The sequence below is a fragment of the Neofelis nebulosa genome, chromosome 3, assembly GCF_028018385.1.
Source record: "Neofelis nebulosa isolate mNeoNeb1 chromosome 3, mNeoNeb1.pri, whole genome shotgun sequence".
Classification (NCBI taxonomy): Eukaryota; Metazoa; Chordata; class Mammalia; order Carnivora; family Felidae; genus Neofelis; species Neofelis nebulosa.
Genome location: NC_080784.1, coordinates 34,598,680 through 34,742,858, shown reverse-complemented (window position 1 = coordinate 34,742,858; position 144,179 = coordinate 34,598,680). Strand labels below are relative to the sequence as shown.

At 39.4% G+C, this 144,179-nt stretch overlaps 1 protein-coding gene, 1 non-coding gene and 1 pseudogene across 9 annotated transcripts; 2 read left to right on the top strand and 1 right to left on the bottom strand.

Annotated features, from left to right (window-relative positions):
* Positions 1-61,048: 61,048 nt before the first annotated feature.
* On the top strand, positions 61,049-135,703 carry ADAM28 (ADAM metallopeptidase domain 28). 8 transcript variants are annotated; one of them, XM_058720289.1, is made up of 24 exons: positions 61,052-61,210; positions 66,968-67,071; positions 73,716-73,792; positions 76,834-76,912; positions 78,374-78,450; positions 80,462-80,654; positions 83,300-83,371; positions 84,280-84,351; positions 89,228-89,397; positions 92,586-92,670; positions 100,344-100,474; positions 101,759-101,936; positions 103,975-104,064; positions 106,317-106,512; positions 111,323-111,425; positions 114,317-114,476; positions 115,423-115,503; positions 115,812-115,890; positions 129,441-129,549; positions 130,582-130,660; positions 131,352-131,417; positions 131,931-131,996; positions 133,277-133,336; positions 134,135-135,703. In XM_058720289.1, the coding sequence occupies exons 1-24, from the start codon at positions 61,156-61,158 to the stop codon at positions 134,153-134,155; spliced, it is 2,403 nt and encodes an 800-aa protein (XP_058576272.1). In that variant the 5' UTR covers positions 61,052-61,155; the 3' UTR covers positions 134,156-135,703. The 8 variants fall into 8 exon arrangements, 3 of the variants coding, with proteins under 3 accessions (XP_058576273.1, XP_058576275.1, XP_058576272.1); XR_009259050.1 differs by lacking the exon at positions 134,135-135,703 and having other exon boundaries at positions 61,050-61,210; positions 115,812-115,894; XM_058720290.1 differs by lacking the exon at positions 84,280-84,351 and having other exon boundaries at positions 61,051-61,210.
* LOC131508237 (U6 spliceosomal RNA) lies at positions 108,164-108,268 on the bottom strand. The gene has a single exon (XR_009259941.1). It is a non-coding gene; the product is annotated as a U6 spliceosomal RNA (small nuclear RNA).
* On the top strand, positions 127,317-127,423 carry LOC131508281 (U2 spliceosomal RNA; annotated as a pseudogene).
* Positions 135,704-144,179: the final 8,476 nt, after the last annotated feature.

Genomic DNA, 144,179 nt, shown 5'->3' with positions numbered 1-144,179 from the left:
AATAAATATTGTAAATATTGTAAATAAGTATTGTAAATATGAACTTGTGGAACTTAACTTTAGTCATATTACTTTTACTGAAGATCGTTTAAGGTTTTCTACCTACATTATTTTCTCTTCTATAAATAAAGACAGTTTTACTCTTTATTTTTCAACTTGCAAGCCTTTTAATTTTTTGCCTTATTGTGCTGTCTAAAACTTCTATCTGCCAATAAGTGTGAGCAGATATTCTTGCTTATTTTAGGGAAGTATAACGTTAGCTATAAAGTTTTCATAAATGTCCTTAATCACGGGTGTTAAATATTGTCAAAAGCTTTTTCTCCATCTATTGAAAATATCACATGTGTTTCCTTCAATTTGTTAATATGATGAATTACACTGATTGACATTGGAATGTTGAACCAATGTTGCCTTCCTGGAATAAACTGTGGCTGGTCATAACGTATTATTCTTTTTACACTAGGTTATATTATACCATTGCTAGATTAGATTGCCAATAGTTAATGTTTTTTGTTTTCTTTTCCATTTGTGTTCATGACAGATGTTAGTCTGAGTTTTTCTTTCCTGTTGTATCTTTGTCTGGCTTTAGGTCGAAAGTAATTCTGTTCTCATAAAATGAGTTGGGAAGTGCTTCTTAATCTATTTTCTGAAGGAGTTTGTGTAAGGTTGGTCTTATTTCTGTAAATGTTTGGTAGAATTCGTCAGTGATATCCTTTGAGTTACCTACAAGTCCGAGGAAAAGTATATAGATGTATATACTGATGTATACATCTCTCTATATCTATCTATCTATCTATCTATCTATCTATCATCTCTCTATCAGCTATCTATCTATCTATCTATCTAATTATTTCAAATTCTTTGATAGGTATAGGATTATTTGAGAGTGGCTTTTTCTTCTTGTATCAATTTTGGTCATTTTTATATTTCATGGAATTTGTCCATTTCATCTGGATTTTCAGGTTTACTGGCATACAATTGTTTGTAGTCACCCTCAATTACTTTTGGATGTTTATAATATCTGCAGTGCTGACATCTATTTGATTCCTGATATTGATAATTTGTATCTCCTCTTCCTTTTTCGTGATCAGTTTGGCCATAAGTTTATCAATTTTATTGATCTTTTAATTGATCAAAAACCCAGCTCTTGCCCTAGTGAATTTCTCCATTGTTTGTCCATTTTTAATGTTATTGACTTCTGTTTACTATTTAGTATTTATCCTACTTATTTTGGGTTTAATTGATCCTTATATTTCTAGCTTCTTAAGATGGGAATCTGGATTCTTATTTTTAATTATTCTCCACATTTCATGGAAAGATTTGATCACTAGGTGGCAGCAACATATAGGGAAGGGCACTGAAGTTGTGACGCCTGTATATTCAACATAAGCACAACCAGCTGGTCAGCCTCCCAGTAGCTGGTAAAGGCCCGAGTTACTTGCTGATTTTCACCAGGAATGCATTGATAGCTGGAACTAATGAAGTAAAGTCATAGTTTACCTCTGTGTCTGCTCAGATCGGCTTGTCTCTCTGTTTCTGTAGCTATCTCGTGAGCTCCTGGTGAGGATTTATGTGTTTACCTTGAGCATTTTGTATTATTTATGTACTATCATCATTCTCCAAATTTAGTTAAAGTTGTCTATAGGACATAAACGAATCAGAATCGACAGGACACAGGACTGCCTGTTTTTGTTTTTTAACTTTTTTAGTTTGAAATAATTGTAGGTTTACCAAAAAGTTGTAAAGGTAGTGCAAAGAATTCTCATACACTCTCCTGAGAAAAGTGATTTTGTTCACTCTCTAAACCTAGTACTAGGCTAGCACTATTCCCCGCACAATTGAGAGAGTAAGGATTCAATATTACTAACTCCAAATCTGGAATATTTTGGACAAGAAAGTGCTGAAAATAATTTTTAAAGACCCTGATACGAAAGGAGAAATATAAAGATCTGTAAGCTACAGCTATTTTTTTATTATTTGCATTTGTATAAGGCATTTTTTCCTATTTTTTACTTTTAGATTTTTTTCATTACATTAAAAGTTAACTTCTTTAGGAGAGCATAGTTGGTCTTATATTTTTTCTAATCGAAAAATTTGACTTCTAATGAAGTATTTAGTTTATTTAAACGTAGTTATTGACAGAGTTGAGTTTCACCTACCGTCTTGATGTATCAACTTAGTGGAGTAGTTCTCAGTTGGGCACAATTTTGCCCCAGAGGGGACATTTGGCAATGTTTGAAGTCATTTTTGGTGGTCATAAAGGGAGAGGGTTGGTGGTATTGGCATCCAGGGGTAGAAGGCAGAGTTGCTGCTGAACATTCTATAATGCACAAGGAAGCCCTGACATCGACGTATCTATCTCAAAAGCATCACTGTAGATTATGGGACAGAAAAAAAAATTTTTTCCCCTTCTTAGGAGTTTATATTCTATAGTCTATGAGATTTGATGTGTGATCTTCAGGAGGTGTGTGTGTGTGTGTGTGTGTGTGTGTGTGTGTGTGTACATGCATGTATTTGAGTAAACAGTTATCTGCTCAATAATTCGGAGAATAAAGAAATACATCTTTAAATTTCCAGGGTGAGATTTTGAAAGAATTTGCATCTTCTGCCTTCCTTAAGCCCTTTAATAGAAAAAGTTGGAGATCCCGACCGACACAACACTTTCCCCATGTATATTTATAAAATCTCCACACATAGACTTATAATCTCCATTTCCTACAAAACTCCTACTTATGTCTGCCTGAGTATTGGATGCTATGCCTCTCCCCTCAGGTGGGTATAGCCTCTTTGTTCTTGCTTGTCTACCTGGCATTTCATTCCATCTTCATATAGTTCTTGACTTTAGTTTTGTTTTATGGCTGACTTTCTAGGTTATTCATCTAGGTTAGTCACTGCTCATGTTTCTACTTGAGACAGATAAAAGTTGAGCCTACTTGACTCAACTGGTCAAGAAAGTGGAAAGTCAAGAAAGTTGTTTCTACTTGAACAGATAAAAGTTGAGCCTTGACCTTGTGTGGTTGGTGTAAGAGAGAAAGTAATAATTGGATTTCGGATTGGTCCAAAGCTGAGAAGTGGAGCTGAGAATGAAGTCTGCCTGGAAACTGTGTGCTTATGCAGGTCTGACAGGTGTCAGAAGAGAGGAAACTGAAAATATTTCAGTCCAAAGAACAAATCTGGAGTGGAGCATCTTAAGGCAGTATGCTCTCACACCTGGCTGCTCATCGCATCCCCTGTAGATGTTTATAAAATATGATGCCGTGGCCCCACCGCAGACTTCACTCAATAAAAATCATCCAGATTGGGATTCAAGAAGCTGTGTTTTTGAAAACATCCCAGGTGATTCTGATGATCCGTCAAATTTCAGAAGCTGGCTTCTGGGGATTTCTGGGGGAAGGCTCGTTTGTATGCATGACTACACGTGTGGGTCCTGCCATATCTGGGGACTGGCTTACAGAGTTTGTGAGGTGCCGCATACACTGTTGGCCCCTGAGTTCTGTTTGGGCCCAGTCAAATCTGCATCTATATGCCCTCCTGTCCTCTGCTCCGGAGCCAGGTCCTTACCGCCTGTGTTCCCTGCTTTTGATAGAGCACTGACCTAATATATAGATTCTATCAGTTTGGATTGGATGCTACTATATTTCCCTTGGCTTATGCTAGTGGCACATAAGAGAGGAGATTAATCTTTTAAACTTGCCACAATCTCATATGTGCTTTTTTCCATCAAATCTGTGCCATAAGGAAGGAGTCGTGTCCAAGCCTGGGAAGCCTCTAACAATTGGCATGTGTGTTTTTGGTGCTGAATTGCCTCCTTGACTGGTTTAGTTCATCTCACTACTCGCTGCGGGAGATTTTTAAGCTGTAAAGTATTTGTAATACGATTTTCAGGAAATTGGTATACTTATACACAATGGGACCTCACAATTTAAAATTGATCTTACCCCCAGTCTACTTGTAATGTGTCTTCTAATCTTCCATTCATGGTTTCTTCTAAATATTTAAACGTCTTTGTTTTTCTATTTACCACACATACCTATTAAAAAATTTTTCTGTTTATTAAAAAAATAATTTATTGCAGTAATGTATGACGTGAAAGTACACAGAACTACATAAAAGTACAGTCCTTTCTGATTTCAAAATATTTAGTGTTATTTGTTTGGGACCCTGCTGTGTATTAAGTGTAGTGTGGACACGCATTTAAACGTATAAACACAGACTCATCATTTGAAAACATAAAAATAAAAGCTAACCTGATTAAAAAGTAGGCTTGGAGTGTCTATTGTGAAGTTCATTCTGAGGTGATATTCAAAGCTTTTCCACAGCATCTCAGATGCATATGTTTTGAGTTTGGTAGAAAAAAATGAGACTACATGAGTGTTACGGTGAAATTCTAGGGGTTCCAATAAGATCCTTTATTTTAAGTGAAGTGTAATTGACATACAATGTTACATTAGTTTCGTGTGTAAAACATAATAACGATATTTATACATATTATGAAATAATTGCCCCAATGAGTCTAGTTACCATCTGTCACCTTGCCAAGTTATAAAATTTTTCTTTCTTCTTGTGATGGGAACTTTTAAGGTTTATTTTCTTAGCAACTTTTAAGTATGCAGCCCAATAAAACTGACTGTAGTCACTAAGCTCTCCTTTACATATCATGACTTGTTGTTTTTTCACATATGGAACTTTGTCCTTTTTGACACCTTTCACCCATGTCACCCATCCTCCCAACCCCCTCACCACTGACAACCACCAACCTATTCTCGGTATCCGGGAGTTTCGTTTTATTTGTTTGGTGGGTTTTTAGACTCCACATGTAAGTGAAATTGTAATGGTATTTGTGTTTGTTGGGCTTATTTCATTTAGCATTATACCTTGGAGGTGCATCCATGTTCTCACAAATGGCGAGATTTCATCCTTTTTTATGTCTGCGTAGTATTCCATTGTATATGTATAACTCACCTCTTTATCCGTTTATCCATCCGTGCATACTTAGGTTGTTATATATCTTGGCTATTGTAAATATTGGATATTGTAAATATCTTAGGTTGTTAATATATCTTGGCTATTGTAAATAATGTGGCCATGACAATAGGGGTGTGTATGTCTTTTCGAATTACTGTTTTTATTTTCTTTGGATAAATAGCTAAGTGGAATTGGTGGATCAAATGGTAATTCTTTTTTTTTTTTTGAGGAACCCCAAACTGATTTCCGTAGTGGCTACACTGATTAGTATTCTCACCAACAGTTCACGAGTGTTTCGCTTCCTGCACGTCCTCGTCAACCCTTATCATTTCTTGTCTGTTTCACAATAGCCAATCTGACAGGTGTGAATTATATCTCACTGAAGTGTTGATGTGCATTTCTCTGATAATAAATGATGCTAAGGATCCTTTCATGTGCTTGTTGGCCATTTGCATGTCTCCTTAGGAAAACTGTCTGTTCAGATCCTTTGCCCATGTTTAATTAGATTGTTTGTTTGCTACTGAGTTGTATGAGTTCTTTTTTTTTTAATTTTTTAAACGTTTTATTTATTTTTGAGACAGGGAGAGACAGAGCATGAACAGGGAGGGTCAGAGAGAGGGAGACACAGAATCTGAAACAGGCTCCAGGCTCTGAGCTATCAGCACAGAGCCCGATGCAGGGCTCGAACCCACAAGCTGTGAGATCATGACCTGAGCTGAAGTTGGACACTTAACCAACTGAGCCACCCAGGTGCCCCATATGTCCCGGTTTTTAAGGAAATGGCATAGCATTTTGATTACTGTCACTTTGTAACATAGTTTGAAATCTGAGCTCACAATACCTTCAGCTTTGTACTTCTTTCATAAGACTGCACTCTTTGGAGTCTTTTGTGGTTTCATAAAAATTTTAGGATTTTTTTTGTTCTATTTTTGTGAAAAATGCCATTAGAATTTGATAGGAATTGCATTGAACTTGTAGTTTGCTTTGGATAATATAGACATTTTAACAATATTAATTATTCTAATCTATTAGCATGGAATAGCTTTCCATTTATTCGTGTCATGTTCAATTTATTTCATCAATATTACATAGCTTTCAGGATACAGATTTTTCACCTCCTTGGTTAAATTTACTCTTAGACATTTTATTATTTTTGATACAGTTGTAAATGGGATGTTTTTGATGTCTCATTTTATATCTTTTCATCTTGGAATCCCTTAATTCATTATTATGGTTATAGTTATTTTTTCTGCTTTTTGCTTTTTAACATTCATACCAGCCTAATAAGCTTAATAATCCTTTACTATATATTTACCTTTACTAGTGAGTTTGTTTTATTATTTATTTTTATGTGATTTCTTGTTAGTAATCAGGGCTCTTTCTTTTCAGCTTAACAAAGTTCCTTTAATGTTTCTTAAGTGCCTGGTTTGTGGTCATAAACTCCTTTAGCTTTTGCTTGCCTGAAAAACTCTTTATCTCTTCTTCAATTCTGAATAACCTCACTGGGTAGCGTTATTCTTGGTTTGAAGGTTTTGTTCGTTTGTTTGTTTTCCTTATAGCCCTTTGAATATATGGTGCTGCTCCCTTTTAGCCTGCACAGTGTCTGCTGAGAAATCTGATTATAATTTTATGAGGGTTACCTTATATGTAACAGGTCCTTTTTCTCTTGCTGTTTTTAATATTCTGTCTTTAACTTTTGACATTAAAAAAATTATTTTTAATGCGTATTTATTTTTGAGACAGAAAGAGACAGAGTGTGAGCAGGGGAGGGGCAGAGAGAGAGAGAGGGAGACACGGAATCCGAAGCAGGCTCCGGGCTCTGAGCTGTCAGCACAGAGCCTGATGTGGGGCTCGAACTCATGAGCTGTGAGATCATGACCTGAGCTGAAGTCAGACACTTTACCAACTGAGCCACCCAAGTGCCCCATTTAACTTTTGACATTTTAATGATAGTGTGCCTTCATGTGGATTTGTTTAGGGTCATTTTCTTGGGAGCTTTCTGGGTTTCCTGAATGTGGATGTCTGTTTCTTTCCCCAGCTTAGGGAGGTTTCCAGTCATTATTTCGTCGTAAGTTTTCTGTCCCTTCCTCTCTCTTTTTTTTCTGGGACCTGTTTAACATGGGTGTTACTCCACTTGATGTTTTAAGAGGTCCCTTGAGCTATCTTCATTTTCAAAAAAAATTCTTTTCTCTTTTTGTTGCTCTGTTTTGGTGAGTTCTGCCGTCCTGTCTTCCAGATCACTATTCCTTTCCTTTGCTTCATCTATTTGCTGCTGAACCCCTCTAGTGTATTTTTCAGTTCAGTTACTATATCCTCCAGCTCTATGATTTCTGTTTGGTACTTTCTTATATTTTCTACCTTTTTGTTAAAGTTCTCACTGTGTTCAGTCATTCTTCTCCTTAGTGTAGTGAGCATCTTTCCGGCCATTACTTTGAACTCTTTATCAGTTAAACTCCTTATCTTCATTTCATTAAGTCTTTTCTGGGGTTTTGTCTTGTTCTTTCATTTGGAACATACTTCTCTGTTTCCTCATTTTGCACAGTTCTCTGTGGTTTCTACGTATTAGATGCAGCAGATACCTCTCCAGTTTTGAAGTGATGGCCATAAATAGAAGACGAACGTTATCATGTAACATTGCCCTCGTTCTTGATTGGCTCTCCAACCTGATTAATTTTTAATAGGTCCCAGTTGTTGAGGGTGTGTGTGAGGATCCGTCAGTGTTCCAGAGAAGAGATCTCGGGCAGCACCTATTTTTAGGCTGATTGGAAGCCAGACCCTGAGACAGCAGCTCTCAACGCAAATATATACTGTTCGGTGAGACCGAAATCGTAAACCCTGCTGGCCTCCAGACCAGGTGTCTGCAGGTATCCCATTGACAACAACTGGAAAAAAACTCAGGTCTCCAAATGGAGGTTTGAGCTCCTTTCTGGAAGATGCCAGTGAGCTGTGGCAAGGCTGAGGGAGAGATACAAATGGTGTCCCTCAGCCTGGGTTCCCAGAGAGTCTCAGAGGCTATTTCCACATAGCCTCTAGATACATGGGAAACCTGACGCCTGCTCCTCAGGTTGAAGCTTCAGGACCAGTAAGTAGGCCTTTTGCATAGGAATAATGATGGCGTGCTGTAGTCTGCGATCTCTGTAGTGCCTTGGGGGTGGTAGCCTGCTAAGAACTCTCTCTCTGATTGTTTCAGACCCACAAGGCCCAGAAATGCAAGCCCCTCTGGCCACAAGAACAAGGTGCTCTCGTGCAGATTGCATGTGCCTGCCAGCTTTAGTGGCCTACAGGTGAGCCCAGGAGCAGGGCGCGTCTGCCGTGGGCACAGGCAAGGCCATGGGCACAGGGGAAGAAGGGCATACTCATCATCACTGGCAAGGTGGAGAGACATGGCCAAAATGCAACGACCAGCGCTGGCACCCTCAAGGTAGAGGGAGAATGCGAAAATGGTGCCCACCACAGCCTCCTTCCCCAGCGAGAGTCCCACCAGGCTTTTTTCCCCCTCCTGCAGACGTTTTAAGATTAACAAATTCATCTCCCTTATTCACAGTCTAGGTGTTTCTCAACCTGCTGCTTTTGCACTGGGTCCCAGGGCTAGTGAGTCTGTATACACGCCATTTACGAGTGGAATCCGCGCTTCTTACGGCCCTGTGGATCTCCTGGATCTAAGCCCCATGGGTTTTCAAAGCCACATATTTTGGGGGCTCATCTTTCCTGTGCAAGTCCCAAGGACTGAGGGTGGCCGATGTGGGACACAAATCCCTCACAGCTTAGTGAGAAGCTCTATGCTGGTGAGGCCCTCCTGATCCTGGGTCACCGTGCTGGGGCTAGCTAAGGGCTTTTGCCGAGACAGTGCCTCTGCCTCTCCCATCTATCCACGTGGCCTTTGTCCTCTGTTGTTGGAGGATCTGTTCAGCCAGAGTTTAGGTGTTTTTGTGGAGGAAATGGTTGTATATGCAATTGTGGATGTAATACGTTCACAGGAAGAGGCAAGTTCATGAATTGCCTGTGCTGTCATCTTGAAATATCACCTCCCGATGGGATTTTGTACTTGGGAATCAGTGCCTTTGTGAAAGAGGCCTCAGAGAGCTTGCTCTCTCCTCCTGCCATGTGAGGACAGAACAAGAATACTACAACTGGAATGGGACCTTGACCCAATCGCGGTGCCTCAATCTCAGACTTCCAGCCTTGAGAACTGTGAGAAATTTTCTGTTTATTAGGCACCTAGTCTGTTATTTTGTTAGAGGAGCCAGAATGGAGAAAGGCACTTGTTATAGTAGTCCATACCTGGTACCCATTGAATTTATTATATCATATCCTTGCTTTCATAGCATCGTAAGTCCTCATTATCCATGCCCAGAGTGATAATTATTTAGTTTGGTATTCTCTGTAGCTTTTATGATCTGGCTGCAATCAATCTTTCAAGCATCGTTTTCATCCCATCTGTTCTATGAACTCTCTGCTTCACCCAGACTACACAATTGCCTCATTTCCAAGGAAAATACCTTTGCTCAGGATTTTCCACTCTTCAGAAAGGGCAACCAAACCTTTTTCCTCATATAGCTGAGTCCTATTTATTATCTAACGCTCAGTTTACATTGGACCTGAACCAGAAAGCCTTTCTTGACCTCCGAGACCAAAATGTTCTTTCTCAGAATTTCCGTAGCATAAAGGTCCCTTTCATTCTTTGGGTCCAAAACAGACACTATCTTCGTGTCAGGCACCTTTATTTCTATCCTTATATCTTGTTATCTCAGCTATGTTGAAAGTCCTTAAGTGTAGAAATATGGGAGTTTCCTCTTTGTATTCTCCCATAGCATGCAATCTGTGCCTCACACTACACTCAAATATGTATTTAATTGATTAGTACACCCAACAAAAGTAGATATAGTGTCCAGACAACTGAATTTTTAAGTGCTTGTACTAGTCATTTTTAATATAGGAAGAAACACATGTTAGTAGTCATTCCAGTTAATTTTTGTTTTCATTTTCATAATGTCTTTGCATAACATCTGAGCTCTCTTTTCAGGTGATACAATAAACCCTAACTTTAAATAATATGGCACAATTTTTTAAATGTTTTTAAAAAAATTGTTTAGGTTTATTTAATGGTATGGCACCATTTTTAACGCTGGTAAGTGGTAATTCTGACTAAAAGTAGCCTCACTGAATGGCTCTGTTCTTTGTACTAAACTTTGAAAAGAAGAAATGCAGTATTTTTCCTAGAGCTTCTCGTTGGAAGCACAACATGTATTTCCAAAATTGTGAAGAAGTTATAGCACAGTTAAGTTTGTTTGCCCAGAAGCCAACAATTCAAAGGAGCATATGTTTGGCAAGTTAGTGGGATGTCAAATGATGGATTTAAATGACCACAGGCTAAATCTGTTATTGTCTTTTAGAAGTTTCCAGATGAATGTGACTGGAATGGGGGTGGGGGGGGGAGGGCTGAGGGCATGAACAGAGCATGTAATTGTGGTCATTTATTCTACATTTTCTTTCACTTGACTATAATTATTTGCTCTGCTCCCACAGCAAATAGGCGTCTGCTCTGTGATATTCCATTACCAGTTGGAAAGTAAAAAGCTACATATCTCCAGGGCTGTTCAGTAATGTACCATATCAGAGCCAATCGTCCGAGCATGTTCTGCCCTCAGAGCCGAACGCAATTATGAGGCCATTACATACATTTTTCATCTAATACCCTGACAATTACTGAGGCGGTATTTTCCAACTGTTTGTAACTCACCTCAATACCCTGAGAGGACCGGAGAGAAGTAAAGGGACTTAGCTTTCCAGTCTGCAGCCTTCAGAGAGTAATCGGGCATTTATTTGTTTCACTCTCAGAATTCTACTCTTTAAAAAAAAAGAAAAGCCCACGTGATTTCAATGAAAAGCAGAACACATACTTATGATAGATAATTTGGAAGAACAAAACAGGTAAGAAATAAAGGAAAAGGAAAGAAATTTTTCTCAGATTTCGAGCCATCTATAATGAGCTACTGTTAATCTTTTTCTGTATTTCCATTTTTTTTCTTGGGATATATAAAATGTTTGTGTGTAATTTGAATCACACAATGCTATTTGGTATTTTCTTTTTAATTTAGCAATACAATGTGATATATTACATGCCTTCCATAATGCCATTTAAATATCTTTGTAGTATTTCAATATCTCACTATTCTATATTTTAACTAATATTTTAATAATGAATACTTATGCTCCCGTTTGTAACTATTATAAATACTTCACTGAATATCTGTGTCTTTGGTTTTTTTGTTTTTTGCTACATGTTAACTTCCTATTACATTCATATTTCATCGAATAAGTAAGTTCTTTGTTCCTCTGTATGATTTTCTTTTCCTGTGCACATCCTTTAATTCTGTTTAGGTTTAGGATGAATTCTGAACTCAGAAGAATTACTCAAGCTTGCTCTTTAATCCCCTCTAGCATGCAATCTAACGTTGCCTGCTTCATTTGCACTTTAGTGGAGATTATATTTTTTTATCACTAGAATTTTCTTGATTTGAACCTTTTTTTCCCCCCTCTCAGGAAAGCCAGGTCTAATTTCAGGATGTAATAGTTTCTCAGATAAGTTGATAAACAAAATTTAAATGGTTGCCCCCACCTTCTTCTGTCTTAACATAATGTATCTGTTTCCTTAGGGCTGTTTGTCGATGCCTCAGCTCGACTCCTTTCCTTGAATAGCTCAGTCATTTCATATGCAGCTAATCCCCCCAACACACACCCAGTTATCCCATGTAATAAGCCATAAAATGAGACCTATGGGGTCTGAAAATATTTTAATGCTACTCCTGGGTGACAGAGAGCATATACTAACAGGTGCACCCTAAATGTTAGAATTTCTGGAGTATCCTGGCAAGTATGCTCTTCAGGATGGACACCGTCTATCAAATAGTTTTCTGATACGTTAAAAAATATACAGGACTGGGGACGCTTGGGTGGCTCAGTTGGTGAAGCGTCTGACCTTGGCTCAGGTCATAATCCTGCAGTTTATGGGTTCGAGCCGGGCTCTGCGCTGACAGCCTGGAGCCTGGAGCCTGCTTCGGATTCTGTGTTTCCCTCTCTCTCTCTGCCCCTCCCCACTCTCTCTCTCTTCCTTTCTCAAAAATAAATAAACATTAAAATCGTTTTTTTGGAAAAATGTATAAATGTTTGTTGATACACGGGATTGTAACCGAACCAACCTGAGTTTGCTCCTTGCTGAGTCAGAAACCACACCAGGTTGAGTTGTCCCACAAAGAAAACTTTTATTTGCATCAAATAAGAAGATCTCGGGGGAATGACTTCCGAAACTGTGACTCCCAGAAAGAGGGTAAATGGGTTCTTTTTGTTTAGGTTGAGGATGAATATTTAGATAGGGAAGCCTTGTCATCCTATGCAGAGGCAGACATAATCGCACACATGCACCTTAAGGAAGCATCCTCTACATGCATTGTATGCTATGCAAATGAGGCTCGGGATCCTCCTTGGGCTGAGATTTTGGTATTATAATGAGGAAGAGGTAATGGCAGTCCTTCCAGAGGTCATCCCAGGATGACCACAGGTCCCTCTGTGCAGACATGAGTCTGGTTTAGCTCAAAAGGTCTAGGGGATCTGGGCGGATGGGAGGTCTGATCAGGGTAGTGGCCATACCTGGGCATTGGTTTCAGGTGTATTTACCTGTGTCAAGAGGAAAGCTGGAAAGAAGGGCTCAGAGGAAAACATAAGACAAAGGTTAGTGAGGACAAGCCGGGGGGCTGTAAAGGCCAGGTCTTGGGTCTGACTGGCGATAAGATCACTGAAGTAAATTAGAGGAAGAATGATGATTAATGTCTGTTACTAATTATGCCAGCAATTTTGTGAAGTCTTTTATTAACATGGCTTATGAATACAGTATCACAAATGGTTTCCAAGGGGCAGAAGCCTCTCATAGAAGAAAGCAAGAAATCTAGTCTCTTTTGTTAGAATTTTTTCCCCCCGTTTCAGGTCTGTCTTGTTTTTTTTGTTTTTTTTTTTTAATTTTTTTTTTTAACGTTTATTTATTTTTGAGACAGAGAGAGACAGAGCATGAACGGGGGAGGGTCAGAGAGAGAGGGAGACACAGAATCTGAAACAGGCTCCAGGCAGTCAGCACAGAGCCCGACGCGGGGCTCGAACGCACATAACGTGAGATCGTGACCTGAGCCGAAGTCGGACGCTTAACCGACTGAGCCACCCAGGCGCCCCAGGTCTGTCCTGTTTTAATCTCAAAACAATTCTGTTTTGTTTGCAACCTTAGGCATAAGGATAAAAAAAAAAAAAAGACTCTATTAATGACTACTTATCATGAGCTACAAATTTCTGACGTTTTTTCCTGTTTTGAGGGAAGGGGGCCATTAGTGTGGGGGGGCGTTGTGTATGTGTGTGTACATGGAAAAGTGTGCGTGTGTGCAAGCCCACAACGAGGAGGGAGTAAAAGGGAGAGAGATGCGGACTCAGTGAGAGACATACTTTTAAGTTGAAATCATCAAGAATGGTAGCATCTAAAATAAAGTGAATGACAAGAACAAGAAACGACCTGGGGCGCCTGGGTGGCTCAGTCGGGGAAGCCTCTGACTTCAGCTCAGGTCATGATCTGACGGTTTGTGAGTTCGAGCCCCACGTTGGGCTCTGTGGTGGCAGCTGGGAGCCTGGAGCCTGCTTCGGATTCTGTGTCTCCCTCTCTCTCTGCTCCTCCCCCACTCATGCTTCGTCTCTGTTTTTCAAAAATAAATAAACATTTAAAAAAATAATAAAAAAAAAAGAAATTAAACGTGGGGGGGCACCTGGGTGGCTTCGTCAGTTAAGTGTCAGACTCTTGATTTCAGCTCAGGTCATTTTGAGTTTGAGCTCTGCATTGGGCTCCGAGCCGACAGCACCTAGTTTACTTGGGATTCTCTGTCTCCCTCTCTTTCTGTCTCTCCCCTGCTCTCTCTCTGTCTCAAAATATATAAACATTTTTTAAAATTTTGCAAAAAAAACAAATTAAGAGTAGAATACTCCCTTCATATTAATATATCACTTCACATCCATTTCTAGACTGTCTTTAACTTTCCACAGTGCTACCACATCTTTTTCTTTATGACCTGTGGGATAGCTAAATAGTATATTGCTATTTCCATTTTACAAAGAAGAGACTTGAGAGTCGCTTGTCCAAATCACCTAGTCAATGGTAATTCCTGGGCGAAAATATCAGTGGCTTGACTTCTTAGTTAATTTTTGCTCTCCCTTCATCACCTCTTCAATACACACACACACACACACACACACACACTGACACAAAGAATCACAGAACAAACTCTTATGCTCGCTTCTGTTACTGTTCCTAATGACTTTATAGGCTTTAAGCACACTAGTTATTTCTCATAGTTCAAGTTAAAGGATAACTGAAGCATCACTGATCATCAGGGAAATACAGACCCAAACCACCATGAGCTACCACCTCCCCCCTGTCAGAATGGCCAAGATCAACAACACAAGAAACAACAGGTGTTGGCGAGGATGTGGAGAAAAAGGAACGCTTGTGCACTGTTGGTGGGAATGCAAACTGGTGCAGTCACTCTGGAAAACAGGGTGGAGGTTCCTCAAAAAGCTAAAAATAGAGCTAACATGTGACCCAGCAGTTGTACTGCAGGGTATTTACCCAAATACAAAAGTACTAATTCAAAGGATACATACACCCCTGTTTATAGCAGAATTACTTCCAATAGCCAAGATACGAAAGCAACCGGAGACTAATATTACACTGTATGTTTACTGGAATTAAAACTTAAAAAAAAAAGCCAGTTCTCCTTTTACCTATTTTGTTCTGAATAGATTTGAATAAATGGTAAAAAGACTAAATGCTTAAGTATCCTGCCTCCAGAAGGAAAAACATCTTGCAGGCGAAACGTGGTCCCGGCGCCTGGGTGGCTCAATCTGTTAAGTATCTGACTCTTGGTTTCAGCTCAGGTCATGATCTCATGGTTTTGTGCATTGGAGCCCCACTGTTTCATGAGTTTGAACCCCATGTCTGGCTCTGTGCTGGCAGCGCAGAGCTTGCTTGAGATTCTCTCTTTCTCCGCCCTTCCCCGACTCGCGCTTTGTCTCTCTCAAATAAATAAATAAACTTAAAAAAAAAAAAAAGGGAAATGTAGTCTGTTGAAAACCAGGATGAGATTAGAAGCTGGCCTTCAAATTCTCATTACAGCTTTTGTGGCTGGTTACTTAATCTCTCTGAGCCTATTTTCTCTTCTTGAAATGAGAAAGAGGGAGTAATTCCTATATGGCAGAGACATCAAGAGGAACAGGGAGGGAATATATATACATGTATATGTACATATATATCAAGCATTTGACACAGAAAGTTTAGCGACTCCACCAATTAAATGTTGCAAAAGTTAAAAAAAAAAGGATATCTGAATATTTTAACTGATGCTATTTAACACATGATTACTGTATATAGAACACACTTAAGATTTTCTCTAATGTATAATTTATATGTAATTAATTTTTTGCATTTTAACACTGTTTTTCCTATTTTGCCTTTTTCCTCTTTTATATCAGTAATTGTATTTGAAAAGTTAAAGTGAGAGAGGGGCCAGGCACAGGCAAAGAAGAACTTGCATTTATAATATATGTTAGGTACCAGTTGTAATAAAAGGAAAGTTTTATTTCTGTGATTTTTCTAACTATATATTTGGTTATTGGTAGACGTTTAATTTCATCTCTGATATTAGGCTGGGCCATATCTATAGCATCATAGATCAATAAGTGAACTCTATTCTTAATTATCTGTATTAACCAGTAATTTGCTGTGTCGTCTGCACATTACTCTTTTTTATAGGCCTATTTATTTATTTATTTGAGAGAAAAAGAGAGAGAGAGACCGACAGAGTGAGCTTGAGTGGGGAAGGGGTAGAGAGGAGAGAGAGAATCCCAAGCAGGCTTCAAGATCACGAGATCATGACCTGAGTCGAAATCAAGAGACCGACGATTAACTGACTGAGCCACCCAGGCAGGCATCCCCATGGGATCGAAGTATTGTAATCAGAGATCAAGATATATTTATTCATTTTAAATGTGATCAGACATGTTAATTACAACTGGATTCTAATGAGAGACAACCATTCACCTTGAGGCTAAGCCTCTCAAACAACTGCTTCTTCTGCACTAAAAAATCCATTTTAAAATTGACATAAAGGGGCATCTGGGTGGCTCAGTTGGCTAAGCACTAAGTGTGCAGCCAGCTTAAGAATGTCTCTCTCTCTCTCTCTACCCCTCTCCCAAGAAAGAAAGAAAGAAGGAAGAAAGAAAGAAAGAAAGAAAGAAAGAAAGAAAGAAAAGAAAAGAAAAGAAAAGAAAAGAAAAGAAAAGAAAGAAAAAGAAAGAAAGGAAGGGACACAGATGTATTAATCCTTCTTAGTTCCCCAGAAACTAGGTCTAATGATTCCTGTACAGTGTGAATCAACAAATACAAACCAACTATCCCACACTGTGATAAACACTATGGGGTAACATACACTTTTAGAGAGTCTCCAGGGTAATTTACTATGACTTCTGTTACTTCAACTATGGCTTATGCTGGGCACTATGTGCCAGGCTCTGTTCTAAGAGCTAGAAGTATAGTAACTCATTAAATTTTTACAATAAATGAATGAGGCAGGTATCATTATTACATACAGGAGGAAACTGAGGCAAAGAGATGTTGGGTAACTCTAACTAGTATGTGGTAAGACACTCCCGTGGAAAGATCACTGATGTTAAGAAACAAATCACTCTAAATGCCAAATGAGTATTGGAAGCAGTACGTACTTTAGGTATTCATTAGAGGACGAGGTCAGCTTGGGCTTATGTGGTCAGGGCATCGGTCTTGGTAAGCACAGGATCTCGACAGATAAAAACAATGTCTTTTAAGTACACTGTGAATTTACCGAAGCACAGTAGATTAAGACAACATCAAGCTCAATTATTTTTCACCTAACCGTTTATGGTGTGAGTTCAAAGATGGGTGGGGGCTGGGAGTTTGCATCAAGGACACTTAGCCACTGCCTGTACTTCCTCTGTATTCTGCATTTTTTTTTTTTTGAGACAATGCTCTGCTCTATGATTTTGACAAAGACAACATGGGAGTCTGAGAAATCAAGGTAAAATAGATTAGGTTTGAATAGATAGATTTGAATAGATAGGTTTGAGAACGTGGTTTATAAAGATCAGCTTTGTTTCCCTTCATTCTCCATCAAGGCTCTAAATAAATCTGAAATAACTTTACCTGTGCCTTTCATGATTACCTGAGGTTGCTCATTAAAGTGACTAAGTCCACTCTGGAATGTATAGTACAGAGGCTAAATAAATACTTATTGTCTAGGAGAATGAACTGTAATATTTGATCTTGATGTTGTAGACATAAGGCTATTGATTGGACAGTGTTAGAGAAGGCAATACTTAAATCTTCCCAAATACTATTCCTCAAACTGTTGGTCAGTTTTTCCTATAAGAACCCTTGTGGGTTTTTGAAACGTATTCATTGACATCTAATTGAAATATAACATTAGTTTCAGGTGTGCAACATAACAGTTTGATATATGTATCCGTTGTGAAATGATCACCACAATAAATTCAGTTAACATCCATCACCACACGTAATTACAATTTTTTTCTCTTGATAAGAACTTTTAGGATCTACTCTTAACTTTCAAATGCACAGCACGGTATTATTAACTGTAGCCACCACGCTTCGCATTACATCCCCACGATTTACTCATTTTATAACTGGAAGTTTGTACATTTTGGCCATTTTCATCCATTTCACCCACCTCTCAACCCCCACCTCTGGCAACCAGCAATCTGTTCTCTGTATCTATTTTTGTTCTCTCTTTAGAGAAAACTGACTTCGCTTAGCATAATGCCCTTAAGGTCCATCCATGTTATGCCAAAGAGCCAGATTTTCCTCTTTCCTTATTTTCTATGGCTGAATAATATTCCTCTGTGTGTGTATGTGTGTGTGTGCTTGTACATATCCCACATTTCTTGATCTATTCACGTTTCAGTGGACATAGGTTATTTCCATGTCTTGGCTATTACACACGATGATGCAATGAACAGAAAAGTGCAGATATCTTGTTGAGTTAGTGTTTTCATTGACCTAAGAAAATTCCCCAAAGTGGAATTGCCGGATCACATGGTAGTTCTATTTTTTATGTTTTGTGGAAACGACATGTAGTTTGTCATAGCGGAAGGTGCACAAGTGTTCCCTTTTCTCTACATCCTCCCCAACGCTTATTATTTCTTGTCTTTTTTCATAGTAGCCATTAAACAGGTGTAAGATGGGGCGCCTGGGTGGCGCAGTCGGTTAAGCGTCCGACTTCAGCCAGGTCACGATCTCGCGGTCCGTGAGTTCGAGCCCCGCGTCAGGCTCTGGGCCGATGGCTCGGAGCCTGGAGCCTGTTTCTGATTCTGTGTCTCCCTCTCTCTCTGCCCCTCCCCCGTTCATGCTCTGTCTCTCTCTGTCCCAAAAATAAATTAAAAAACGTTGAAAAAAAAAAAATTAAAAAAAAAAAATAAATAAAATAAACAGGTGTAAGATGATAGGACAGTGTGGCTTTGATTTGCATTTCTTTGATGACCAGTGACGTTGAGCACCGTATCATGCACCTGTTGGCCCTCTGTATATCTTGTTTAGGAAGAAAAGAAAAAAAAAAAAAAAAAGGTCTATTCAAATCCTCTCCCCATATTAATTATATCGTTTTGTTGTTTTTTGTTCTTGTTTTTTACTACTGAATTATATAAGACCTTTATAGACATGAATTCTTTATCAGATATATGACTTGCACATATTTTCCCCCATTCAGTAGGTTGCGTTCATTTTTGTTTTTTTCATTTCCTTTTTGGTGTAGAAGTTTTTTAGTTCAATGTAGTTCCACTTGTTTATTTTTGCTTTTGTTGCCTTTGCTCTTGGTGTCAAATTAAAAAAAAAATCATCGTCAAGACCTATGTCAAAGGAGCTTACTGCCTATGTCTTCTAGGAGTTTTATAGTTTCAGGTCTTATGTTCAAGTGTTTAACAGCTTTTTCTACTTTAAGCCTGACATTCTTATATTTTGGTTTTCAGTTTGCAAGGGTAGCATGTCTTAGACTTACGGAATAGTCTTTTTCTTCCTTTTAACATTTATCAAAAAATGAATCACTTCCTATTATAAAAATCTTCAGCAATACTCAAGAAGGGAGTCACAATGGTAAAGTAGGAAAATGAGGACAATTTATTGAAAAAGACATTTTTTACAAAAAGAAAGGTGTAAGCAAAGAAATAAGACAACCATCCTAAACGAAACCTCCCCCTTTCTTTGCTTTTAACCATGTCGATTTATGGACCAAAAGCCCGAGATCAATGTTTCCTCAAGTTCCTGGCTGAGCATTAGAATTATCTAGGGAGCTTTTAACAAACACCAAAGTCCGGGCCTTCCCCGTGAAATATGTGATTTAATGGGCTTGGGGTGACATCTGGGTGTTGGTATCTTTGATAGCTCTCCAGATGATTGCAATGTGTAGCCAGGGTTGAGAGCCACTAGTCTAGAAACTGTCTCAACTGCCTATATGAAATATATAGATAACGTAATCAGAAGTGTATTTTATTGAGATGTCAACTCAAAGTGTGAAACTTAATTGATCTTTGATTTTTTTTCCACTTTCAGAAAATGTTGTAGTTAGACATTAAACACACCTAGGCATAATAGTACACCATAATGAGTCAGATCTTTGGAGCAACAGGGAGGCATGGTCTTTAACCTGGTCTTAAATACTATTGGTTAAAATCTCCAACTGGCAGTAACTTCCACAGTGATAAGCACTGATCTTTAATAAAAACAGAATTGCACAATTTGTGCTCCTAAGACTAAACCTTAACTCTTAACTATAGTGATGGATACATAAATTGGAAAATTCTTTGGAAGGGGCTGTCCAGTGTTCATCCTGATGCCTCCCTCCTTTCCTTCTCTCTTTCCATATCTGAATCACCCGCAGCCATTGTCAGGGTGCCTATCAAAAATCCCTTCAAAATTCTGGTTCGCCCGATGAATACTTATACAACTTTTGACAACCTCAGTGCGTAAAGTGGAAATGATGTTACTAGTCTTATGGTTTTTATTAGAACAAAAATTAGAATGATTTATGGAAGGGTAAACTGTAGACTTTTGCTACTCAACTTTTGAGAACTCAACCTAGAAAACTCACACTGCTTATTTTCTTTGTTTTTACTGTCAAATATTGCTGTGGGAAGTATTCCAAAGATACTGATCCTACCGAAGTATTTATTTTGTTTCTATAGAATTTTACTTTGAAAATGTTATTTCACCTGAAGATTGTTCTAAAAACATTAAAAGTTTTTTTAGTGTTTATTTATTCATTTTTTGAGAGAGAGAGAGAGAGTGCACAAGCAGGGGAGGGGCAGAGTGAGAGGGAGAGACAGAATCTGAAGCAGGATCCAGGTTCTGAGCTGTCAGCACAGAGCCAGACATGGGGCTGGAACTCATGAACCTTGAGATCATGACCTGAGCCAAAGCTGAACACTTGACTGAGCCACCCAGGAGCCCCTAAAAAAAATTTTAAGGTATAAAAATGTTATACAACTTATCTATTGCAGATTAATCTGATAATTACTTCTGCAATTAGGTACATTGTGTTGGCTCACCTGTGTAAAAAATATTGCACACTTTCATTTTGTCTCCACATGTGACTGGTGTCTAAACTATATATAGTTTATATATAGGACCGTATATATAGTTCTATAGGATCATAGTACTATATATACGGTTCTATATATAGAATTCCAAACTATTTAAAAGTTATTCTGAAGGCACCTGGGTGGCTCACTTGGAGAAGCTTCTGACTTCGGCTCAGGTCATGATCTCACAGTCTGTGGGTTCAATCCCCCCATAGGGATCTGTACTGACAGTTCAGTCTGGTGCCTGCTTCAGGTTCTGTGTCTCCCTCTCTCTCTGCCCCTCCCCTGCTCGTGCTCTGTCTCTCAAAAATAAGTACATGTTAAAATTTTTTTAAATAAAAGTGTTTTCTTGTGAAATAATAACTTTATAAATATCCGAACTCAATGCACTGTGAAACAATCATTTTGGTAAACATTCATTTATTACAGATGATTTATTTCCTCTAAATAAACGCATAGCTGCTCAAAATTATTTAAGAACCTATGTAGAGGTACAAGAACACAGTTACAAATCTATTTCTAGCTTCATTTTGAAGAAACACTGATCTTGGCAAAAATCTGGTTTATGTTAGATGGATGATTGCTGGTGAGAAGGCATACAGTAAAACTGTTCCGTGGCCTGCACCTGCTCTTTTCTTTTTAAATTAAAATATAAAAGCATTTGTTTTCAGAGATGTATCTGACTATTGTGGCATAAGTGAATAATTACATAAAAACAGACCCTGAAAGCAGTTGAGCATTAAAATGCCTGCAGAGTCTCATTTTACTTGTAAGTTATAACTGCCTTAAAATAGCTAGACCAGGGGCGCCTGGGTGGCTCAGTCGGTTAAGCGTCTGACTGCGGCTCAGGTCATGATCTCACAGTCTGTGGGTTCGAGCCCCGCGTCGGGCTCTGTGCTGACCGCTCCGAGCCTGGAGCCTGCTTCGGATTCTGTGTCTCCCTCTCTCTCTGCCCCTCCCCTGCTCATGCTCTGTCTCTCTCTGTCGCAAAAATAAATAAAAACATTAAAAAAAATTTAAAAAAAATAGCCAGACCACTCACTGATCATAATTGTAAGAAACTGACAAAACCAGACCATTTTAATGTTGTGAAATTGATTCAAACCTGCTGATACAGCATTCCTTCACTGAGCTGAGGTCATATTATATTTTAAAAAATACAAATAAATACATCGAACTGTGAGTCTTATTTCTATAATACACCCAGTGTTTAAAATAAGCTTCTCAAAGAGAAGTGGGTAACTTCAGAATACAGATCCGGACTTGACTATTACCCACTGAAGTATTCCATGCCAGTCTGGGTGTCATTGCTGTTCTATAATTTTTGAATTTAACTTTTTCAGTCTTCCTATTGTATTATTTAAAATGGTTATGTCATACCTTATCCACTTACCTCCAGTCTCCACTTCTCCCCCTTTTTAGCCCCTGTGAGTAGATGCCTTCTCTCTATTAACAAGCATGATTGGGTCCATCCACTGGAGGGCTGCATTAATTTTTCTACGTTTTATCTGGCTATTTCCCTGAATTTTCATCTTCCCTATCTCTCTTTGCTCCTGCCAAAAAAATCTCTCCTCTCAGATTAACTTGACTGAATCTCATCTTCTCCTGCTCCTCTGGAACCTGCTAAGTCATCATATCCTCTCTGTTCAGCTTCTTCTCTCTCTCCCTTTTCATGGGCTTTTTGCCTTGAGACATATTCGTGCCACACCCTCCTAATATAAACTCTCCTTTCCTCTCTTTCTACCTTATATTACCATGATACTTTCCTCTTTCTTGGACCGTACATTTCTGGAGTAGTATTTCCTCATTCCCCTTTCAAATTTAACCTCTCATTATTCCTCTTCACCCCTTGTTCCCAAACTTTATGTCCTGTGGCTTCCCAGTTGCATTTCCTGCCATTCGTCATTCCTCTCTTTGTGGCCCTAGCCCCTGCTTTGTCCTCTGTGATAATGGCTGTCCTCATTTTTGCCTTACATCCCACGCCCTTCCACCGAAGTCATTTTTCTTTCTAGCCTTCCCAGTTCACTTTTACACTAAATGCATTCTACAACTATCTTCTCTTTTTTACAATTTCTTGCAATTTTTTACAATTTTTACAATTTCTCCCTTAAGATTATTATCCATTCCCACAAATTCTAATATGTCTATCAACTCTCAAATTTGTTCAATGCCAAATTTGACTCTTCTTGGGTCATGGCTTGCATTTTCAATTGTTTGATGGTCACCCTCACCAAATTCATGTAAAATTAATTCGTTATGTTTCGGTCAGGCACATTTTTTCTAGTGCTTCGTATTTCTATCAGTTGAATTATCAGCTATATAACATTATCACTTTGATTTCACTCAACTACCTACCCACCCATATTTGCTCTACATGTAATTGGATTCATATTCAAAAAGCATTTGTTCAGTCTAGCCACGCAGTAAAAAATTCTCCTAAATATACATACCTTATGTTTTCTTTATTGTCATTTATTTTTATGAGTAATATGAATGTTTAGTAAATATTATTAGTATGAAATGGGTTACTAGAAATAGTTGGATTTGATGGAACAGTACTAATGGAAGAAGGGAATGGGTTTATAGTAATCTGACATGCAACTGTTGTCTAGGAACTAAGCAAATCTAATATCTAGTGTGGCATGAATCTTTTTTACAATAATTACTGCATTCTGCCTTTAGCGTCTTTTCAAATTTATCTTATTTTATATCTCAGGTTGCAATGTTAAATGATAGTAGGGATTATGTCCTATTCACCTTTGTTTTTTGTTTTTTGTTTGTTGTTTGTTGTTTTTTTTGTTGTTGTTTTTTGTTGTTGTTGTTAACATTTTATTTTTAAGTAATCTCTACACCAACGTGGGACTCAAACTCACAACCCTGAGAGTGAGTCACATGTTCTACCAGGGAGCCAGCCACGTGCCCATAACTCTGTTTTATCTGTAGCCTCTAGAACATTCCCCTTATATAATAGGTAATCAATAGATAGTCACTACCTTCACAAGGACACTCCGTTCTTAAGATATTGTGGAAGAAGCCACCCCCAAAATGGAACGGCTGATGGGAAGATTGCCGATCACGGAGTAAGGATTACAAAAAACAATCATTGCTCGCTGATACATTTTGTCCTAGGCCTGGACATAGCTGTGCATCCTCAGCAAGAAACAGGAAATGAATACTAGAAGTGCATACAATTCTGCCTTGTATTACCACCATGTGTTTCTTATATTCCATTGGTTTCCTTTGTGATTGGCAAGCACTACATATTTAGCTTAACTATTCATTCTGGGAGTTCTTCCAGAAATATGAGCTTAGCTCACTTATGAAACTTGAGCAATTTCACTACATGATTATTACTAGTAATAACAACAATTAGTTAATAAAGAGAAACATTCATTCGGAACCAACAGAGCTCTGTGGAATCATTTGCTGTTTGAAACGTGATTGGACGTGGTGCCTGTAGAGCCCGTGAGCAGAGTGTAGACATTTTAAATCAGCCTGAGCCAAGAATTACGGACACAAACCTTAGGGGAACTAACTTCCAACTTTATAAATTTCCTCATAAATTTTCAGGGTTACCTTTTTGAAAATTTTCATGAAATCCCAGCACCTTCCATTTCATTTTGGAACCTGGATTGTCTTAGAATCAAGCCACTGTTTTTATCTGACTTTTACAGTTGATTTCATGCTGCCTTTCCATTCGTTTTACTGGTCCCGGCTCTAGCACCGTGCCTAAAAATGCTGGCATGTCAAGAAAATCCAACTTTGGGGTCTTATTGCCAGCATGTTATGTATGATCTCACAGAGTGCTTAGCGGTTAAATGGATGGTCTTCGGTCATTGTGGCAGTAGGAATTAGTTTTCAATATACTCATTTGCTGAAAACGAATGTGCCGGTGTAGGCTACTGCTTATGCCAGCAGTGTGTAAAATTACAAACACATTATAAGAAACCTTAGAACATGAAGACTTGACTTAAATCTTGAAGATATTTTTTTTTTTAAGTTTATGTATTTTGAGAGAGAGAGAGAGAGAGGGCATGAGCAGGGGAGGGACAGAGAGAGTGGGAGAGAGAGAATCCCAAACACCAAACACGCTCTGCATTGTCAGCAGGGAGCCCGAGGCAGGGCTCGAACCCACCAACTGTGAGATCATGATGTGAGATCTTGTCCAACGCATAACCGACTGAGCCACCCAGGTGCCCCTTGGAGAGTTTTAAAATTAGTAGTTTGATATTTGATTTCTTAGACTCACACAGGACAGATAGAATACTTACAGGAAAGAAGTGAAGGGGAGAAAAAGGAAAAGAAAAGAAAAATGTAAAAAAAAAAAAAAAAGCCCTTCCTTTGAATTTTATTGCCTCTTTTAGCCTATATAGGCAAAGCAAAGCTCAGAATTCATTACCAAATACGTATCCCGTGAGCCTAAGTCCAATTAAATGTTAGTGTAAACATTTTCAAAATGACAAATAGCTAAATAAATGGAATAAAGTTTCAAGTAACACTAGACAATAAAGATCAGAAAATGTTTGAATTTTATGACAGATTGTGAGCTCTTCAATGCCGGGAAAGATATTTTGCTTCATCTTGGTATCTATTCAAGAAGCTGGTATATTTTAGGTGAAGACATAAATGTGAATATGTTAATATATAATTTGATATAAATAGATATGTGAATACATGTATACAGTTTATATATAACTATACTTAAGTATGTATAACATATAAACGCACATGTGAAATTTACAAAGGTGTAGTACCGTCTCAACGAGCTTGTGTTTTCATCACCTTAATAGTCACAGCCGTATGCTTCTATTGCTCTGTGGAAACATGAAGAGTTAAATTCAGAAAAGTAAGACAAAGCGGGAGCCCAGCATTCCTTAGTGTGACACATTGGGAATATTCCTACAAAACAGAAATGTCTATGGCCTGATGTGTGTTACCTGAGAATATGGCCCCACAGAGATAACAGAATGAAGAAACATCTTGGTGACTTCTCTATTTTCAAGAGATGTGCTACAGTGTATTACAAATGGAAGGCATTCCTGCTCCAAAATAACACCCCCCCCCACTCTTTATATAAAGTTAACCTCATATGTCTGTTTCTTTATGGAAAATTTTAAAGCCAGCCCTTAAAACACTTTGGAGATTTAATAAAGGTTTACCAAAAGTGTAGAATGGACTTTCTCCCCTGTTTATTAATCCTCCAAACCCAAGTCTCATCTCACCTCCTTCTAGAGGCATCTAAAGTCCAGAAAGGGAAATTAAAAATCATCTTACTGGCTGTATTATTTTCGACACGAGAAAACTGAGACGGAGAGAGGTTAAGTGAATTACCTAAGGCCACACAGTCTGTTGCTCTGAGGCCAGAGCCTAAAACTTCCAGGCAAAGCCTACTCCATTTTCCTGGCTTCCTCGCCATCCCTAGTGAACTTCTCAGGCTTTGAAAATTACCAAAAAATGCAATAGGATGTTAGTATTCTGGGAAATGGGTGAAATGTTCCAGGACAAGCCGCCTTGCTTTCTCAGGAAGTGAGGGTTCCTGACAAAAGAGACGTAGGCGGCCCTTTGGAGGCAAGGCCTCCCTTGTCCTGGCTGGTTAATTCGAGGGGGTGATGATGAGAACGACAGCAGGGTAAGAACAACCTCCTTGCCAACATTATTATTGTCTACCTTTGGTATCAAGAATCGGTGTACGTTCTAGAACATTGATTTTGAAACCGGATCTCTAAATGGACTTCAGGAGTCAGTGTCTCCCACATAAAAATCTATGCAGAAATTTTCTCTTTTGCATTCATCTGGGATAAAATCCGCTGACGTCCTCAAATTTTCTGAGGGTGTTATGAACCAAATAGGGGTTCAAAATCACTGATTTTACTTTCAACGAAGGTAAACGCTACGATACAAATTGTAATGTTGGGATTTTGTCTTTGGTATTTCCACCCTCTCCCTTCTGTAATGTTTTGCCTTTGTTAATACTCCGTTTGTATCATCCCTTACCATTTTGCGTACTCAGTATTCTCACTCTTTTTCTCCCTTTTAAAAGTTTATCTTCGAGGGGAAAAAAAAGTGCCCCAAACTTTAGACTCCCACTGAGATGGACGTCTTGGCTCAGTAATCCTTGGCTCTTTGCCATTCTCTCTTTTAGGCCAACTTGAATGATTCCAGAACTCTTTCTGTGTTTATCAATTTAAACTTCTAGAGAACATAGAGTTTTGTCTGTGGGAGCAAGGTCACATTTCTATTAAGTTCTAAGAATTCTCTAATATCTCTTGAGATTTGTGTTGTTTGATCTTCAGTTTTTGAGGAGTCTGTTCTTAAATTCCCAAGCATAAGCCTCCTAGAGATTCAATGCAATCTCCATTCTAAAGGCATTTAGATTCTAAAGGCTTTTTTTTTTTTACGAAACTAAGAAAAACATTCCTAAATTTTTTTCAGAATCAAAAAAGACCCTGAATTGTCAAAGAAATCTTGAGAAATAAGAACAAAGCAGAAGGTATCACACTTCCTGATTTCAAGCTATACTACAAAGCTATAGTTGTCAAAACAGTATAGGACTAGCATGAAAATAGACAAATAGACCATGGAGCAGAATAGACAGCCCAGAAATAAACCTAAACATATAGGCAACTAATGTTTTACAAGGGAGCCAAGTATACTCAGTGGAGAAAAGACAATCTATTCAATAAATGCGTGCTGGAATAATTACATGTTTGCATGTAAAAGAGTAAAGCTGCACACCATTCACAAAAATTAACTCAAAGAAGGCTGGTGCCTTAAGTGGAAGACCTGAAGCCATGCAACACCTAGAAGAAAACATAAAAATTAAGCTTCTTGATATAGATTTTGGTAATATTTTTGGATATGACACCTAAATCATAAGCAACAACAACCACCACCACCTGAGATTACATCAAACTAAAAAGCTTCTGCACAGCAGAAGAAACCATCAACAAAGTGAAAAATAACCTACAGAATGGGAAAAAAAACATTTGCACACCACATATATGATAAGAGGTTAATATCCAAAATATAGAAAAACTCATATAACTCAACAGCAAAAAGTCCATAACCCAATTAAAGAATGGGAAAGGGACTTGAATAGACATTTCCTGAAAGAAGACATATAAAAGGCCAATGGGTGCATGAGAAAATGCTCAACCTCACTGGTCATTAGGGAAATGCAGACTAAAACCACCGTGGGATATCCCCTCAGCCCTGTTGGAATGGCCATCATCAGAAAGATGAGAGATAACAAATGCTGGCATAAATGTGGAGAGAAGGGAACCCTTGTCCACTGTTGTTGAGACTGTAAGTTGGTGCAGCCACTATGGAAAATAGTATGGAGGAACCTCAAAAAAAAAACAAATTAAAAAGAGAACTACCACATTATCCAACAATTCCATTGCTGGTGACAGTACAGCTACTATAAGCATCATGCTGTAAACAAACATTGCTTTGGAAATATAGGAAAGCTAAGCCTTGAAAATTTTATGGTACAGATTTTCCTTGACCTGCAATGGGGTTATGTCCCAATAAACCACTGTACATTGAAAATATCCCAAGTTGGAAAAAATGCATTTAATACACTTAACCTACCCAACATCATAGATTAGCCTTAAATGTGCTTAGAACATTTACTTGAGCCCACAGTTAAGCAAACTCATGTAACACAGAGACTGTTTTATACTAAAGTATCAAATGCTTCATGTAATTTATTGAATACCGTACTGGAAGTGAAATACGCAATAATTGCCTGAGTCTGGAATGATTGCTGGTATATTGGTCGTTTGCCATTGTGATTTGGGTGGCTGACTAGGGGCTGTGGCTTGCGGCCACCACCCAGCATCATGAGGAAATATTGCATCGCGTGGCAATAGTCTGGGGAAAAAGCTAAATTCGAAACTCAATGTACAATTTCTACTGATGGTGTACCACTTTAATGCCCTTGTAAGTCAAAAAATCATAAGCCAATGCACTATAAGTCAGGGAAGGTCTGTCTTTTGATGATATCTGAGTAGGGGAGGTGAGCGAGTAACAAGGTATAAAGTAATTTTAGTTTATTTTGATTTTGTTAGCTTTTTTGAGAAAGAAAATTTGCATATATCTAAGGTGCATAGCAAGATGTTCTGAGATATGCATACATTATGAGCTCATTACCACAATCAGACTAATTAATATATCCATCACCTCTCACAGCTACCTCTTTTTTTCTTGTGGTAAAGACACTGGAGACCTACCCTCTTGGTAAATTGCAAGTTTATGGCTTGTTAGTGTTAATTCTAGTCACCATGCTGTACATTAGGTCTCCAGAATTTACTCGTAATATTACTTTTCTCCCACCTTCTCACCTCTGGTTACCACCATTCTACTGTCACTATGAGTTTGACTTCTTTTTAAACATTTTTTTTTTTTTTTAGATTCTACATATAAGTGAGAAAAAGACTTCCAGACTAGCCTGGATAAAACAGATTTGCTTTGGGAACGAAAGGAAGGAAGGTGGAGCACCTAGAGGAAGATAAGTTATGTGGGGCCACCTATTCTGGAATAAATTTAAACAGTGTTATCACTACAGATTTAGGTACAAAATAAGGCCTGTTTGCACTGGCTTTGGCAAAAAAGATGCTGGGGAAAGTGACTTGCCTACAAGACTGACCCCAGAGATACAAGTGGGTGAAAAAGATAGTATACGACTTGGCAAGTAACTCGGGTGGCCAATGAATCAGGCATCAGAACAAAATGGTGGGGACTTCAGGCAAAGGTTAATTTTCAGATTTCTGCAAGAAATTAAGGAGGCAATTATTATTTGTGAGAACTGCCCATGGATGTAAGATCTTTCACACTGATTTGGGTCTCGAGCAGAGCTCCAAGCTTAAAGTGAGACTGCGACAGGCCCAAGGACCTCTCTCCCTGCCAAAAAGTAAACAAAATCCCAAATCAGAAACAGAGGACAGTGGAGGGAGGCCAAGACTTGGTTAGGTTGGAGAAGGGGTTTATCAGCCAAATAACTTGTATCTAGAACTCTTTTCTGGAAATATAAATGTCTGGATGACCAAAGGGACACCGAAACTGTCACAGAAATCTAGCAGGTATGATTAGACCATTTTATTCCTTAGTCTAGAAGGGGCAACAATTTCTACTAATAAGGTCTACCAGGTGTGGAACAGAATAGAGACAATAGTTTACATCTTACGTGCTATGCTATTTAGGATTGACAAAATTCTGGTATGAGACAGATTGAGTCTATGGGTGGTAACACCGGTTGAACTGCTGTGAAGAACTTAGGGTGGCTAGATGCAGGGGAAATTCGTGAAGACTACAGAAAAGATGGAAGTCATGTTTTGGAAAGATTAGTCTAAATGAGACACGTAGAATATTCCTTAGGAGAAAAAGCTTAGGCTTAGGGGAGCCAATTTTTTTTAATATTTTTTTAACGTTTATGTTTATTTTTGACAGAGAGAGAGAGACAGAGCATGAGCGGGGGAGGGGCAGAGAGAGAGGGAGACACAGAATCAGAAGCAGACTCCAGGCTCCGAGCTGTCAGCACAGAGCCCGACACGGGGCTCGAACTCACACTGCGAGATCGTGACCTGAGCCGTAGTCGGACGCTCGACAGACTGAGCCACCCGGGCGCCCCGGGGAGCCAATTTATACACTGGAACATTACAGAAGACCAGGCATAGCCATAGAAATTGAGAAAGGGGGGAATGAACATGACATAAAAACTACATGTGAGTAGAAAAGCTTGCAAGTATCTGATTAAGAGTTTGCTCATTTTGGCTAGTTTTCTGTCCCTTATGCATTTTAAAAGCTTGTTGTGTGCTCCGCACCTATAAGCATTGCTATATTAAAGGACGGTCATACACTGTCCAGGAGGTGTTTTTTCAGAGATTGTTACTTGCTCTCTGTTGTTGTACTTTGGTTATTTTATTACCCTACTCGTAGTGATATTTTGGACCCCCCACCTGGTGTGCTTTGATTTTTTTCCTTGGAGTAGCCCTGGAAAGGAAAATAGAGAGACAAACGGGAGACAAAAACATGCAAACACACAAACAAATAAACAAAAACAAAAAACTAAAGACTAAAAACAAAAAAAAAACCCCAAAACACCGACTACAAGTAAAGATGAGGGTGGGGGGTGGTGTCGATGGAAGAGCACCGACAAAGAGAGAAAGGACAGGGATGGGGTGGGGGGTGGAGAAAAAATAAACATTGACTAGGCGGGGAGACTAAAAGGCTTAATCCAGAGAGAGAGAAAGGAAAATAAAGAAGGAGGCGGGGAAAACGAAACACAGATAAAGTTACCCAGACAGAGAAAGTATAGGGCTTGATTATTCCAGAGAGAGAGAAAGGAGTGTAAAGAAGGAGCTGTAGAACATGTATCAAGAGAATGGATTAAATATACCTGTTTAGACAGACCACTAACCAGAGTAACCAGCCTAGGGGAGGGAAGAGAGAAGGAGGCTGTTGTTTAAGATCGCGTTGGAAGTTCTAGCATCAGCAATCAGACAAAATGAAATCAAAGGCATCAAAATTGGCAAAGATGAAGTCAAGCTTTCACTTTTTGCAGATGACATGATACTATACATGGAAAACCCGATAGACTCCACCAAAAGTCTGCTAGAACTGATAACATGAATTCAGCAAAGTCGCAGGATCCAAAATTAATGTACAGAAATCAGTTGCACGTTTACACACCAATAATGAAGCAACAGAAAGACAAATAAAGAAACAGATCCCATTCACAATTGCACCAAGAGTCATAAAATACCTAGGAATAACCTTAACCAAAGATGTAAAAGATCTGTATGCTGAAAACTACAGAAAGCTTATGAAGGAAATTGAAGAAGATACAAAGAAATGGAAAAACATTCCATGCTCATGGATTGGAATGATAAATATTGTTAAAATGTCAATACTACCCAAAGCAATCTACAGATTCAATGCAATCCCAATAAAAATTGCACCAGCATTCTTCTCGAAGCTAGAACAAGCAATCCTAAAATTCGTATGGAACCACAAAAGACCCCGAAGAGCCAAAGTAATATTGAAGAAGAAAACCAAAGCGGGAGGCATCACAATCCCAGACTTTAGCCTCTACTACAAAGCTGTAATCATCAAGACAGCATGGTATTGGCACAAAAACAGACACGTAGACCAATGGAATAGAATAGAGATTTTAGAATTGGACCCAGAAATGTATGGCCAACTAATCTTTGACAAAGCAGGAAAGAATATCCAATGGAAAAAAAGACAGTCTCTTTAACAAATGGTGCTAGGAGAACTGGACAGCAACATGCAGAAGATTGAAACTAGACCACTTTCTCACACCATTCACAAAAATAAACTCAAAATGGATGAAGGACCTGAATGTGAAACAGGAAACCATCAAAACCCTAGAGGAGAAAGCAGGGAAAAACCTCTCTGACCTCAGCTGCAGCAGTTTCTTACTTGACACATCCCCAAAGGCAAGGGAATTAAAGGCAAAAATGAACTATTGGGACCTCATGAAGATAAAAACTTCTGCACTGCAAAGGAAACAATCAATAAAACTAAAAGGCAACCAACGGAATGGGAAAAGATATTTGCAAATGACATATCGGACAAAGGGCTAGTATCCAAAATCTGTAAAGAAGTCACCAAACTCCACACCTGAAAAACAAAAAATCCAGTGAAGAAATGGGCAGAAGACATCAAAAGACACTTTTCTAAAGAAGACATCCAGATGGCCAATAGGTGCATGAAAAGATGCTCAACATCACTCATCATCAGGGAAATAAAAATCAAAGCCACGCTGAGATACCACCTCACGCTGGTCAGAGTGACTAAAATTAACAACTCAGCAAATAACAGATGCTGGGAGGATGTGGAGAAACGGGAATCCTCTTGCACCGTTGGTGGGAATGCAAACTGGTGCAGCCGCTCTGGAAAACAGTGTGGAGGTTCCTCAAAAAATTAAAAATAGAGGGGCGCCTGGGTGGCGCAGTCGGTTAAGCGTCCGACTTCAGCCAGGTCATGATCTCGCGGTCCGGGAGTTCGAGCCCCGCGTCAGGCTCTGGGCTGATAGCTCGGAGCCTGGAGCCTGTTTCCGATTCTGTGTCTCCCTCTCTCTCTGCCCCTCCCCCGTTCATGCTCTGTCTCTCTCTGTCCCAAAAATAAAATAAAAAACGTTGAAAAAAAAATTAAAAAAAAAAATTAAAAATAGATCTACCCAATGACCCAGCAATAGCACTGCTAGGAATTGATCCAAAGGATACAGGAGTGCTGATGCATAGGGGCACTTGTACCCCAATGTTTATAGCAGCACTCTCAACAATAGCCAAATTATGGAAAGAGCCTAAATGTCCACAACTGATGAATGGATAAAGAAGATGTGGTTTATATACACAATGGAATACTACTTGGCAACGAGAAAGAATGAAATATGCCCTTTTGTAGCAACATGGATAGAACTGGAGAGTGTTATGGTAAGTGAAATAAGTCATACAGAGAAAGACAGATACCTTGTTTTCACTCATATGTGGATCTTGAGAAATTTAACAGAAGACAGGGGGGAGGGGAAGGGGGCAAAAAAAAAAAAAGTTACAGAGATGGAAGGAGGAAAACCATAAGAGACTCTTGAATACTGAGAACAAACTGAGGGTTGATGGGGGGGGCGGTGCGGAGAGGGGAAAGTGGGTGATGGGCATTAAGGAGGGCACCTGTTGGGATGAGCACTGGGTATTGTATGGAAACCAATTTGACAATAAATTATATATATATATATATATATATGTATATATATATATATACATATATATATATATAAAATATGTATGTGTATATATATACACATATATATAAAATATGTATGTATATATATATATGTATGTGTATATATTTATAAAGAGTCTAGGTACAGATGAGTCATTATATAATTTACCATCCAAATCAAGCCATATTGAGAGTAAAAAGTGGTAATACCAATAGGTAGGCAAAGACAACAGGAGTAAATGGGGGCTGTCCTGGCATGTTTAGATGTATGGTCTGGATATGGGGTCAAAGTACAAGAAGGATTCTTGGGTTTGATCAGCTCATGGGAAAATCCAATCCAGCATACAGAAAAATAGCACTTTGAATTTACTCACCCTTTGTGTGGTATAGGATCACAGGGGTGTTAAATCACCTAAGTATGTGTTATTTCTACTTTTTAGACCCATTTTGTTATACCAGCTACTATGACTCATATGTGAAGTGTTAGTATTGTAATGCTCAAGGTTTTGCGCTCATACTAACTAGTTCAAAAACTATCTGAAAGAGAGTTTCCCAAACCATACTGTAAGAAATGCTACCTGAAATAATATGGTGGTTTTAAAACATGTCCTCAAATTCTTTGACATTCCTTCCATGAAGAAGAGTCTAATTCCCTCCTCTTAGTGACTTGCCTCTAATAAATAGAATATGGTAGAAATTTTACTGCATGCTTTTTTAGGGTAGGTTATAGATACAACTTCCCCCCAGGTCTCTCTTGGGACACTTGCCCTTGGAACTGAGAGGCAGTGCTCAGAGGGAATGTCCAGGCCATGTAGGGAGACGTTAGGCATGTGGCCCAGCTGATACCCAGCTTGGGTCCCAGGCAACGGCCAGCACTGACCTCCAGACATGGAGAAAATGATCCTTCTCGTGTTTCAAGCCCCAGCTGCTGTCACACTGTGATTGCATGAGAGATCCCAAGCAAGAACTGCCTAGCCCAGGCAAATCCCAGAAATGTGAGGGATAATAATACTCATATATGATCGTTTTATAAGTATCGGTGGGTGTGAAATGGTATATTATACAGCAAAAGATAACTGGAATAGATGGAAACTATTCTTCCACTAAAAAAAAAGAGTTCCATGACCAAATATCTTCTGGCAATTCTAGATACTATCTCGGCATGTCACCAGATATAGTAACATTGAAGTTTCTGATGGGTCTTACCGTCGAGAAAGCTGATCTGTCGTAACTGGTGCCTTCAATGACCACCTCTGCCCCACCGTTTTGGTGGAAACAAGTCGTAATATCAAAAGAATCACACATTTTCACAGAGAGTATTGAAAAAAAAAACTAGAAAAACTCTCTATTTCTATTCGGTATTGCAGGCTGTTACCGAATTATCTCATTACGAGCTAAATTCACGCTCTTATGTACTATCTTTCTAATTTGGCCAAAATAGATACTGTTCAACTGAATAAAACCTTTTGCTCCAATTCACCAAATGTCCTTTCTGGACCAGTCAAGGTCTTTATCTGAAGAATGGGCTAGACAGAACCCAGGGGTGACAGCCCAGATTATTAGGCTGGAACAGAATAAAACTCAAGTCTGTGGGTAGCCTAAGCCCAAATGATCTACCTAGATGTCTCGCGAGTCTCTAGCTCTGATCTCAAAATGCCATCTGAAGTTTATAAGAAGTAAAGATTAGCAGGCTGAAACAATGCTGGAACAATAGTAAGGCGCACAGAACCATGATAATAAGCACGTAGGGCTCTGGGAGACGGTGATGAGTAATACACAATTCAGTCTGAGATCTAGCTTTAACGAGAAACGATAACGACAAGTGTGCATTAGTCACGACTCGCTTTGTAATCTGATTTAAGCCACACCCTCTTATGTCAGATGTGGCCAGCCCTGTTCCTCTTTTCCATCCACAATTGGTGGGAACAGATGGCTCGGAGAGATTTGTTTTGTAAGATGAGCTTCTGAATATTCTAGTGCACTTTTTTAAGTGAGCTCTACCTCTAAGCACAAGGCCTTCAAATCCTTTATCTATCACAGTGTTAAGGGATGCCAACCTCTCTCAGTCCACGCTGACAAGTCTCATGCCCTGGCCCTCGTCTGTTTCTGCCTAAATTAACAGATGAGAAAGGCTAAGGGGGAAAAAAAAGTTCTTGATTGAGAGGTAGGAAAACTAAGTTTATTTCCTTATTTGGCAAAAACCGATGGTGGGATTTTTTTTTTTTTTTTTAAGTGACTTGGCCTCACCAACTTCAGCTTTCTTAGGAAAATAAGTGGGTTTAGCTCAAAGGCTCCCTAAGGATTCTTCCCACCGAACTTGTCATTCGGTAGCTCAGATCCCTGGTGCATTCAGCAGCACTCTGTTGGGGTTAAAAATGGTATGTCGTGATGTGAAAAGTGGGTTTGATTTTCACAGCTCAGTTTTTCCCCTTCCTGGTTCTATCTTCTCCGTCTCCTCCACCGATTTCAAATTCTCTTCTCCCCACACACACTATGTGCTAACTTTGCCCCGACCGGCCTCGCTGGACTTCCTGTCCCTTTTACTTTTCATTAGTTCTAAATTCTAAATATCTTCTCCTCATTTCCTCATCGGCTCCTCTCTCTCAACCTTCAGGCTTGTATCCAGGTTGTTAGCAATCACTGGAACTGTTGCTTATGTCCTCAGCCTGCTTCTTCCTCTCTAAGCATTGTATCTTCTTACGACAAGTGCGTCCTGCCTGCACAGAAAGACTAACCCAAACATGACCAATGGCGATATTGCCTCTTCCCTGCCATCTTCTCCCATCTGTGGTATGCTATCTAGGATTGCCTACCCTTGATTATAAAGTCTCAGAGGAGGAGAATGTTCTGCACTTGAGTGCTGGGCGTATGAGAACTGAATTCCCAGGCTTATCTGTTACGGGCTGTGTGATCTCCGGCAAGGAACTGCTGTATGACCTGGGCAAATTTATGTTAATGATACCTGTAATATATTAGCTGTTTTCCTACCTTGCTCGAGTTTCTTCAAAGCAGCTGGCACTGTGCTTATAACAAGAGGGTAATCTGTAATCACTTATGAAGTGAATGAATGAAACTGGTTAAAAAATAGGAATCTCAAAAAAAAAAAGATACGAAAACCAATGAAGCATTGAGTGTCATTTTCAGTTAATAAATGGAACAGAGAGACGCATTCACCTGCTAATTGACTGACTTCTCTAAGAAAAGCCAAAGTTTTGAAAAAGTCAGTAAGATTTCTCTGTAGCTCCCACTTTTCAGGGTTCTTTTGAAATGTTCTAAATCCCACACCTTCACAGAAGGTGTATGTAAGGTTTCTAAACGGAAGTAAAATAAGACATGCTTCTGGAAAATATCACCATGCTAAGAATTAGTTGATTGCAAATTTGCAGGTGACCATCAGGTCGCGTCGCTAGGGACCGCATGAGTACACTACACTGACCACAGATAGATTTGCCACTAAATACAGTTGACCTTTGAACAATACAGATGTGACTTCTGGGCGCACTTATGCACAGATTTATTTTGATAAATATAGTACAGTACCGGAAATATATCTTCTCTCCCTTCTTTATTTTCTTAATAACATTTTCGTTTCTCGAGCTTACTTTATTGTCAGAACACAGTATATAATACATATAACATACGAAATATGTTTTAAGCAACTGTGTATATGATCTCTAAGGCTTCCAGTTAACAGCAGGCTATTCGTTAAGGTTTGGGGGAGTCGAATGGTGTATGGGGAGTTTTGACTATATAGGGGGTCGGTACCCCTAACCCTCTGCACAGTTCAAGAGTCAACTGCACGTTTTTGTTTCCAGTGAATGTCGTTGCCCATTTTGGCAAGAGTGGGACTAATTTATAGATTACTAATTTGCTCTGATGTTGTGGGTACAGATATGCATATACAAACACATGTATATCGATCAATCCATCGATATACTAAAGACAGATATATCATAGATAGATGTAGATATACTTTCCCAGGAAACAATAGCTCAGCTAACCAAGACTGCAATCCAATTTGCCAGTAGCTGAGGTAACAAGAGATGTTCTAGTTCAACTGTGTCTGTCTCCAAGCGGTAAGAGCGTTCACAAGCTCATACGTGAACATTCTCTATAACAGTGTCATAGTGAAATTTTAGAAACAATCCCAACAAAAGGGCATTAGCTAAACTGCATGTCCATACAATGGATCAGTACAAGTGCTTCAGAACTGTACCCATTAATTTAAATTTTTTTTTTCAACATTTTTTATTTATTTTTGGGACAGAGAGAGACAGAGCATGAACGGGGGAGGGGCAGAGAGAGAGGGAGACACAGAATCGGAAACAGGCTCCAGGCTCCGAGCCATCAGCCCAGAGCCTGACGCGGGGCTCGAACTCACGGACCGCGAGATCGTGACCTGGCCGAAGTCGGACGCTTAACCGACTGCGCCACCCAGGCGCCCCTGTACCCATTAATTTAAAGATTCTCACAATAAATTCGTAAATGACAGGAATGCCATAAAACTTAATATCATGATCTCACTTTGGAAAAAGCAATACACATGTGTAGATAAATAGATGTGTAGAAGAATTTTCTAGAAGAATATACCCTGGAGTGATAACTTGTCTCTGGTTTGGGGAAATAGGACCTTTAAAAGCCCTTTATTTTTTTTTTCTTTTTTGCTTGTTGGTACATTACGTTTTTCTGTATTCAACATGAATTAACATCACAGGAAGGATATTTGGCCATGTATTTTAAAGCCCAGGAATCATCATGCCCTCAGCATAAGAAAATGTTTGTACTTTGGAATATAACTCAAGAAAATATTAGTAATGTGTACAACATGCACAAAGTATTGAACTTTTTTTAACGGTTGTACCCTTGACAATATAAAGCATTATTATTTAAAAAAAATTGCTGAGGTGCCTGGGTGGCCCAGTCAGTTAAGTGTCCGCCTTCAGCTCAGGTCATGATCTTGCGGTCCGTGAGTTTGAGCCCCGCATTGGGCTCTGTGCTGGCAGCTCAGAGCCTGGAGCCTGCTAAGGATTCTGTGTCTCTCTCTCTACCCCTCCCCACCCATGCTCTGTCTCTGTCTGTCTCTCAAAAATGAATAAATGTTAATTTTTTTTTAATTTTGCCAATTTGATGGGTGAAAAAATGTTTATTTATGTTCATATTTTATATATCAATCTTTAAGCAATCTTGAATTCATATTAGACAGAAAATCTAAGGTAATACTTTCCTTTTCTATATTAGTAGACTTACTAATTAGTAAACCTACTAATTAATATCATTTATCATTTATTGAGCATTCTAAACTTATATGAAATTGTAACCTTATTTTGCACTAAATTTTAAAATATATTCTGGTTCATTCCTGGATTGTCTATTTTGATTCTCTTATTTGTCTATTACTATTCCTATACAAGACTTTTAAATACAAAGCTTCATGATTGATTCTAACATCCGTTGAAAATTTACCTTCACTTGTTCTCACTTTAATGAAAGGGCCATTTACAAAGTTTGACACAGGTAAATTGCTGATATATTTCCTTAGGTCTCTGGGCCAGTAAGTTCATTATGACTTATTTACATGCATAGACAGGTTTCTGCTGCAGATCAGTGCTTCTCCTAATGAGCTTTTTTGCTATAAATTTCCTTACTCTCTGCCACTCAGCTTATTTCCTAGGAACAAGCAATAACAATGTAGAACATTCTTATAGCTCCTTGGATTCTGTGGTTTGTGTTTCATTCTATTTATTCTACTGTTCTGGTCTCATTCACAAGGTATCCCTGTTCCTGATAAATACCTTTCCTACAGTAAACACATTCTAAAGTGTGTACCCAGAAGCTAAGGTATGTCAAGCAATTCTGGCAATGATTCATTAGGAAACGCAGGCTTTAGACATTTGAGATTATTCTGGAAGCTTCTGTGATACATGAAGATAATTCAAGGCAATATTTTTACATGAAAACTCTCATCTCCCATTTCTGCATTCTTCTTATTTTTCTCCTACAATTGCATCTTGTCTCCTGGAATTGTACATTTTTCTGTCAAGTCCTGGTATCCTTGGTTATCTTTCCAAATGGAAAGTACTTTGGTGAATATTTTTCTATCCTCTTGTCTAAAAATTTCTCCACCATCTTGTCACCTCCCCACTGCTCTGTCATGCAAGCTCTCCAACGTGCCTTCCAGAATGAGTCTCACTGTTTACAACACCTGCATAGTTTTAACATCTCTTCACTTGATCCAGCTACTCCAAGGAGGGTGCATATCTGTAGCTTCTCTGTAGACAATCCTCATTCTCTTACCTCCTAGGAATGCAGCAGTGTGGTTAGTTTTCCTAAGTTTCCCACTGCCATTTGCAAATGCTCAACTCTTGTACATGCTGCAAGCATGTCTTTTTCCTTGCAGTCAGGCAGCCCTCTACATGTCCTTAGCCTCCACGCTATTTCTCCCTTTTCACCTACAATTTAGTACACACTTCACAGTGTTTCCTCTTTCGCACCCAGTTCCTGCCATCATCGCACGTGATTACGATGTTCACGTAATCTGATAGAAAACCTTAGCTTATCTCTCAGTTTCTGGATGCTCAGTTGCATTTATCGTCTCTCTTCTTATGCTGTTTGCAGAAATAACTTCATTCTTGACCTGCTCATCACTCTAAAATTCTTCAGCTTTGAAACATTTTTAAAAAGTTTTGATTTCTTACTATGTTATAAAAATAACTGTGCTTATTTTAGAAAATATTAAGGGATCACAAATATATAAAGAAAATACAAGTCACCAGTAAGCTCATGATATTGGCAATTTGTATTATATATGGACCCTTATATCTATCATCTATTTCATCACCTAAATGGAAGACCTCTTTAACTGCCTATAGCTCTTGAACAATCGCCAAGAGTGTGACAAGCAGCGGTATACCAACTGTCCTGCAGGACATCTAAACAGCCCTGTGTTCTCTACCTCTCCAGGGGACTTTGGAGTGTCCGGAGCAGAAATATTTGGTCCCTATGCTCACATTGCCAGCCTACATAGTCTTCTTTTGCATGTTTTTCTCATTACAGGCAGCTCTCTTTGCATGTTTGAGTGTGGTTCCTTCCCATGCCTTTCTCTTTCTGTTCAGAGATTTTTAAAAATACATTTTGGAGGCCAGCATATGCCTCCTCAATCGTTTCTATTCCTTTCATAAAATCACTTTAACATTCACGCTTTTTGATTAAATGAGAGCATTCCATTGCCTTAATTCTCTACATATTTTCATAGACTCCAAGCTGGTTATTTTATCTATATTCAACTTGGATGGAAAGATATCTTTCTAGTTCTGATGTTTTCTAATACGTATGTGGATGGGACTACACTGTAGATTTACGATCCCAACATCCAACATGCTCCTCAAGTCCTTCCTCTAGAGCAGGAGACTTGGCTCTTTTTTTTTTTCTTAGAAGAAATATTTTTCATAGTGTGTGTACTGTTTTCATTAGCTGCCAATATTTTTTAGCTGTTTCCGTATGTGTAGCCACTTATAATCTATAACTCCAGTGTAATCCATTTATAAACCCTCACATAAGTGGCCAACTGTTATTTGACAAAGGAACCAAGAATACTCAGTGGAGACAGCTTAGACTCTTCAGTAAAAGGTATGGGGAAAACCGGACAATCACATGCAGAAGAATGAAGTTGGACCCTGATTGTACACCATACACACAAAATAAACGCAAGAAAAGGATTAAAGACGTGTAGAAGACCTGAAACCATGAAAGTCCTAGAAGAAAACACAGGGGACAAGCTCATTAACAGTGGTCCTGACAATGACTTTTTGGATGTGACACCAAAAGCACCATCGGCAAAAGCCAAAAAATAGTAAGTTGGACTACAGCAAATTTAAAAACTTCTAGATGGCAAAAGAAACAATCAACAAAATTGTTGGTTTGTAACCTCCTCCGGAGCTCCCTGGGTGTAATCCAAAACTGGTCCCTGAACGTGGAGGGCTGGGAGAGACCAAAGAAAGAGGCAGGCCACTCCACACTAGCAGGTGGCAGTTTTAAGAAGCAAAGGGAACTTGCATACAAGGCTCGTCTTGAGTAGCAGCAAGACAAATGGATCCTTGCACCTGCCCCTCCTCCCAATCTTAAACATTCATAAAGAGACCTTCGCTGGGTTCAGTCATGTACACTCTTCAGATGTTCTCCTCGCCACATCACTATCTCAAAGCTGTGGCCTTGGAGCAGCTTCTGGGAATGGGAAAGGCAGGTGGAACCCACATTCCAAGGATAGAGGAGAGGGTGTGAAGCTTTTTGATGACCTTCCCCAACACTCCACCCCTTGTGGCCAGCTCTTACAATCTCACATGCCACCCTCTTCTGCCATGGCCCTGCGTGGTCAACAAGGGGCTTCCCGAGCATGGAAGTAGCCCTTTCGATGGCTGTCTGGTTGCACTGAAGGCAGCTGCTACAGCCACAATACAGGCACATACATAAGAAAACAGAGATTAAATAATGATGCCCCAAATCGGTGACAGCTTTTTCCCTTAAGAGCCCCATGATCTGAACCATTGATTTATCAAGTTCCTTAAACTGCGGGTCGGATCACTCAGGATGTTTACTTGTGTCCCCATGTGACTTAGGTATGAACACACAACATTCTGTTTAGATAATGGCGCAGATGTCTCCTTGAGGCATATATATCTGTATCTATCTATCTACCTATATATATAATGTCTTAGGCTATTCATTTTGGAAAGCAGTTTTTCTCATGAGAGACATTTCAGTGTTCAGTAAGGATGGGTTTCGTTGGCTAGCAGTTATGGCTTGCTGGGTGAATTTAGTAAAGGCTTCTATGTGCGTTATGCTATCCTCCAGGCAAATCAAGGAGACAAAGATGGCTGCCAATTGATCATACTAGTGGAATATAGTATCCATCGGCCTTAAAAAGAGGGAGGCTAGTAGTTTTAGGAACCTGACTTGGCTTTGCCTAGTGTACCTGTTGGCTAGGGGAAGCAGCCTTATCAGGCATGAAGTGATGGGCTAGGGGTGGGATATGCTAGACCGGGACGCCCGCCTTTTTCCCTCTTTCAATGATGTGTGCTCCATTTCAGGTAGAAGACATTTTAGCAGGTCCAGGTTGAAGTAGGACATTGGGATCCTTGTGGAGACTGAGTAGTTCCCCTTGACCTGGGGGTGTGAATAACTCACCCATCTCAGCAAGACCTCCCACTGTAAATTCCAGAATGCTCTTGCAGCATGGTTATCCATGGTGGAAACCTCCATAACCATGGTTGTTTCCATTAACCTCCATACCTTCACAGTATTGGGTGCCTTGGCAAGGGTCCCCTGCTTGAACTGTGGGGCAACAGGACCTAGTGGGTGATTATTCACATGTATTCAAGCCTGGACCAATACTTCAGTCTACCTGGCCGAGATGGTTTTACCTGTTAATAATTTAACCTACTGCTTTAATATTCCATTTTTTCTTCTCTGCCAACCCTTTTGCTTGTGGGTTATAGGGAATATAAAAGCAGTCTTGCATGTTATGGCTTTTGAAATGTGTTCCTTAAGGACTGTCTTGTCAATGAAGGTATCCATAGGTGGTATATACCTTTTATAATCCTCTAATGGGGGCAGCCTAGTCTGCACAATAATAGAGAAAAGCTTAGGTTAGGCCGGATGTAGTGTCCACACAAATCAAGGCATATTTAGATCCCTTACTCAGAAGGAAAGGGCCAACAAAATCAGTATGCCAATCCCTCACTGGTTGGAAACTCAGGATTCTTTTGGGTGGTTGCCTTGGGCTTTGTTTAAAACGCACAAGACATGCTGTTACTACATTAACCAAGTCACTATTCTTCAAGGGCAATTGGCATTCTTGGCAATATGCCATCTTATTTGGGCACCATGGTAGCCGCTCTTTTTACATACCCAATCTACTGTATGTACTGATGGGGTCAATAGCTAGGACTCATACCCGAGCTAGGACATCAACTTCCTAATTACCAGGGGCTCTCGGTGTCTTATGAGCGGAAACATGAAAAACACTGACGGTTGCCTTAGGCTCTTGTAGATAGACCCCAAAGTCTTTCCGCAGATCTTGTCCCTAGAAGGGCTTATTTATGATCATTCACTCCTCAATTGTCCAAGCCATAGGAATAATCCCTTTATAATAACCCAACTGTCAGTGCAAAGGGTTAATGTTTAGGGCTCCTGAGGGATTGATCGCCAGCCAGACTGCTCTGAACTCAGCCTACTGGTGGCTTTGTGAAAGGCTTTAGCTGGAGGAGTGCCATGTAGACTCCCAGAAGGGATATTGGGTTTCTACCCCCTTCCAGAGCTGGGGCCAAAATTCTGGGGGCATTTCTTCCCTCCTTGTCTCTACCAGAGGGTCTGGCCCATACCTTCTAAATTCAAAGACACAGCTAACTCAAATGTTAACCCTGCTTAGGGGATCCCAGAATTTTAATCTGCTTGGTTGATATTGTTGCCTTCTCAAAGGCAGCTTGTTGTTCTGATTCCCAGTCCCACACATGCTCTTTCTTTATCAGACAGCACAAGGGATGGGAGCACTGTGCCAGGTGTGGATTAAAAATCTTCCCAAACCCCCAAATCCCTACAAAGACTTGCACCTCTTTCACATTCTTTTTTTTTTTTTAACTTTTTTTAACGTTTATTTATTATTGAGAGACTGAGAGACACAGAGCGTGAGCAGGGGAGGGGTAGAGAGAGGGGGAGACATAAAATGTGAAGTAGGCTCCAGGCTTTGAGCTGTCAGCACAGAGCCCGAGACGGGGCTCGAACTCACAAACTGAAAGATCGTGACCTGAGCCAAAGTCGGTTACTTAACCAACTGAGCCACCCAGGCACCCCAACCTCTTTCACATTCTTAAGGGTTGTATGAACTTGGACCTTATCAATCACAACTTTTGGTACAACATCCATTTTACCTGACCAGATGACTCCCAAAACCTTACAGTGGTGCCTGGGCCTTGAGTTTTTCATGGGTTTACTGCCCATCTTATCCCTCACAGATGGCCCAGAAAAGTCTGTAAGGTGTCCTGCTGCAGAGGCAAATCTTCACTAGTTAACATTCTACTATCAATGTAATGGACCCATTTTACTGATGGAGGAAGAACAGGGATGGGTCCCAGCTACTATCCTGTCACATATTCTGTATCTATGCAGGCAGCCTTGTGGGAGCAGCTGAAAAGTTCATCATTGTCCCTCCTACCTGAAAGCAAATTGATCTTCGTTATCAGAAACCTGTACTTGTTAAAGTCATTTCTATGAATGTCGCTGAAGGAAGCAATTTTTAAGCTCAACGTGGAGCTCAGTGAAGGGCTCGATCCCACAACCACTGGATCGTGACCTGAGCGGAAATCAAGATGCTCCACCAACTGAGCCACCCAGGCGCCCCAGAGGATGAAGCACTTTTGTAGGAAAACATTTTTTTCCTAAGCATCGGAGTGAAATGATAATTGTCTGCAAATTACCAAAGACTTAAAAATTGCCACAATTAAAGACTTGGTGAGAGTTCATTATATTGCAATTGACAAAGGAATTTGATTATTTCTGTGACATACATGCTTACACTTTAAAATGATGACTGATGACATTATACCAGGACAAATGGAATGAGTCCACCTCAAGGGTCATCTTGTGGTCACGGCTTCTCAATGACGTCCCGCAGCACTCGCTAAAAAACAAAAGGATTAAAAGCACAGCTTTTAACCATACAAGTCCTTTTGGAACACTTGGATGTATTTGGTGTTTAGTTAGTTGTGGTGGTGCATTATAAAGCAATTGACAAGGGAATTTCTACGTTTTAAAAGCCCCCTCCCTTCTTTTTCCTTAGTCTCTATGGGCAGCGTTTTTGTTATCTTCAAAGACAGGAAAAGATTTACAACTTTAAAAGACAGAGAAAGAATGCAAGTTTTCTCCTAGGAGTTTGGGGGTGATTGCTATTTAATGCTTCCTTTGTCTTAGGGGTCAGAAGGCATGGGGCATTTTGTCCATTTCCACGTCAATTACAACACCCTCCTCTTTATTTTCATTACTTTCTCAGATGTTCCGTTTCTTAGTGTTCTAATCCAGCTTTGGCACCAGTGCATGGGACTTAAATGGAGGCATCTCGGGCCCTCTCGGTTTTGCAAAACAGCCTGTGAAGGCTCTAATTTGTTATCCTGCTCTCCCACCCGGTCAAACTCCCAACTGGTGATCAAGTTACCACTGCCCTCCTGGGCCCTGCATCACCAGCACAAGACACAGCTTCACCACCAAGAGCCCCAACACTTTAAGATGCAGAGCCTCCCTCTCCCCAGGTATGCCCAAATAAACTCCTTGGGAAAATAATAATAATAATAATAATAATAATAATAATAATATAATGGTAATGGGAGTGGGAGTGGGAGGAAATGGTAGCAGGATTTTCGCACAGAGAGTCGTGACACCGAGGCTTTTCTTTCCAGGAAGCAACTTTATTCATGCCGGAACCACTCATTGGGTTCACACCCAAAGAACTGAGCCCCAAACGACCAGCAGCATAGTTTTTTTAATACATTTTCTATTTCTTTGTCTTCCATATATGGTAACACACACAAACATGTAGTCTGATTAAGTAGTCTCAGTTTACAAGGTCATGAGGGATGTTGTCACGTAGGCGCATAGCCAGGTTACCTTGAAGTTTTTTTGTTTTTTGTTTTTTTCTTTTCTCTCTCTCTTTTTTTTCTCCTTAGGGAGGGGACCCTACCACAAAATTATAAGAGGAGTTAGATAGGTCTATGTCCTGGATAGTGGTGATGATATCATAGATGTAGACTTATATCCAAATTTATCAACTTGTATACATTAAATATGTACAGTTTATTTTTACACGTCAATCATACTTCAGTAAAGTGGTTTTAAAAAAGTCTGCTGATTTAAATGTAAACCTCGTCAAAAATACCTTCATAGAAATATCCAGAATAATGTGTGACCAAATATGTGGGCATTATGGCTCAGCCAAGGTCACACATAAAATTAACCATCAATATTTTTAAACGATATTCTGAATTTTAATTTCTTCAAACACTTTTCTCTCAGTTCCTTGACATTTAGTTACATTTATCTCCTCTCTTCTTAAGGCACTCTCAGATATGGCTTCATTCTTGACCTATTAAGCCACCTGTTTAATCCAAAAATTGATTGAATATATGAATAATTGGATGGTTTGCATTGATACATGTAGTGTATAAGTGAGCACACATTGATAAGATCATGGGTTAACAATTTTGCTTAGTTACGTTGGCAGAGAAATCAGAAAAGATCGCTTTGTCCTGTATTTTGATCCTATCAACCTTACCGAACACTTCTTAGGAACCCAGCAACATGTGACACAGAAACAGAATTTGTAAAATGACTTAGATATAAAATTGATCAATTAGTTGAACTGTTACTCTCATCAAACAATGTTCTTCCATATAGTTTGTTTGAAAGTAAGACCCCCACCATTAATCTTAGAGTTCCTCCAGTGTACAGAAACAACCTAAAATCTATTGATGGATGAATGCATAAAGAAAAATTTGTGTGTGTATATATATATATATATATATATATATATATACACACACAATATAGTATTTTTCAATCTTAAAAAAGAAGGAAATCCTACTATTTATGACAAGCATGGATGGACCTGGAGAAAGTTATATTAATGAAATAAGTTAGATACAGAAAGAGAAATATATAGTTTTTGTTCTTCCTGGCTTATATTGATCCCAACCTGCTCAAAAGAAGCATATTTGGGTCTCAGAGTCTACTCAAAAAACAACAAAAAACAAAAACATTTACTCAGGACTTGCAATCAACATCTGGTGCTCAATTCCAGCTGTTTTTAGTTCATTTCTACAAACCTGTCACATCTTCAGGCATTATGGGGGCTGCTCCCATGCTTTGGGGAGCCCCCCATACATGGGAGGTATCCCTTACTTTGTAGAATGGGCTCAGGATTTCTAACCGGGAGAAGCGGGCCCTCCTTGTCCTACAAAGGATCACTTGGAGGGCCTTCTTTGATATGCAAATGTAGGACACATTTTTGTAGGAATAGTGGATTAGTATATAACAAGTCCTTTCACTCTCTCTCTTTTTAATGGTTAAAAAGTTGCAATACCCATTTGGTATGCAGTAGATCTCTGTGGCGAAAGTGACGATTTAAATAAAGAGCACTGGGTTTTCTAAGGAGGAAAAGGTCAAATCGCAACCTCTATGCCCTGTGATGATTAACTGCATGTGTCAACTTGGCTAGACCGTAGTACCCAGATACTTGGTGAAACAATATTCTGTTTCTGTGAAGGTATTTTTTCAGCTGAGATTAACACTTAAATCAATAGACTTTAGTAAAGCAGATTACCTACCATAATATGATGCGTGGGCCTCATCCAATTTGTTAAAGGCCTTCATAGAAAAAAGACTGACCTTCCTTGAGAGAGATGGCATTCTGCCAGCAGACTGCTTTCAGACTTCAGCTAACATCAGCTCTTTTGGGTCTCCAGCCCGCTGGCATACCCCGCAGAGTTTGGAGTTGCCAGCCTCCCGAATTGTGTGAGGCAACTCAGGGAATGCTTCGGGCCTCTGAATTATGTCACATGGGAGAAAAGGGAATTTAAGCTGGAGAGCTGGGCTTTAGATAAAGATTTAAGTTTGACTGAGAAGAGTTAGGTTTGAAGCAGTATAGAACTGTTATCGCCTTTAGATCTAGTTACTCTGGAACGAACAAGTCAATGTGAACAGCATCTAACTAAGCCCATGTGAACTAAGAACCTTAATGCCCTATCTGAAACACCATCGTAGGGAAGTGTAGGGAAGGTCCAGGGCCTATAAAAATGCTTCTACAGTATGGACCAGTTTCAGATCAATAACTATACAATTGCAGTAACAGACCAGTCAGAATCCAATCCTCATTCTACGCCCAATATCTTGGAAGGGCATGCCATTCTATCAACTATGTAAAGCTGTAAAAGTTATTGAATGATTTTTGGGAGTGGGGGTAAAAGAGGAATACGATGGACTTCCTGATAATAGTGTGTAAGGAGGGCTCATACGGGTTACTGAAAACTTTTCTAAAGTGAAAAATCTGTACCACAATCCTAGGTTAGTAAGTAACAGAATTCTTCCTAGAAAAACTTTAAACAATCTTTAATTTAAATTTACTCATTTGACCAATATTAACAAATATTTATTGGACACTTGCTCTGAAGCAAGCACAGTTACAAGTCCTGGGAATAACTTGTTGAACAATTACTTGCCCTTATGGAACTTGACATTCAGGTGGGCAGGAGACAGACCATAAAAATGAGGAAATAAGTAAACAAATGCATAATGTAGAATGCTAGTGTGTGATAATTGCAGCAGAAAAAAATAATAAAACACAGGGGGGATAGGTTGTGCTAGAGAGGAGAAAAACGAAAATTTCTGATCAGGTTACCTCTCATCGAGAAGGCTATGTTAGCCCAAATACCTGATGTAACTGTTACTGGAGAGGTCTGTGCTGAGTGCTTAATAATGCCTATTACTTACCCCATTGGTGAGGGAGAGATTCCTGCCCTATTGTTATGGGGATGGCTGAAACATAACCCCATACACTGGAAAGATGAGATCAACAATTTACGTCACAGATACTCACAACCCAGAGCTGGAGAATGCCCATGGCATGCACCCCACACCCAAACACCCAAGGGTTGCACTTGGGCATGGAGTGAGCCAGGGATTGTGAGAGGTAGGAGGCTTAGTAGTATCCAGGGGATGGGGTACTCTCCACCACCCCCCGCCCCGAGCCCCCCCTCCCCCTGCCCCAGTTCCCCTGGAAGTATGTGATTGGCTTGTTTGGGTAATTCTGTAGGTTCATAGGGAACTGAAGCCTGCTATTCAGGAGATAAGCAGGAACTGTGCCTGCCTGGTCCTGTTAACCAAGGGGACCTGACCCACGGAAATAAGGGTAGAGGGGGAAACTCATAGTTAGGCCAATCCAGGCCCTCTGGTTTTTCCCCAGATGTCAAGGAATGCATAATATCGCATCTTAATTTTTGTTCTATGCCAGATGGAGAGCTGGGGGGGGGGGGGCAGGCAGTGCAGGATGGAGCACAGAAATTGAAGGATCCTCTGTGAAGATGGACAGTGTCCATCCTCACTGAACCTGGATGACAAAGTGATCTTCTAGCCCCTGGTACTTAATAAGCCCTCGTCAGCTTGTTAACTACATTAGATTATGCAAATGGTGAATCAGCTTGATTAGACCCAATAAGTCTCTGCTGATCACCTATTGCTTTTAGATTCAGATTTTGCATGTGGAAAGGAAAGACCACGTTGTATTATGCGTATACCTAGGAAATATTGTGGGTTCAGTTCCACAACACCGCAATGCAGTGAATGTGGCAATAGAGCGAGTCAAATACATTTGTTGGATTTTCAATGAATATAAAAATCATGTTTACACTGTACTGTATAGTCTATTAGGTGTGCAATAGCATTATGTCTAAAGAAACAACATACCTACTTTAATTAAAAAATACTTTATTGGGGCGCCTGGGTGGCTCAGTCGGTTAAGCGGCCGACATCGGCTCTGGTCATGATCTCGCGGTCCGTGAGTTTGAGCCCCGCGTCGGGCTCTGTGCTGACAGCTCAGAGCCTGGAGGCTGTTTCGGATTCTGTGTCTCCCTCTATCTGACCCTCCCCCGTTCATGCTCTGTTTCTCTCTGTCTCAAAAATAAATAAACGTTAAAAAAAATACTTTATTGCTAAAAACTGCTAATCGTTATTGAGCTTTTAGCCAGTCATAACCACTGATTACAGGTAACCATAACAAATATAATAATAATGAAAAAAATTTGAAATATTGCAGGAATTACCAAAATGTAACACAGAGACATGAGGTCAGCCAATGCTGTCGGAAGAAATGGCACCAATAGCCTTTGTTGGTGCGAGGTGGCCACAAACCCTCAATTTGTAAAAAAAAAAAAAAAAAAAAACACAAAAAAACCCACACAATACCTGTGAAGTGCAGTAAGACGAGATATGCCTGTACAAAGAACCTAATGGAATGTAGCAGGTTTTAAACTAGCTAATAATTTTGTGCCAGAGGGTTATTGGCTGGTTATAATAGCAAAACCTAAGCAAGAAACTAAACTCTTATGTAAATATAGTACCTGAAAGGCGATAACAAAATCTCTCTGCCTTCTTATGTAAAAATGTATTTACTAAGCTTAAAAGCAAATCGCTTTCTTTCATTCTTGTCATGGTATCTACTTACCACAGGTAGGAATATGATAAGTTAGAATAGGGGACCCTGAGGCTTTAAAGGGGTTTTGGTTTTAAAAGACTAATCGCTATTTTTCCTCCTTTTATTCTAAGACTCGGCTGTTGATGGCTTGTGGTTCACAGGCTCTGCTTGTTTTTTAAGTGATCCTCCTCTAACCATTAATTCAGTGTGCAAACACATATTTAGCAGCTACTCGTTTCGAAGAATTACGCTGGGGTCTTGGGATATGATGATGACCAGCCCATATACTAAAGGAGAGCTCAGTTTAGGGGAGGGAAGCCCTGTCAATAATTTTGTAAAATATTTTGATTTTTTGGTATTGATTATATACTGTTTAAGTTATTAAAACCAAAATAGCAACCACTACTTAAGAATCAAGAAATACAGAAAGAAAGAGATAGAAACCGTCCATCTCCCAGCACGTATAGAAAAGCTTCTTTCTTAGGGGCACCTGGGTGGCTCAGTCAGTTGAGCATCTGACACTCATTTTGGTTCAGGTCATGATCTCATGGTTCATGAACTTGAAACCTGGGTCAGGGAGCCTGCTTGAGAGTTCTCTCTCCTTCTCTCTCTGCCCCTCCTCCACGCATGCTCTCTCTGTCTCTCTCTCTTTCTCTCTCTCTCTGTCTCTCTGTCTCTCCCTCCCTCCTTCTCTCCCTCTCTAAATAAACAAACAAAAAAAGATTGTCTTTCTACCTTTCCCCATCCCCCCTCTCTAATATGTAAATAAATAAATAAATACATACATACATAAGAAAAGAAAACTTCTCCAAATATTTTGGCTTTTTTTTCTTTGTTTGTTTTTCATTCCGAATAGGTTTGTGAGGTTCTATTCAGATTTTGATCATTTTGTATATAGCTTTATTGCTTTACTTTTGTTCTAGTATCATTATGTAGAGATTTCCCATAGTACCAAACTTCATTGCACAGGTAACTTAAAATAATGGTTTAATATGTCACTGAGTGTAGCAGGTTCCATAGCTACCTTCGTATTTGGGGGATAATTTGGTTTTAACCTTTTCCTTTAAAAATAATGTAATTAACATCTTGCTGCCTCAAACCCGTTTGCTACCTCAGACAATTTTCTTAGAGTGATTCTCAGTGGTGGAATTCCTTGTTTCAAATATATGAAAATATTTAAAAATGTTGAATCTGGCGACCCGTCTGTTTGCTCTTGGAGATTACGTTCCCACTTTAAGTTTGTGCTTCTGGTTGTTCTGTTACCGGAAGTGGAGGTAGAGACGTGAGTAGGTGAAATTTCAACATGTGTGCATCGTGTGCAGAGGACAGAGAGAAGGAATATATCCAGCCAAGTTAAAACCTGCGCTCCGTATGCCCCTTGCCATTAACCTTTAATAGCATCCCTGGAGGCGCTGACTCAGCACCAGCTCTGAGCGGTTCTTTTCTAGGTGCAGGCTAAACAGTGGAGACAGTGCCTAGTATTCAGGCACCTTATAGTCCGTCTTTGGCTTGAAGGAGCGGTATGGCTGTGTCTGCTCCAGAAGCAATTGCAACGGCACGACAGTTTAGAAATGTTTTCATTAAGCGAAAACTTATATGAAAGATCCTGTACTCAAGGGTGCCAGGATTTGTCCCACATGCTTAGGAAAGATCAACTGTCTTTGGTTTTTCAATGCTACTTCCTTCTCAAGGTTGTGGCGAGAATGGATCCCTGCAACGACCTCACAGTTCTTGAGTTCGAGCCCCGCGTCGGGCTCTGCGCTGACAGTTCTGGATGTTCTGCTTGGGATTCTCTCTCTCCCTCTCTCTCTCTGCCCCCTGCCTACTTTGCACACTGTCTCTCGAAATAAAACAAGGAAGCACGCAAGCAAACAAACAAAAAGATGGAACGATCCATGCTAATGTGAAGACTGGCATACTCTGATCACCCAGAAAGACTTTGCTCCCTTCTCTCTTCCTCTTAGGAAGACCTTGCATCCTTGGCCTAAGTAGGTGGTCACCGATTTATCTTTTCCTCCTGGTTCCGGTACTAACACCATCTGCTCGTATTTCTACGCGACCGTCTTTGAAATAATTAAATTGGAAAGCAGAAAGGATAGTGAGGATTCTGGGTTGAAAAGAGATTTTCGTAAAGCGAGGAAAGATATCATCTTCCACATGTGTAATGGAATTCCTTTTCTGCCCTTAGTGACTAGAATACCTGGGAGTAGAGGCATTACGGTCCTGGGAGTGAAACAGTTACAGTAACATCTTCCTGGTGCTCCCGTAAGAACCAGAAACAGACTCAGTTTCCTGGAGCCCCAACATCACCCCTCCATAGTGACGCAGGGACCGAAGGCAAGAAGGAAATGGCAGATACAATGAAATTTCCTTATAACCTGCAGGCCATTGACAACTACTTGAGGAAGGCAGAGTAAAACTTCCTCCAGGAACTCCTTACTGTCTTAAGGCTAACGTTTTGCTAGAGGGAAAAATAACCTTAGCTTAACAATAGCTAGGCCTCCAGTCATCTGTGTCTTCTTTAGCCTATGAAAATCTCTTGGAAAACTTCCTCTTGACTTTACCTCCCCAACTCCCAGGTATATAAGCAGTCTCTCCTCAGGGTCCTGGGACAGCTCTTCCTGCCCCCAAACCCTGTCCCTGTGCTTTAATTGTAGTGGTGAGTCACACATAGCAAGTCCCTGGGGGACACCGAGGTTTTTCTTTCCAGGAGCAGCTTTATTCGTGCCAGCAGGGGCTCAGCGGGCTAAGACCCTAAAGTCTCCCGTATATGGTAACATACAGTCTGAATGGGGGTCTGTGTTATAGTCATGAGGAATGTCGCACATGCGCATAGAGCCAGGTTGCCTTCCCTTAAGGTTTTCACCACATTCCTTAGGTAGGTGCTCTATCATATTAAAAAATCACCTTTTTTTGCACCAAAGATGTCTCAAGAATTCTTTCTTGGCCTTTGGCTCCAAACTGCCCCACCATCGCCCCAAAACCTCATCAGGTGCTTTTCTGGCCTTTTGTATTTTAAGAGGCCTCTTCTTCCCTTTTTTTAAAGTCTTAGGAATGGGGAATGATCTAGATAAGAGTTCCCAGCCATGTTGAAAAACTGTATTGTTGCTGGGGCCTCATTTCTAGTTTTTGCAAAGAGTTGCAAGGTAAGGACAGTTGCTTTCAATACCTCAAGAGATGTCAACCCAAAAGACATTGTAGGTTGCTATACCCATCTGGTTCCATTCCATCGTGTGAGTATTTTTAGAAACTTCCAAGTACCAATGAAAATATGCATCCTGCTCAGGTTGTTTAGTCTAATAGCTGGCTTTCTCAATTTGGGTGCGCGTATACACTCATTAGGTATCTTTTAAAAGATCCTCATTTAGGCCATTTGAGTGTTAAAGTCATCCTCAGTGTAATCTTCCTAAAACTTTCTTTTGACATTCTTCATCTGGGAATTTCTAGGCTCTGCCTGAACAGAAGTATTCAATCTGCCAGTCCATTTACCAAAGGGGGGCTTTCTCTCTGTCTCGCTTGCTTGTTTGCTTCCTTCCTTCTCTTTCTTTTGTTCTTTCTTTCTTTCTTTCTTAGTTTCTTTCTTTCTTTCTTTCTTTCTTTCTTTCTTTCTTTCTCTCCTTTCTTTCTCTTTCTTTCTTTCTTTCTTTCTTTCTTTCTTTCTTTCTTTCTCTCTTTTTTTTCCCTAAAAGGGTATTTCTCTTAAAACACTTCCCCAGAGATCTCCCTTACCCCCCACTGCTTTAGATAAGGGCAAAACCCTAAAGCTGATTTGTAGGGTAATTGCCTCTCACCTCCCTGAAGGAATTCTCTGATTAAAAGCTCTAGAGTGGCCACTGAACCTGTTCAGTGAACCAAGGTACACAGACTAGACAAATCAAGTGCCAAGGAGGATTCTCCGATGCCCCCCACCACCGGCTCCTGCAACATAGATGAGCTGGACCAGCTGAGCTGCGGCTGCCCACTGCATTGCCTACTGGGAGCTCGGGGAACCCTAAGGGGTTAGACCAGGTCCCACCTGGCTCCCCAAATCTGTAACTGAACTCAAAGGATTCACTGCTTGGGGCGCTTTAAATTGAACATTACTCAAGGGAGTGTTGAAAGCAACGATTACTAGCAAGGAGACAGGGAGATCGCTCTCAAAGTGCTGTCTCATGTAATCCCTTTCCTGTGGTGTCTTGTAATACACAGAACAATGGCCGAACTACTGCAGCAACAGTTTGTTCACTTTCCCTTTTCCCTTCCATCCTTTCCTCCACCATTTCCAATAGGATATCTAACAATCCCTTGGGCTTTTGGGGGGGGGGTGTCCTTATACTCATGTGCTAGTCTAAAATTGTCAAAAAACTGGGACAAGTCTCTCCACATAGAGGTGACTGGCCAGCTTGGGATTTCCCCCAAGGACAAGAGGCTTTCCCTGGGGAAGGGCCCCTTTACCCATGCTTGTTTCGTTTTTCCATATCCTGGCTGGCTGGCCAACTGTTAGAAGATGGGGGAGAGGCAGCAGAGTAACCTCCAAACTGAGAAGGCACTTGGAGACCAAAACACAAAGCAGGACCCCGCATACAGTTTACACAGGGTTCTATTCAGAGTAACTTACTGACGGGGGAATCTGGCGGATGATGATCCTGACAGCTGCACAGACGTTCTCCACCAACTCCAAACCTGCGTCTGCAGATTTTGTAAAGTGAGGGGATCTGAAGAAGGTATGTGGCAAAGTCAAAGGGTCCGCTTACTTGGTAGCTAACACTTAACAGATCTCGCGATACCACTGGTGCACAGGAGTGGGGGGGGGGGGGAGGGACCTATATTATCTCTACCAGTTATCTAAACAACTTTAGGGAAGAGCAGAATAAGCTTCCCTGCGTTTCTGTTGGGGTCTCCATTAATGTCCAAGGGGCCTGGAACATGTAGCCCAGGGAAGGTCATCTCACGAACATGGATGAGATGAAGGGCCAAATGTGGAGTCGGTATTGTGGGCACGTCTACAAAATTGCTTTTCAAATGTATGATAGCCTCTGATCCTTGTCAACTCCAGCGAAGCAGAATGCTAGAAGTTACCCGTTACATGACTTTGGAACCTAACTTTATCTATAATCAAGGTTTACGAGAAAGTCATAATCCCTGTATAATACAGCAAGTGGCAGAGCGGGACCCGAACCAAGATCCTGTGCTCTTCCTCACGATACAACACCACAACAACATCTACTACTGTAATTGCCAGATAAGGGAGATTGCATCTTCAAAGCATTAGTCAGGTTTCTGGCACTTAGTAAGTGTTGAAAGAATCAGCTCTCACCATCATTATTTTGTTTTTAGGGGTAGTCGTCCAAATCTCTATTCTGATAATGTCTTGCAATGTGACTTCGGAAAACCTAATTTTTTTCTGAACAAAAATACCCAGTCGCGCTATTAGAAAGAAGTTATTTCTGTGGATTAATAATTGGGAATCCCTTGCAAGGTGACTGTAAGCTCAGTCCATAGCATTGTTATAAATTAGTGTGCGTGGAGCAGGAGTAGCACAGGAGGAGTTCTCTCCTGGGCATGGGGATAATGTGACATGTGTTTCACTCAATAGGAGTAGGGGACCATGTCCCCAAATCACATGTCGTGTGATATTCATGGTCCCTGTAGTAGTTGTAATGAAAGAACTTTTTGGAAAATGAATTAATATAAATAAAACCCACAATGAGATGTTACATCATACCTGTCACAACGGCTAAAATTAACAACACAAGAAACAACAGGTGTTGGTGAGGATACGGAGAAAGGGGAACCCTCTTGCACCGTTGGTGGGAATGCAAACTGGTGCAGCCACTCTGGAGAACAGTGTGGAGGTTCCTCAAGAAATTAAGAATAGAAACTACCCTATAATCTAGCAATGGCACTATTAGGTATTTACCCAAATGATACAAAAATACAGATTCTAAGAGGCACATGCACCCCAGTGTTTATAAGAGCATTATCAACAGTAGCCAAACTATGAAACTATGGAAAGAGCCCAAATGTCCACTGACTGATGAATGGATAAAGAAAATGTGATGCGCACACACACACACACACACACACACACACACACAATGGAATATTACTTGGCCACCAAAAAGAATGAAATCTTGCCATTTGCAATGACGTGGATGGAGCTAGAATGTATTAGGCTAAGTGAAATAAGTCAATCAGAGAAAGAAAAATATCATATGGTTTCACGTATATGTGGAATTTAAGAAACAAAACAGATGAACAGTGAAGAGAGGGAAACAAACCACAAAAGACTCTTAATGGTAAAAAACAAACAGGGTTGATGGAGGGAGGTGGGTGCGGGGATGGGCTAGATGGGTGATGGGCTCTAAGGAGGGCACTTGTGATGAACACTGGGTGTAGTGTGTAAGTGAGGCATCACTGAATTCTACTCCTGAAACCAATACTGCACTGTATGGTGGCTAAAATTGAAATTAAAAATATTTAAAAAATAGATTAATAAAAATTCTTTAAGGATTTGGGATGCACAAGATTGTGTGGATCAACAGCAAAGACCGTGACATGCTTTTTAACCCCTATTTTGAAATCTAAGTAAAGAGGCTCTTTTTTTATGAATAAAATAATAATTTGAGATAGCATAGAAGTTTATTCATCCACAGAAACTTATCAGTCATTGTGACAGGCCAGAGAATTCAAGAGGCCCTGTAGATGGCCATGTACAGGTCTGACCCTTATGGCATGCTGCTTGGGTCTAAAGCTTGCTTCTTTTGCAGAACAACTGCATGGTTTTGCCTCACATCTTTTTACCTTAGTGCATTCTTGTTTTTAAAAAAAATGCTAATAAAAGTATCACTTAGCTCACAAGAAAGTTGTGAGGATAAAAATACGTTAACTCACATATAAAAACTCAATACGTGGAATCTATCATTCTTTGAAATAGATCTCTAGCTTGGTTCCAGACCTATCTGTTTATTTTTTAATTAACAGCTGGACATCCTGTCTCCATGTGACACATCCCAAACTGGTATTTTTCTTCTTACCTGCTTTACTGCATGAATCCACTCTTTCAGGGAATAGTACAAGAGTGTGTATAAGACATATACTTATATCATATGTATCATATATATATAAATATGTATGGCACCATTGATCACTATAGTTTATCACAGTCTCTGAGTGCTAACTGGTGCTTTTTCACACTGTACCGCAGTACTCTGAGCTAAGCATATTATGAAATGTATGTGGCTCACTCATGTAACTATTCTTTCTGTCATTTATTTTCTGCTCCGGCAAAGAGTTTGACCAATAACGATGATAAAAGATATAAGCGGTAACGTTGCATCTATCCCAAGGAACAAAGGGGAAAATTAAACTAAATGTCAGAATTCAACTTTTGGGGGACGTGGGTGGCTCCGTCTGTCAAGCGTCTGACTCGTGGGTTCAGCTCAGGTCATGATCTCACAGTTTGTGAGATCGAGCCCCGCATCTGGCTCTGAGAGTACAGAGCCTGCTTGAGATTCTTGCTTTGCCCCTCCCCTACTCCCCCCGCTTTGCACACATTCTCTCTCTCTCTCTCTCTCAAAATAAATAAACTAAAAAAAAAATTCAATTTTTATGTTTGCTCCATACATCTTCTAAGAAATAATGAGGAAAATAGAGAATAAAATTCATTTAGAGATTGGTATAAATCATTTGACATTAGAGGATACGATAAATATAATTCTAGGCTCTGCAGAGTGACCAAAGCTTCTGAGAATGACAGCTGGAAAGGCATGGCATGATTACAGATTTAAAGAGAACTGAAGGACGATCATCAGTTTAAAAATGTCGTATGCATCCCTACGCAGACCAAGATCATTCTTCATTTCCAATGCACCGCCCACTGAAATGGGCAAGTGTGCAAGTTGCCACATTGATTAGAACCTGTCAGTGGTGCCCATTCCCTACAGGGACAAAGCCAGAAATGAACTTGTTCTGTTTAGTAGGATCTCTTCCCATTCTTGGGAAGAGCATACTCTGCTCCAACAATGCTAAAGTATTACCGTAAATGAGAATGACATTACGTCCTCATTTTTTCTCAAAGTTAATTTTTCATTGACCTCATTGTTCCTGCCTCCAGGAAGTCTTCCTTGACCTGCTAAGGGTCGCCTCTGACCCCCATGCCTGCATCTTTCCTAGCCTAAAGGACAGTGTATCATAATGTATAGACAGCACTCACTTAGCACATCTTTGTGGGACATGTCCTTGCCTATCTCCCTCGCCAGGCTGGAAGCATCTCAAAGGGAATGACTACATTTTCAACTGTGATCTCAGGGTCTTTCACCTTATAGGTACTAATGAATGTGCATAGAATTAGTGGGGGAAATCATGTAATAATTAAAAAGTGGGTATAAACTTAAAAAAACATTTTTTAATGTTTATTTATTTTTGAGAGAGACAGAGACAGAATGTGAGTGGGTTAGGGGCAGAGAGAGAGGGAGACACAGAATCTGAAGCAGGCTTCAAGCTCCGAGCTGTCAGCACAGAGCCCGACCCGGGACTCGAACTCACGAGCCGTGAGATCAAGATGTGAACCGAAGTCGGATGCTCAACTGACTGAGCCACCCAGGCACCCCGAAAGTGGGTATAAACTTTCTGTTCCCTGAAAAAGACAAAGCAGTAGAACTTGGATTGAGAGAAAAGAAACCCGGGAGATTCCTAATCCTACAGCTGAAATGCTCAGTAAGTAGATATAAAAATTCCCTTGTGGTTGTTGGCTGATGCCTATATGACATTTTGAGAAATCCCTTTTCATTGAAATCGCTCTATTACAAAAATGCGCTTCAGAATCCATAGAATAATGCCTAATTTTAGTGGATTAAGAATGGATTTAATAGTAATAACCTCAGGATTAGCTCATGGAATGTGTATTTTATAGGAATATATATATATATATACATGTATATATACATGTATACATGTATATATATATACATAATTTCTCAACAGAAATAAGACTGAGTGTATAAATCAGCTGTTAGAATGTGTGACTAAGAGCTCAAACAATACTGAGTTCAAATTCCACTTCTGCTACCTACTAGATAAAATGACTTTGGGCAAACTTTTTTTTTTCTTTTTTAAGTTTATTTATTTTGTGTGTGTGAGAGAGAAAGTGAGTGCAGGGGAGGGACAGGGAGGGAGAGAGAGAATTCCAAGCCCTACTTGGGGCTCAAACCAGGGAACCCTGATATCATGACCTGAACCGAAATCAATAGTGGGATGCTTAATCGACTGAGCCCCCCGGGCACCCCTGGGCAAACTTCTTATTCTTATTTACTATATAAAGGAGGACAGCTGAGTCTTAATCTTTTGAATCTTTTATCTTTTTATTTTAAAGAGGCTTTTTTTTAAAGTTTATTTATTTTGAAAGGTGGGAGGGGCAGGGAGAGAGAGAGAATCCCAAGCAGGCTCCACACCGTTAGGGCAGAGCCCAACGTGGGGCTCGAACCCATGAACCGTGAGATCATGACCTGAGCTGAAGTCACAAGTTGGACTCTCAACTGACTGAGCCACCCAGGCACCCCTGAATCTTTTATCTTTTTAAATCCCAGGTTTTTAATCAACAAAATAGGGGTAAGATGGCATTTATCATACAGAGGTGTCATAAGAATTAATATGATCGTAAGTATCAAGGACCTGGAACTTAGTAAGGGAGCTCACCACGAGCTATTTAGTGAGTCATACACTGTGCTATCTGGACATGCCTGCTCAGCCTCACTACCACCAATGACAGCCCCTCAAGGTTTTTTCTGGAAATTACGTCCTTTGAATCTAATAAGGCTTTTTCCCACTCCTCGTTGTTAGTGATGATACTGAAGATGCCCTTGGAGATCTGAACAACCTTGAGCTTGTATTGTCCTACATTCTTATTTCAGGATGGCTCAAGCTCCCTGAGAGCACCATTGTGGGAGAACAGAATACAAGATAACTGGAAAAGAGAATTTTATCTAGTAATTGGAGTGGATTAGAAATTGCTTCACTGAACCGCATCTGTATGTGCGGGAAGAATGCCATTTGCAAATACATATATAGCAAATACATCTGTAAACATAGCATATATTTAGCAATACATATATAATACACAGCAAATACATATATAAAAATTTGCATACATTTATAACATACATAATAAATGTGCACACTTACCAAGGTCCATCCAAGCCAGTTAGCCCAAGGTAGCTTCGTGGGCTATAGTCATATACTGGAAATGTACTACTCCAGAGTGGGGAATGTGGGGAAGCACGAAAGAGAAACAATAGCTTATGGTAAAGGAGCCTTAGAGCCAGGAGGCAGCCACAACTTCCTCCTGCAGGGCCATTGTTGCAGGACAACAGCTTCAGGGTTGTGCAACACCTTTAGTAAACACTTCCTGAAGCAGAGACAAGAATGAACCTGGGAGTTTCATTTTGTCTCACTTGAGAGGAGTCAGGGACAGATCAAGCAGTGCACCCTGAGCGAGAAGGGCAGGCGCTCTGCCCCTGGGCTCATCCAGCATGCTGCAGGGGCTTCTGACGGTCACGGTCACGTTCCTCCTTTCTCCAGTTCCAGGTCGGTGTTTAATTCCTTTTCGGGTTCTGTTAGATACGCCAGTGAACTGCTTGCTTTTCACCTTCTCTCAATAGCTTTTTTTTTTTTTTTAAACCAATTTTACTCACCAGTTGGGCTGGTTTTAGTCTGCTGTTTTGGGGGGGGGGGCTGTGACTGCTGTGAACCCTCAATGTAAAGGAGAGGGAAGGAGACGACTTGAATCCATTTTCCTATGTCTGATATGGGAATACATAGCCATCAAAGGGAAAACTTCATACAGCTTAATTGAAGCAGAGAATATGATCTTCGTGTCACAAAGTGGAATTCGTCAAATCCCGCTTGTCATTTTCAGAGCAGTAAAGACGCAGCGGATTTGACTAGCTACCGCTGTGCACAAGGCTTTCAGAAAGTATCTGCTGTAATTATAGGGACCAGTTTGGCTCGTCCTGTTCCCTTTGAGTGCACGTTTTGATGTTTGGTCCTGCCATTACTGGTGATAATAAGTATGACTAATTAAGAATAAACAGGTGACCAGCTTGATCTTTCTAAAGCATTGTGCTATTACCTGATCAAAACAAGGTTATCGTTAAGCTTAAATGGATCATTTATTTCTATTTTGCTGGTTATCAAACATGTAAGACTTCAAAAGGAGAGAAATTTTACTTCTCCGTAGTAAGTCACTTCTGGCATGTCCCTCTATTTCTGAGAAATTCACCAATTAGATGTTGGTTAAATTTAATTGGGTAACACATTTCCTTAACTTATTTCTATTTCCAGAGCTTATTTAAGTCACCACATTAGCTTCGGTGCGTGAAAATCCTTCCCATTCAATCTTTTCTTGGGTTTTAGAGTGCTTGTGGAGACGTAGGAATGGGAACAGATCATCAACAAGAAGTATAGTGTTAGGGAGGGAAACATTCTCTTCTCTCTCACACTCTCCCTACTTGGTCACTAAAAGTAATTCTCCCCACCTCCTCCCCACTGTTTCTGATTTCTTTTCCAGGCTTGTGAGAGTTTTACTTTACATCATTAAATATAGAACTGTACTGGGCATTTAAGTTATTGACTTCAATTTCTACTTTGGGAGTCAACCTTAATAGAAACCTTCTTTCCCTACATGTCTCCAAAAGTGCTATCTCTAAAAATTCTTTGGGATCCCTCACTTGGTTGGACCCTGAGAATTGCTTGGGAACTAGCTTTATTGAACAGCATAAAGATCAAGCAGGATCCATTAACAGCTAATCCTGGAGTCCACCCACATGACAGGCTTTTCACCACATTGGGCATACTAGCTGATTCTGTTCTCTCGTCTTTGCATTCACAACATGGCACCAAGGACAGCTTCCTTAGAAACCATGCCTAAAACCGTGATGTCTTCAAGTATTTGGTGGTGGGGACAGAGGGTTTGCAGTATCTCTTGTGAGAACAGGGTGACCGACAGACCGTTACCCCCCCATCTTCTATCTTGAACAGAGAGTTCCCCCCCACTTTACCTTCCGTTTTTTATTTTCAAGACTGTCTCCTTGGCAGTGAGTATTATTCCCACTGATATTATTCCTACATGGATTTCTTTCCCAGCCAGAATGTAAAAAATAAAGCAATTCTCATTTTCTCATCTCTTCCTTTTTGTTGATCTGCCCCCACCATGCAAAGAAAAAATATGTGCCTCGGACCATGACTTGTGCCCAGTTTCCATAGACATGAAATAAAAGAATGAAGTATAATTAGGCCAGCTGTTTGTACGCACTTCGCAATCCCCTGAGAAAAATAACTTCTAGGATTTCATCATAGGAAAAAACCCAAATATTTAAAAGGATGTAACAGCTGTTTGGGGGTGAGATGTATGCGCACTGACAAAAGAGAAAGTTCTTTAATATATTTCAACAGGATATCCAAAGGGTACAGTACTTTTTAAAATTATTTTGCTTCAAATTAACAATTCTTTCTTATCTTCATAAAATGACTAGATGAGCCTCAAAAGCATTTATAATTTAATCTTCATAGCCAAAATGATAGATTTAATGAGGATGCATTTTTCCTCGATGTTTGCCTTCACTTTTACTACACTAAGCTTCAAATCACCAGAGTTTGAGGGGGTGCAGTGTAGCCCAGATCTGAAGTCAATATTGAATAAACTCTGATCCAGGGCTTAATGTCATGTGTTTAGTTTGGAAAGACATTCTTTAAACGATTTGGAACAGATTTGATCAAAAATGAAAATGCCAAATATTATATACAAATGTGCTAAACTCCAAAATTGCCCCCAAACACATTAAAACAGAATGTGGCAATCCAGACCAGTGCCTGTTATATTAATCTTGCCAATGAGTATTCACTTTTCTAAAACCAATATACAGTAAAATAATTATCTCAGGCAATCCAAAATAATGGTTTTGTTTTTTCTCCATCTAGTGTTGCTGGTCAGAAGTAATCCAACGTGTGAGTTCTGTGGGAGAGAGAGAAAGCGAGTACTAAAATGAATTAGTAGAAACATATTGTGTTACATCTCGGATTTGTGTAATCCCAGGATGGCAGTTAGTTGTGTTTGTTCCACAGGCTTCCAAGTAATTAGCCTGATTTTATTCAGCTGGGAGGAGGCTGCGTCATTTCCATCAACCTTAAGGATGATTGAGCCAAACAATATTTCGGTCTGCTGTGTATCTCTAACTTGTGTAATCTGTGATCATTTGAATCTCATTCTTTCAGGGGCCTTCTTGGTCCCACAAAAATAAGAGCCATTAAGAGAAAGTCTGTTTCCTGTAGAGAATGTACTATGTTGCAAGAGCTTGGGAAGAGCCGAAAATCTGTTGCTTGCACACTGAAGATAGTGAGAGGTTGCCAGAGGCTTTTTAAAGAAGTATTCTGGTTTCTTTGTTGATAGATTTTATTTGCCATTTGGAAGTGTGCAGCCATCAAAGAGCTGGAAGTAAATTTCTCCGCTAATGTACATATTTGACTTCATATAAGTCAATTGGTAGTTTCCGATTTCATGAAATGTTAAGATTTAGATACTAAGTAGTAAGCATGGAGATGAGTGTATATGTCACGAAAACTTGCACTGGCCGGATGGCTTGTTTCCCTCACCCCTTCTGAAAGGGGAATGTGTGTGTGCTATCATTTTTTGCTTTGATAAAAAGAATCAGCCGGATAGTTATTATTTTATGACCCAAGGGCAACTTGGGCTGATATTTACTCTTGGAATAGTGTATCATGGATGAAAACCAATTTTCAAACAGCATTGTTAGAAGAGTTACTTTGGCTGCACATTGGTGACTATATGGCTTCATGAACTCCATATTAATGGGACTAATTGCACTGATTGGACATAACCCACAAGACAGCATGTGGTTGCCTTATGGTGGGCCTGTTTGGTATTACAGGTTTGCAAGAAGCTTCAGGGAATTGTGTCAATACCGTCAGTTAATTTGTGGCAAGAGTAATTTTCTGAACCTCTTGGCATCTTATTATTTTGACATAATTATGATAATTAGGAAAATTTTAACTCAATGCTAAAATGATCGATTTAATGTTCCTTTAGGCTTTTTAATTTCTGTTATAAAATTTTTTTTCCAATATATGAAATTTATTGTCAGATTGGTTTCCATACAACACCCAGTGCTCATCCCAAAAGGTGCCCTCCTCAATACCCATCCCCCACCCTCCCCTCCCTCCCACCCCCCATCAACCCTCAGTTTGTTTTCAGTTTTTAACAGTCTCTTATGCTTTGGCTCTCTCCCACTCTAACCTCTTTTTTTTTTTTTCCTTCCCCTCGCCCATGGGTTTCTGTTAAGTTTCTCTAAAATTTTTTAATAAATACTTATTATTTTCCTTTACAAAAAAATAAATTAAATAGAAATAAAAATGCCCAGTGATTATCTCTGCAACAGCAAGAAGAAGGTCTTGAGGTATCTTATCTAGTTCTTGAAGTCTTGTCTATGTAATGAGACTTATTTTATCAAAACCAATTAAAACTTTATCCAAATGATCCTCATCTCTTCAAAGAGATTACAGAGAATTTGGTATTTGTTTGCAGAAAACCATAGACTACATGAACTGTCCTTAAAGGTCATTTAATCTTCTTTCTAACCAATTAAAAAATTAGAACCAAACCCAAAGTTCCAGTATCCTAGGGTTGATTCCATGATTTTAAATGTTTTCAAAATGTTTTTAAGAGTAAATCTCATTGAAAGAAAAGCTACTGCATATCCCTTTAATGGACTGGTTTCTACCTGATGAGATTTAGCCAATGGCTCTTAAGTGGTCAAGTGCATTTAGCCATCCTAAAATGATAAAAGAAAATGGACATAACTAGGAATTTTTTAAAGTTTCTGCTTTAGGGTCGCCTGGGTGTCTCAGTCAGTTGAGCATCCAACTTCGGCTCAGGTCATGATCTTGCGGTCTGTGAGTTTAAGCCCTGCGTCGGGCTCTGTGCTGACAGCTCAGAGCCTGGAGCCTGCTTTGGATTCCATGTTCCCCTCTCTGTCTCTGTTCCTCCTCCACTCGTGCTCTGTCTCTCTCTGTCTCAAAAATAAATAAGCATTAAAAAAAATTAAAGCTTCTGCTTTAGTTTCTAAACAACATTTAAAAAAATACTCTCTGGTACATCTTTGGGATAAGCGTGCAAGTCACCCAATATGACTGACAAAAAATACTCAATGTTATTTGTTAAAAGATCAAAAAATAATATAAATTTATATTACCATAGAATTTAGGTTTGAGTGCTTTAATAAGTTGGGATTATCTTTAGAAAGCACTCTAGTCATTACCCAGAGAACTAAAACCCTTCCAGACCACAGTGTTAGTAAATTGCCAGCCTGGGCCCATACTTTGATTTTTGGTTTCTACTGCATCTATATTCTGGGTAGACCAGTAGCCCCTTCAGAAACCAAAGAGCTGACCTATTGACATTTACTTAGACACTATTCTACACGGAGGAAGGACTCCATCAAGTGGGAAAATAAAAAAGAAAATAGAAAATTCAGTGTTAGTTTTCGGAAAACTGAATTCATCTCAAAAATAACTTGTAGAAACAATGCTGAGATGAGAATTCAAAATATAGATAGAAGGTTGGATGAGGTAACTGTTCAATTGTCTTTCCATATGGCTCCAGGCTCAAAGTTCCCTTCCGGACCAGTAATAGTGCTCTAATTGTTTGCTTCTCTAATTTTTATTCTTTTCATGCTTTGTATGCAAAAATAAATTTACCTGTATTGCAAAAGCCAAGCATTCTATGGAGCTGGCATTGGAGCTTTATTACTGCATCATAGTTTTCTTCGTTAATGTAGAATATTGCTATTGGACAATACGAAAAAATATTAGAATCAGAAATGGCATACATCATTGATTTCATTTTTGTAACACTGTGTAGTTTTCAGAGTACTTCTACTCAATTATGCTGACACTGATAGAAGATTGTCTTAGAAGATTAGTTTGGTTTCTGCCTTCCTGTGCTGGCCTGTATTGCTTGCTACGTTCCTCCGCAGAAGATTCAAGGTAGCAAAGAGAAATGGAAAAATCCAAAAAAAATACTTTCACCAAATAGAGATACACTTGCAAGCTTTCAGTGGGGATGCATGTGAAGGTCTAGGCTAAAGATCTGAGAGGAAGGGTGGGTTTCTGATTTTGTCTCTCTACTCTTAAATCACTCTGGCATAAAACTCAGTTAAGCCTCTGTGTGTGGCATTATTGCCGAAATGCAATACGGCTAATTATTACCGACCGGCTTGTTTATTTCTTCTGCTTCACTCAATCTGTTCTTACCTTTTTTTCCCTCCTCAGTAAACGCGATAAAAGAACTCTCTGGAGTGAAGAACTATGAAGTGGTTTATCCCAGAAGACTTCATTCACTACATAAAAGAGAGGTCAAGAAGCCAGAACAACAGGTACTTCTTTTGACTTAACGAAGAGTCTTGAAAAAAAAAATGCATATATTTACAGGTGGTATACATATAGATATATAACTCTAATATATAAATATATACACATATTTATATTTATATAGAGACTTTTTCATTTGTTATTTGACCTATATTATTTTTATTAATCGTCACAATAACTCAATGTTCTATTTTTGATCCTCATTTTGCAGATTAAGGTTCTGACGGTTGAAATAAACTGTCCAAGGTCACACAGAGAGTAAACCTTAATACTTTTATGGTAATTTCTAATTCTGTGTACTTCCAAAGAAATGAGATACAGTTTATTTTATCTATCTATTATCTACTTATCGATCATCTGCATATCTATGTACACACGTACAAACAAAACCATGAACATTAAAACTGAAGTAGAAAATAAAATATTGTGAATCAATTAATATATATATATATATATGCATATTAAGTTAAGATGAATTACTGTAATTAAACATGAAATTTATTTTTGTCTTTCCTAAAGAGAAAGTTATTAAAGTTTGTAGAATTCTTACTACTTAATGAAACAACACAGTCTCTCAGTCAAAAGCTAAAAGCTAAAACATGATGATACATTCAACAGTTTTCTCATTACCTGCATTCAGGAGTCTTCTGCTAGGAGACAGGAAAAATACAGATAAATGAGACATAAATAATAACTTGTAGAAATATTGTAAGATGCAATTCACTGGGAGTACATATCCCCCCCACTGGATAAGCTTCCCCACAGATGATTTCTTCTAAAGCAAACATGTTTATAATAGCAGAACCCATAGGAGACCCTGTTTATTGAAATTATTCTCTCTCAACAAAATGTTTCTGGTAAATTTAAATGGGACCTGTATGCACTGGGTTCCTCATCAGTATGGCCCTCTTCAAATGCTTTTCAGTATTCTCTTAAAAACACCAGATACCTTTTGTCACTGAATATTTTGAGGAAAGTTAATACATGTCCAGTGTTTTAAAGTGAATCTCCCATAAAACAAATTTAAGCTTTTGAACAATTTATTTTGTTGAAAAACTCTAGAATAATTACTGACACCTATTAGATGATCAATCTTAAGTTTTGGAAGAATTGAGTGGATGGATGCAGTTGATACAATGTGCTTGATATTTTTTGCCAATACATTATTTTTCTAGTCCACAACTTGATTCACGGATTGTATAAGCCTTATGTTTTCTTGATTCATAGTAAAAGTGTGAAGGATCCGAATTCAGAAGTCTTGTTTATATTCACATCTTAACTTTGTTAATTTTCTCTGTTAGACACTGATGAGCTTCAATTTTTTCATCTTAAAATTGAGATAATAATAGGAATGCTTATTTTATATGGCTATTTGGAGAAGACTTACGTGCAAAGCAAAGCAGGATGCAATTAACTCCCTGCTCATGATTATGCTATGGCACTGTCTTATATAACTCACCACCTTCTACTTCTGACTAACTGTCATGGCTCTTTTGCTTAATATAATGATTTATTAAGCCGTTTTGTTATCTTTCTGCTTCTCAACACAACCTCCTTTTTAGTCAGCTTTGGTAATCTCAAAGCCTTTCTTGGTAATATGTTTATTTCTACCACTCGGCCCTTCTTATGGATTTTTTTTTTCTATTTAACATGTTCTCCCCATTTGTAACACCCAGTTCATATTCTATTCTTGTAAAGTAAACATGGAATATTTGTATATGTACTGATTGATCCTTTTCCTGGAGTCATGCTTCAGGAATGGTCAATGTTACACCATTTGGCTCTTGATTTTCTCTTAATATTGATTTCACTATCATTATCGTGTGTGTGTATGTGTGTGTGTGTCCAAGTGACTGTGAGAATAAGTTTAATCTTCTCATCTGGGTTGAAACTGCCCACGTCAATAAAAAAAAGTTTTTTTCTACCTTTAACATGCCTCTGCTCCTCCTTACCCTCACCTGTCAACGTGTCCTATGGAAGGTATTCCATAAATGTTCATTGATTCAAAGAAATCCCCACAGAACACATCAATCGTACCTTTTGGAGGAAATAAAAACATTACACCAAATTCCATAGACAACCAAAGGGAAATGTGCCTAAACGATTGGAGGGCTTTAATGTTTCTTTAAAGGGTGAATTTTATTTTTATTTTTGTCGTTTTGTGGAGTATATTTGCAAGAGTCTCCTTGCTGCCTTCAGTTGTCGACAGTAGGAGGCAACATGTTATTAGCCATGAAGAATGTGACAGGGCGAGGACTGAATGCTCCCGACCATCTCACAAATACATGTAACTCAATCATGTTTGCCTTTTAGTATTATTCAACTAGCATTGATGTTCTCAGATGCTGGTTGATGCCTTTGAGGTACCGGCCAGCAAGAATGTGATCAAACCATTAAAAACCACTAAAAACAATTCCTGGCTGAAGAAACATTCCAAAGGCATTGATCTGCTTTTCCCAGTCACTGTTTTCATCCTCTGATATTTCAGAATCTCACCTCCTTTCCCTCGTCACAGATGTCTAGCTCTCATTCTTACAGTGCCTGGACGACTGTGTATAGAATCACCAGATTCTAGCAAATAAAAATACAGGACACCCGGTTAAATTTGGATGTCAGATAAACAATGAAAGCTTTTTTTTTGTATACGTCATCTCCAATATCATGTGGGTCATGCTTGTATTTAAAAATTATTCACTTTATCTGGAATTCAGATTTAACAATGCCCTGTATTCTAGGTGGCGATCATACCATGGGGCTTTTTTCACGTCCCTATGAATGTGTTCTGTCTACAAATATAAGGTCCTGTGCTGCTGCATGTCTGATATTTCAGTCCTGCCTGGTCAGGCTTGCTGAGTTCTGCCATGACACTTGTTTCACAAGCACAGACCATAGAAGCCAGGGCCTCCTTGTCTATCTAACACACAGCAGGCACATTCTCTTCCCTTCCACAGAATCTTCCCTTTTTGTTCACATACAGCTTATGGCCAATAAGAACTCTGTTATACAAATAAGCCAAGTTGTTAGAAGCTATCTTCGTAGAGGAAGGAAAAAAAAAAGAGGTTAGAGTGGGAGAGAGCCAAAGCATAAGAGACTGTTAAAAACTGAAAACAAACTGAGGGTTGATGGGGGGTGGGAGGGAAGGGAGGGTGGGGGATGGGTATTGAGGAGGACACCTTTTGGGATGAGCACTGGGTGTTGTATGGAAACCAATCTGACAATAAATTTCATATATTGAAAAAAAAAGAAGCTCTCTTTGTGGCTTCTGCATTGAGACTATTGGTCCTCCTAGTGCAAAGAATTGATTAGCAATTATTCAAAATAACTAGAATTTGGAATGCATGTGACGGAAGGGATCTCTACACCCTGAAGATGTTATATACATTCTCAGTGAAATTAATCACTTCTCAAAGCAGGGAAGATGAGGACTTGTATACTTATTATTATTTTTTAAATATTTTTTTATTTTTTTTAATAATTTATTGTCACATTAGCTAACATACAGTGTATACAGTGTAGTCTTGGCTTTGGGAGTAGATTCCTGTGATTCATCACTTCCATACAATACCCAGTGCTCATCCCAAGAAGTGCCCTCCTCAATGCCCATCACCCATTTCCCTGCCCTCCTACCCTGCCTCCCACCCCTATCAACCCTCAGTTTGTTCTTTGTATTTAAGAGCCTCTTATGGTTTGTCTCCCTCTCTGTTTGTAACTTATATTTTCTTCCCTTCCCCTATGGTCTTCTGTTAAGTTTCTCAAATTCCACATATGAACACAAAGATATATCTGTCTTTTTTCTGCCTGGCTTATTTCACTTAGCATAATACCCTCCAGTTCCATCCATGTTGTTGCAAATGGCAAGATTTCATTCTTTTTCATCACTGAGAGGTTTTTCATTGTGTGTGTGTGTGTGTGTGTGTGTGTGTGTGTATCTATATCTATATCCGTATCTATCTATCTATACCTTCTTTACCCACTCATCAGTTGATGGACATTTGGGCTCTTTCTGTAATTCGGTTATTGTTTATTTATCCAAAGGATACAGGGGTGTTGATTCATAGGGGCACATATACCCCGATGTTTAATAGCAGCACTATCAACAACATACGTACTATTAATCAACTGTGCCCTCTACTGGTCTAGAGAACAGAGGCACTGGCTTTACCTTCAGCTGTGCCAAGAGCATGGCCCCATCTTTCTGACTTCATCATGCCTGGCATCATGAAATAGTCCTCTGAAAAATTTTCTGGAGGGAATACTCAGGGGCTGAGTAGAAACTTGCATGTTTTTTTCATTATTGTATTTTTGGTTATGCTGCGTATGCATGGAATAAGGAAAACTGAATAACTATTTGTTGAATAAATGAGCAAATGGATAATAAACAAATGAACAAATGGGCACATCCATGAATTAGTGTAACTGGAATATATTGCCCATATATCTGCATAGAAATGTATTCAGTAAGTACTTAATTAAGGTCCCGGGTGCTGGGAACTTAATATTCAAAGGTAATTCCTATCTTCCCAGGAGTCTGCCTATAGAGCCCACACACTTCCCTCGAGGCCAAAACTGCCAGGCTGTTGGCTCATGTCACAAAATAAAACATCTGGCGGCACAGTACCTTCCTTATGTTGGGAACAATTTCAGGCCTTAGCTGGGTCCACCAGAGTTTCTGGAGGCCTCAGACTACTGTATGTCATGGCAACAGTTGTATTACTGGAACCACACCTCCCTGGGACTTCGAGGGCTTCCTTGGCTATTTATTTTCTGTGTGCATGGGCATCATCTTGACTTCATCCTCTTGCTCCCATCCCAGGAACGTCCAGGATGGTGGCCTTCTCAATCCACCCACTAAACCTTACCCATGGATGGTGTTTCTCCTGGAGGAAGTGTTTATTTGTATGTCCTTATGGCCAGCTAACCTTATTCACTGGGCTCCAAATAATTTCCATCTAGTGGACACTGTCCAAATCAAGGTGCATCTTTCCTCTCCTAACCCATAGTTCAGGACCCGGGTTGTATACAAGTAGGATACGCTTTTTATTAGCAGGCATTGCTTTCCACCATGGACTTCTACTTGGAAAGTACAGTTATAACATCACCTAGAACACCCTCTTTCATAAAGACTTGTTTTCTTCCTTGCTGTTTCCTTTCATCTATAATTTCTATGCTAGTGTTGGCTAAAACTTCCAGTCCAAAAGCAATCTTTTCTAAAACCACCACCAAATAAATTTTAGGTGAAAATCTGCAAAAATCCATTGCTGACAGGAAATGCATATCTGGAAGCCTCTTCTGGGTAGAAGATTACATTTACTATCCTCCAAATATTTTAATTCCATCTGGCCTTTCTTAAACCTGAATAATAAGTGGTTACAATGATTCCCTATAATTTTTATTTTCAACCCTCAGGCTTTTTCCCCCCCCCAGCTCCTGGTGTTTATAAACATGAAGTGAATTACAGCAGCCTCTCCTCATCTAGATCCACACATTGTACTTAGGAGTTTTTGACTTCAGAGAAGACTCCAATAATTGATCATTTAAAGGGAATGTGGGCCATAATGGTTGACTTTGGAGGTGGCAAACCCCAGCGCAATCCTCCTGATCTGGAGGCTCAAACTCACTATTGTCCTTTGCTGAGCTCAGGTATTGCTATGGCCAGGAGACGGAGGAGAGAAGAAAAGCAGAGAAAACCGCACTCAGTCATATTCGGTCTGCCGTAGTTAGATCTCTTTAATAACAATGTCCTGGCACTCCGCAGGGAGTTTTTAGATTCACTGTTTTATAGAACAGAATCAACATTCAGTACACAATAACATCTTCTTTAACACACTGCTGTACAGTCCGGTCTCCTCTTGTATATAAAAAAAAAAAGTCTCAATTTCCAACCATTCTCCTTTTCTCCATGAGGTTTATTTGAGGTAATACTTTCCCATTCTGAACTCCTAAGACTTATTTTCTTCCTGATGACTTCTTTCTGCTTTCGGATACATATTTCTGTTGTTTTGTCCATATTCTAGCTTCCATTTAGCCTTGAGAAGACCTCCAGACCAAAAATCATCAGTAAGAGTCTTTGAGGTCTCTGGGTCTGTGTGCTTACTATTCCTTCTTCTCAAATAACTTCCCCACCCTGCTTCACCTGGCTAATTCATGTCTCGGCTTACATGTTACTTCCTCAGGAAGGCCTTTTCTGACCTTAAGATGTTAGACACCCTACACTGCATTCATATTTATGTCCCTTATCATATAAATCATTTTTATTATCTGTATTTCCACAAGATTTTAAGCTTCCTGACAGTTGGCATCAATTTTTTCTTGCTTAGAGTTGAATTTCCGGAACCAAATAGAGTCATGCTTATAACTCAAATAATATTTGTATATATCATGCCTATAACTGAAATAATATTTGTAAAATGCATGGGTGGATGGGTGGATGGATGGATAGATGGATGGATATACAGGTCTCAGGTAATTTGTCCATTCAGGTGGCAGAGTTGTGTGATTTGTTAAAAGAGGCCAGAAGCAGACATTTGTTATTATATGGACTACTGCTAAAGAAAGCAGGCATTGTTTGCTGATGCTTAAAAGATGAACGCAGCCAAACCAATTATTTGTGTATTTATAACTACCAGCGAATGTTTGTGCATTTTTGCAGGAAAAATTTGAAACTGAATTGAAGTATGAAATGACAGTTAATGGGAAAATTGCAGTGCTTTACTTGAAAAAAAGCAAGTAAGTGTTTTTACTTCTCACATTACCCTCACCAACAAAACGTTAGCAGGTGGAAACTGTGCTGAATGAGTCTGTTTCTGCTTAAGGCTCTCAAAAACCTCGGCTAATAAGCTTTTTCTCTCGACTGGCCCACGGGGTTGGGTGAATATATGTTCCTACTGAAATGGTTTACATTGAGCAAAACAATAGTTTATTAGTGTTTCAATTCTTCTAGTGATAAAACACAGTGAATGAGGTACAAGCAGATATACATTTTATCAAGTTCAAGGAAAAGGCAGATTTCTAGACCTTCCCCTACATTATTTTGTTATTTTAATATTTTAATTTTAAATTTATTTATTCAAATTCAAGTCAGTTAACATACAGTGTAGTATGGGTTTCAGGAGTAGAACCCAGTGATTTATCACTTGCATATAATCCACAGTGCTCATCTCAACAAGTGCCCTCCTTAATGCCCATCATCCATTTAGCCCACCCCCCACCCACCACCCTTCCAGCATCCCTCAGTTTGTTCTCTGTATTTAAGAGTCTCTTACAGTTTGCCTCCCTCTCTCTTTGTAACTTATTTTTCCTCTCCTTCCCCTATGGTCATCTGTTGTGTTTCTTAAATTCCACATATGAGTGAAATTATATGACATTATTGTATTCTATTTACTAGTACTGAAAGATTAGATTTGTTTATTTATTGAGAGAGAGACAGAGAGAGCACATGGGCTGAGGAGGGGAAGAGAGAGAGAGAGGAGAATCCTAAGCAGTCTCTGCATTGACAGTGAGGCTTGATCCCATGAACCTCGAGATCATGACCTGAGCTGAAATCAAGAGTCTGACACTTAACCAACTGAGCCACCCAGGTGCCCCCTGAAAGATTAGGTTTTGAAACGATTCGCAGTCATTTCCATCAGGAAAAAAATATATATCTAAGTTGAATTTTTTTTTTTTAACGTTTATTTATTTTTGAGACAGAGAGAGACAGAGCATGAATGGGGGAGGGTCAGAGAGAGGGAGACACAGAATCCAAAACAGGCTCCGGGCTCCGAGCTGTCAGCACAGAGCCCGACGCGGGGCTTGAACTCAGGACCGGGAGATCATGACCTGAGCCGAAGTCGGCCGCTTAACCGACTGAGCCACCCAGGGGCCCCAAGATGTATCTAAGTGAAATAACCCCTAGGACCAATTGGGCTCTCCTGATTCCAACACCAGTGCTCTTTCCCACCCAGTTACACACTAACCCGCCCACTTTCTCATGCAATTACGTTGTCCTCGTGCTCCTCATTCTCTTTATTCACCCCGGCCACAGGCAACATTTCTTGCAAATTTCATGGCCTCTGCTCTTGCCCAGATCTTGATCATCCTACATCTTGACTATTTCAAACGTAGTTTCCCCACTGAATTCTGTGCTTTCAAGCTCTTTCAATCCTTTAATTATCCTATGTAGTACAGCAAGATTTTTTTTCATTCAAATAGACTCTTTGCCTTTTGCAAAACTTCACAACAGCCTGGAGTTTGGAAATCACGTGGCAGGGGGGAAATAGTACAGGTGTGGACTTGAAGCAGACCTAGATATGATCCTTTGCCACTGGAACTGTGTAATTGTTATGGAACCTGGCCTGGATCCACCCAGCCGAAGAACCAAGCGGCACTCAGGGATCTCGGAAGGCAGGAGGTTTATTTCACAGCGGCGGGCTCAGAGAAGATCACTCTCCAGAGGTCTGAGTTCGTAAGCAGAGGGAACAATTTATAGTCTGTGACTTCCGCATTCCGCATTAGTAGTAATTTGGCCAGTGTGGCAAAAGGGGTAGGAAGAGGAACTGGGAAGGGGAGTCTTTGGGCAGGGACTGGAATTTCCCTATCAGTCCTGTCGGCCACCTTATAACAGATTTTTCCCTATCATAATCTCATCTGGAAAATAATGTGAGTCATATTTACCACGTAAGACTTCAGAAAGGATGAAATGAATGATCCATGTAAAGTGTGTAACTCAGTGGCTGGTATAAAGACGGCATTTTACACCTACTAGTTACTTCCTTTTCTCCCCACCCCGCCTCTTTAAAAGGTATATCCAGGGGCGCCTGGGTGGCTCAGTCGGTTGAGCGTCCGACTTCGGCTCAGGTCACGATCTCACGGTCCATGAGTTCGAGCCCCGAGTCAGGCTCTGGGCTGATGATGGCCCAGAGCCTGGAGCCTGCTTCCGATTCTGTGTCTCCCTCTCTCTCTGACCCTCCCCCGTTCATGCTCTGCCTCTCTCTGTCTCAAAAATAAATAAACGTTAAAAAAATATTAAAAAAAAAAAAAAAAGGTATATCCAGACTCTTATGTGCTGGTGAGTCATTGAAAGAACTCAAAAAAGCTCGGTCAAAATTCTGGAAGGGCCCTACCTACCAAATGCAGGTCAGTTCCCAATAGACTTTCACTGCTACGGTTGTTAGCAGTCGCTGGGAACTGAAAAGGACTGGCGAAAATGTAGTTATCGTAAACTGGTGAGGGACGCTGCCCTTTTTAGTCATTTTTATCAACTCTACCCTTCTCACTTCCATTTGGAAATGGAAATTTATCTCCCCTAAATAAGTATAAAAGTCTGATGAAAAAGCAGATACTGTTCCATGCTAGTCAGGAATATCTCTGGCCCTCTCAGTCTTCATGCTTGTATTAGTCTTGAGGGGTTAGGAGGATGAGCTCAGGAGCTAGAACATTCCTGCGCATCCAGTGAAAGCTTTCATTTTGATAACTGGACTTTTTAAAAAAATTTTTTTAAATGTTTATTTTTGCGAGAGAGAGACAGAGAGAGAGAGAGAGAGAGAGAGAGAGAGAGAGATGTGAGCGGGGGAGGGGCAGAGAGAAAGGGAGACTCAGAATCCAAAACAGGCTCCATGCTCTGAGCTGTCCGCACACAGCCCGACATGGGGCTCGAACCCATGAACCGCGAGGTCATGACCTGAGCTGAAGTTGGACACTCAACAGACTGAGCCACCCAGGCACCCCTGATCACTGGACTTTTCAATTAGCGTGAGTAACCATGAATTTATTTTTCTTTTTTTCTTCAGGGGTCTCCTTGCACCAGGTTACACGGAAACACATTATAATTCCACTGGAGGGGAGGTCACCACCAGCCCACAGATCATGGTAAAATAGAATATCCTAGATTCATTGTCAATCAGGGTATGACTCACACACCCAAAGGCAGTGTCATTGCCATACAAACAGGGAAAGTGAAAGCATTTACGACATTGGGGCCTTTTCCAGCAGTAGTAATTTCTTAATCGATCCTCCAATATTCGTACGGTTTGACAAGAACAAACGCATTTCTTGACCCATGGTCAAGACCCATGGTAACCCTTTCCAGCCTTCAGGGGCTCCTTCTAGGAGAGTAGGCAGGAGTCTCTCATCTTCATTAGAAGAGTGAAAAATTGAATACGTCTTGTGTCCTTTTTTTTTTTCCACTTCTTTTCTTTTCTTTTCTTTTCTTTTCTTTTCTTTTCTTTTCTTTTCTTTTCTTTTCTTTTCTTTCTTTCTTTCTTTCTTTCTTTCTTTCTTTCTTTCTTTCTCTTAGAGAGAGAGAGAGAGAGAGAGAGAGAGAACAGGGGGTAGGGGAAGAGGGAGAGAAAGAGAATCCCAAGCAGGCTCCATACTCAGTGCAGAGCCCAACATAGGGCTTGATCCCACAACCCTGGGATCATGGCCTGAGCCAAAATCAAGAGTCTGACACTCGACCAACTGAGGTACGCAGGCGCCCCTACATCTCATGATTTTAGTCAATGCCAATCACCTCACTGGATTGTATAGTCTCTTGATCTCAAGACTATTTCCTCAATGACAGAACTGTAGAATTCTGTTTTTTTGTAAATACTTTTTTTACTCTTAACTCCTATTTAGAGAAGGCAACTGTGTTAAGTAGTGTGAGGGGTATTTTATCATTTCCATCTTTTCTGAGCTCCATTTTACTTTTGGAAGGCTTTCACTCATTCTCCTCATAGTGATGGCACAGACATTTATGTGGGTCAATACTCATCGGTCCCAAAGCAGAAAGGTGTGCTTGATTAAAGTACATCCATATGGAAAAGTGCTACAGTTGGGCATTTTGCTCCAAATGGAAGCAGAGATGTCATACTAATGCAGTTAATCTGCTGAAACTTTTTGAATGAATCGAGAAACAACAACACAATCTGGAAAACCTATTCATTGGAAAGAGCTTGTAGGTGTCAGAAAAAATAATTAATGAGCAATCAGCCCAGGGAAAGGATATTGATGTTTTGGGGACTTGGGTTTTCAATTTTCATCTGCATGTTGTTTCTTCCAGACTGAATTCACCCCTGTTACCCTTTTTTCTGCAAGACTTAATATTTACACCAACATTTAACAAATGTTCTTTAAGCATTGGGCTAATTAACTAAATATTAAAGGTTTTAACCATCAAAAGCTTCTTAACCATTTTTTTTTTTTTGTATCTCTAAGTTGACTGTCGTTCAGCATAAAAGGATTTGAAAATATTATAGATCTTGTTGCCAGATTGCAAATTCAGATTTAGGAGTGGATCTAAGAACACACACACTTTCCTTTACAACACTCTTTTTTTTTCTTGTTTAGGATGACTGTTATTACCAAGGACATGTCATTAATGAGAAAGTTTCTGATGCCAGCATCAGCACGTGTAAGGGCCTAAGGTAAGGCTTCAAGAATGGTTTGTGTATATCTGCGGTGATGGGTGCGTGTGTGTGTGTGTTTTTTTTTTTAATTTTTTTTCAACGTTTTTTATTTATTTTTGGGACAGAGAGAGACAGAGCATGAACGGGGGAGGGGCAGAGAGAGAGGGAGACACAGAATCGGAAACAGGCACCAGGCTCCGAGCCATCAGCCCAGAGCCTGACGCGGGGCTCGAACTCACGGACCGCGAGATCGTGACCTGGCTGAAGTCGGACGCTTAACCCAGGCGCCCCGAGTGTGTGTGTTTTAATAAAGCTGAAGAATCTCAAATATAATGAATTGTATTGTAGTTAAGTATGAATCCTAAGGGCTCAAGAATTTTGAAATTTGAAGGAAACAGGTCTCTTTTTTTATTTTTATTTATTTATGTTTTCAATATAGGAAATTTATTGTCAAATTGGTTTCCATACAACACCCAGTGCTCATCCCAAAAGGTGCCCTCCTCAATACCCATCACCCACCCTCCCCTCCCTCCCACCCCCCCATCAACCCTCAGTTTGGAAACAGGTCTCTTGATAGTAGTTTGTAAATTACACATTTGAATTACTTGCAGAAGTGTGTTTGTTTGTCTGCTTTTTTCAAAATACAGGGTTTTGGTTTTTTTTTTGAGCTCGAATCCTTAGGAAACAGGAGCTCTTCTCCACCTTCTCTCTTTACTCTAAATTCCCTCTTCAGCTTGTCCTATCCAAGCCTATGACATCATTTTCTTCTGTAGGCATCTGTCTACAGTGAGATATTTCTTCTGATGCCCAGACTTGATTATCTAATTTCGTCTTCCATATCTCCACATCTCTTCCATATCTGGATAGCTTAATGAAATCTCAATCCTGATGAACCCCAAATCAAACTAATGATTTCCTCCCAAATCTGGTGTTCTTCCAGTGGTCCCTATGCCAGTGAATGGCATAATCAACCAACTTCTTGCCCAATCCAGAAACCTAGGTTCCTTGATGATTTCTTGCCTCTCAACTACCCACTTTGAATCCATTATCAAGCCCCATTGATTATACGTTCTAAATGTTCACTGAGATTATTCAATACATTCTCGTTCTATTGCCACATCCTACTCCAAGGTACCATGGTCCTTTATGCAGATCATTGCAACAAACCGTCTACTTCTCTCTTCACATCCAGTCTTGTCTTCTAATTCAATGTACACTTAATCCAGTCTCTTGCTATATATTCTTATGCTTTTTCTTCCTAGCAATTATCTGTAATTATGAATATTACATATAATATATGTACTTGTGGGTTAAATGTGACTCTTTGATCCACATCCATCTTCCTTGTTTGACTATAAGCTCCACACGAGGAGAAACCACAACTCTTTTCTTTCTTACTGTCTGCCCTTAATCCAATGACTAACGAATAATGGGAAAGCCCTAACTATTGGTGAAATGAATCTTAGCTTGGGGCTCCAGCAGGGATAATTGATAAGAAATTGATAATATTTGTTGATCAAGTGCTTTATATATTATGTCCTTCAATCCTTACAATCATTCTAATAGGTAGGTACTTTTCTCATTTTATAAAAGGAGAAACTGAGGCTGTGTGAGTCTAGGTAATTTTCCCATGGAATCAGAGCTAAAAAGTTATGGACCCAGATTTTTAATCCTTACTTATAGGACTCCAAAGTCTTAATTTGCAGGCACCTTTAGAGCAGACAAGGCTTGAGAATTGGAAGAACACTGGGTGAGAATCAGGAAATTTCCATTCTAGTGTCAGCTCTGACACAACAGGTGAGCTATGTGACATCACAATAGTCGCTTCTCTCCAACAGGCCCCATTTCCTCATAGAAAAAATAAGTCGAGGTCATCTCTAGGTGTATCTTCAGCTGCAATGTTACCCTATTTTCCGTGGCCGTGAGCTTGAAATTATACGGCGTTGGTAACTTTTTGCGATCTCTAAGTCTATAGTGCTTTCAAAAGCAGGAATATTTTTTAAGAAGCCTGGGTTCTCATGTTTTCCAGAGGCTACTTCAGTCAGGGAGATCAAAGGTACTTCATTGAACCTTTAAGCCCCACAAATCAGGATGCACAAGAACATGCACTCTTCAGATATGATCCTGAGGAAAAGAAGGCTAACAGCACCTGCGGGGTGGATGACATATTGTGGGTACACGGATCTCGGCAGAATGTGGTTCCACCTGCCACCAGTCTGGTGGTATGTATATTTTTATTTTTTATTTGCAGCGCTCTCATGTATCTCGTCCGGGTTGCCCCGTCTTCCAGTCTCAGTAGTTGCGATTAATGGAAACTCGATAGTCATTGTCGAACTAGTAGCCCTATAGTAGGCTCTAGAAACACTAACATCTTGTTGTACATTGATGATTTATTTAATAGGTATTTACGGATCGACTATTATGCATAAGGTTAAAATGCATAAGGTTAAAACCTATCGATGCGTAAGGTCAAAATGAAGTGTAAATATGATGCTTGCCCTCTAGGAAAAGACACCTTTGCCAACGCTACAACCCACAACAAGTCTAAAGTATTACTTTGACGTTAAATATCCTGCCGTCTTCGTGAATGAACTCATTCAACAGATTTCTTTCTTGGAGTGCTGCCATGGGTGCTGGGGATGTAGCAGTGAGCAAAAATAAACACAGGATGTGTCCAGAGGAATTTAGAATACTCTTACATGCATGAATTCATCTTCCGGTCGCAGAAGAAAAGTGACTATGGCTTGTTTGAAGCCACAGGTGGATCTAAAAGGTCACTGCCATAATTACTCTCCTTTCCTTCCGGAGACACTATATCTAATCGTGTCTTCTGTTTTCAGAATCCATTAAGCACGGGGCAGAGGTGGTCTGAATAAAAGAAAATCTCAATCCACTGGGTTTGATTTGAGTTCACTTTGCTGGGGGTTTAAATTCTACCCGTGATATGGTATCTAGGAACCCAGAGGAACCACTCCTAGAGACGAAGACTCAAGGATTATTTCCAGGTTTTGGCCTGAGCAAATGATGAATGGGAGTACTGTTAACTGAGGTGGGAGAATGAGGGAGAAGCAGATTTTGTCTGCAGTTTGGGAATCGGTGGTTGTAATTTTGACCACGTTAAGTTGTGGACATTCGAATGGATGCGTGAAGTAAGGAGTTAATTATAAGAGTCTGGCCTTTAGGGAAGAGGCCAAGACTGGAGATACACGTTTGATAGTAATTAGTGCAGGGTTCCCATTTAAGTAAGGCAGAACACGTAAAAAGCTACCGATGCCACATAATTTCAAGCTCATGGCAGTAGAATATAGTATAACATTGTGATTCCCTAGGAAGACTGCCTGGATAAAGCAAAGGGTTGAGCTTTAATGACAGCCTCTAATACTTAGTGGTCAAACAGAGGAGAGGGTTACAGGAGTTACAAACCCCAAATGGTTAGGGCCCCGCTTCCCTCCGTAACCTCACCTACCTTCTGCTCCCCACCCACCGATGACCTCCCCCATTATGTTCTGACAAACACAACCTTTTTTCTCTGTGCTTTCAACATGCCAATATCAATTCGCTTTAGAGTCTTGTTCACTTTTTTTTTTCCTCAGCTGGAATTATCTTCCAATGTGTCTTCCCTTTCCTGGTTTCTCATTTTCATTAATAATGTCTGCTGCACGACCAAGTCTTCAGAACTAACCATATATTCTGAAATAACTCCCTTGTCACTCAATATCCCATCACTCCATTTACTCCTTCGAGTAGCACTAAGATCACCACCTGATAGCCCTATGCCTGTCTACTGGGAGCTGCTTAAGCCCATGGGCCATGTCTGGTTCACTGCCTTATGCCTGGTGCCCCCAGCACTGGTGGTGGGGTTAGGTGCTAAATGAATGTGCTGCTCCTGTGGAGGGTGGGAGGGAAGTGCATAGCTCACTAGATGACGCCTGGAAGTCTTGCTCATGGAAGTTTATTTACCTGTTAAAAGACAAGCACTTCCTGAAATGCAACATGATAAACTTTGATAGTTTATCAGTTAGTATGAATAATGTATCTGCTACTTGTCAGTGGCAAAATCCACTATGAAATGTGTCTTTTGCTGTCGTGGTTTAGTGGAGAAAAGGGAACAGAAACTAGGGAAGCTTGGAATGTGGGAAAGAGATCCAGTTCTGCCTAAGGAGAAGCAAGCAGAGGGGCACCTGGGTGGCTCAGTTGGTTGAGCGTCCAATTTTCTGCTCAGGTCATGATCTCCTGATTCAGGAGTTCAAGCCCCGCCCTGCGTCAGGCTCTGTGCTGACAGCTCAGAGCCTGGAGCCTGCTTCAGATTTTGTCCCCTGTTCCCCCCCGCCCTGCCCCTCCTCTCTCTCTCTCTCTCTCAAAAATAAACATTTAAAAAATAAAAATAAAAGAGCAGACTAGGTGCCATGGTAGCTCTGGACATTGCACCATTGCTAAGGAAGGAGGTATTCACTGGGAGAGGAATGAAAGGCTACTTAAAAACAAAAACAACATGAATAAAACACTGGGAGGTTGCGGAAGTCAGAGTTTCTCTATTTCAGGGCAGGAGAGCGGGAAGAGTCCATGGTTCAAAAAAATCCAAAGACTTTGGTTTTAGTTCCAGCACACTTATTAGTTGTGCAGTCATTTAAATTCTGGCAAAATGAAGGGGTCAGACTAGAATATCACCGATATCCCTGCTAGTTCGGGTATTCTGAGCCTCTCATCATAGTTAATTCTGGCTGGTTAGAGTTCAAATGATAATGTTGTCTTTCTTCATTGCCAGATATCAACCCATCTCTTAGAAAATTACACATTTCAAAGAAAAGAATGACTTTTGCGGAGAATGATGTTGTCTCAGTAATTTTCCTTTTTATATTTATTATAGAAATCAAAAGACCGGAAGGGTCGGGAACGTAAGAAATACATAGAGTTTTATTTGGTCCTGGATAATGGTGAGGTAATTATACCAGATACCTATGTCTTTTCAAATCTCCTATATAAATTTATTGTGTGAAATATTAAATATATGGATCCGTTTTCAAAAGTCATGAATATGAGCTATTCCTTTTTTTGAATTATTCTGACCCTAGGAAATTTGACAATTAATTAGAGTGTTAGTGACTTCTCCTTTTCAGGAATGTACACCTGATATGATATGTATAAAGTGAATTTTTTGCACTTTATCCTTTATTTTTGTCTCCAAACTTAGCTTCCAATTAAGTTCCTTTGTTGTTTTGTCTTTCATTAAGCAGTTAAATCATTGGCAAGTTAGAATATATGCTCATCAGAAAGTGGTAAATGCATAGGACTCATGAATGGAATCTTCTGAAAAAAGGCACTTTTGGGGGGTAATATTCATTGTTCATATTCTTCTGCAAGAATTCATTTTCATATATTGGAAATCTAAGGTTCACATGTATGCTCCCACAAGGAGAAGTTTTATGCTATGATAATCTAAGTTAATTTGTTTAAGTCATAAAGCTTGGCCTCTAATTCTACTAAATTCATTTACCATTTACCATTCATATATATATTTGTAATGAATAGCATATTCCTTGCACTGAATCTGCACAGCTTATGAAACCATGATATTTAAGTGAACATACATTTGGGATAATTCCATAGAGACTTACACTGAGCTCCTACTGCAGGCGTAAAACATCATCTCTACTCCAAAAGTGCTTTAATTTAGCTAAAGCAGTAAGGAACCATTTTGCATCTTTTAACTGTTAACTTTCTTAACTGTTTGTTCATTATAACCACTGGTAAGTAAAATAACCCGAAGTTGCTTTTTTTCACCTTCTAATGATATTCATTTCTACCAATGCCCATATCTTGTCTCGTTTCTTGTTTGTTTGTTTGTAGTTTAAAAAGCACAATCAAGATCCAGAGGAAATAAGAAAGAGGGTGTTTGAAATGGCCAATTATGTCAATATGGTACGGTATATTTTATTAAGTGCAATTTCAACAATTTGTGAGGCGGTGCCATTGGGTTTTTCTACGAATGCTCTTGAAGCAGGGAAAGAAAGTCACCACTCCTGACTAACAATGCTTGATTGGCTCTTGAACTTTTGCTACTTAATTGAATATTAATATTACATGATAGAGATATTTCTCACCTACTTGCCACACTGTTCTCAGGTTGAAGAACGTATAAGAGATGATTTTGTTGAATTGTTTTTGTTTTTCTAAAGCCTGGGGAGACATCACTGACCAGCAAATCCCAACAGAAATCCAAATCTATGGAAGAACATGGAAAAACAAACAAAATCAGCTGAACGCTGTCACAGAGTTATTTCATTTAATCCTCAACACAACTCTGAGATATTTCTAAGCCTTAATATTATAGCTAAAGAATTAAATCCTGGGAAGCAAAGGAGCTTGCCTAAAATCACAAAGTTAGGAAACGGTAGACGTAAGATTTGAACTTAGATTGGTTGGATTTCCAAGTCCATTTCGATTGGAAAGATGTTGATCTTGGTCTGTTAGTGTCTTGTTAGTTAAACATCTAGTTAGTCTGCCTCCTTAGATGGGTGAGTCACTTTGTGGCAGCCTGCAAGTTCTCTAAGGATAGAGGAAAAAATGAAAGTGGATTCAATGACCAACATCATCTGGGTCTCGTCTTCTCACCACAAAGACTTCTCCCAAAGAACCCCAAGAATTGGCCATATTTACTGAGCATCTCCTTTGTAAATTTTTTTTAAACATTTATTTATTATTGAGAGACAGAGAGACACAGAGCATGAGCAGGGGAGGGGCCGAGAGACGGAGAGACACAGAATCCGAAGCAGGCTTCAGGCTCTGAGCTGTCAGCACAGAGCCCGACGCGGGGCTCGAACTCACAAACCGCGAGATCATGACCTGAGCCGAAGTCAGTCGCTCAACCGACTGAGCCACCCCGGCGCCCCACTGAGCATCTCCTTTGTGACAGGAACTTTTTGATGACAGAAATAAAGTGGGGAACAAAACTGACAAATATCCCTCCCTTCAAGGGAGTTTACATTCTTGTCCAAGACAAGCATAAAAATACCAAATAAAGAGTAGGTAGGATGGTGATTATAAATGCTATAAAAAAGTAAAGCAGGATAAAAAAGAGAGAGAGAGAGAGGCAGGTTCCTCTTGGGTGCTGTGTTAAATAGGGAAGCCTAAGTCCAAGATGTCCAAGGTGACATTTGAGTATGGAAAGGAAAGGAGAGAAGCATCTGACCCTAAGGGAGGGTGTGCAAGGCAGAGTGAGGTTCTGAGGACAGAACCCAGATTGTCCTATTTGAGGAACAGCGGGAGGGCCATTGTGGCTGTATGCGGTAAGCCACGGCAAGGGTGGGAGCAGATGACACGTGACAGGCAGTGGTGGCTGGAAACTGCAGGTCCTTATAGACCTATGTAAGGACTTTCTTATGCTGCATGGGTGAGGAAGACATTGGAGGACTGAGCTGAGGTGTAACATGTTCTGATGTGTGTCCTTAAAAAATCACCTTGGCCACCGCATTGAAAATAAACTGAAGGAAAGCAATTGGCAGAAATAAGACCCGATGGGGGATTGTTCCCTAATTCAAGGCAAGAGATGATGGTGGTTTGAGAAAAAGCAGTGATGGTGGATCTATTGAGACTAGCTGGTCTCTGAATACAGTCAACAGAGTATATGAGGTAGATGAGAGATGAGACGTGTAAGAAAAGGAAAAGATGAGGTGACATCGAGGATTTTGACCTGAGCAACTTGAAGAATGGGTAACGTATTGGCAATAGTGACTCAGAGGAACGATTAGCATTTCCATTTTGTACACATTCATTTTGAGATATCTTTTTGTATAAAGATTTCCAGGGGGACATCATTATGTTGTATACCTAAAATAAATACAATGTCATAGGTCAATTGGATTGACAAAAATATTGTTTCTTAGCGGAGGTGACAATGGGCAGTGGGTTGCTACTTTTTATTAACTGTTCTATGACTAAGTACTTTTTAAAAATACGTTCATGTTTCGTGTTACATTTTTATATTTAAAAATGAAAATATTGGAGCCCCTACATTTCAAAAATCAGAGAAAATACTAGGAAATTTCCCTGAGATCAGGGGTAGACATGTCCATATTGACAATGACCCCCACGTGTCTAGAACCTATGAGGTGCCACATTATATCATTGTATGTATGTGCCGATGGATCATTAAGGATTAAAGAGAAGATTCGTGGGTGAAAAAAGAAAAAAAGATATCCAGGTAAAAATGCTAGATATACAAGATTGTTTGAAGTTTTGAAGTCTGGGTGGAGAGATAAATCCAAAAGTCTTTTTTTTTTTTTCAAGTTTATTTATTTATTTATTTCGAGAGAGAGAGAGAGGGAACTCGCATGAGCAGGGGAGGGGCAGAGAAAAAGGGAGAGAGAGAGAATCCCAAGCAGGCTCCGTACGGTCAGTGAAGAGCCTGATGCAGGGCTTGAACTCATGAACCGTGAGGATATGACCTGAGCCAAAATCAAGAGTCGGACACTTAAATGACTGAGCCACCCAGGTGCCCCTCAGTGCTCAGAATGGCGTGAGACGTGGGTCAGCGAACTGTAGCCTGTGGGCCGTATCTGGCATGCTGCCTTTTTATAAAACGATTTTATTGAAACATGGCCACACCATTTGTTTACGCATTATCTATGGCTGCTTTCCTGCCACAGCGCCACTGGTGAGGAAGAGTTACAGCAGAGACCACGCAGCTTCAAAGCCCGAAGCAGTCTCTATCCGGACCTTTAAGGAATAAGCTTGCCAACCTTGGTGTAAGATAACCAAAGGAATGGTGTAGATAAGTAGAAAAGAGACCTAAGAACACATCCTTGAAGTGCTTCTTTGAGGAGAGGTCAGAGTACAGGAGAAACCGATAGAGACCAGGAAAGAGTAGGCAAAGAGCTTCAAGGAAAACCAGGGGATAGTGTTGTTCTGGAAGCCGCTTGAGACAAAAACCCATCAAAGGAAGAAATGATCAATGACGTTAGATGCTTCTGAGGACTGAGGATTGGCCATCGGATTTAATAGCGTAGAAGTTACCAGTCGCCTGGATGAAGCACAATTCTGTGGAGCGTTAGAGTACGGGCACGATTAGAGTGAGCCCAACGAGAATAGGAAGTGGAATTAGAGACAGCAGATACAGAAAATTCTCTTCAAAAATTTAGCTATAAATAGAAGCAGAGAAATGGTGCGTAAGTGACAGGGGGGGAAGGTCATAAAAAGATCCTCCCCACTGTGATGGGTCATTCTTTTTATGCTGATGGGAACGGATCCATGGAAGGCTAAGCAGAGACAATGCAAGGAGGTTGGAAGAATTGTTGAATCATCTCCTTGATCTGGGGAGAGATTGGAGGTCTAGCGCATGAGTAGAGAAGCTGGCCTTTGACTCACACAAGCAAGCATTCCTCTGTAGAGTAAAGAAGGTGAGCACAGGTTGTTGGAAGAGGTTTAGCTCAGTAGGTAGACAGTGGTGGGAGCCAGTCAAAGTTCTCTTCTGATTGCCTCTTTACTCTGAGTTTGGAAGCAAGGGCATCTGCTCAAAGTGAGGTTTCGATACTTTAAAAAAATTTTTTGTTAATGTTTATTCATTTTTGAGAGGAAGGCAGAGCGCAAGGAGGGAGGGACGGAGAGACAGGGAGACACAGAATCCGAAGCAGGCTCCAGGCTCTGAGCTGTCAGCAAAGCCTGACACGGGGCTCGAACCCATGAACCTCGAGATCATGACCTGAGCCGAAGTCGGAAGTTTCACCAACTGAGCCAACCAGGCACCCCAGATTTTGACTTTTCTTTTGATGGTTACTGCATTCCTCAATGCTTTTATGATTTTCCAAACGACTTAAAAACATTTCTTCAGGTTTCTCAGCACAAAGTTGACCCATGAGGAAGCCTGTCACCATGGGGTTTTTTTTTCTCCCCCAGCTTTATTGAGATAAAATTGGCATAGCACATTATGTGGGTTTAGCTGTTCAGTATGTTGGTTTGATATACTCATAACACTGCAAAATGATTTCCACCATAGGTTAGCGTCATATAATTACCATTGCTTTTTTGCGGTGAGAACATTTACGAATTACTGTCACCAATGTTAAAGTATATAATATGGTATTATTAACTATAAGTACCAAGCTGTACGTTAGATCTCCAGAGAGTGTTCATCTTATAACTGGAAGTTTGTACTCTTACCAACACTGTGCAGTTACATCAACTATAATAGCAATTTAAACTTTTGAGAGATATTGTCTCTTTAAACTTTTGAGAGATATTGTCTTATAAGGTTAATCGATTATTTCTAAAAGTTACCCTGTATGCATCATTGGTTATTTGGCTCATTCCAGGTTTAAGAATCAGAGGGCCACTTCATTGCGACTCACGGATGCAGAGCTTTTTCATATAGCACGCTCTTTCTCCAATGTCCAAACCAGCACTGAGTCACCCTTGCTAATTCTGGAATGTTCTGACTCAGGGAACAATGCAAAGCATTTGAGTCATTACGCTCACATTGAAGTCATGGTAGTGAACTACTAACTGAAAATTATAATCTGCCTTAAGGTGGCAAGCAAGAGAAGTTTATTTTAATAGGACTTTTGCTCTGAAAAACAGCAGTCTCCAGACCTGAAATACCTAAGGGTGTCTGCCTTGCCTGAGTATGGGGGTGCTAGCATCCGTGAAAAGAGGTGGTAACTTCCATTTCACAAGTATGTTTGGAAAGAAAGTTTTTACCGTGCTGGGAGAAATAGGTTTGAAAATCTAAAGTACATTGAAAATATTGAAAGATAACGTTACCACGTATGTCATTCCTTTGACATGTATTCTCTTTGGACAGCTTTATAAAAAGCTAAATACTCATGTGGCCTTAGTCGGTATGGAAATCTGGAATGACAAGGATAAAATAAAGATAACCCCAAATGCAAGCTTCACCTTGGAAAACTTTTCTAAATGGAGGGGAAGTGTCCTCCCAAGAAGAAAACGTCATGATATCGCTCAGTTAATCACGTATGTAGAGTTTTTCCCTTTTGTGTGTTAAATGGTATTTAGCGTAGAAAGTTACCAAAGCCTTGGCAAAGCAGGTGGTTTCTTGGGGTATAGGGTAAGAAGAAGTGGCTTACACAAAGGGGATAAAAGTTTAAAAAGTATTAGATCGAATCTTATGTTGAATATGCCCTAACTTTTGTTCTAAGTGTTTCTTTTTTTCTTTTTTAAAGAAAAGCTAACAATTTAAAAATGATTCATCAGAAGTCTGTTTTGATTGGGTATACAGAAAGGAAAGACAGGTTTAGATAATGGCAAGAGAAGTTTCAATTCAGTGTTTTAAAAGTCCTGACTAGCTTTAAGTATTAGTGAGGACAAACTTCTAGGATATAAAGAAAACTGCGTATCATATTCTTTTTTTTTAATTTTTTTTAACGTTTATTTATTTTTGAGACAGAGAGAGACAGAGCATGAACAGGGGAGGGGCAGAGAGAGAGGGAGACACAGAATCGGAAACAGGCTCCAGGCTCTGAGCTGTCGGCACAGAGCCCGACGTGGGGCTCGAACCCACGGACCGCGAGATCGTGACCTGAGCCGAAGTCGGATGCTTCACTGACCGAGCCACCCAGGCGCCCCTCATATTCTAATCCCACACCTCTCTACCATCCTGCTGAAGTGACTAATCAAAAACAGGGGCAAGGAGGAGAAATAAATCTAGTGACTATAAATTAACACAAAACCGCTGAGCATATGCCTCAAAAGAAATCGAGAAATTTCTTTTGAGGCATATGAATATCCCTGGAATAGTTTGCAGCTGGAATCAGATAGAAGGAAACAGCAATGAATAATTGAAAATCATTCAAGTGTTACTTCCTAAGAAAACAGTAGGTGTCATAGCACATAAGAGGACTAGGCCCTGTCAGAATTAATTAATATTCTGAATTGGTTATTTACTACACATGACACATCAACCCACAACTCCCTGACTTAAAATAAGTCTTCTTGACTTGCGTGTCTGGTTCCTTGCCTGATAAGGCTGGAGCACAGGGGCTGGTTGGTCATCTCTGTCTATATAACTTTCAAGTGGCTAACTTGGACTGCCTCCAGCATGGCAGCCTCAGGGGTCTGGACATCTTACAAGGTGATCAGTTTTCACCCAGAAGAAGCATTGTAAGAAGACCAAGAGAAAGCCTCAAGTCTTTTCATGAGCATACCTCAGAAATTATAGCGTCACTTCTGGTATATTCTGTTGGTCAAGAGCAAGTCGTAGATCTACCCATATTCAAGGGAAGGTACTACACAGGATAGGAATACTGCAAGCCTAGCTCATTGGGGGGTTATATCTGAAGAATAGCTGCCATAGTTCCTTAATTTTGAAAGGTGAGTTCCTTAAATTGTCAAGGGTTCACCGCAGGGTGAGCTCATTTTGTTTGGAGAAAGTTAGTATTTTTTTTCAAGGACTCACAGCTCATAGGTAGTAAGGTAATTCAACTCTTACCAGACTGCCTCCAGGGCCATGCTCAAATTATAGTAAACTCCCATACTTTGAACCAACAGGGTAGAGAGATAAAAATCACAGACAAGATGGCAAATGCATAGATAAAAAATGACAAGCCAACAGGAAGAGTAGATATCTTGTCTAGACTGGAATAAACAGGATAAAAGTACTAAAAAGATATGGTGGAAAGAAATAATTGCACTTTCATTCAAAAATTTACCTAATCGGGGCGCCTGGGTGGCTCAGTCGGTTAAGCGTCCCACTTCGGCTCAGGTCATGATCTCACGGTTCGTGGGTTCAACCCCCACATCCGTCTCTGTGCTGACAGCTCAGAGCCTGGAGCCTGTTTCAGATTCTGTGTCCTCCCCCTCTCTCTGCCCCACCCCTGCTTGTGCTCTGTCTCTCTCTGTCTGTCAAAAATGAATAAACATTAAAAAATTTTTTTAAAAAAGAAAAAAATTACCTAATAAATTAACAAAAGGTTGTGTCTATACCTAGGCATAACAAAGTAAGAACTTTGTGGTACAGCTATAATCTATCCACTAAAAAAGAGTAAATAGCTAACTCCATAACGGGGGAAGATTTATTTATTATAAATGAGCTGGTAGTGAGAATTGAACCCACACAAATGCAGACTTAAGTATAAGTAATTTTTTTTAATATGAAGTTTATTATTAAATTGGTTTCCATACAACACCCAGTGAAGTATAAGTAATTTTATAACATAATTTTTAAAGAGGATGTCAATACTGCAAATCTTTAAAATATCAGGTATAATGCAAAATATCATTTCAAAACAACAGATATCTGAAAATTGTCCAAAGGAAGTATAAAGTGGGACGGAGTTCTCTAATTTTCCTTATTTTGCATGGCAAAATCAGTACTCTCCATTCTTGATTATGATAAGTGGGAAAATATAAGTTCAACTTTTTATGTAAATGAATCTACTAAGGGCATTTTTTAAGTAATGCATTCTTTGAAAATTACTAGAGGCAACCCAGGGTCAGGATCTTGATCAGGTCACAGAATAATAACAAAGGCAGCACATGGAATCATTGCAAATGGAAAGAAAAAAAATGAAGAAGACTAAAAAAAGAAATTAACATTACTAAAACCAAAGCAATAGTCTATGCAAATAAATGTAAGTGGCTCAAATTCCTTTTAACAAATATCTCAATAACATAAATGCTTCGTAACGCAAATACATTCAGAATGGGCCCAAATTCCAAATCCCACTATAGCTTAAAACAGTGCTAAAAGTGAACAAAAGTAAATGATATAAAAATATATGAGAGAAAAACATAAATTAAAACAAAGCATGTGTGAAAATATTAATATTCAAATTATATATATATATATAGGGACAAAAACATTCCTGTTTATTTACTTCCTGGCAAGAGATGAATTCCACAACAAAAAATATAAAATAATGAATGAGAGATATAAAATATTTAAAAAAATTTTTTTGAGATATAAAATATTAAAAATGATTATATCCGGTGATTATATCTGGGTGCTTATATTTAGTTGATATGACAACAATTGCACATTAAAAAAATGCCTAATGTAAATTCAAAAACTGAAGGAAATATTTAAGAGTTATTATTTACAATGTGAGTTTCTCTGTTAACCATTTAGAGTCCTGGATGAGTTGTCTATAGAAAATATCATTTAGAATCATAAGTTGTTATATCAATTATTTTCTTTCTTTCAGAGCAACAGAACTTTCTGGAACAACCGTGGGCCTTGCCTTCATGTCTACAATGTGCTCTCCTTATCATTCTGTTGGCATTGTTCAGGTTTGTTTGAAGATAAATAGTTGGTTCTGCAGTTCAAGTCTGTCAAATGCTCTTTTTTTCTGAATCATGTAGGGTTTTTTTTGTTGCTATGGCAAATAACATGGATTGAACTTCAAATGTTGAAATAATCTTGCATATCAAATATAAACACATCATTGCCATAACGTATTATCTTTTTTATATATTGCTGGATTCAACACACTAACATATCTTGAGGATTTCTATATTCTGTTTAATCCTGAGGGATACTAGTCTGTAGTTGTCTTTTCCTGTTATGTGTTTTTCATGTTGTGTTATTACAACAAATATCAGGTAAATCTGGCCACATAAAATGATGTGTTCCCAACGTTTCAGTTTTATGGAATGTTTTAGTAAAATTGGTATTATTCCTTCCTAAAATGTTTGGTACAATTCATCAGTAAAACTATATGGGTCTGGCATTTCTTTATGTTTTTAACTATGAATACAATTTCTTCCATAGATAACAGAAGTATTCAGGTTATTTATCTTTTCTCAGATGATATTAGCAATTTATGTCTTTTTCTTATGATCTTACTAAGGACTTATTAATTTTATTGATTTCAAAGGAAGAGCTTTTGCTTTATCGACGTTCTCTACGGTTTTCTTGCCTTCAGTTTCATTGATTTCTGCTCTTGATTATTGAATTTCTTTTGCTTTCTCTGCATTAATTTGCTATTCGTTTCTATTACTTAAGGAACATTTTTAGATTATTCATTTGAGGTTTCTCTCTTTTTCAAATATAAACATTTAATGCATAAATTCCCTACCATGCACTGCTTGACTGCATCTGTGATATTTGGATACGTGTGTTTTTATTTTCATTCAGTTAAAAATATTTTCTAATTCCTTTTTGGATCTCCTTTTTGACTAATGTATTATTTAGAAGTATACTATAATGATTTCTATTATGATTTTCTTTTAGTTTCATTATATTATGATCTGAGTATTCATTTGCTAGGGCTTCCATAACAAAATACCCCAGACTGTATGGCTGAAACAACAGAAATGTATTTTCTCAGAGTTCTGGAGGCTAAAAATCCAATATCCAGGTATTGGTAAGTTTGGTTTCTCCGGAGGTCTCCCGCATTGGTTTGTAGATGACTACCTTCTTGCTGTGCCCTCACATGACCTTTCCTCTTTGCACACATCCCTTCCTCTTCAGTCATGTTGGATTAGGGCCCCATCCTAACTTATATTCTCATTTAATCTTAGAGGCCCGATCTCCAAATATGGTCATGTTGGGGGTTAAGATTTCGATATACGAATTGGAGTGTGTGTGTGGGGGGGGGGTGGGCACAATTCAGTTCCTAATAATCTGGAGCATACCTCATAGAATGTTAATATTTTTAAATTTTTTGAGGTTTGTTCTTGGTCAATACTGCATATGAACTTGAAAAAGAATACCTTCTGCTGTTACTGAATGGAGCATTCTATAACCGGCAACCATGTCAAGTTAACTTACAGTGTTCAGTTCTTTTGAATAGTTTATAGAGAGTGGTTAAGTATCCAAGTATAATTGTAGATTTGTCTATTTCTTCTTTCAATTCTACAAGTTTTCACTTCACGTATTCTGAAGCTCTATGGTTAAGCAAATACACAAAAACAGTTGTCATGTCTTTTTGGAGAATTAATCCATTATTGTTTCATGTTCCTCTTTTTTCCTGACATATTCCTGTTCTGAAGTCTATTTTGTCTGATATCATTAGAGTTACTCCAACATTTTGTGGCTAAAGTTTGCTTGATGCAACTTTTTCCTTACTTTTACTTTTAGCATATATTTTTCTCTACATTTAAAAGTTTCTGGCATATAGTTGAGTTTTACTTTTTATCTAACCTGACAATCTCTGTCTTTTTTTTTTAATTTTATTTTTTATTTTTTAAAATTTACATCCACTATCAACAATAGCCAAACTATGGAAAGAGCCCAAATGTCCATCGATGCATGAACGGATAAAGAAAATGTGGCATATATATATATATATATATATATATATATATATATATATAAAATGTAATACAATATATATTAATGTATTAATGTAATACATTATATAATATAATGTATAATAGTAATACAATGGAGTATTACTCTGCAATCTCTGTCTTTTATTTCATATATTTAAATCACTTATATGTAATATAATTATTGATATTGAACTAAAAGCTTCAATTTTTTTTCTAGATGTTTTCTATTCCATCTAGTCTATTTTTTATGCCTTCTTTAGGATTGAGGATTTTTAAAAATAATTTCTTTTATCTCCATTATTAGCTTTTCACTGTTACCTTTGTTTGTTTCTTTTTTTTTTTTTTTAATTTGCTTAATGTTTATTTATTTTTGACAGAGAGAGAGAGAGAGAGAGAGAGAGAGAGAGAGAGAGAGACAGAGCATGAGTGGGGGAGGGGCAGAGGGAGAGGGAGACACAGAATCCAAAGCAGGCTCCAGGCTCTGAGCTGTCAGCACAGAGCCTGATGCGGGGCTCGAACCCACAGACCGTGAGATCATGACCTGAGCCGAAGTCAGACGCTCAACCAACTGAGCCACCCAGGCACCCCTTGTTTGTTTCTTTTTAATGGTTGCCCTGATTTATTATATACCTCTGTTTGTTTTACGTTGAAATAATACTGAGCTGCATCACTTGTAATATAAGGATATTACAAAAGTACACCTCTAATTACTCCCTTCCAGTTTTGTGCTATTTTTATCATTTGTTTAACTTTACATACGCTATAAATACACAATATGTTGTTACTAATTTTTCTTAGACAGTCGTCTTTCAGCACGGTTTAAAGTAAGAAAAAATTGAGGCACCTATGTGGCTCAGTTGGTTAAGAACCCAACTCTTGATTCAGGCTCAAGTCATGTCCTTATGGTTTGTAAGTTGAACCCTGTGTTGGGCTCTGTGTTGACAGCATGGAGCCTGCTTGGGATTCTCTCTTTCCCTCTCTTTCTGGCCCCTCTCTGACCTCTCTCTCTCAAAATAAATAAATAAACGTTTAAACATAATAAAAGAAAATAAAAATAGTATTATGTTTATCTTAGCTTTATCTACACTCACCTCTATTTCATTCTCAACCCTCTCCATTTCTTTGCAGAGTTTCTATCTGGTATGATATTTTTTATTTCTTCCCAAAGATTCTTTGAAAATATTTCCCGTAACACAGGTGTGGTGTGGATGAATTTTTTAGTTGCTTTCAGATGACTTTATCTCTCTTTCTTTTTTGTATACATTTTCACTGAGTTTATCATCCTGGCTTAATAATGTTTTTTCTTTCAATACTTCTAATAATTTCACTTCACTGTCTGTTGGATTACAGAGTTCCTGATGAGAAGTCCGCTGTAAACTTTATCTTTGTTGCTCTGAAATGTATCTTTTTGTTTTCTACTTCAAGATTTTCCCTTTCTTTTTAATTTTCTTTAGTTCGATCATAATTATGGTATAACTAAGTGGACTTTGGGAGAAATGGGTAATATATCACACTTAGTGTTCCTTGAGCTTCTTGGTCTTGGGGCTGTATCTGTGATTAATTATGGAAAATTCTGGGCCGTTACTTCATCAAATATTTCTTCTATTTTATTCTCTTCCTTTTTTTCTTCCAGGGATACAAATTCCTATATCTATGACCATTCTATATTGCCCCTCAAAACTTATATGTTCTGTTTTTCTGTTCGTTTTCTTTTTTATCCTTTTTGCACTATGTGTTTTCACTTGGGTAATTTTTGTTGAACTGTTAGGTCAAGTAATTATTTTCTCAGCTATTCCAAATCTACTGTTAAGCCTGTTGCAGATATCGTTCGTTTCAGTTACTGTCTTTTTCATTTCTAGCATTTCCATTTGATTCTTTCTTATGGTGTCCAGGTCTGTTGAAATTTGTCATCCAGACTTGTGTGCTATTCATCTTTTCCACTGGAGCTTTTACCATATTAATCGTAGTTATTCTAAAGTATCATCTGATAGTTCTAACATCTGTGTCAGATATGAGTCTGGATATGTTCATTGGCAAGGTAGGCCTTTTTCTTTATTTTGTTCTTTTTTTTTTTTTTTTGGATGCCTTATTATTTTTTGTTGAAAGTCAGACATCCTGTGAAAGGCATTATCTGAGGGGTGTGTGTGTGTGTGTGTGTGTGTGTGTGCGTGTGTGTGTGTATTTTTTCTTTGCCTGGAAATCATCATTTCTTTCCTCCCTCTAGGCCTCTTGAGTAAGGTTTGAATCAATCTAGCAGGAGTTGAGTTGGATTGGGGATTTTGTTGTTGTTGCTATGACTAGCCTCAGTCCATCACAGGCTTTAAATTCCTCTCACATTATTTTATGTTTAGGGTGAAGGCTGGTTTTCCAGAGGGTTTTTCTCAGTGTGTGCTTCATACTCATTTTTAGGTCTTTACTGGATCCCCCAGAGAGTTTCTTTATGCTGCAGACTCTCTCCCTTTGGTAGGTGGTTGTTACTTGTTACTGGATGATCGTTAGAATTTTGGTGGGCAGAGGGCATTTTCTTTCGTTTTACTAAACCTCGGTCTTTGGTAAGTCCTGTGTCCTATAGTGTCGGGGGTAGGTCCTTTGAGTGCTCCTGCTCCACTGCCAGAGGTAGAGACCTCTAATGGACAGAGCCCAATATGTATTCCTGCCCTTCCTTCTCCTTCCTTCCAGGGGTAGAAGCTTTCCGTGTGTTTTATTTTCCTTCCTGTTCCTTTTTTATAGTTGTATTGAGACTTTACCAGTGCCCTGGGTGACAGGATTTGTTGCTCTTTCTCTCAGAAGCTTAAGCCCTTGGTTCAGGGCTAGAATTAGAATGAGGCGAGTGACACGTTCATTTCACCCTGGACCTTGTCACGTTTGTGCCATGCAGAGAGAGGAGAATGATCTTCGAGTGATTTCATGCCTTTTCATGCTCCTGTTCCCCTCCCCCAGGCCCACACTATGAGGGAGGCTTTCTCAGAGCTTTCACGTGGTGAGGTCTGTGTGGAGAAAAACCCACGAGTAGGTGAGAATTCCCCTATGTCTGAAGCTCCCACGTTTGGTGTATTTTCTTGCTTTACCACACACACTCTAACTATATGGGTTTTAAGATTATTTTATACGAGTTATTGCTGGAACCCGGTAGCGTCTCTTCCAGGTAAACAAATATTCATGTCCCGACTTTCCCTGTAGCTGCCAGCCTACCTTTCCTTAGATTTCATTTTGTTTGTTGCCTTGTGGCCTCAGCTCTGGATGAGTTCTAGAAAATTGTGAATTGATGGTCCAGTGTTTTTATTGATTGTAAGTTTGGAAGTGATGCTCTCCCCAGACTTCTACAATGTGGTGGTAAGGAACAGAGGTGGGGGTGGGGGGGGGTTCTCCTTTGCCTTTGTCTGGTTTTGGTCTTAGGCAGGTCCTGGGTGTCAGAAGCAAAGCTTTCTTAGGGATTCTTTCCATCCTTCCCACAGAAGCAAAATTCTGCTTTCTATTTTTTGCAGATCTCTTGAGGAAGAGTTTTCTGACCATCCCTTAGTAGGAGAAAAATCTCAATGAATATTAATATAGGATCCTGGGCTCAAGATTTTTGTCTTTTTGTTTCAGGAGTAGAGGATGTGTGTGTGTGTGTGTGTGTGTGTGTGTGTGTGTGTGTTTAAAGCCATCCCTTAACCATGTTGGGTCTTCCGTTCTACCCTAGGTTGTCAGAGATTACTATTTCTTTCCCCAGTGGCTTTAGGTTTCTATTCCTTAAAGGAGAAGGGTCTGGATATGGCTTCAGGCTCTTTTCTTGCAGCAGTTGCTACTTTACTCCTTCTGGACTACTCCACCAAGACAAGTTCTTTCTGTTCTACTACCTGGCTCCCAAAGTGTGCCCTGAGCTCCTAGAGGAGGTCCTTCGAGAAGAGTCTCTAAGTGTATGCAAAGCACCCTTGTTTCTGAGGTCCCACGGATTCTATACTCCGGCACTGGCCTGTCCCAGGCCTTTAACAATTCACTTAAGAAGTTAAGTGAATTAACTTCCCCACTTGTAGGATCCCTGGCATCTCCTCCTCTACACTTTGCTAGAGACAAGCCAGTTCCGTCTTTCCTTGGGAGGGGCTATTTTTACTTTTCAGGTTCTGTGGATGTTCTGCAACCACAACTGACTGACAGAGTCAAGGAAAATTATCATTATCTGGCTAGTGCTTGTTGTTAGTACAAGAATAATGCTTTTTTCAGCTTTGTACATCCTAGGTGGAAGTGGAATATATATATATTATATATTATTATATATATGTGTGTGTGTGTGTGTGTGTGTGTGTGTATGTGTCTGTGTGTGTCTGTGTGTGTGTGTGTATAATATATCCTGTAAGTCTGGGTTTGTGACAAGCTTTGTAAGATGAACAGAGGAAATAAAATATGTACTTTCTAACCTGAAAGAGTTTACCATAAAGTCGGAAGCGGAATCGCACTACTTAAAGCAATACTTAAAATATATGATGATAGAATTGAAAACTGCAGTAGGAATCCAGAGGAGAGAATTACTGATGAAGATTCATGTGGTCAGGAAAAGTTGCTTGAAAATAAACTTCAAAGGGTGGATAGGGGGAAGAGAGAATAGAGGTCATTCCAAAGGAAAGAAACATTTCAGTTATGCGAATAATGAATTAAAGGAAGACACCATGCATTTAAAAGGACCTCAAATAAGGCAATCTGGAAAGTCTAAACACATTTACATTTTTTCCAGTTTTTTTTTGGTTTGTTTTTGTCCCCGTTTGAGTAACTCCATGTTACTAAAATAGCAAGCTTTACTGGTTCTTCTTGACAGGACGATACAATATCGTGAATTGTAAATATGAACTTCCCATCTTACACAGGTGTTCCTCGTTTGCCAGCCTTGTACCGCGCCTTCTGGATCTCTTTATTTGGTTCTTTGACATGAAGTAGATAAGGAAATCAGGCGTCTGTGTGTGGGTGTCATTGGCAGATTCCTGTCTCCCCTGTGGGAAATTAACAACCTTCAGTGATTCTCTAGTGTTGTGTTACTGCTCTTGAAAAACCTGGAGCCCCCCAGTCCAACACTTCTAATCAGAAATCATCTGGTAATGAAGTTGGCTACGGGCTGGACTTCATGGAATGGGGCAAGTCTAGAACTGACTGAGGTCTAGCTTGGCAGTAACAGAACTGAGAGAGATACCAACGGTACTAAAGTCCTAGGTTAACAAACACTTTTGGATCCCTATTAGCTAAACACTTAATCCAAGACCTTCAGTCAATTAGAAGGCATTGAAAAACAAGCCAAGGGGAAGGAGGTAGATCAGTTTTAAGCAATTCTGATTCCTTATCATTTTTGAAGACCTTTTGCCACTGTCTGTCATGGCAGGAAACCACAAAAATGTTTCTCATTAAAAATATTCCCCATTTACAAGAATAAAGAGAAAGCAGTGTGCCCTGTAATGGGCATTCAGTACCAAAGTTGTGTGTGTGTGTGTGTGTGTGAGAGAGAGAGAGAGAGAGAGAGAGAAACAGACAAACAGAAATAGAGACAGACAGAGGCAGGAGGGGAGAGGAAAAGGTGGGGAGGGAAAGAGAGATGGTGATTAGTGAAAAATCTGAAGCTGAAACCATTCGATCTAGCCCACTTAGTGGAACTATTTAATTATACCCTGAGTGATAATTTATTTTAAAAACCAGAGGTCTGTTTTCCCTGCTCTTGCCCTTAGGACCACAGTGAAAACGTGCTTAGAGTAGCAGGAACGATGGCCCATGAAATGGGCCATAACTTTGGAATGTTTCATGACTCCTATGTTTGCAAGTGCCCTTCTACAATATGTGTGATGGACAGAGCACTAAGGTGAGGCTTTCTTGGAAAGATGCGTTCATATCCCTGTTTTTGGTTCACTCTGGACTGTGCTGTTCTTTTATGTCATCTTTGGCAACACATTCAAGCTTTTAAATATCAAATAGCATAATCATGAATGAATATCTACACCAAACCGCCTTCCCCCTCATCTATGTGCATTTTTTTTCATTAACTAAAGACATCATTTAAACATATTGTGTCTTTGCTGTTGGGGTGACTTGACATTTTTAACTTCAGATTATCTACACCAGATCTGGTTTCGGAAAATAATTGGTATTTATCACATTTTCAATAAATTCAGATTGGGTAGTGGTAGGGAGAAAGTTCTGGGAGAAAAATCTAATTAAAGAAGAACGTTCTCAAGGAGCCTGGGTGGCTCATCGGTTGAGCATCCAACTTCAGCTCAGGTCATGATCTGACGGTTTGTGAGTTTGAGCCCCGCATCGGGCTCTGTGCTGACAGCTCAGAGCCTGGAGCCTGCTTCAGATTCTGTGTCTTCCTCTCTCTCTGCTCCTCCCCTGTGCACACTCTGTCTCTCTCCCAAAAATAAATAAAGATTAAAAAAAAATTAAAAACAAAAAGAAGAACGTTCTCCCAGAAGGATAAAGAGATTATACACTGCTGCCTTGCCTAAGTAAACTTACCGTGGAATTTTATCCTTAAAAATCCCACAGTCCCTTTCATATATATATTTCCTCTCTTGTATTTCCCTTTCCCAGCTCACTCAACCTAGGGTTCCACAAAATTGTATTATGGCAGCATGCCAGCTACATATCTTATGTTATCTCTCTCAGATACTACTGCATTTTTAAACCTCATCTTTATTTGTGAAAAGAAGAAATTCTATCAAAAGTAATTCATCTGGGGTGCGCGTGTGGCTTAGTTGGTTAAGTGTGCAACTCTTGATTTAGGCTCAAGTCAAAATCTCGCGGTTTGTGGGTTCGAGCCCCGCATCAGGCTCTGTGCTGACAGCTCGGAGCCTGGAGCCTGCTTCCGATTCTGTGTCTCCCCCTCTCTCTGCCTCTCCCCCGCTCGTGCTCTGTCTCTCTCAATCTCAAAAATAAACATTAAAAAAAAAAAAAAAGTTGGAAGTGTTCGTGTCCATCCGGAAGGGCTAATTTAGGCACCGAAATGAGCTCACGCTTTAGCCATTGGGCACTGGATTGGATTTCATCTTTTGGGGCAGGTTTGGGGTATATCATCCCCAATGTGTGACATTGCTCCCTTCATGCTCAGCATGTCTGTGGTTCATTCTCTTCTTCCTTGCCTTCACAGCTTCTATATTCCTACAGACTTCAGTTCCTGCAGCCGTGTCAGCTATGATAAGTTCTTTGAAGATAAATTATCAAATTGCGTCCTCAATGTTCCATTGCCTACAGATATCATATCCACCCCAATCTGTGGGAACCAGTTGGTAGAAATGGGAGAAGACTGTGATTGTGGGACTCCCGAGGTACCACCAAGTACTCTCTGTGGTTTTTTAAAATAATGTTTGTTTATTTATTTATTTATTTTGAGAGAAAGAGCGTGAGCAGGGGAGGGGGAGAGAGAGAGGGATAGAGAGAATCCCAAGCAGGCTCTGTCTGCCCTGTCAGTGAGGAGCCCGAAATGGGGCTCAATCTCACAGTTCGTGAGACCTGAGCCAAAGTCAAGAGTCAGACACTTATCTGGCTGAGCCACCCGGGCGCCCCCAACCAAGTACTTTCTAAAATGATCGAATGTGTTTTTCAATTGTTAAGAAGATAAACCATAAACCTGTATTACGCAGGCTCACTCTGAAATTGTGTGTTTCTATAATTTTGCATACGTTTGGGCCGGCTTTTCTAAAAATGAATGATGCATTGCTTAAAAGACTTCCTACTTTCCATCTTGGGGTTCCTCCCCATTTCTTTTTCTTTTCTTTTTTTTTTTAAGAACATTCAACAATTGAGTTTTGTACTCTCTTCCCTCCCATCTGGCAGACATACTTAATGGCTCCTATGTGCCTATGACCTCTTGAGCGGTTACTTGAGGCACAGCACTGTGATAGTGATCAGAGTGCAAATAGTTTGGCCAAAGTCACAGAGCTGGTGAAGGGAGGAGCTGAGACGTGGACCCAGGTGTTTGTGTCAGCAATCCCAGAACCACCCTGCCCTGGGATTGAGTTCTTCCCTTTGGGACTGAAGAGTTTTTATCGTTAGGAGTCCTGGCTTGATCCCAACCTATTGATACGACAGCCAGGGTTCTGAATGGGACCGTTGCCCCCATTTGTGAAAACTTAACATGAGTAACACGTCAAGCCCTCGAGGGGTCAGCTTTTCAGTAACTTCAAAATATGACCATAAATTTATTCATTCTGTGAGAAAGAAGAATCTTTCCAAGATGATGTGTATATTTGAAATAAGGGTAGGGGCGCCTGGGTGGCTCAAGGGCTAAGCGTCCGACTTTGGCTCAGGTCACGATCTCGCAGTTCATGGGTTCGAGCCCCGCGTCGGGCTCTGTGCTGACAGCTCAGAGCCTGGAGCCTGTTTCAGATTCTGTGTCTCCCTCTCTCTCTGACCCTCCCCCATTCATGCTCTGTCTCTGTCTCAAAAATAAATACGCATTAAAAAAAAAAAAAAAGAAAGAAGGGCGAGAGTTTTAACCCTAACAAGTTGTAACTCTAAATATATCTTAGGGATACTAAGCAGCTATAAGAGGAACTTTCTGAGGTAGGAATTTCCCCAAAACCTCATGCAGGTACCTGATTTCCTAGAAGCAAGGTGGGGAGAGCAAGACAAAGTCTATTGTTTAACACAGAGCTGGTTAAGTGTCAAACTTGGATAAAGAACTACACTTTTAGCTTTTTAGTGTCTGCCCTGGAGATTAAATTTACTGCTGGGTAGGTTCATGAGTTCAACTAATTATGTTTTTAATTATTTCGATAAATTTTATTTTATTAGTTTTTTAAATGTTTTATTTATTTTTGAGACAGAGAGAGACAGAGCACGAGCAGGGGAGGGGCAGAGAGAGAGGGAGACATAGAATCCAAAGCAGGCTCCAGGCTCCGAGCCATCAGCACAGAGCCCGATGCGGGGCTCGAACCCACAAACTGTGAGATCGTGACCTGAGCCAAAGTTGGACGCTTAACCAACTGAACCACCCAGGCGTCCCGATAAATTTTATTTTAAAAGACTGTTCCTTTTCCTTTTGTTTTCATTCATATTTTACTAAAAATAGATCACTTGCAGGGACGCCTGGGTGGCTCAGTCGGTTGGGCGGCCGAGTTCGGCTCAGGTCATGATCTGGCGGTTGGTGAATTCGAGCCCTGTGTCGGGCTCTGTGCTGACAGCTCAGAGCCTGGAGCTTGCTTCGGATTCTGTGTCTCCCTCTCTTTCTGCCCTTCCCCTACTCATGCTCTGTGTCTCTCTGTCTCAGAAATAAATAAACATTTAAAATTTTTTTTAAATATGAAATGAGAGCAAAATTTGAGGCCCAAACCAGCATTTGTATTTATTTCTGGTATTTCTTAGGAATGTACCAACATTTGCTGTGATGCTAAAACTTGTAAAATCAAAGCAAGTTTTCAATGTGCATCAGGAGAATGCTGTGAAAAGTGCCAGGTAAGATTATTACTTTAGTCTCTTTTAATAATTAAATACTGTGTATTTTTCTATATTAAAAATCTCCGAGATTATGTTGAATAAAATAGCAGAGCGCTAGTTTTCTGTCTATAAAGTAACGCTGCTTACCATTTATATGTGAGTGCTTTACAAATACAGGCTATTCGATTCTCCAACGACCTTTTGCGTTAGATATTATCATCTCATTTTGCTTTTGAGGGAATAGAGGTTCAGAATAGAGAATGTGTAAGACAATAGGGCCACTGAATTGGCAAACTCCAAATACTATCCGTTCCAAAGCCAAAGCTGGGGACTCCTACCTGCCACTGCTTCTGATGAAGGGCCTTCTTGCACCAAACCTCATAATTGGTTGCATATTTCTTTTGGTGGCAAAGCTTTTATTTTAAATCTTGTGGAGTCTCCCTTATCTTGAAACTTAGAAGTCACTTCAGGGTGAAAGTCTTGGAAAACAGATATAAAGGATTCTGTGTCCTTTTCTCTGTGGGGCTCATTGACTTTCCTTTCAGGTTCAAGTTTAGAATTTTATATTCCATTGTTGCATAGGATTCTCTATTATGATTATTTGTTTATGTGTCTCTTTCCTTAGTTAGACTGACTCCAAAGGGCAGGGGGCTGATTCATCCTCGCCTAGCACAGAGTTTCATGCATTTTAAATGCTCAAAAACTGTCCTTAGAAGGAATGTGTAGAGTTATAACGTACCAGATTGTGGGTAGTATTTGGGAGAGATTGGTTTCTTTTAATATCAGAGGGAGAGGAAAGAAAGAAAAGAGACCAAAAGGAAGAAAACTTGAGAACATAAGTAGCTTTCAACAAGCGTTGAATAAGGGCTATTTGTTAGAGATTGTGGGAAATTAAAAAAAAAAAAAAGTAGTCTTTGACTTCAAAGAACATGCTGTTTCTTTAGGGTAATGACATACATACCTGAAACATATGAAAATACCATGCATGATTAAATGCCCAGGTGGACGTTATGAAGATACATGCCCTTTGTGTAGCTTTTCACTTAATTTCCATAATGGCTCTGTAAAGGCGATATTAGAAAGGGAATTGGGTTTTCAGAGTGATGAAGTCCATTTTCAGCACCTAGCCCCTGGCAGAACCAAGATTCAAACCCGTATCTTCCAAATCCAAATTTAAAGTTCTTGCCACCCTGCATAGAAAGGAAGAACTGCGTTGTGCACTGAAGAAGACAGAGGGGGCCTCATGGAAAATGAGGCTGTCGCTAGTCTTAAAGTAATGTGTAGATTTTAGATAGCAGACAGAAAGAAAAAAAATCCCCAAAAGAGGAGACTGAGGGAAAGAATAAAGATAGGACAGGAAGTATAAGTGTGGCTCAGGGGACAGCTGGTAAGAAAGCGAGTCTGGCTGGAGCAGTGGGGGTTGAATTTGGAGGGTGTCGTATGCTCTTATTAAATTTTGGATTCCATTCTATCATCACTGTAAAGATTTTGAAAGTTTTCTGATGATAGGGGAGCATGCCTGCTCACCTCACCTAGGGAAAGAGATGCCTCCAGTGTCCACACGGCCCTCCTCAGATTTGCATAAATGGCAGAATTGGTTTGACTAAGATTTCTCTGAGGAAGTAAGACCAAGGTTTGCAATAATAGATGGTGATGCAGTTAACACATCAAATGTTAATCTGGTTATTTCTTCTCCACAACAAATCATTTCTTAGGAAGAAGTGAGTTGAAAAGAAATATTTGAGCATACAATGAAAGGAATTAAGGATTAGGAAACATGACGCCTGGGAAAGTCTCAGAGCATGCTGATCTGGTGCTCGTAAAAACTTATTTTCTTTTCTCCAGAAGGGTCACTTCACCAATACATCTCGGAAGTTGCACATTTAAATCTTGAAAATCTTGACAAAGATGCATTCGGTAAAGGAAAAGATAAATCCTTTCTTTGCATTTAAGATGAGGCTCGGCTTTCTTCTGTATTTTTCTCATTGATATTTCTATAGTGCTTGCATTATAAATTCGGAAATATTGATGACTTAAGGACTCCGGCCATTGGGCAAAGCCAATAGAAGTGATACGATAGACGTCTTTAGTTTATACAATGCAAATGTAAGCATCATTCTATCTTACCGAAAGGCAACTCCTTGCCCCAAAAAAAAAAGGCCAAAAGGAAAAGATTATGCGCATCAATTTGAGATATCAGGGTAAGTCAGGTGGGGAGAAAACAACAACAACAACAACACAACTTTCTCTTCACTTTTATTTCCCTGCAGCTTAAAAAGCCTGGTGCAGTGTGCAGGCCAGCAAAAGATGAGTGTGACCTGTCAGAAATGTGTGATGGCAAATCTGGTATTTGCCCTGATGATAGATACCGAATCAACGGCTTCCCTTGTCAAAATGGGAAGGGCTACTGTTTGATGGGGATGTGCCCCACTCTTCAGGAGCAGTGCACCGAGCTGTGGGGACCAGGTAGGAGGGCAGACCCCCATGTTGCGGGAATTCCTGCCTCTCTCTCTCTGCACACGCAAGGAAAAATCGTATTATAACGGGCAACAGTGTTTAATCATGGCCAAAGTAGTCTTCTGTCCCAGTCTTCTTTCTTGGAAATGGTGCATCCGCTCAGAATCCGGGATAAGTGCATTTTTAAGACATATGGTCAATTTGGGGACTGCTAGATTCAGCAAACAAAAATAAGGATGGCCCAGTTAAATTTTAATTTCAGATTAACAATGTTTTTTAGTATCAGTATGTCTCATGAAATATTTGAAGTAGACTTATACTAAGAAAACTTGGTTTATCTGAAATTCAAATTTAATGAGTAAAGCAGGAAAGAATATCCAGTGGGAAAAAGACAGTCTCTTCAACAAATGTTGTTGGGAGAACCGGACAGCAACATGCAAAAGAATGAAACTGGACCACTTTCTTACACCGTACACAAAAGTAAATTCAAAATGAATTAAAAATCTAAATGTGAGACTTGAAACCATAAAAATCCTAGAGGAGAACAAAGGAAGCAACCTCTTTGGCATTGGCTGTAGCAGCTTCTTTCTAGATATGTCTCTGGAGGCAAGAGAAACAAAAGCAAAAATAAACTATTGGGACTTCATCAAAATAAAACGTTTCTGCCCAGAGAAGGAAACAGTCAACAAAACTAAAAGGCAACCACTGGAATGGGAGAAGATATTTGTAAAAGACATATCTGGTAATGGGTTAGTATCCCAAATACATAAAGAACTTACAAAACTCAACACCCAAAAAATGAATAATTCAATTAAAACATGGGTAGAAGACATGAATAGACTTTTTTCCAAAGAAGACATCCAGATGACAACAGAGACATGAAAAGATGCTCAACATCACTCATCACCGGGGAAATACAAATCAAAGTTTATAATAAGATATCACCTCACACGTGTCAGAATGGCTAAAATCAACAACACAAGAAGCAACAGGTGCTGGAAAGGCTACGGAGAGACAGGAACACTCTTGCCTTATTGGTGGGAATGCAGACTGGTATAGCCACTCTGGAAACCAGTATGGAGGTTCCTTAGAGAGTTAAAAATCAAATTACCCTATGATCCAGCAATTGCGCTACTAGGTGTTTACCCAACGAATACAAAAAGACGAATTCAAGGGGATCGTGTACCCTGATGTGTATAGCAGCATTATCTACAAAAGCCAAGATATGGAAGCAGTCCAAATGTCTCTCAAGTAATGAATGGATAAGATGTGGTGTGTGTGTGTGTGTGTGTGTATATGTGTGTGCATACACAGATGTGTATACACACACATATACACACACATATGTGATGTATATGCATATAAGTATATACATATATACTTACAGATGTGGTATATATATATATATATATACACATATATATGTGGTATATACATATAAGATGTGGTATATATATGGTGTATATATATACGGTGTATATATATGGTATATATGTATATATATGGTGTGTGTGTGTGTATATATATATATATATAAACCCCCCATACACACAATGGACTTTTACTCAGCCATCAAAAAGAATGCAGTCTTGGCATTTGCAATGACATGAATGGAGCTAGAGAGTATAATGCTAAGTGAAATAAGTCAGAGAACGACAAATACCATATGATTTCACTCATGTGGAATTCATGTGTTCTTTGCACAGGGACCATGTGAATCTCTGTATCGTTCCAATATTAGTATATGTGCTGCTCCAGCAAGCACACTCACATGTGCAATTTAAGAAACAGAACAAACAAAGAGGGAAAAAAAAGAGGGAGGTGAACCAAGAAACAGACTCGTAGCTAAAGAGAGCAAACTGATGGTTCCCAGAGGGGGTTGGGGGGCATGAGTAATAGAGGTGATAGAGATTAAGGAGGACACTTGTGATGAGCACTGGGTGACGTATGAAAGCGTTGAATCACTATATTGCACACCCGAAACTAACATTGCAACTATGTTAACTAGCTCGAATTTAAAGAAAAACTTAAAAGAAAAACAAATTTCACTGGGTCTCCTGTGCTTTATCTGGAAACCCTGATCAAGATCCTTCTCAGATGAGTACACCCCTAGAAGTCTGTGGAGGGGGGGGAGCGGTGTGCCGGGAGATGGGCAGAGTACAAGGAAAGGGGAAGAAAAGAAAAGAAGGGCTGTGGGAATGCAGAGGAGCAATCTGGGAAAGCCAAATCTCTTAAATGTCCGTTTTGTCCGTCATACTGGAATTTTAGAAGACATATTCTCTGATTACACCATAAAAATAAATTAAAAATAAAAGCATAACTTAATCTCCAAAACTATAAACCGAAACTTCCATTGTGCTCAACAGATTGATCAGAAAGGCAATTTTAAAAATATCAGTTCTCCGGACTTTCTGCATAGGATGTCCATTGTGCATGTATATTTAATTTTCATACCCTCCTCTGCAACACTTCCAGATTCTTACCTAAGTGGCTGAAGGAATTTTTTAAACAGGGGAAATACGTCTTCCTAAAAACACTTGACGAGGGCTGCCATATGCCAGGAACTTTTCATAATCCCTGAAAATATACATAAAACAAGAGAAAGGAAAGCAACATCGATCGCTGATTTACAACACACCCGGTCAAAGAGAAAAAGAAAAAGAAAGAAAGAAACCTGAGAAATACATGGACTAGAACTTAGAAAAAAATTCCTGAATAAAACCCTTTGGATCAGGCAAGGGTGGGCTGAGACACAGTTTGAGGAGAACGCTGGATACCCCAGGTGCCTCAGGAAGTGCGCTGACCCCTGGTTTCTGGCCTCAGCAAACCTCCCGATCACAGGTCAGGCGGATACTAATGCTAAGTTACAGGTTTGGAAACAAGGATGGTTTTGTGGGTTAAAGAAACATGGCTTCCTTGGCTGATGTCAGTAGATAGCAGAAACCTGGGGAAAGAAAAACTTGAGCACAGAGGTGAAGCTCTGAGCTTCCCCTTTAGTATCCGGGGACAAAACCCTGCAGTAAATGCTTTTACATGGTCCTTTTGCCCGACCCTTCACTATCTGCCTCACCTGCGAATCTGTAAATTTCCCAGCACCTAGACACTATGTATTTTGTTCACAACTGTGTTCCCAGGGGGTCCTAACACATTGCCTGACTTTAGTCAATGTTCAAAATTATTGAATCAATGTGGAACACATTTATCTGATATTAGAATAGGAGAGATCTTTTAAATCAGACATTCAAAGGCAGCCCTTATAAAAGACCAGAGAAGCAGAGTTGCCTCAATGAAATTCCAAATTTTGCCGTTCATAAGGGCTCACAAATTTATTTCAAGTTAATTTTCGAAGTTTGAAAAGTCTATCGCATATATAGAAGGAGGTCTCGAGATCACTATTCAATATCAAACCATTTCTGTAAGTCAGTTGCCGTTCCAAATATTAGAAATGTGGCCCAGGCATTAATAGGCAATTTGTCATAAAGAAGTACAAACATCTAAAGAACATTAAAATCATCTTAACTCACTAGCGAGAAATAGAAGTACTGACACATTAATGAGTAAGAAATAGTAAGAAATATAGTAAGAAATTGAAGCGAAAAGTTGATTCCTTCCACGTTTGTCAAATTGGCAAAGCTTTTCTACAGTTAATGCTCAGTTTCAGTGAAGCTGTGACAAAACACCCAGTTTTATAGTCTGGTAAGAACATGAGTTAGCACAGTCTTTCCAGGAAGAATTGGAAAAATGTATGTAGAATCTAAAAAGAAAATGCACTTCTTTCCCCGGGAATCGTATTCAGGAATATTTGTTTACGAAGGATTTTCAGCCAGCACGTTTTACAAAAATTATAATGGGTAATTGGGAAACATCTCAAGCTCCAAGAGTAAGCATGAGTGAAAATAAATTATATAATATTTATGCAATGCAATTTTTATAGCTATGACACTGCAGAATATGTAGTCATTGGGGAAAGGACAAGTGTGTTGTTAATTGGGAAGCAGCGTGGTACCGGGAGTATGAATAATACCTTCCACAACATTAGCACCAAGACCTCTGAAGCTTGGGATTAGGAATCTGCTTTTCCTTATTATCCAGGCCTAGTTATTCACTTTTCTCAGTGTAGATATTTTATTAATAACAAGGAGCCTGTAAATGTTACTGAGACCAAACAACTAAGAAAATACGGTGATAAAACTCATTTTATCATCTTGGACATTGTTCAGGAAGGGCATGGACAGTGAGTTGAGTTACAGATAAACCCAGAGGTTAAGGCACTTGGCCAAGGTCACACAGCTGCGATTTAGCTCCTGAACCCTGAACCACTGTATTCGGTTGCTCATCTGATGGGGCTCTAAGAAAGATTACGTGAGAAATGAAATACGTGATGCTTACTGTTGCGCGTGCACAAAGCAGTTTGGCTAAACGTTGTAAGAAATGGTATTTCTCCTGGCAAGTATTACCAGGAGAGCATTCCAATGTCTGCCTGTGGGTTGTTAATGTAATGATTGTGGCTCTCCAATTAAGTCTTTACATTTAGATGGAGTTTTCTTAATCTTCAGCATGTCAGCCATATTTCCAAATGTGTAGCTATCCATTGTTCAAAAAATAAATATTTAAAACATTATTTTAAATTCTAACCAGCTTTCTTAGTAACAAATTATCGCAGCCTGTATTTCTGACAATGGTCAATGGGATTATGCCCTAACAGTGCTTCTCATGCTATGTATTTCATTAATTTGACGTTTCATGAACCCTCTGTGGCATCGAACGCCTTATCTCTTTTCTTTTCTAATATGTCCCTGCTGATCCTGCCTGGTTCCAGGGACCAGCGTTGCAGATAAATCGTGTTACAGCAGGAATGAAGGTGGGTCGAGGTATGGGTACTGTCGCAAAGTGGATGACACACGCATTCCCTGCAAAACAAAGTAAGTGGCCTTGTTGTTTGAACCTTCCTTCTCCACAGACAAGGGGACTCACTCTCTTCCAGACACACATTCTGATTCATTCCAGTTAAACAGAAAGTGAATTTGGACATCGCCCATTTGATAAGCATCCATTAGGTGACTATTATGTGCTAGGGTTTCAGGCTACCGACTGAGTTAAAAAGACAAATAAGAAATGATCTCTTTTTTCCAGTCGCTCATGGCCGGTGTTTCAGATGACATCGAGTACAGTCGTTGTTAAATAGAGTGAATGTTTGGATGAAACATGCAGCAGTGAATGGGCCTGGCTGGAAATCGATACGTGGATTTTTTTTTTTAATTTTTTTAATGTTTATTTATTTTTTTGAGACAGAGAGAGACAGAGCATGAGTGGGGGAGGGTCAGAGAGAGGGAGACACAGAATCTGAAACAGGCTCCAGGCTCTGAGCTGTCAGCACAGAGCCCGACGCGGGGCTCGAACTCATGGACCGCGAGATCATGACCTGAGCCGAAGTCGGCCGCCCAACCGACTGAGCCACCCAGGTGCCCCGATACGTGGATTTAACAATATTCCTTAGGTGCTTTTCCACCTAAGTCTTTCATTATGATTCAAAGAGTAGAGACATTTATCTACTCAGAAGAATAACCAATATAATGCTTATATAGTTTTATTTAAACTTGCCATGGTAAAGCATAAGAAACTCTTAAAAACTGAGAACAAACTGAGGGTTGATGGGGGGTGGGAGGGAGGGGAGGGTGGGTGATGGGTATTGAGGAGGCACATTTTGGGATGAGCACTGGGTGTTGTATGGAAACCAATCTGACAATAAATTTCATATATTGAAAAAAAACTTGCCATGGTATTACAGAAAGAAAAAAAATACAGTAAGAAAAGATTGACAGTTCATCTGGAGAATTTGTTTTACTTTTTGTATTGATATTCTGGTGGGAAAAATTCTAGCATATCACAAGCAATGGGCTTGAAATTTCTCTTGACGTTTATTTACTTATTTGGAAAGAAAGAGCAAGAGAGTGAGTGGGGGAGGGGCAGAAAGAGAGGGAGAGAGAGATTTACAAGCAGGCTCTGTGCTATCAGTGCAGACCCAACGTGAGGCTCAAAGTCACAAGCTGTGAGATCATGACCTCAGCCGCGATCAAGAGTCAGACATTTAATTGGCTAAACCACCCAGGTGCCCCAGGACTTCAGATTTTTGTATAAGATCTTTTTTTAATTCCACAGTTTTAAGACGACTTTTAAAATTCAAATGATCACAGATTAAACTTAGTACCTGCTCCAGATTTTACACACACTAAGTACTGCATAGCAAGAGACTGAAGAAGGTTAACATTTCTCAACGCTTTTCTATTAAACAGTAATTGTTCTAGATGATAAATATTAACAAACTGTATTTTGGACATAGTATCATCTCTTGGGGGTCCGGGTGGTCTCTCCTTTATAAGAAATCGGGACAGATTTAAAAGGGAAGACAATTATGTAAAAGGAAATGTGTATGTGTTTTGGGGGGACCAACGTGTGGTTTGTGAGGTAGCGAGTGCGAAAGAGAGCAGAGTAGCTCCGTTTCCCTATGAGCATGTGCGCACGCTATTGTCCTGTATAACCGTTTGTATGAGCACTGGGTCATTTCCGCAACTAGCCGCACAAACGTATCATTCTTTCCACGGCCCGACCTCCTAGTCACTTCTGAGTAGTCATTGGCTGTAGTGGAGACTACGCCTGGAATTCTCTGTGCTCTAGAGCCTTCTGTATCAAGTGACTCCAGAAAAACACCTTCTCCGTTTTGGAGAGAATGTATGCCTTTCTCCACTCCGCAGTCACATTTCCTACCAGAAGCATTAGAAGAATCTGATTCTGTCACTCTCAGAATAGTTTTTCTGAGCCCTGCTCTGAATTCTGCATGAAGCAATTGACTCCAATTTTATTGGCATCGACTTTATTCACCTTGGCAGTAAGTGGATGGCTTTACTGAGTGCTGAGCTGTGTCATCTTTACTTGCAGGGAGATAGTTCTTCCAGTAACCACACATGATGCCTTGGTGTGTCACCCAAGACTCAGCCTTAGATAGACACAGTTACAGTGGGGAAAATTCCTCAGTGCAGTTCATGAAAATAAGAAGTAACCTTAGGGCACCTGGGTGGCTCAGTCGGTTAAGCGTCTGACTCTTGGTTTCCGCTCAGGTCATGATCTCTCGATTCGTGGGTTCGAGCCCCGCATCAGGCTTCATGCTGGCAGCACGGAGCCTGCTTGGGATTCTCTCTCTCTCTCCCTCTCTCTCTGCCCCTCCCCCATTTACACTGTCTCTGTCTCTCTCCAAATAAATTAAGTAAAAAAAAAACGTACCTTAGCTGAAACAAAATAGAAACGGACTCCCTGTGTGCCCTTCATGATGTTACAAGTCCATTTTCCTTTATCTTGAAAATGACCTTCATTCCCAAGTGTTTCTTTTGGTCTGTCATGGCTTCTCCAGCTCCAGCCACTGCATTCCAATAAGCCAAAATGAGGGAAAAAATGAGGAATAAGACATATTCTTTCATGTAAGGCCACCTGCAAGAATTTGCACGCAAGATTCTGCTTTCTTCCAGTTGGCCGGAACTTAGTTAGGCACTTGGCCAAAAATTAGCTGCCCGAGAACCTGGGAAATCAGGATTTTGTTGTGTTTTGTTTTTTGTTTTTGAGTAGCAATGTTTCTTGTTACTATTCTCTAGTTCTATTACCGAAGAACAAAGGGAACTTTGATATAAAGGAGAACTAGGAATCTCTGCTCTAGGGAGAAATGCCATTAATTAAATACCGATAGGGAGCTGTGTTACATTTGGGGAAAACTGCAATTTGGATCCTGGTATTTTAACTGCAGCAAATTTTGGCTTTTCCTCAGCGATGCCCTGTGTGGGAAGTTGTTCTGTCAAGGTGGGTCAGATAATTTGCCCTGGAGAGGACATATAGTAACTTTCCTGACATGTAAACTGTTTGATCCTGACGACAGCAGTCCAGAAATAGGCATGGTAGCTAATGGAACTAAGTGTGGACACAGGAAGGTAAGTTGAAAGTGTAGCTTTTAATCAAAATGTTCTTTGGTCTTGTTTTTTGTCTTATGTTTGCTACTCAAGGCCTCCTTCTGTTCCACGGAGGACAGTTTTCAAAGCAATGCTTATGCCATTCTTTTATGCATGCCTACATTCACCCCGTCAGTATTATTTAACAAGCAACTATTATGTGCTTAGTACTAGGTTATTAAACCTAGGTAAATTTTATTACCCCCAAATCAGTAGGGTCTCAATAAATTATAAGCCATTCTGATAATAATAAAGAGAATAATAAAAAATACTAATTTTTAGGTAAATGATAATTGTTTTAATATTCCAGATGACATGATATTAACATGTTTTCCATAATGTTTTTGTTTGGAATGGGTGCCTTGTATCATGTGTAATGCTTAGCTCAGTGCTAAATATTTGTCTCAAGAGTGGACTGACGGGGTAGATAAACAGAATGACCCATGAGGAATGAAGTCAAATAAGGAAATATTCTCTAGAGAACTTTCTAAATATTTAAAATAAGTATTATCTAGATCCCATATTCTTATTTGCAAAAGAATGTTGTGATTTCCCCAATAAAAAGGTGAGTTTGGGGACACCTGGGTAGCTGAGTCGGTTAAGCATTCGACTTTGGCCCAGGTCATGATCTCAGGGCTTGTGGGTTCGATCCCCGCGTTGGGTTCTGCACTGATAGCTCGGAGCCTGGAGCCTGCTTGGGATTCTGGGTCTCCCTCTCTCTCTGTCCCTCCCCCGCTTGTGCTCTGTCTCTCTCTCTCTTTCAAAATAAAAAAAAAATAATAATTTTAAAAAAATTTTAAAAAGGTAAGTTTGATAACAATAGTAATGGCTAATAATATAAGACTAAATTCCAAAGGCTGAGCAATTTGCAGAACTGAAGCCATTGGGGATTGATGTGAACTCAGTGTTTTTTTCACATCACTTTCAGGTTTGCATTAATGCAGAATGTGTGGATATCGAAAGAGCCTACAAATCGACCAACTGCTCCTCCAAGTGCAAAGGGCATGCTGTAAGTTTTGAAAACGTTTCCCCAAGCTCGCCGAATCTTTTGGAAGTTCGGGTCAGTCCTGACGATGCTGAAGTACCGTTTCAGCGCTCAATGATACTAAGTTTGCCTAACCGCTCAATAGTTTGGTTCAATGAAAAAAAATTTCTTCCATGCATCTGGTATTGAAATTCCCATGATGGATCCATACACTATGTAGGTAGTTGCAAGGGTGCAGAGCAGGGGTTAGTCCTTCTTCTGAACGGATGAACAGGCTCCTTGGGTTGGTGGTCAGCCTAGTGTGGAAACTGACAGGATCACTGCTTGTCTAGGTGTGTGACCATGAGCTCCAGTGTCAGTGCAAAGAAGGATGGGCCCCTCCTGACTGTGATGACTCCACAGTGGTCTTCCGTAGGTAACATTGCGCATCTTGCTCTCCTCTTCCGAGCTTGTAGTTCGTAGTACATTAGATTTTGTCACCCTTTTTCTCTCCTCTTGGAATTCTTGTTCCATAAATATTGAATCTAGAATATTAATCTTCAAGGTTTCTAACAACTTTTCAATCATATTTTCTAGTCCTTATGCTCCTGCTCGACATACGAAAAGATCTCCTCAAACTTTAGAGTTGCAATCCTATTTTAATTTCCCCCATTTTCTCGCTTTGTGATTATTCTATTTTCATAGCGGGCTTGGCTTAATGTATAGATATAGAATCCTCATAAAACTCTCTAAGAATCTGGCTTCGGTTATTTTTGTAGGTTCACTGCTGTCCCTTGAATCATCTCTATTTCTTTTGAGTTTGATTGATTTGTCTTTCACCCTGTCTCTTATTTCACTGTGCTGTTTTTTTCTTCAGAATATGGGACCCTTGTTGAATGTGGGATTAGGCTGACTCGAATTAGCTTGCATGGGTTTTCTTTGTATGTTTTTGTGCTTGTTGTACCTCCTGATACCTCTCTGGATGGGACATCCGGATGTGAGCTCTATCGGTAGATAGAGAGACCTCCCTCTAGGACTTCGGAGTGGTAAGCAGCCAGGGTGGGGAATGCTCACCTCCAGTCGCCATGGGGAAGAGTACTTGGCCCAGGAGAGAGCTCTTCATTGCATTTACTTCCCGAGAGAGCTGCTTTTCCTCCACGCTCTTTCCTTGATCCTCCCTTTTCTGTCTCATCTACTGTGGGCATCTGCAGTTAGCCTCCATTCTGTTCTTCAGGCTCTTGAATCCCCCATTGCTTCTAGAGAGCAGTTCTTGGGTCTTTGCCCAGAGGCATAGCCCACTATTATTCTGCATACACAAGGGATGGGGGTGCAGATGGGGACGGGCCTGACCAAACCATCTGTCCCAAGTTCAGATTCTCTGTTGGCTTCCCAAGAAAAAAATGGCATCTACTTCTGATGTTTGGGCTATTTAAAAAAAAAAATTGTTGGTTCTGGGGTGCCTGGGTGGCTCAGTTGGTTAAGTATCTGACTGTGGCTCAGGTCATGATCTCATGGTTCATGGGTTCAAGCCCCGCATCGGGCTCTGTGCTGAACGCTTGCTCAGAGCCTGGAGCCTGCTTCAGATTCTGTGTCTCCTCCTCTCTCTGCCTGTCCACCACTCGTGCCCTGTCTCACTCTGTCTTTCAAAATTAAATAAATGTAAAGTTAAAAAAAAATTAAAAACAATTACTGGTTCTTTGCTAGACTTCTCAAGAAAGAATAGCATTTACTTCTGATGCTTAACTATATATATGCTTTATTACATATATATATAATTCTGATGCTTCTGAGCTATAATTTACTTTGTTTCTGTCCACCTAAATCCCCTAAAAATCCTTTTAAACTATGACTTCCCTCATGTTGAACTTTGTTTCTTCTCTTGATTAGCTAAATCACTTCCATTAGTAATTTCTTCTTTCTTTTTACATGAAACTTAACATTTTTAAGGATTTAACTCTGTTGCTGAGTAGAAAACATGAATAGCAGGTAGGATTGGATTAGATTTTTTAACTCACAGTTTTAACTTCATGACTCTTGAGAAGTAGATACTGATATGCAAAGTTCAAAACCTGAGGCTACCCTTATTTTGTTTGTTGGTGTGGTTAAATAACCCCTTAACAATAATGTTTCTTTTCTCTTAAATGTTTTTAGAATTGCTACTTAATGAAAACCAGTCATCATGTTATGCCTGGGTAATGTTTTCTTTTTATTATTTCGATCGTTTGACAGTGAGGTCTTTCAAAGTGAGGATTTGATTCTTCAGTTCCAGGAATGTGTCTATTATTACAGATTTTAAAACGGATTCTGTTCCACTTCTTTGGTTTCTAATTCAGAAATATAAATTATTTGTATCAAATATCTTGACTAGGTGGCCTTATTATCTTTTTTCTTGGCATTGTCTATTGCCTGTTAATTTTTGGGAAAGTCTTTCAAAATTATTTTCTGTAAAATACGGTGAATTTTTGGCAATGTTAAGACTCCTATTTATTAGTTATAATGACATTTTATTATATTTTATTTTTTTAGTTATAGTGACATTTTAAAATATTCAGTGACATTTTTGAGTTTCCTTAAAGCACTTTTTAAAAAAATCTTTATTTATTTTTGAGAGAGAAAGAGAAAGAGAGCACAGCAGAGGAGGAACAGAGAGAGAGGGAGACACAGAATCCAAAGCAGGCTCCAGGCTCTGAGCTGTCAGCACAGAGCCCAACATGGGGCTCAAACTCACGAACCGTGAGATCATGACCTGAGCCTTAGTCAGATGCTCAACAGACTGAGCCACCCAGGCACCCCTCCTTAAACCACTTCCATATCATTCTATTATCTTCTCATTTCATGTCTTCTTTTTTTTTATAATCTGTTGTCATTTTGTTCAGAAGACCAAGCAGATGCCACCCTAAATTTACTTAGACTCTTTATAGCTTTTATTTCTGAAGGCATAGATTCTATATGTATTCTACCTCTGCATATTATTTTAAACCTAATCTTTTTTTATATTTTTATGCTTTTTTCCCCTCAATTGCATATCATCCAATAAAGGAGAATAAACTCCAACACACATTGTTAAAGTATTTCTTGAAAACTTTAAATCCAAGGTCTGGTGATGCAAAGATACATTATACTACATCAAATTTATATCTTAAGGGAATCAAGGAGGCAGCTGGAGTGGTTCATGATACAATTGGGGACGTTTTTCTCCGAATCACTTATTCTCCTTGTTAAAACCACTGTGTCAAGATTCAACTTCATCTGTTAGGTTTTCTTTTTGTTTTGTTTTTGTTTCCATTTCTGGTACTACCTCTGACCCAACCGTCAAGGAAAGCCTCCACCAGACTGGTGAAAGTCCTCTAATTCAGGAAAGTGTCCTGTCTCCAAAAGGACAGACCTCAGCGGATAGTTTTCATGATATCCAGGCTTCGCATCTCAACCTGAATGAGAAAAATTACATTTCTATTTTTATTAAATTCTAACTAGAATTCAGAATTTTCTACGATTACAGGAATGTAAGGCAACAAACCACCATGGTATTAGTAGTTCCCATGACTTTGTCACCCATACAAATTATATATTTTTTTATATCACATTGTGGTTGCTACATAAATCTTTATTTTTTTAAAATTCATTAAAAAAAATTTTTTTTAACGTTTATTTATTTTTGAGACAGAGAGAGACAGAGCATGAACAGGGGAGGGGCAGAGAGAGAGGGAGACACAGAATCTGAAACAGGCTCCAGGCTCTGAGCTGTCAGCACAGAGCCCGACGCGGGGCTCGAACTCACAGACCGTGAGATCATGACCTGAGCCCAAGTCGGCTGCCCAACCGACTGAGCCACCCAGGGGCCCCAAAAATTTATTTATTTAAATTGAAGTTAGTTAACATACAGTATAATGTTGGTTTCAGGAGTAGAACCCAGTGATTCATCACTTACATATAACACCCAGGGCTCATCCCAACAAGTGCCCTCCTTAACGCCCATCACCTATCTAGCCCATCCCCCCACCACCTCCCTCCAGCAACCCTCAACTTGTGCTCTATTGTTAAGAGTCTCTTACGGTTTGCCTCCCTCTCTGTTTTTATCTTATTTTTCCCTTTCCTTCCCTTATGTTCATCTGTTGTGTTCCTTAAATTTCACATATGAGTGAAATCATATGCTATTTGTCTTTCTCTGACTGATTTATTTCGCTTAGCATAGTACACTCTAGTTCCATCCGTGTTATTTCATTATTTTTTGATCACCAAGCAATATTCTGTTGTGTATACACACACACACACACACACACACACACACACACACATATATATATATATATATATAAAGCACATCTTCTTTATACATTCATCAGGTGATGGACATTTGGGCTCTATCCATAATTTGTCTATAGCTGACAGTGCAGCTATAAACATCGGGATTTCCCTGATGATGAGTGATGTTGAGCATGTGTCTGTTAGCCATCTGGATGTCTTCTTTGGAGATGTGTCTGTTCACGTCTTCTGCCCATTTCTTCACTGGGTTATTTGTTTTTTTGGGTGTTGAGTTGGATACGTTTTTTTATAGATCTTGGCTACTAATCCTTTATCCAATATGTCATTTGCAAATACCTTCTCCCGTTCTGTCGGTTGCCTTTCGGTTTTGTTGATTGTTTCCTTAGCTGTGGAGAAGCTTTTTATCTTGAGGAGGTCCCAATAGTTCATTTTTCCTTTTGTTTCCCTTGCCTGCGGAGACTTGTCTAGTAAGAAGTTGCTGTGGTCAAAGAGGTTGCTGCCTACCTTCTCCTCTAGGATTTTGATGGCTTCCTGTCTCACATTTAGGTTTTCCATCCATTTTGAATTTATTTTTGTGTATGGTATGAGAAAGTTGGTCCAGGTTCATTCTTCTGCATGTCACTGCCCAGTTTTCCTAATACCATTTGCTGAAGAGACTGTCTTTTTTCCATTGGGTATTCTTTCCTGTTTTGTTGAAGAGGAATTGGCCGTGCATTTATGGGTCCGTTTCTGGGTTCTCTATTCTGTTCCATTGATTTCTGTCCGTTTTTGTGCCAGTACCACACTATCTTAAGATTACAGCTTTGTAATATAGCTTGAAGTCCAGAATTTTCATGCCTCTAGCTTTGATTTTCTTTTTCAACGTTACTTTAGCTATTTGAAGTCTTTTCTGGTTCCCTACAAATTTTAGAATTGTTTGTTCTAACTCTATGAAAAATGCCGGTGTTATTTGGATAGGGATTGCACTGCATGTGTAGATTGTTTTGGGTAGTATAGACATTTTAGTAATATTTGGTCTTCTAACCCATAAGCATGGAATGTTTTTCCTTTTTTGTGTGCGTCTTCTTCAATTTCTTTCAGAAGCTTTCTCAAGTTTTCAGTGTACAGATCTTTTACCTCTTTGGTTAGGTTTATTCCTAGGTATTTTATGGGTTATGGTACAATTACAAATAGGATCGATTTCTTGATTTCTCATTCTGCTGCTTCATTATTGGTGTATAGAAATGCAACCAAATTCTGTACATTGTTTTATATTCTATGAATTTGCTGAATTCATGGATCAGTTCTAGCAGTTTTTTGGTGAAGCCTTTTGGGTTTTCCACATAGAGTGTCATGTCATCTATGAAAAGTGAAAATTTGACTTCCTCCTTGCCGATTTGGATGCCTTTTATTTCTTTTTGTTTTCTGATTGATGAGGCTAGGACTTCCAACACTATGCTGAATAACAGTGGTGACAGTGAACATCCCTGTTGTGTTCCTGACCTTAGAGGGGAAGCTCTTAGTTTTTCCCCATTGAGGATGATATTATCTGTGAGTCTTTTGTATATGACCTTTAAGATTTTGAATTATGTTCCTTCTATCCCTACTTTCTTGAGGTTTTTTATCAAGAAAGGATGCTGTATTTTGTCAAATGCTTTTTCTGTATCCATTGAGAGGCTCATATACTTTTTATCCTTTCTTTTTATAATGTGGTATGTCACGTTGGTTGATTTGTGAATACTGAACCAGACCTGCAGCCCAGGAATAAATTCCACTTGATTGTGGTGAATAATTCTTTCAATGTACTGTTGAATTCAATTTGCTAGTATCTTGTGGAGAATTTTTGCATCCAGTTTTTGCCAGGAATATTGGCCTGTAATTTTCCTTTTCAGGGGGGTCTTTGTTTAGTTTTAAAATCAAGGTAATGTTGGCTTCATAGAATGAGATGGGAAGCTTTCTTTCCATTTCTATTTTTGGGGTCAGTTTGAAAAGAATAGGTATTAACTCTGCTTTAAATGTCTGGTAGAATTCCCGTGGGAAGCCTTCTGACCCAGGACTCTTGTTTGTTGAGAGATTTTTGATAACTTATTCAATTTCTTTGCTGGTTATGTGTCTTTTCAAATTTTCTATTTCTTCCTGTTTCAGTTTTGGTAGTGCATGAGTCCCTAAGAATTGGTCCATTTGTTCCAGATTGCCCAGTTTGTTGGCGTATAATTTTTCATAGTATTCTCTTAAAATTGTTTGTATTTCTGTGGTGTTGGTTGTGATCTCTCTTCTTTCATTTGTTACTTTATCTGTTTGGGTTTTCTCTCTCTCTCTCTCTCTCTCTCTCTCTTTTGATAGGCTAGGGGGTTTGTCTGGCTAGGGGGTTTATCAATTTTATTTCTTCTTTCAAAAAACCAGCTCTTAGTTTCATTGATCTGTTCTGTATTTTGTCTGTTTGTTTGTTTCTATATCATTTATTTCTGCTCTAATCTTTATTATTCCCCTTCTTCTGCTGGCTTTGGGCTTTATTTGCTTTTCTATCTCCTTTGGATGTAAAGTTAGACTGTATATTTGGGACCTTTCTTGCTTCTTGAGATAGACCTGAATTGCAATGTATTTTCTTATTAGGATTGTCTTTGATGCATCCCAAAGGGTTTGGACTGTCATATTCTCATTTTCATTTGCTTCCATGTATTTTTTATTTCTTCTTTAGTTTCCTGGTTAACCCATTCATTCTTTAGGAGAATATTCTTCAACCTCCATGTATTTGAGGGCTTTCCAAACTTTTTCTTGTGGTTGATTTCAAGTTTCATAGCGTTGTGATCTGAAAATATGCATGGTATGATCTCAATCTTTTTGTAACTGTTGAGGGCTGATAGCTACATGAATCTTTAAGTATAACATATATGTATCTCTAGTTTGAAATTATGGTGGTTATTAATCTACCATTAGATCTTATAATTTAGGGCTTAAAAAGAAGCAAATATTTAACTATATCACAAATTGTTTTATAATATTTTGACAAGTGTATTCCAACATCATTGCCTCCCTTTTTAGTGCTATACATTTTATTAATGAATTTAAAAATATTCAGGGAAAGGGCTTACAGGTTTTATCAGATTTACACATTGATCTGTGGCACATAAAAGGTTAAGATCCCTGCTCTATAGTATGGCCATATATAACCATGGGCTTTCAAGCTTACTTAATTAAAGCCATTTTTTCAGTAAAATTTATACAGAAAACATATAAATAGATACATTCCATATATTATTTAGATACATTTATACTATAACATATATATATATATATGTATATGTAATATAAATTATAAAATGAGTATTCATACAATGCAATCTGGGCAAAGGAACAGAGCATTGCCAGCAGTCCAGACATCTCCTCCCTTGGCCCCATACCTGTCCTAATGTCCTCTCTCCTTCTGAAGGTTAACCCTTTCCTCTATACCATGTTTTCAAAATCATCCATGTCCTTACATGTATCTGGAATTAGTTTATTTTTGCTATTGTGCATAATATCACAATTTTGTCATGTATTGGTGTAATTATATATCTATATCTTGAGATCTATCTATATCTTATCTATATAGATCTATAGATATCTATCTATATCTTATCTATATCTTATCTAGATCTAGATAATATATAGATATAGATATATCTCTATAGATCTATAGATCTATATATCTATATAGATCTATAGATATAGATATAGATATAGATATAGATATAGATATAGACAATTTCCTTTCTTACTGCTTTTATGGATACTTCAAGGCTATGTTGAAAAAAATTTCCATAAATGTTATCATTCAAGTCCAGTTTTTTAAATGCTTATTTATTTTTGAGTGAAGATAAGTCGGGGAGGGGCAGAGAGAGAGAGAGACAGAGAATCACAAGCAGGCTCTGCGCTATCAGCACAGAGCCCATGTGGAGCTTGAATTCATGAACCTTGAGATGATGACTGGAGCCGAAATCCAAGGTTGGAGGCTTAACTGGCTGCGTCACCCAGGCACCCCACATTCAAATCTATTTATCTTAACTATATCATACCAAATTGTTTCCAGGGTGGTTGTACAAATTAACACTCCCTAGCAGCAGTGAGTATAAGTTCCTATTGTTCTACGACCTTTAAGCCGTTTGCCATTGGCAGATAGCAAATTTTAGCCCTTTTGGCTAAGTTTTTGTGACGGCATGTTGGGTTTTTAATTTTGCTTTCTGTAACTACTACCACTCTGGATAATAAAAGAACATTTCCTTATCTTTTGGCCACTTCTATTATATTTTCTGTGAAGAATTTGTTTAAGCCTTTTTGTATTTCTAGTGAGTTGTCTCTCCCCACCTTTTTATTCACTTGTATATGTTTTAATATTATATTTTTCATATAAACTCTTTTCAGTTATATATGTTAAAAATAACTTCGCTCCTTCTGAGTTTTCTTATGCTTTTTGTGGTGTTATGTGATTATCAGAAGTTTTTAATGCAGTAGAGTCAATTTTTTCATCATTTCCTTGTTAGTTGTGTGTGTGTGTGTGTGTGTGTGTGTGTATGTGTGTCCTTTTTAAAGGAAATTTTCCCTACTCTGAAATTGTGAATATATATTTGTGTATTGTCTTCTAAAAAGCATTATTTTATTCTCTTTTCAAATGTAAGTCTCTATCTGAAATTGTTTTGTGTATGATGCAAATGTTTAATTTCATTTTTATCCCAGATGGATGCCCAATTGTCACATCATCATTCATATGACGATCCTTCCCTAAGGACCCACAGTGACACTTATCTAATAAAGCAAGTGTTCATATATGTGTCTTTCTGGGATATCTGTTCTTTTCTGGTGGTCCTATTTATCTGTGTACTCTGGCACTCTTTTACCACCAGGTCTTTGAAATAATTTTGATCTAGGTGGTCCTTTAACTCTGTTCTTTATGAATGATTTGGTGAGTAGTTTTTTGTACTTTCACATACATTCTCAAGTTACACACACAATTCCTGTTGGGATTTTCATTTAACATAGACCACATCTGTGGTCTCTATGGGAACAATGAGCACATATAAGCTATTGAATTCCGAATGTATTGACAAAATGTCTATCCGTTTATTTAGTTTTTCTTAATTTTGCCAGCTAATACTTGGTAGCTTCACCACAACAATTTTGCATATATTTTATTAGGTTTGTTTCTAGGAATTTAAGTTTTACTGTATATTTTAAATGAGCTCTTTTGAAAAATATTTTTCAGCTATTACTAGAATATAGAAATTCAACTAATTTTTGTATATTCATTTTTGTGTCAGGCACCTATACTACCTCTCTTAATAATTCTAGTAATTTATCTGTAAATTTTAGCAGATTTCCTACATAATCATATTATTTCAGAAAATGACAGCTTTGTTCGTATCTCTCTAATCTTTACAATTTTAATTCTTGCATTTGTTTTCCTTCACTGAATAGAGCCTCCCGTACAACGCAGAATAAAAATAGTGATAAAAAGTTTCTTTGTTTTTCTTCCAATCTCAAAGGAGAGACTTGCAGTATTTTGTCCCGGTATATGAAGGTATTCTGTACATATTTAGATCTTCTTCAGATTAGGAAAATTCACTTCTATTTCTACTTTGCTGAGAATTAAATCAAAGACATTTTCTTTCTTTATTGGGTGAGATTTCTTACCCCTTTATTCAGCTAGTATTTCAAAGTAAATTGATTGATATGTGAACATGTATTTAACTTTGCAATCTTTGGATAAACTCAACATAGAAACAGTGTGTCTTACACATATTGATCGATGAAGTTTGCTATTTTATGCCTGTGAGTGATACCGTCCTGTAATTTCTTTATACTGTACTTGCTCAGTGTGGGTGTTGTTATGGTATGTTATGCATAGAAAATGAATTAGAAAGTATTCATTTTTTATATTCTCTGGAATAACTTGTATAAGAATAGAAGAGCCGATTTCTTTAGTAGTCATAAAACCTTTCAGGCTTTTAATTTTTTCATATATAAATTTTGTTATATTATGGTTTCCTATACATTTTTTCTGCTTTATCTAAATTTAATTTGGCCATCACATTTACTTTTTTTAAGTTTATTTATTTATTTTGAGAGAGAGAGGGCGTGAGCAAGTGTGAGCAGGGGAAGGGCAGAGGGAGGGGGAGAGAAAGAATCTCAAGAAGGCTCCACACTGTCAGCAAAGAGCCCAACGTGGAGTTGGACCCGCGAACCATGAGTTCATGACCTGAGCCAAAAGAGAGTTGGATATTTAACCAACTGAGCCGCCCAGGCTCCCCCTCACTTTTCTTTCTATCAATGTAATCTGTAGAATCATTTTTTTTCTCTTTTTAAATATCATCCAAATACAAATTTTCAATTGTTATTATTTTTTTATTATTTGTTTTCCTTTTTTTACATTTTGTTTGCTATTTCAATTTATACTGTAATTTATTCCTTAAGTTTATTTGTCTTAAATAAATTCTCGAAAGGGGTATTTGGTTCATTAACTTTCAGCCCCCTTTTTCAATACATTTTTTTGAGGTTTATAAATCCATACATTTTTCTCTAAGACCTCTCTTAGTTGTCGCCCATTTGCTAAAGGATATTTTCATTATCGTTTGATTCAAATTATACTGTGTTCTCCCTTTTCTCTCTTCTTTGGCCCTTGAAATGCTTAGACATATGTTTCTTAACGTGTGTGCTTATTCAGACTTTCCACGTGTTGTTAGATTAATACTTAACATAATCCCATAAGGATCAGAGAAACGACCAGGGTAAGAATCTGTTGATATATGTGGAGACTTGCTTGCTGCATGGCTCGGCATGTGCCCATGTTTCTGTCTGTGCACACAAAAATATGTATTCCACGGTTGTTCTGTGCAGCATTTTCTATGTTTGTGAGGCCACCTTTGTTCACCGTGTGTGTGTGTATCAATCCCTACTGATATCTTGTTTGTTTATGCTATCAGTTACTGAACCAGGAGTCTTAGAATCCCTCACTATAACTGTGAATTTGGTTATGACTTCTTGTTCTAAGTGCTTATATATTTTGCGACCACGCTACGATTACATAAAAGTTTAGAATTGTTATGTCTTCTCAGTGAATTGGCACTTTAATCCGCATGCAATGCTTCTGTGGATCTCCGGTCTTCTTCTTTTACAAGTTTTTTTTTAGTGTTGGCTTCTTTTTGAGAGGGAGGAGGACAGTGCGCGAGAGGCGGAGGGGCAGAGAGAGAAGGCGACAGAATCCAAAACAGGCTCCAGGCTCTGAGCTGTCAGCACAGAGCCTGATGAGGGGCTTGCACTCACAAGCCATGGGATCGTGACCTGAACTGAAGTCGGCTGCTTAGCTGACTGAGCCACCTAGGAACCCCTTCATGCTTTTTAAAGTCTATAGTAAGACTAATATAGCTGTACCAAATTTCTGTTGGTCTCCTTTGCATTGGCATAACATTTTTCCGTACTTGTACTTTCATTCTTTCTGAAGCATCGTGTTTTATATCTGTCTCTTGTTTTTGAAAAGTGTGGAAATATACACATTCTTAAAATTTTAGTCCTATGATATATATTTTTAAACCAGGGTACTTAGTCCATTTAAATTAAAGGTAACTACTGATATACTTGGGTGCATCGCTTCTCGGCCTTTTGGCTAAGATCAAGTGTAGTATCTGATATACTTGGGTGTAATCTACAATCATATTATATGATTTTTATTTGTTCTCCTGTTCTACGTTCCTTTTTCTCTTCTTCCTTGCTTTCTTATAGACTTACTGAGGATTTTAATCATTCCATTTTTCTTTTTATTAATTCAGAGATTACGTATTTATTTTATATTATTTTAGTGGCCATTATGAACATATTCATTTTATTTGGTGTTGTAAAAAATCGACATTACTTTTTAGAAAAGTTTTGGGTTCACAGCAAAAGTGAGCAGAAAGTAGAAAAGGATGCCTCGCCATCCTTCCCTGACGCAAAGCCTTCCTCACTATCAACATCCTCCACCAGAGTGGTACATTGTCAAAACCGATGACACACAATTGTCACTCAAAGGCCATAGTTTAAATTCGGGTTCATGCTTGGTTTATTTACTTTTCATTCCTTCCTGCATTTCTGAACTTCCAAGACCAGGATCATTTTCCTTTCTGTATTTCTGGGTTCCTGCCCTCTCACTAATCTTTCCAAGGTCATTTCCCCCTATTTTTTAAATTTAATTTTTTTAATGTTTGTTTATTTTTGAGAGAGAGGAAAAGCACGATACAGGGAGGGGTAGAGAGAAAGGGAGACACAGAATCTGAAGCAGGCTCCAGGCTCTGAGCTGTCAGCCCAGAACCCAACGCGGGGCTCGAACTCACGAACTGCAAGATCATGACCTGAACCAGAGTTGGACACTTAACCAACTGAGCCACTGAGATGCCTGTTCCCCATTTTTTTTTCAAATATTTCCATAACTTTGACAACTTTTGTTTTTGGGTTTTTTTTTTGGAAAAATGTCTTAGTTGCTCTTAGTGGGAGAGTTAGTCTGAATTTCCCAGACCGCCATTACCAGAAACAGAAGAGTGTATTTACTCTTCAAATGCATACCTACTTCCAATTACGATACTTCTCATCTGTCTTATACCCCACCTTTCTCTGCAGACCTTGTCCTTTCAAATTAGGGGTGTTTGTGAAGCAGTCAATTTCCTCTTTCCTCTGGTGCCATGTCAGTCTTCCGAAAATAGTTACAATTTTAATGTTAGTGCCAGTCCTTTTTTTTCATTTTTTGATTCTGAATATATCTATACCATATTCAACACAAACCCTTCAGAATTTTATTTCCTTTGGCCTTTTTGATCGGAATTGTTATGCAAGGTGGAAAATATTAGATGTTTGTCATTATCTTAAAATTCTGCTTCTGACATATTTGCCTCCGTCTGCATGTATGCATGTTCACACTTGGGAGTTTTTCTCGCATTTCTGCAACATTTAATTTTATTATTGCTCTGCTGAGCTCTAATAAGAAAGCAGTAGTTGTTTGCATTGCCCCCTCAAACTTGTACCTCCTGGTCTCTGAAGCTTCTGACTATTATAAGAGAAATTAATGTCTGCGGTAGCAAAAGATTGAAGTTGCATTCATTACTTAGATCAGGAATTAAAACAGAGGAAACACCATCTAGATCCAGGAAATGTGTTCAAATCATTCCGCAGTTCACTGGGTCACATAATCTCTTTTCTGTCCGTAATCATTCTGCTCTGGAGCCAACATCAGTAAGACACTCGCTTGTGTCGCTCTCAATTCTGGTCTTCGTGTCTTCACTCCTTATTTGCTACCGACGGGAATATGATCTCAAGCCTTCCGTTGCTTTTTCTCTGATTCCAAGGCTGAGCGTGAAAAGTGTGTCACTCCTTTTCTTCCATCTCCTGACTTCGTATCTCCTTTCCTCTCCCAGCCCTACACTTTCCAGAGGTTACAGACGTCGTGCCTTCTAAGAATTCCCAGCAGCATGATGCCTGACCTCCCTCATATGCAATGTTTAGTACAATATGGATTTCCCCTTTACTTTCTCTATCTGCATAACATTACAGCACTCAAGATCAAAATGCATTTTTATTTTATTGACTATTAGAGATTTTCCAGGGAATGTGTGTTTTGGACGGGCGGGGGGGGGGTGGGAAACGGGAGGTGGAATTTATGATGAGAAAAGAAATAAGGACTAGAGTGATGCATATTTGTGAATTTCTCATGCCCTCACCAGCTCTGCTTCTCTTTGTTGCAGACTTCTCCATTGTGGTCGGGGTGCTGTTCCCCATGGCTGTCATATTTGTGGTGGTTGCTATAGTAATCTGGCACCAAAGCCCCAGACGAAAGCAGAAGAAAGTCCAGAGGTAGCCTTCTCTCTTGCTTTGGGGACTTTTTGGCCTCTAATTTATTTTAAATTTAAGGAGCTGACCCAAATTCTCAAAGTTAATTAGGGTTCCCTTCAAATACTCTGAAATGAGTCCAGATGCATTTTTTCTTGGACCAGATGCGGGGTGTCAGTTTTACTGGGAAATCCTGCACAGTAAGACATGTCTTTTTGTGTTGATCACTGTATTTATAATTAATAAATATAATTAATAATATAATTAATAGAGTTATTCTATTTATTTATTTTATCTATCTATTCTATTTATTTATAATTAATAAATATAATTAATAATATAATGAATAGAGTTATTCTAACTCTCATCATTAAGGATTTTACACTCATTGTAGGAATAAAATATGGAACTCTTATCGGTCGCTAGCTTATGACACGTGCTGTGCTAAGTCTTTTTGCATTCATTATCTCTAATCTTCACAAGAAGGTTGTGAAGTACTAACTGTTAATGCCATTTTATAGATGAAAAGGTATTGTATATTAATTCTTACAACACTCTTGCAAAGCCAGGCACTTTACACTTGTCCTAAAGTGGAAGCAAACGTTCAGAGAGGCTAAAAATATGTTCAAAGTTTTACAAAGTAAATCGGTGGAATCTGGATTTCCACCTAGATTGCCTCGTCTTTCAAACACGGTCTTGACACTGTAGAGTCTTTCTAGCATTTTTAAAACACCGACTTACTCACATGTAATGGGTTTTCCTAAATATTGAGTGAATAAATCATTAATGAAATAACATAATTTTTACAACCGTTGATTCAGTGCCATCGTTATTAGGAATTCAGGGCTCTGTAGAGAATCACAAAGAAAATTCGTGGTGGTGATTATGAATTCCAGGACAAGGAAACCTTAAGAATGTCCTAGAGAACAGAAGAAAGGCCAGTCAATGACCAAAGATGATGCAACAGGCAAAGGAAATTGGCAAACTTCTCTTGAATGTCCTCATCATGGTGAAGGAACTGCTAAGTCAATGTATATGATATGCTTTCATATACAGGCCAGCGTCTACCACTGGCACCAGGCTTCGCAAACAGAAGAAGAACCCACAGACGGTGAAGGCTGTACGACCCCAAGAGGTGAACCATAGTTGGTACTGTGTTTGCCTTGGGCCCCGGTTCATGATTCTCCCATTGTCTCTTCTATCGTTCCTACTCAGCGGCGTTTTACAAATCCAGCCACCAGTTAGTATATAGTAAGAATTTGGGGCTCCATAACTACACATTCAGAAATTTCTCCTTTGCCTTTGTTTTAAATCCCAAAGAGTCTTCCCAAAATGCAGAGGCTCCTTGCTGAAGTTCACAAATGCAAAGAAGTAAAGAGAACAAGGAGGGCAGACTCCAGATCTCTCTCTCTCTCTCTCTCTCTCTCTCTCTCTCTCTCCCCCCGCCCACACACACACTGACTGTAGGTGGACCCCTTTCCTTTTGCAAATGTCCCAATAAAGACAACGATATGTATAGTTCCATGACAGCATATATAATATGTATAACCCTTAAAGCCCTGGCTGTGTCTTGCAAGTTTAGAAATTCGGGCAGAGGTTGGTTAATGGCAATGCCATTGGCCGTGATGTTTAATGGAAACTTACTTGTCTCTAACAGCTCTGGTTACAGCAGAATGCAGCAGCGGGGCCACTGTGATTTCCTGTCTGGTCTCTTGTGTCATCTCAGTTTCTGATCTCCCGTGTCTTGAGAGGACTGCTTATTTGGAAGTTGAACTTAGGAAACCGATCATTTCATTTTAAGATATTATTCTTATTATTATTTTTAGATGACTCAGATGAAGCTCCATACACCTGATCTGCCAGGAGAGGGCACTGAGCCTCCAGCTTCTTTTGTGAGTTAGCAACCTCTCTTAAATATCGCTTCCAATCTAATCGCAAGGAAATACCAGCAAGAGACATAACCCACGATAGCCCATTGTTTCCTCAGAAGAATGTGAAAATCTGTGCGAATATTTATATGAAAGCTAGATTTTCCTGCAAAACTTTTTGAAAATGCAAAATGTGAGAAGGTGGGCTTTTCCACTACATTCCTACGTTTAACCTCTGAACCTGAATTATGGCGGTCGGAAAAGTTGGTAACTTAATAATACGAGAAGAGTAGAAATCTGCTGTATAGAGTGCCGTCTTCGTCGTCTGTCTCCTGGCGCTGAGCTTATTTCTGAATCGCACGTGCATACCTAAATGAAAGCACTTGAACTTACAGGTTTAGGCTATTTTCATGGGCAGGATCATGAGTTCACCATGTCTAGAAAGGATTGAAGCCTTTCCATTCAGCACATCTCTTTTCAAGGCCCCATCTTTGCATTATTTTTTATTCTATTTTATTTCTTTTACCTTTTCACTAGCTAATTACGAAGCCAGATTTTCCACCGCCCCCAATACCTACAACCGTGTCCACTTCGTCTTTCCTGGTAAGTATCAGGGAGTCACTAGTGACTCCTTAAATGTCATCTGGGCTGGATGTGAATGGCGTCTGTAAATCTATAGATTCTTTCTCAGGATATGTGCTCCCTAGGTCAACCTGAGGTATTTAGCACACAGGTATATCTGAGAAAGCAAGGCCTACTTACTATCTATAAATTAGTATGGGTATTAATTTTCTGTTGTTAAAAATAATTCTTTTTTTTATTTTATTTATTTTATTGTATGAAATTTATTGCCAAATTAGTTTCCATACAACACCCAGTGCTCATCCCAAAAAATGCCCTCTTCAATGCCCATCCCCTCCCCTCCCCTCCCTCCCACCCCCCATACGTTAAAAATAATTTTACTGTTACATAATCATCAAGAAATGATGACTAGTTCTGCTATAGGAGGTAAACAGTGTCTTTCAAAGGATAGTTTCTAGATGCTTACTTTGGAGAATATAAAATTTTATTATAAATTATATTTTACTTTTTAATATGATATAGACAGAATAAGCCCTATATTAGCCACAATTGTCTGTGGGAGATAGGATATTAAAAAACAGACCAGGGGCGCCTGGGTGGCTCAGTCGGTTGGGCATCCGACTCCAGCTCAGGTCATGATCTCCCGGTCTGTGGGTTCAAGCCCTGCATCAGGCTCTGGGCTGACAGCTCAGAGCCTGGAGCTTGTTTCGGATTCTGTGTCTCCCTCTCTCTCTGCCCCTCCCCTGTTCATGCTCTGTCTCTCTCTGTCTCAAAAATAAATAAATGTTAAAAAAAAAAATAAAAAATAATAAAAAAATAAAAAATAAAAAACAGACCATATGTAGGCAAACCTGCAATAAAAGTCAGGCACTATGAAGTAAAAACTAGGATTCATTCACTTGAGTAATTACTGAGCACATTGTTTCTTCATACTTGGTACTCTGTTGTGGGTAAATGGGAAAGAACTAAATTTTTTTTTCAAAAGTTTACATGCTTAGTGTGTAAACTAGGCATATACATATAGAGCACTTAATTCCTCGTGTATTTTTTTGCACCAAAGCAAGTCATACGAATGAGAAGAATGTGGTCAAAAGGGAAATGAATGGGGTCAGGTTTATTTAAAGTAAGAAAAAGATCCATTGACTATGTGGTTAGAATTTGAACTAGACCCTGAAAGTTGGGTAGAATTTAAATGAGTGATGGGGAGGTAAGGAATGATTTAAATTAGGAAATAAATATACCGAAGATTGGAAATGCATAGCATTTCTAATGACCTACTATTATTTTTGTCCCTAATATAGTATGCCACAAAAGTGCTTCCCTCTACTGTTTTTAAGGATAAAACAACGTCAACACCTAAGGTAAGAGATCAATAGCCAAACTGTTGTAATCTTGTCACACTCCTACTGTGAAGGAGAGAAGTTCTAACCATGTCTTCCTGGAAGATGTTCACTAAGACCAGTGTCTGTATGATTATAGGATAGGAGCTAAGATGTCTTCCTTCTTTTTTAAAAAATTTTTAAAAAGATTTTTTTTAAAGTGTATTTATTTTTGACAGGGAGAGAGAGAGAGACAAAGCATGAGTGAGGGAGGGGCAGAGAGAGGGAGACAGAATATGAAGCAGGCTCCAGGCTCTGAGCTGTCAGCACAGAGCCCGACGCGGGGCTGGAACTCATGGACCGCGAGATCATGACCTGAGCCGAAGTCAGACGCTCAACCGACTGAGCCACCCAGGCACGCCTAAGATGTCTTCCTTCTAAGTTTGGTCAAACCCAAGAGGAAGATGGAAGGGTTTTATCTGGAAAGGGATGATGATCCTAATATTCATCATTTTTTCAGAAATATATCCCAGGGAAGTGAAATAGAGGGCATTTCTCATAGAATAATCATCCGATGTCTCATAAGTTTTCTGTTGATCCCTCACCTTCTTCATATTATACTAATTAGTCACATGGATATTTGGATCCCAGTGTGAGGTTTTTCTCACTTTCTTTCCCTACCTTCCCATGTTTCCACCCCTTCACTGTGATATATCAAATAATCTATAAAATAAGATGTGTGACTACACAGAATTTATTTTAATTTCTTAAGAGTTCAAAAGTTATATAATATCTAAATTTTTGGAATAAGTTGATCATTTAAGAACTTGTCTTTTTCAGGGTTCCAACCCAAAGGTCTGAAGCAGCAACTAAGCAGGTGGTGGGTAATAATCAACTTAGAGGACTGGACAGTCTGGGCGGAAGAGAAATGTACTTACTTTCCCCTTATTATTTGCTCTTGATACCCAAGGATGTTAACATTTCTTTCTTTCTTTCTTTCTTTTTGTTTCTGGATGGGAGAGGGACTGGGAGTATGTTAACATTTCTTGATTCATGTTCTACTTTGAGGAGATTAAACAAAAATTTTCTAGAGAGACATACTCTTGAGAATCTTTGTATGAATTTAAGATTTCTATTCTCCATATTCACGGGAAAGAAGATGATTCTAAACAAAGAGCTATGAATCTGACATGTCTAATTAGATGACTTTCCTAGACACCCCCCTCTTCTTACTGTTGTATTGATTACTAGTTCCTCAAATATTTTGAGTATCTTGATTTTCTCATTTAGTAAGAAGTAATTTACCCTCTACTTAAAGCCAGCAAACAAACAAATAAAAACCCTGAGTAAATTACAGGAAACTGAGCGGGATGGAAGAACATTGTATATTCATCATTAGATAACTAGCAACATCTCGATTGTTTTGACAATTAATCTGTCAAATTAGAACGCTGACAACAAAATCATATAAACATTCTCTGATTCATATAACATCTTTTTTCCTACACCATTTATTGCAATCCTTATTAGCTATGTCATTTGAAGTTTACTGTAAGTGAATAAAACTTTATTAAAGTTTTTTTTTTTTCCCAGAAACTTGTCTAATTCAGTTACTGGCAAGGTTAAAGTGAACTTTGCTTTCTAAGTAGAGAAAGTTTTAGTTACATAAATTCATAACGTAAACCAGAGGTCATAAACTGGTAGTTTGCAGGACATATCTGGACTACAGAGTTGTTTTATTTGGATGGGATGATTTTGGTCATAATGTATTTTAAGATGTTTTGAATGCATTGCCAATATTTAAAAATTGGGAGATCTTGCATAAACATCCAGAGTTCCAGCTTTTTAAAAGTAATCAAATGATTTGGCAGCCCTGGAATCACATTGCCCACAGCAACCATTAGTCTAGTTGACTGGTGTTGGCATAAACATTATTGGTTGCCTTCCTTGCTTTCAGAACACCAGTTTTATTCAGTTGCCCATGTTTTAGAAAAGGCACTCCAGACTCCATCTCCAGAATAAATTGCTATTACTGTAAAGCAGTCATAATAATCGTCTTTCCTTTACTAGTGCTTGATTTGGTAAGTGTATGACTTCGATCTTTTTTGTTTTGTTTCGTTTTGCCGATGAGACAAGAGAAAAGATACCTTAGGAAATTTCTACAAAATATATTCTTCTGGTTGTCGGCATCTGGATAGCCTATCTGGTATTGTTGCAACCATGTTGCGATTTTGAGGGCAAGGCTGATATAGTCAGTAAGATAGAGCAGAAAGGTAAAAAGAATAAAACCTGGTCTCTTGATGATGTCATTGAACTGGTAGATTAATAACTGCTGAATTTACCCTATACTTTATTGGGATTTCCTGTTATGTGATCAATAAAATTTACTTGCTGTTTAAACCATTTCAAGTTGGGTTTTCTTTTCTTTTTTTCTTTTCTTTTCTCTTCTCTTCTCTTCTCTTCTCTTCTCTTCTCTTCTCTATTCTCTTCTCTTCAAGAGACAGAGCATGTGCACGTGAGCAGGGGAGGGGCAGAGGGAGAGGGGGAGAGAGAATCTTAAGCAGTCTCCATGCCCAGTGCAGACCCCCAATGTGGGGCTTGAGCCCGTGAACCTTGAAATCATGACCTGAGCTGAAATAAAAAATTGGATGGCTTAACTAACTGAGCTGCCCAGGTGCCCCCCCCCCGCCCCGCCACCCTAGATTTTCTTAACTGCTACAGAAGTCATCCTACCTAGTAAAGTAGCTGCTACCATTATCAGGGCACATGCTTTCCATGTGGGCAATTAGGGCCACTTAATCTTCACCGCTTTGTTTGTTTGTTTGTTTGTTTGTCTGTTTGTTACACTTGGCCTGTTTACCAACTTCCACCATGGACCTGGTCCCATACACCTTCCTTTCCATGGGGGACTTCACCCACCAGAAATTTGTTTCCTCTCGCAGTGTGAGTTTCTATATAAGCTCATTCTGGCCTCAAAAGTGAAACTCAGTCCCCAGCAAACCCAGAATCCATCTGTCAAATCACTCCTATTATAGCATCCTTTCCTTCCATGTGGGAGTATACTAAAGAACGCATTAAAAAGTATAGCTTTATCTGTAGGGTGAAATTTCAGAAGACCTTGCCCTAACCCAGAAAGAAATCCCTATTTCCCATAAGGCCACAGTCTTACTTACGACAAGCCTATGGATCTTTCCTGTATTGTTTATTTTATTTCTTTGTTTGTTCTTCGGGTTTTGTTTTCATTCCTGTCCCTATCTCACTCTTTTTCATACTGATAAAATAGAAATCCTTCACTTAGGAATCTCTAACTAGCTACCGCATGACCCAAGCTAAAAATCGAACATCCGCTCTCAAGAGGAGGCATCTGAACTTCTCTGTAAATTCTGAAATGGTGGCCATAGGTGTCTAATGCAGAGACCTCACAGCTCCTTATGAAGACAGATAACTCGAGGACAATGATGGTAAAATGATTTTCATATCCTAAGACTTTGAACCCAAGCCCTGCCGAGTTTCCTACTGAGCTAAACTGTGGGACAATTTAAACAGTTCAAAGCAAAGACTTTGATTTCACGGTCCTGTTTTCCAAATTAGATCTGCCACTTAACCAACCTTAAGAGAATTCCTCGATGTGACAATTAACCACCTCGAGTATGCTACCGAACCTGCTTGTATAATTGGTTATTTTTACTTTCTCTGCTTTAAGATGATAGATTAAACTATGGTCTTTTTCAGGTACTGTATGGCTGGTATAGCATGTGCTTTCTCTAAATACTCCTTAGCACCTCACCAAGTTACTGCTTTTTATGAGTTTTGAAAATGTTTTTAACTTTGCATGAAATGACAAAGTTGTGTGAAGTATGGGTGACAAAGAGTGCACCTTTTAGCTGCAATCAGAAATTGTGGACAAGGTGAAACTGTATTATTATTTAAGTGAGTAATAATGCCACTTATACGGTGATGACTTGAGGATGGCCTCTGAGCGACAGACAGCTTGAACTGCACGTGTCAGGCCAACAACACGGAAAGGGCTAATTCTGCCAATGAACATGGAATGAGCTCAGGAACAGCCCGCATCCCAGTTAGACCTCAGCTGCTATCTGATGAGAAAAACAGAAGCAGAAGACTCAGCTCTGATTTGCCCAGATTCTACAAAAATAGAAACTTTGAGAGAATAAATACATGTTCTTTTAAGCTGCTGTGGTTTGGGGAAAGTTTTTTGTGTTTATTTATTTATTTTGAGAGAGAGAGAGAGAGAGAGAGAGGCAGAGAGAGAGGAAAAGAAAGAATCCCAAGTGGGCTCCGAAATATCAGTGCGGAGCCCGACACAAGGCTCGATCTTATGAACCGTGAGACCACGACCTGAGCTGAAATCAAGAGTCGGACACTCAATCAACTGAGCCACCCGGGTGCTCAGGTCTGGGGAAAATTGTTATTCAGCAATAGATTAACTACTGCAAAGGAGTAGAGATCAAATGTTTTGAATATTCCAGACAGGTTTAGATAGAATTAACCACTATCTTTAATAGGAATTCCATAACCTTAATTTTTTTTCTCTCTCTATATTCTCTTTCATTTAGTCTTCTCTCTTTTTTTTAAGAGTATCAATGATCTGGGGTGCTTGGGTGGCTCAGTCACTTAAGCCCCCACCTTCAGCTCAGGTCATGATCTCACGGTTGGTGAGTTCGAGCCCCACCCTGGGCTGTGTACTGACAGCTCAGAGCCTGAAGCCTGCTTCCAATTCTGTGTCTCCCTCTCTCTCGTCCCCTCCCCTGCTTGCACTCTCTCTCTCTCTCTCTCTCTCTCTCTCCCTTAAATAATAAACATTAATTTTTTTTTAATAAAAAGTATTGGTGATCTGTTTGAGATCTCTGCTATCCAGTCTTCTCATATATCATGTTCTCTCTCAGATTTGTTTGCCTGTTTCCTTGGCATTTTTGAAGAATTCCTTAAGTTGATCTTTCGAATTTCCAGTTTTATGTTTTATACTGTCCGTGCTCCTTTTTACTAATTTTACGGCATTTTATCGTTGTTTCTCAAATTTGCTCCACAACAGTCTCTTCTTTCTCATCTTATGTTAATCGTGTAAAAGCCTGCTAATGACCTAGTTTTGCCTTTGGTTTCCAGAATTTTACTTTTAAAATTCAGTTGACAAAGCAACTTCTGTTTAGACCTTGTTGGCGCTTCTCAAAGTATTTTTCAAGAGTGTGTCCTTCTTCAGCCGCTTGAGTACTATGCTGCCGGGATGCCACACACACAGATGTGGCACTGCCACTTTCCAGTTGGCTCCCCTTCATGTCCCGAAAGTTCTGTCCTGACCTGTAATATTCTCACAGTTTATATCCTTGTCAAAAGAATCAATCGCTTCAGCTAAAGAACTTCAGTATGCTAACATCCTGAGTGTAATCTACAAATAAGTTGGGCCATGAGTAAATCTTCCATATTCTCTTCGGCCCAGATTCTCTTTGCTTTTTAGCTAAAACCATCTACTAGGGCCAGACCAGGAGTGGCTGACCTTGTCGGTGATACTGAAACCTGCCTCATCAGGCTTTCCTGTTTCATTAGGGGAATGCCTCTATCGACAAAATCTGCAACCATCTTGGCCTATCCGCTCTTGAATTTGCCCAGTTTTTTCTGTTGCTTCCAGAAAAAGACCTTCCCTTGCCAATGACCACTTTAGACATTGCTTAGCAACTAGCCCCGGGCAGTCTGCTATGCTGACATCACTAATACAATATCACTATTATTATCACGCTAAGTCAGGAAAATTGTTATAGAAGCTAAATCCTTAGGCAGAAGGAAATTTTGGTATGTAATTTACATGAAGGCATCTCCTTGTTGATATTTAACTCTTCTGTCTCTCACACCTCGTGTTGAAGTCCCAACTCTTTTTTTTAAATCCATTTAAAAAAAATTATTGTGGTGAGAACGCTTGACACGAAATGTACCCTCTAACAGATTTTTAAGTGTACAATAAATACAACATTGTTATCTACAAGCACAATGTTGTGCAGCAAATCTCTAGAGCTTATTTTTCTTACGCAATTGAAATCGTATGTCCGCCGATTAGCTGCTTTGCTTCTATGAGTTTGCGTGTATTAGATACTTCATGTAAATCAATTCAGGTAATATTTATCCTGCTGTGACCGGCTGATTTCATTTAGCATAATGTCTTTCAGGTTCACCCACGTTGTTGCATATATCAGGATTTTCTCTCTTCTTTAAGGTTGAATAGTACTCCGTTATACGTATACGTCACATTTTGAAAAACCCATTCATCCATTGATGGACGTTTACATTGTTTCTACATTTTTTGGTATTGTACAGAGTGCTGCAATGTACATGGGGATTACAGATAATTCTTCCGGATTCTGATTTCGATTATTTTGGATAAATATCCGGAAGTGGAATTGCTGCGTCATATGGAAGTCCTATTTTTAAATTTTTGAGGATCTTCCGTACTGTTTTCCACGGGGGCTGCACCAATTTACATCCCACCCAACAGTGTAAAAGCGTTTCCCTTCTCAACACCCTCCCCAAACCATTGCTGTCTCTGGTCTCTTTTGATAATAACCAGCCCAGTAGGTGTAAAGTGATATTTCATTGTGATTTTGATTTGTGTTTCCCTGATTAGTGAAGTTGAGCACTTTTTCATATACTTGTTAGTCATTTGTATATCATCTTTGGAAAATATGTCTGTTCGGGTCCTTTGCCTATTTTTTTTTAAGTTTATTTATTTTTGAGAGACAAGGGGGAGGGACGGGGAGAGAGGGAGACAGAGGATCTGAAGTGGGCTCTGTGCTGTCAGCCCAGAGCCTGATGCGGGGCTCGAACTCATAAACTGTGACATCATGACCTGAGCCAAAGTCAGGTACTTAACTGACTGAGCCACCCAGGTGCCTCGCCTTTGCCTATTTTTATTTTATTTTATTTTATTTTATTTTATTTTATTTTATTTTTTTATATGAAATTTATTGTCAAACTGGTTTCCATACAACACCCAGTGCTCATCCCAACAGGTGCCCTCCTTAATACCCATCACCCACCCACCCCTCCATCCCACCCCCCCATAAACCCTCAGTTTGTTCTCAGTTTTTAAGAGTCTCTTATGGTTTGGCTCCCTCCCTCTCTAACCTTTATTTTTCTCTTTTCCTTCCCCTCCCCCATGGTCTTCTGTTAAGTTTCTCAGGATCCACATAAGAGTGAAAACATATGGTATCTGTCTTTCTCTGTATGGCTTATTTCACTTAGCATCACACTCTCCAGTTCCCTCCACGTTGCTACAAAAGGCCATATTTCATTCTTTCTCACTGCCATGTAGTATTCCATTGCGTATATAAACCACAATTTCTTTATCCATTCATCAGATGATGGACATTAAGGCTAAAATCTGGTTATTTGGCGGGGGGGGGGGGTATTTTTTTAAACATCTACGCAACAAAAAAGCTACTGTCTTAACCATTTCAAATTTAAAGTTCAGTGCATTAAATACGTTCACAATGCTGTATAACTATCATTACTATCCATTTTCAGAGCTTATTTATCATCCTACCCAGTAAATATCTTTCCTTCACTCTTTCCCCCAGTCCCCGATAACCTCTATTCTACCTCTGTCCATATAGATTTGCCTACTCTATACATTTGACAGAAGTGATAATATACAATATTTTGGCTTGTTTCACTTACCATACTGTTTTCAAGCTTCCTCCATGTTGTAGAATGTATCAGAATTTCATTCTTTTTAAGGTTGAAGAGCCTAATATGATTTTAATATATCTCCTTTTCTGTTTGAAGCAGCTGGGGATAATTTCTGGGTCTCCACATATGCATTCACATTAAGATTGCTCTTTATACTTGCTTATTTTCTAGCCAAATAATGACTTTTATGACTTTGTTTTAATCTGTACTTCTGAGCAGGGGAGGGGCAGAGAGAGAGTGGGACAGAGGATCCGAAGTGGGCCTTGAACTCACCAACTGCGAGATCATGACCTGAGCTGAATTCGGATGCTCACCCCACTGAGCCACCCAGGCGCCCCATAAATCAGGATCAGTTCTATCTTCTTCTTAGCAAAAAAACAAACAAAAACATGCCTGAGATTGCTTTCTTAGACTTATCTGCCTCAATCGTCTTATTAACCATCTGTATCAATTCAGTGTTGAAATCCACAGTGTACAACCCTGATGGGAGAAGGAGCGAGGAAGTTCGGAAATCTATCTTAGGTAGAAAACAGGGCAGTGACACTACGGATAGAGAGAGTGGGCTCCTCCTGAGTAACTTCTGAGGAGAAATGGTCTCAGCCTCGGAACTGCAGAAATCATTGTATTTCTCACAGTGGAGACCCCGGATTCACAGGCCAAACTGTTGTGGCTTCGAGCCTAGCATGTTTCCCTGTAAGTCCACGCGTGCCACCAATTCGGCTTTCGAAACTCTTTAACTGCTGTGAAAGAGCTCAGAGAGATGTGTGTGTCTTTTGGGACATGCTGTAGCTATCAATGGAATGGAGTCTACAGGAGTCAGTTCCAGGCAGAGACTTCTTTTGTTGTCTTTGCCAATGGCAGAGCCGAGCAGATCCCGTGGGAGCTGAAGCATCAGACGGGGAACCAGGAAGGTCAAGAGAAAATTCAGTAGAAATGGGCAGGTGAAAATAAGAATTTTTTTTTTCCCTGAAAACAGGGCTAAAAGCAGAGACAGACCCCTTGCTCTTCTAATAACTGGCTTTTTTTAGACCTAGTCAATAATTTAAACTCTTTGGGCGTCTTTAAATTTCCTCACCCATGAAATGGAATGAACAATTCACGACTTCCCAATTTCCAAAGAAGGTTTTCTAAGAAACACGTTAAGGCATATGAAAATATAAAATGGATAAATGGGGCGCCTGGGTAGCTCAATCAGTGAAGCGTCTGACTTCGGCTCAGGTCCTGATCTCGCGGTTCGAGTTCGAGCCCCGCATCAGGCTCTGTGCTGATGGCTCGGAGCCTGGAGCCTGCTTTGGATTCTGTGTCTCCCTCTCCCCCTCCCCCCCCCCCCCCCCCACCGCTGCTTGTGCTCCGTCTCTGTCTCTTTAAAAAAATAAACATTAAAAACATTTTTTTTAAATATAAAATAAAAAAAGAAGAGAGATTCTAAAAGTATGCCTCTGTCCTTGGATTTGTCAGAGATGAGGCCCCTCTCTGCGTGGGCTACTGTTTCAAACAGCTTTGAGCAGGAACCCAGCCAAAATGACTTATTACTTGTACATAGTTCATTGGTGAGCCTGTATTTCTCTTGATGTTTTATTCTTCCTCTGAAATGTGTCAGGGAGTAAGAATTCCTTCAAGGGTCCTTCTAGCTGGACTGAGAATCGAATTGACACGAGACAGATTAACACGAGAAAATCAAATTTAAGAGTGTGACTACGGGGAATCCACCCAGATGGGAATTTCAAAGACAAGCAAAATGAGGTATAAATGCCACTCTGAAATAAAGAGAAGGGGTTCTGGGGCTTCAGAGGAAAGGAATGCACTTCACAGGGCGTTAAGAAAAAGGGCAGATGTTGGGTAACAAGATGTTCACACTGTCACACAGATGGGTCACTCAGCTTAAATTGATCTCTGCTAACAATCCTTATTCTGGGAAAGACCCCCAATTTAGATTTTCTTAGGTAGTTAAGAGAGGGGCACAAGTTTCTCGTGAGCTTTATAGAGTCTCAGTTGCCTGTGGCACAATAATCTTCATGTCACAGGGGCCCATTTTGGGGTGGCCTTCCCTCAGCCGGTCTCCACCTTCTTACATTAAATTTAAATCTCAGGCAGAACTTCTGGGGTAGATCAAACACTGTCCTAGATCGGAGGCTGTCCTGTGCAATGATCCTTGATTCTGACGATTCTAATGGCCTAGATCTGAGGCTGGCCTGGGCAGTGATCCCGGATTAATGATTCAGGGACATCAACATGTACCTGAGCCCACAAAGCCATTAGAAACAATGAAATTACAGCAGTGATGATTTGTTAAATGAGACTATCATAGGGTAACCATAAAAGTGTACATTTGTAGCAAGCGATAGGATCTCATGGTCCTGCTTCAGATTCTGTGTCTTCCCTCCCTCACTCTGCCCCTCCCCCACTCATGCTGTGTCTCTCAAAACATAAATAAACGTTTAAAAAATTAAGAAAATGGACGTATTCAAAAAGTCTTTGTTTTACAAAGTCTTCCGTCAAGATCCTGGATTTATGCATTGTGCAGTTATGCACTTACCTGGATGGGTTTTTTTGTTGTTGTTCTTTAATTCAGACATTTACAAAACCCTCATTCACTATGCTGTCACTGGGCATGGGAAGAGTAAACTCTTTCCCTGCTTTCCAGGGATTCACAGCCTCTTTTGTTGTTATTATTGTTTTTGTTTTAAGGTTATTTATTTATTTGGAGAGAGAGAGCACAAGCAGGGGAAGGACAGAGAGAGGAGAGAGAGAGAGAAGCCCAAGCAGTTCAAGATCATGACCTGAGCCAAAACCAAGGGTTGGACGCCTAACTGACTGAGCCACCCAGGAGCCCCCTAAGCCTGCTTTTAAAGACTGACATAAATAAACGCATAAATAAAATAATTGCTAAAATAGAGGCAAGTTGTTAAAACACCAGCACTAGGGAGCACAGAGGAACTGTTCATCAAGGGAGGGCACAAGAAGTTTCTCAGGGAGGTACCATTTAAATCTGAAATCATAGGTGGTTTATCAAGACTGTAAAAGAAAAAAAAACATACAAAAGGGGCTCATTCAATATAAATAAAATGATTTTTCTTCAGCCTAGCCTCAGTAAACCTGATGAATCATGACTTCACACATTGTCGAACTCACGAAGCATAAGAAAAATCACATAAACAGAGCCAAAGCAACCAACCAAATAAATAAAAGT

Coding starts and splice junctions, on each gene's coding strand:
- ADAM28 (XM_058720289.1), top strand. CDS start 61,156: ATGCTGCAGGGGCTTCTGACGGTCACGGTCACGTTCCTCCTTTCTCCA. Junction 84,352..89,227: donor TGGCCAATTATGTCAATATG/GTACGGTATATT, acceptor CTCTTTGGACAG/CTTTATAAAAAGCTAAATAC. Junction 114,477..115,422: donor CTAAGTGTGGACACAGGAAG/GTAAGTTGAAAG, acceptor CATCACTTTCAG/GTTTGCATTAATGCAGAATG.